This window comes from Oncorhynchus gorbuscha, linkage group LG10 (assembly GCF_021184085.1).
Source record: "Oncorhynchus gorbuscha isolate QuinsamMale2020 ecotype Even-year linkage group LG10, OgorEven_v1.0, whole genome shotgun sequence".
In the NCBI taxonomy this organism is placed as follows: domain Eukaryota; kingdom Metazoa; phylum Chordata; class Actinopteri; order Salmoniformes; family Salmonidae; genus Oncorhynchus; species Oncorhynchus gorbuscha.
In genome coordinates this window covers 34,093,538-34,224,782 of record NC_060182.1, presented here as the reverse complement: position 1 = coordinate 34,224,782, position 131,245 = coordinate 34,093,538, and the positions used below count along the sequence as shown (strand labels likewise).

Here is a 131,245-nt window from a genome sequence, read left to right as displayed (position 1 = left end):
GCCTTGCTTTCCACCTGGTTACCCCTACCCTGGTCAACAGCCCTGCGCTCCCCACAGCAACTCGCCCAAACCTCCCCCACTTCTCCTTCACCCAAATCCAGAAAGCTGATGCTCTGAAAGAGCTGCAAAATCTGGAACCCTACAAATCAGCCGGGCTAGACAATCTGGACCCTCTCTTTCTAAAATTATCTGCCGAAATTGTTGCAACCCCTATTACTAGCCTGTTCAACCTCTCTTTCATATCGCCTGGGATTCCCATAGATTGGAAAGCTGCCTCGGTCATCCCCCTCTTCAAAGGGGGAGACACTCTAGACCCAAACTGCTACAGACCTATATCTACCTTGCCTTTCTAAGGTCTTTGAAAGCCAAGTTAACAAACAGATTACTGTCGCCAAACCCACTGGCTCCAAGTCATCTACAAGTCTCTGCTAGGTAAAGCCCTGCCTTATCTCAGCTCACTGGTCACCATAGCAGCACCCACCCGTAGCACGCGCTCCAGCAGGTGCATCTCACTGGTCACCCCCAAAGCCAATTCTTCCATTGGCCGCCTCTCCTTCCAGTTCTCTGCTGCCAATGACTGGAACGAACTGCAAAAATCTCTGAAGCTGGTAACTCTTACCTCCCTCACTAGCTTTAAGCACCAGCTGTCAGAGCAGCTCACAGATCACTGCACCTGTACATAGCTCATCTGTAAATAGCCCATCCAACCTACCTCATCCCCATACTGTATTTATTTATCTAGCTCCTTTGCACCCCAGTATCTCTACTTGCACATTCATCTTCTGCACACCCGACCATTCCAGTGTTTAATTGCTATTCTGTAATTACTTCGCCACCATGGCCTGTTTATTGCATTACCTCTTATCCTACCTCATTTGCACATGCTGTATATGGATTTTTCTACTGTATTATTGATTGTATGTTTGTTTATTCCATGTGTAACTCTGTGTTGTATGTGTTGAACTGCTTTGCTTTATCTTGGCCAGGTCGCAGTTGCAAATGAGAACTTGTTCTCAGCTAGCCTACCTAGTTATATATATATATATATTTAAGTAGTTCAGGAGAAAGCTTTGTACCTGGAAGGTCCTTTTGTATATTTGCTGTATGGCGTTGTTGCTGTTGGTTTATTTCAGTGAGCAACCATTTTGTGGCCTTGTTGTCTTGAAGAAATGTTTGGGGTGTGGTCGATTGTTCTGAATGGTATGTGTTGAGTTTGACCATCAGTGAGTTTATTCAAGATATCAATTATGTAAAGCCACTGCAATAATGTCACAATAATAAAACACTACAGTGAATACTACAGTAAGGTCTGCAAAAACACTATAGTATACTACAGTCACAGCTGCAAAAACACTACAGAGAATATTACAGTAAATCCGTGACAAGAAGCTGCCATGCGGTGAATCGTAGGTGGCTCGTTTCAGATAGCTTTATAGGTGCGTTCAGTTCGCTTGAACGTTTACTACATTGCGGAACGGTTTGCACTGAACTAGATGTATCCATCCCCAAAACATTCTTGTAAGGTCTTGAACAGACTTTGAGGTATGTTTGCTCCCGTTTGGTGGGTGTGGCTTGAAGCAATGATTGATGTATTCAAAGTACAGTGGCCATGACGACAGCGTTCCCACAACCCCTCTCCGTTTTTCAACAGGTTGTTCAATTCAGCGCATTCCAGAACATTTTATGGCAACAACAAAAATCGCTAGCTATGCATTTGAGATACAAGTGCTCATTGTGCACATTTTGTTTTCAATAAATATTGGAGACTAATTGTAGTTTATCTAAGCCAGTGATTCCCAAACTTTTTATAGTCCTGTACCCCCTCTAGCACCAGGGTCAGCGCACTCAAATGTGTTTTTGCCTTCATTGTAAGCCTGCCAAACACATTATACGATGCATTTATTAAACATAAGAATGAGTGAGGTTTTGTTACAACCCGGTTCGTGGAAAGTGACAAAGAACTCTTATAGGACCAGAGCACAAATAATATAATTTTGCTCTTTATTTGACCATCTTACATATAAAACCGTATTTGTTAATTGAACATTGTGAATAACTCACCACAGGTTAATGAGAAGGGTGTGCCTGAAAGGATGCACATAACTCTGCAATGTTGGGTTGTATTGGAGAGAGTCTCCGTTTTAAATCATTTTCCACACAGTCTGTGCCTGTATTTAGTTTTCATGCTAGTGAGGGCCAAGAATCCACTCTCACATAGGTACGTGGTTGCAAAGAGCATCAGTGTCTTAACAGCAAGATTTCCCAAGGGAGGATACTCTGAGCGCAGCCCAATCCAGAAATCTGGTAGTGGCTTCTGATTACATTTTATTTTCACAGAAGCGCTTGTTGCAATTTCGATGAGGCCCTCTTGTTCAGATATCGGTAAGTGGACTGGAGGCAGGGCATGAAAGGGATAATGAATCCAGTTGTTTGTGTCATCTCTTTCGGGAAAGTACTTGGGTGCGCAATTACACAACTCACTCAGGTGCTTCGCTATATCACATTTGACATTGTCCGTAAGCTTGAGTTCATTTGCACACAAAAAAATCATACAATGATGGAAAGACCTGTGTTGTCCTTGTTAATCCAACTTCTTAATCATAGCCTCAGTTTTGTCCCGCGCATTGAATATAGTTGCTGAGAGTCCCTGTAATCCAAGATTCAGATCATTCAGGGGAGTAAAAACATCACCCAGATAGGTCAGTCTGAGAAACTCGTCATCATGCAAGCGGTCAGACAAGTGAAAATGGTCAGTAAAAGAGAACTTTAAGCTCGTCTCTCAATAAAAAAAAACATGTAAATACTTTGCCCCTTGATAACCAGATAACTTCTGTATGTTGTAAAAGCGTTACATGGTCACTGCCCATATCATTGCATAGTGCAGAAAATAGACGAGAGTTCAGGGGCCTTGCTTTAACAAAGTTAACCATTTTTACTGTTGTGTCCTAAATTATTTGACTAGGCTACCTGTATTTGACATTGTGTTGTTATTTCGCTGAACACTAGATGGTTTTATTTTATTTTTGACAGTGAAACGAAGCTACTTAGGCGAGAGAAAAAAACTCACCCAAATGTATATCCCTGTTTGATAATACAAATGGACTGTTTGAAAATGTGAATAAAAAACTGGGGTACACAAACCCCCTGGGAATACCTGATCTAACCCAGTCAGTTTTGCTCCATATGTAACGGGATTCTTCCTGGGAAGGAGAGGCGGACCAAAATGCAACGTGGTTGAAGTTCATGTTTTTTTAATAAGAAAACTAAACATGAACATAATACAAAACAATAAACGTGGAAAAACCAAAATAGCCCTATTTTTTTATTTTTATAAAAAAGTATTTATTATCTTCAATACCATTCATTCTTTACAACTTATAATTTTCATACATACTCAAATAATGGTATTTTAATTAAACATAAACCCCAAACAAAACCTCAGGGGAGCATCTTCCCTCCCCGTCACCCTACAAAATACCTTTCCCTATCTCCCCGTCCCTAATCTATCCCCTTACAAATCTAAATGACACCCAGCCCTAAACCCCCCCTTCCACCTCTCCCGAGCAGCATGCTGCCCCCACTTCCTCTCCTCCCTCTTTATCCTCCCCCTCAAATCTCCTTCCACCCTCCTCACTATCCCTTCCACCCCCCAATCTCTCCCTGTCTTCACCATGTTCTGCCTGGCTTCCCACAGCCCCCGTTTCAAGAGACTCATGAGAAGCCAGAGCAGAAACCTGTCCCTATCCGTCCCTCTCGCTCTCCCTACACCTCTCTCTAACCTGGCCCACGTCAATACAAAATCCCCCCTTACCAAACCTAACAACACCCGTGCCCTAGCCCATACTACTCCGGCAAAGGCACAGTCCCAAAAGACATGGCGCACAGTCTCCTCCCTGCCACAAGAGGATCTTGGACAGATGGGGGGATTGCACCAAACTATACCGGTACATGATGGAACGTACCGGCAAGCACTTATGGAGGCTCAACCAATTCAGGTCCTTGAGCCTGTTGTCCAGACCCCGCGCCTGCACTCCCTCCCAGACCACTTCCGAGATGCCCACTACAGGCGCCGGACTCCCTGCCTTTCAGACCTCCTCGTATTGGTGCCTGTGATCTAAACCTACTCGGGCAACTTCAACCTCAGGGTGTGCACGCAGCCACTTGGCCGCATGACCAAAGTGCCATGGCAGCTGTTCCGCCCGAGGACCCGTGTTAGACCACACCATTACGGTTCTCGCCTGATACGAGAAGAACACCCGCAGGAGGTAACCGGACGGGTGTATCACTGGATGAGCAAGCTCCGTTAACAAGAAAGAAACAAAAATTGCGTCCAGCTTGAGGGGGAAATGTGGTACCCCCCTACCTCCCTCCCAGATGGGACAGAGCATGTGTGCCCTGGCGACCCACTCGCACCTGCCACTCCACATGAACTGAAACACAAGCCTCACTAGAGGCCTCCTCAGACAAGCTGGCAATGGGTAGATGTACGCCAAATACAAAAGAGACGGCAACACATCCACCTTTAGGACCAGGACTTTGCCCATAAAAGACAAATACCTAGACTTCCACATTGCTAGCTTTCTCTGTACCACTGCGATACACATGTTCCAGTTTAGCGTCGCTGAGCCGGAGGTCTCAAAATGGACCCCGAGAATCCTCAGGGCACCCTCACAGAGAGATAACCCCCCGGGCACATCCGTTCTACCGCACCATCTTCCGAAAAACTTGCATGGTTCAGAACCGCTCCCGACGCTCGGGTGAAATCCCCAAAGATGGCAAGGGACCTTGTCAGGCACGAGTCCTTGCACAACAGCAAGGAAGTGTCGTCGGCGTACTGCGTCATCTTAACACGCAGCCCACCACTTCCAGGGATCAACAAGCCTTCCACCCCTGTGTCTGCCCTAATGACAGCCCCCAGAGGCTCCATGTACAGAACGAAAAGGAGAGCCAAGAGTGGGCACCCCTGCCTAACCCCAGACGAGAGGTCAAAAACGTCACCCAAGTGACTATTTACACTAACTCGGCACCCCGCTCCGACATATAATGTACGAATCCATCCTATGAACTTCTCCCCAAATCCTAATCGACCTAACACTCTGAAAAAAAAGGATCTATTCACGCGATCAAAGGCTTTTCGCCTGATCTAGCGCTGCTACCATTAAAGGCAGTCCTCTATCTTCAACCCAAGCAGTGGAGTCCCTGATTAACTGTAGGTTCCATCTAATAGAGCGGCCCTCTACCCTGCACGTCTGATCCTCATGGACGACGTAGGGAAGGGCTGTGCGCAACCGGTCTGCTAAAACCTTTGCAAGTAGCTTGTAATCTACACACAGCATGGTCAACGGCCGCCAGTTGCCAAGGTCTGTTACTTCCCCCTTCTTATATAAAAGTGACAGCACACCAACAGCCATAGAACCCCCCCGGGACCCCCGTCTCAAGGATGGCCTTCAAGACTTCGAGGACCACTGGTCCAAGTATACCCCAAAACTTGAGATAAAACTCAGCCGGCAGCCCATCCATCCCAGGCACCTTTCCTTTTCCCATCCTCCTAAGAGCGCTCTCAACCTCTTCTAGTGAAATCTGGGCCTCCATCACTTCTCTAATGTCCTCCGGCAACCGCCTGGACAAGTGTTCTAAAAACACATTTCCCTGCTCGACATCTATTTCCCTTTCCTTAAATAAACCTTGGAAATGATCAGTTGTCACCCTGACCATATCCTCTGGTTCTCTAACTATACTACCATTTTCTTCCCTAACGCCATGCATTACCTTCCTACTCTGTCTGGCCCTAACCGACTTAAAGAACATAGCAGAACAAGTCTCATTATGTTCTAGAAAGCCACTATGCGCACGCTCCAGGAAAGCTCGAGCCTTCCGCTCCTGCAACTCCCTGAGCTGCGCCTTTAGGGTTGCGGATCTCTCCCAGTCAAACGACCCGCCGAGGTTGCCTACCTCGTATTCGAGTTCAATTAACCTTGGGATACGATCCACCTCCCTCCTCTCCTCCCTTTTTTTCCACTTGCAATACCCTATTATAAAAGCCTAACTAATTCCCACCACTCTAACACCCCCTCGCACATGGAAAAAAGAAACCATAAAACCCGTCAACAAAAGCCTGCTCCTCCAGCACATCCCGATCTAACTTCCAGTACCCCCTACCAAAGAGGCAGACTGGCGACCCCACCTGCAGGAGCACCCCGTCGTGATCCGAAAAGAAAACAGGCAACAGCCGCCCAGACAACTTACCCAAAGACCTGGGTACAAAAATATAGTCGAGCCTCCGCTTAACCCCCCTGGAGTTGCGCCATGTAGGACCGGCCATTTTCGGAGTAGTGTGCAGACCACCATCTACCAGACCATGGCAAGCCATTAGCCCGGCAATGGCGCCTGCACTGCTATCCCCCCCCCTATTCCTAAATCTGTATTAAAATTCCCCCTATCACTAATTTCCTATTTGTGACACACAGGGGCGTCAGACAGTCCACCATCTCCCTCCTGTCTGCCACCACTTGTGGCCCATACACCACCACTAATCTAAATTTACAATCCCTTATTGTGACATCCACCCCTATAACCCTCCCCTGCATTACCACAAAAGAATCCTCCACTTTTACCTCCCTGTGCCCACACAAAATCCATACCCCCGATGAGTGCACCCCCCCAACACCCCAAACCGACTCCCCCTTGTCCCACTCCCTCTTAAACCTACTAACATCCCCTCCATCCCTCAGTTGAACCTCCTGTAAAAAACAAAAATCAAACCCCACACCCTCCAAATAACTAAAAACCGCCCTCCTCTTAACAAAATCCCTTAAATCCCTTACATTTAAACTAACAAAAGTAAAATTAGACCCCATGAAAGAATAAAATAAAAACATGTAATACACTCAAATTCTAAACTCAGACAGAAAAAAAACAGGAGACTCACCCGATGCTCCCCTGCTCCATATCTACCGGTGAGAACACCATCCGTACTCCCGACATCCCCCCCCCCCTCTTCCTCCATCTCACCAACCCAGGATGCAGGAATAGTGTTTGGCTCCGGGGTGCCCTGCACCCTGGGTCTACCCCCACAATCCTCCCCCTCCCCAGTGTTGCAGCTGGATTGGAAAAAAATTGGGGAGGCTGAGTCCCCAAACAAAAAACTCCCCACCTCCTCCTGTACCCAGTCCTGAGTCTTGTTAGGTGTGTCCCCACCCAACAGAAGTTGAGGGCCTGGCGAAACCAGCAGCAACCCAGAGGTTTCTCCCACCCCCATCACTCTCTTGGCCATCCCCTCCCTCTCACTGTCGGCCAATCGCCCCCTCCTCTTCATTCTCTTCTTTGGTGATGGCGGCAGTGGAGAGATACCACCCCGCCGCCAGCTCCTCCACCATACCCCCCATCTCTTCCACCAGGGCACTTTCCCCCCCAGTCCACTTGCTCTTCCACCGTCTCCTTCTCCAACACTCCTCCCTCGCTTTCTTCTCTCTCATGCTCCTCCACTCGGTTGCCTTCTTCCGCCGCTTTTCCTGGTTCTCCTACTCCCGTGCCTTCCGTTTCCTGCTCTCTTCCATCCGCTGCTTCTTGCTCCTCCTCCTTCCTTGCAGCCTTCCCCTCTGGACCTGTACTCTGGTCATGAGGCGTGCTTCCTTCCCCTCCTCTTCTTCCCCCATCCCCCGCTCCTGCTCCCCCCCAGCCGCAGACGCATATGACCTCTGACGAGCCGGGCATCCCCGCCACAGGTGTGCTGACGAGCCACACCCGTGGCACGCCTTAGGCTTGTCACAATCACTCGCCTCGTGTTCCTCAGATCCACAAAATCTGCATTTTCTTGTGCTGCACGAAGCTAATATGTGGCCGTAGGCCATACAGCGCCTGCAAAATGTGGGCTGACGTGCATAAAACAACGTCCCCCTGTCAGCCCCTAGGGAGAACATAGCAGGAGGATGGAGGTAGCCACCATGTCCCTTTGGGTCCTCCCTGAAGAGGGCCTGGAAGCCTCTCCTCCCATTCCAAAACCCAAGGGAGTCTTTGAGGTGCCTTGCTGAGGAGAAGTTATGCATGTATCTCCCCAGAAAGGCCCTCACCTCTTCGTCCTTAACGTAAGGGTTGTAAATGTTGACAGTTACAACCCTAAAGTTGTTCTTCGCCAGGCTTGTTATTTCATAGTGGCACATCGGCCTCTCACCTCCCACTGCTCTTGCCCTTCTCAGGATATCATCGTGTTTCTCCTCTGTATATAGTGCCACGTCGTATGCTCCCTCCAACGAGTTGCCTTGGAAACAAAACACGTCCTTCACCGTCAGCTTTAGAATCCCCATCAATATTATCCTTCCAAAAAGTTTCCCGCCCTAAAGGCTCCAACTCCTTTTCCTTCCAAGCAAACCGAATCGTGTTGGCCAGCCCAATCCCAGGGACCGACCGTGTTGATGCATTTTGCACCATCTCCGCAAGGAGAATGGCGCTCGTTCTCTTCTCTTCCAAAACAAGGAAAATAGAAAAACCAAAGTGACTGAGCCTATCTGGTGCAACAAACACAAAGACAGGAAACAACCACCCACAAAACCCAACACAAAACAGGCTACCTAAATATGGTTCCCAATCAGAGACCATGACTAACACCTGCCTCTGATTGAGAACCATATCAGGCCAAACATAGAAATAGACAAACTAGACACACAACATAGAATGCCCACTCAGATCACACTCTGACCAAACAAAACATAGAAACATACAAAGCAAACTATGGTCAGGGTGTGACACCATATTTGCGCATGCGTCGGTTTTGTTGCTAAACAACCAACCCGTCTATAGTGTATTACAGTCATGTACGCAAAAACAATACAGTGACTACTATAGTATATAAATATAGTAACACAACATTATTTAGACCATATTATAAACTGGGTGGTTTGAGCCCTGAATGCTGACTGATTGGCTGAAGGTATATCAGACCGTATACCACGGGTATGAAAAAACACCTATTTTTACTGCTCTAATTATGTTGGTAACCAGTCTATAATAACAATAAGGCACATCGGGTGTTTGTGGTATATGGCCAATATACCACGGCTAAGGGCTGTATCCAGGCACACGGCGTTGTGTCGTGCTAAGAACAGTATTGACTATACACCACACCCCCTCCAGGTTTAGCGCCTTTATTATACCATAGTATATTTTTATGTGGGTTTGCTGTAAATGTGTACCATGTTTGAACCAGGACCACAATGGAAATACATTTGAAATGTTGTTATTCTTGACAAATGTCTAAATGCATTGTACCTACGGTTGTGGTTCTATAGTGTTGTTAAATAATCAAATCAAATCAATCAAGGGATACTACAGTGTGGAGTATAGTATACTACAACATTCTATAGTAAGCACTACACGATTGAGCGGGAACCTCAGAGGGAATTCCCGGCATGAGCTCCCCAAGGACAGCATGTTCAAATCAAAACAGCATCGACAAAGCTAGCAGCTAGAAGTAAAGCTAGCTAGCAGTTCAATCAATCCAAAAATGATAAAGTAAGCACTACGTGATCGAGGGATACTACAGTGTGTGGTATAGTATTCTGAGATACTGGAACCGGCACGCTTGGCACCGACGATCAAACCCTGCTCATAGTCGCTTAGGTCAATCGTTTTACACATTCTAACATTCAACAGTAACTGAATGCCTCGATGACTGTCTGCCTGCTTTATATAGCAAGCCACGGCCACCTATCTGTAGGAGCGAACCATTTTCGTGAACAGAGTGGTGTACCCAATAAACTGTATATACAGTGCATTCAGAAAGTATTCAGACCTCTTGACTTTTTTCAATTATGTTTCGTTACAGCCTTATTCTAAAATTGATTAAATAAAACATCAACCTACACACAATATAATAACAAAGCAAAAACAGGTTTTTAGAAATGTTTGCACATTTATTCAAAATAATAAACATAAATAACTTATTTACATAAGTATTCAGACCCTTTGCTATGAGACTGTTTCCATTGATCATCCTGAGATGTTTCTACAACTTGATTGGAGTCCACCTGTGGTAAGTTTAATTGATTGGACATAATTTGGAAAGGCACACATGTTTATATAAGGTCCCACAGTTGACAGTGAATGTCAGAGCAAAAACCATGCCATGAGGTCAAAGGAATTGTCTGTAGAGCTCCAACACAGGATTGTGTCGAGGCACAGATCTGGGGAAGGGTACCAAAAAATGTCTGCAGCATTGAAGGTCCCCAAGAACACAGTGGGCTCCATCATTCCTAAATGGAAGAAGTTTGGAACCACCAAGATCAATCGGGAGAAGGGCCAGAATTCCTCGCTGGAGATGGGAGAATCTTCAAGAAGGACAACCATTTCATTTTCTCCCATTCTTCTCTGCAGATCCTCTCAAGCTCTGTCAGGATAGATGGGGAGCGTTGCTGCACAGCTATTTTCAGGTCTCCAGAGATGTTCGATCGGGATTAGGCTGGGCTCTGGCTGGGCCATTCAAGCACATTCAGAGGCGTGTCCTGAACTCACTCCTGTGTTGTCTTGGCTGTGTGCTTAGGATTGTTGTCCTGTTGGAAGGTGAACGTTCACCCCAGTCTGAGGTCCTGAGCGCTCTGAAGCAAGTTTTCATCAAGGATCTCTCTGTACTTTGTTCCGTTCATCTTTCCCTCGATCCTGACTAGTCTCTCTGTCCCTGCCGCTGAATAACATGATGCTGCCACCACCATGTTTCTCCGTAGGGATGGCGCCCGGTTTCCTCCAGATGTGACGCTTGGCATTCAGGCCAAAGAGTTAAATCTTGGTTTCATCAGACGAGCTAATCTTGTTTCTCATGGTCTGAGAGTCCTTGGGTGCTTTCTGGCGAACTCCAAGCGGGCTGTCATGTGCCTTTTACTGAGGAGTGGCTTCCATCTGGCTACCCTACCATAAAGGCCTGATTGTTAGAGTGCTGGAGAGATGGTTGTCCTTATGGAAGATTTTACCATCTCAACAAAGGAACTCTGGAGCTCTGTCACAGTGACAATCGGGTTCTTGGTCACCTCCCTGACCAAGGCCCTTCTCCCTCGATTGTTAGTTTGGCCAGGCGACCAGCTTTAGGTAGAGTCTTGGTGGTTCAAAACTTCTTCCATTTAGGATGGAACTTCTTCCATGATGGAGCCCACTGTGTTCTTGGACCTTTTCCAAATCATGTCCAATCAATTCAATTTACCACAGGTGGACTCAAATCAAGTTGTAGAAACATCTCAAGGGTGATCAATGGAAGCAGGATGCACCTGAGCTCAATTGAGTCTCATAGCAAAGGGTCTGAATTCTTATGTAAATAATGTTTTTATTTTTTTATACATTTGCAATACATTTCTCAAAACCTGTTTTCGCTTTGTCATTATGGGGTTTTGTATGTAGATTGCTAAGGATTTTAAAAAATGTAATACATTTTAGAACAAGACTACGTAGCAATATATTGAAAAAGTCAAGGGACCTGAATCATTTCTGAAGGCACTGTATATCTGATACATGGATTTCTGGACAGACAGTTTTGTCAGGCTCAGCTTGCAGCTGGTCTCATCTATATTCTCAGTTTATGAAGTGTCTGTCCTCCGGCATAAAATGTAAGAGACACATACGCACACAGCAAATGGTTTCGAGGTTTGCTTTGTGTTTCTATGAGTCTGGCGAGTCACTCAGCAAATCGAGACTTGATTACATGAGACGAGCAGCAGAGAGGGGCGACGCTGATGGGGACAGGCCAGCCATGACCACCTCCATCCTGGTCCTGTGACTGTCTTATTAATGAAAGAATAATGTTAGAATAGAAAGGCTTTTCATAATGTTTTGTTGCATGGTGATGCTATTGATTGATATCAAGCAGAAGTAGCTTCTGTTATGTATCTGTTCAGAGACTAGTTTGTTGTCCTGTGTTCAGTTATGTTTCAGTTTTGAGGCACTGACATGAGATATTAGTGTTTGTCAATTTTGTATGGTCAAGTAACAAACAATGGTATATCACTTTTTTTCAATATTGTTAATTCATTTCTGCAGATGTTAATGTCAAGCACGCATTTAAAATAGGTATTTACTGATTGCGGAATTTTATAGTTTGTCTGATGGTGGCATTTTGTGGTGCTTAAAAACAAGAAAGGCTGTGTGTGAGAGATAAACAGAGAAAGTATGCCCTCACACAGAGAGACCGAGTGGTAAACAGATAGGGAGGGGACAAAGAGAGAGAGAGTGAGAAAGAGAGAGAGAGGGTGAGAGCGGGGGAAGAAGAGGGGCAGAGACAGAAAAGAGAAAGAGGGGGAGAGAGAGAGAGAGACAGTCAGTAAAATAATGAGAGAGAGATGGGAGGAACAGATTGAGAGAGTTGTATAGTGGAGGGAGGAAGAGGGGTAGGGGAACGGTGGTACTTTGATTCGTCAGTGACACTCAGCGCCTCCCAGTCAGTGTTATGCTGATTTCTCTCTCTCTCGTTCTCTGGTTACATTAGCATCACCCTGGCCTTTTCTTCCTGGCTGCACTACAATGACCCACTGCATCTCAAAGGAAATGTGTGCAGGCAAATGTACTGTCTGTATGTATGTATGAATGAATGAGTGTGTCTGTTAATGCAGTCCGGGCTCTCCACCTGGCCTTCATGAGTTTATCTGAGGACACACATCTCCTCCCTGGAAGGTAGGTACCATGGGCAGACATGGTATGGGGCTGCATGGTGTGGGGCTTTAAATAAGGGAGGCTGTGGGAATGGCTGCATGGAGAATTCTGTCTGTTTCCTTTCAGTTCAGTGTTGGGGATTAGAGGATTACAGGGCTAGTTCATGGGGATCACTGTTGTTGACGCAGCTACATGACCTTACAGGTTTTAGCTGATGTTATTTTATTGGACTATTTTAGTGTAGGGATAGTGTACAGGCATGACATTTGATATAGGGGAACCACACATGTCGTGGAGAGAATGTAATTTGTTATGCTGCATGTCTCTGTCTTTTGCATTTCTGTATGTCTGTCTCCCGCACTTGTGTTCTCTCAAAGATGTTATATTGGTTAGTTTGTTACTGTTTAAGTGTATTTGACACATCACCTGATGTGATGTTGTTGTCAGGGAAATGGCTGAAAAAGCAGCATTCAAAAGTGTGACAGCAGTGTTGTATGTGTATATGTACTGTACATGGAGGCTATCTAACAAGGTTGAAGCACTATCTGGAGTAGATCTAAGTGACTGTTTTAGATTGAAATGTTCTGCATTGTGGGTCTCTACTGATTAGATGAAGGCAACAATGTCACCCCTTCTCCTCATGTGTCAAGCTGGACTTTTGTTCAGATCACAAATAATGCATTGCATCTTCCCGCAACAGCTTATAAAAGTCTATGATGTGATTTGGCACTCTGGCAAATCCCTGGTTTCCAAAGCTATAATAATGGAAGATAAACTCAAGGCTTTATTGACCATTTTCCAAGAACTGCATCAAATTAAGGCAGAGATGAGGTCAGGGAAGTGAACGACACGGTAGATCTTGGTATTGAGTTACCCTTGACGTCTCTAAAGCTCATTCAGTACCATGGAGTCTAACCTACATAGGGGCCTTTGGTATAAACACGCAGACAGAGAAATGGAGACATTGGAAATGCAAAGAGACTCCAGAAAGGGGTCCTAAATGAGACCGAGTCTGGTGTGTTAGACCGAGTCTGGTGTGTGAGACCGAGTCTGGTGTGTGAGACAGAGTCTGGTGTGTGAGACCGAGTCTGGTGTGTGAGACCGAGTCTGGTGTGTGAGACCGATTCTGGTGTGTGAGACCGAGTCTGGTGTGTTAGACCGAGTCTGGTGTGTGAGACCGAGTCTGGTGTGTGAGACCGAGTCTGGTGTGTTAGACCGAGTCTGGTGTGTTAGACCGAGTCTGGTGTGTGAGACCGATTCTGGTGTGTGAGACCGAGTCTGGTGTGTGAGACCGAGTCTGGTGTGTTAGACCGAGTCTGGTGTGTGAGACCGAGTCTGGTGTGTGAGACCGAGTCTGGTGTGTTAGACCGGGTCTGGTGTGTTAGACCGAGTCTGGTGTGTGAGACCGAGTCTGGTGTGTGAGACCGAGTCTGGTGTGTTAGACCGAGTCTGGTGTTTGAGACCGAGTCTGGTGTTTGAGACCGAGTCTGGTGTGTTAGACCGAGTCTGGTGTGTTAGACCAAGTTATTTATTTCACAAAATTGTTTGACTGAGGTTGTTTTTTCACACAATCATTTGCTTGTGTATTTATAGGCCTGGGGAGTAAAGCGTTTGTGTTTATTGGCAGATGGAGATGGAGTATGTATGGAAATGTTTAGATGCGCCTGGATAGAGAATGTATGAGAGGGCGAGGAGGAACAGGTCACACAGTGTGTGTGTGTGTGTGTGTGTGTGTGTGTGTGTGTGTGTGTGTGTGTGTGTGTGTGTGTGTGTGTGTGTGTGTGTGTGTGTGTGTGTGTGTGTGTGTGTGTGTGTGTGTGTGTGTGTGTGTGTGTGTGTGTGTGTGTAAAAAACATTAGGAATATTGAGTTTAACCCCCTTTTGTCAGAACAGAATCAATTCGTTGGCCCATGGACTCTACAAGGTGTCAAAGGCGTTCCACGGGGATGCTGGCTCGTGTTGACTCAAATGCTTCCCACAGTTGTGTCAATTTGGCTGGATGTCCTTTGGGTGTCCATATCTTGATACACACAACATTCGCCCTCTGAATGGCACAAACACAATCCATGTCTCAATGCTTAAAAATCCTTCTTTAACCTCTCCTCCCGTTCACTGATTGAAATGGATTTAACAAGTGACATCAATAAGGGATTACAGCTTTCACCTGGCCAGCCTGTCATGGAAAGAACAATGTGCTTCATGATTTTTTAAATGTTTACCTTTATTTAACTAGGCAAGTCAGTTAAGAACAGATTCTTATTTTCAATGACAGCCTAGGAACAGTGGGTTAACTGATCAGGGGTAGAATGACAGATTTGTACCTTGTCAGCTCCGGGATTTGAACTTGCAACCTTTCGGTTACTAGTCCAACGCTGTAACCACAAGGCTACCCTGCCGCCCCACACATAGTATATATAATACTGCTGTAATCTGAATGCTGTTGATGTTAAAATGATTTCCAGGACCAGTCAAAAGTTTGGGCACACTCATTCAAGGATTTTTCTTTATTTGTACTATTTTCTACATTGTAGAATAATAGTGAATACATCAAAACTATGAAATAACACATATGGAATCATGTAGTAAACAAAAAAGTGTTAAACAAATCAAAATCTATTTTATATTTTGAGACTCTTCAAAGTAGCCACCCTTTGCCTTGATGACGGCTTTGCACACTCGTGGCATTCTCTCAACCAGCTTCATGAGGAATGAATTTCAATTAACAGGTGTGCTTTGTTAAAAGTTCATTTGTGGAATTTCTTTCCTTTTTAATGTGTTTAAGTCAATCAGTTGTGTTGTGACAAGGTAGGGGTGGTATACAGAAGATTGCCATATTTGGTAAAAGACCAAGTTCATAATATGGCAAGACCAGCTCAAATAAGCAAAGAGAAACAACAGTCCATCATTACTTTAAGAAATGAAGGTCAGTCAATACGGAAAATTTCAAGAACTTTGAAAATGTCTTAAAGTGCAGTCGCAAAAACCATCAAGTGCTATGATGAAACTGGCTCTCATGAGGACCGCCACAGGAAAGGAAGACCCCGAGTTACCTCTGCTGCAGAGGATAAGTTCATTAGAGTTACCAGCCTCATAAATTGCAGACCAAATAAATGCTGCACAGAGTACAAGTAACAGTCACATTTCAACATTAACTGTTCAGAGGAGATTGTGTGAATCAGGCCTTGAATTGCTGCAAAGAAACCACTACTGAACGACACCAATAATAATAAGAAGAGACTTGCTTGGGCCAAGAAACACGAGCAATGGACATTAGACAGGTGAAAATCTGTCCTTTGGTCTGATGAGTCCAAATTAGATTTTTTGTTCCAACCGCCATGTCTTTGTGAGACGCAGAGTAGGTAAACGGATGATCTCTGCATGTGTAGTTCCCACTGTGAAGCATGGAGGAGGAGGTGTTATGGTGTGGGTGAGCTTTGCTGGTGACACTGTCTGTGATTTATTAAAACTTTTATTTAGAATTTACCATCTACTTCATATTGCCTATGCTGTTTGGCCATCGCTCATCCATATATTTATATGTACATATTCTTATTCATTCCTTTACACTTGTGTGTATAGTAGTTGTGTTAAACTTGTTAGATTACTTTTTAGATATTACTGCATGGTCAGAACTAGAAGCACAAGCATTTTGCTACACTCGCATTAACATCTGATAACCATGTGTATGTGACCAATAAAATTTGATTTTAATTCAAGGCCCACTTAATCAACATGGCTACCATAGCATTCTGCAGCAATACACCATCCCATCTGGTTTGCGCTTAGTGGGACTATCATTTGATTTTCAACAGGACAATGACCCAACACACCTCCAGGCGGTGTAAGGGCTATTTGACCAAGAAGGAGAGTGGTGATGCATCAGATAACCTGGCCTTCACAATTCCTGACCTCAACCCAATTGAGATGGTTTGGGATGAGTTGGACCGCACAGTGAAGGAAAAGCAGCCAACAAGTGCTCAGCATGTGTGGGAACTCCTTCAAGACTGTTGGAAAATCATTCCTCATGAAGCTGGTTAAGAGAATGCTAAGAGTGTGCAAAGCTGTCATCAAGGCAAAGGGTGGCTACTTTGAAGAATCTCAAATATATTTTGATTTGTTTAACACTTTTCTGGTTACTACAAGATTCCATATTTGTTCATTCATTGTTGAGGTCTTCACTATATTATTTTACAATGTAGAAAATTGTGAAAATAAAGAAGTGTCCACACTTTTGACTGGTACTGTATATCTCAGCTAAAATCTTAAAATGGCACTTTTGTGGATTACATATATAAAAGAGTAAAAGACTTCATGATAGTACTTTTAGATTTTTATGAATTTATGAATTTGAGCATCGCTGATGTCAGCAACAGTAGCATGTGGCAGTCTTATGTAATGTTTGCTCACAAACACGAATCAAACCATTACATACTAACTGGCTGTGAATGAGGCTAACTAACTGAATGTTGCATAACACCTGCAGTTGCCCTGACTAGGAACAAAAAAAAATATCACCTCACCTCCCAGGTGAAAAAAAGCCATCTCTTACCTCTCAGGGACTCCAATGTGGAGGATTTTTCCAAAGAAAACTGGGCACTGATTCAGGAGGTCTAATCTTTTTTCTTAATTAAGTAAAAGCGTTGGAACTTTGTAGAAGTTAAATGTATGTTACTCATATACAGATACAAATACAACAGGTTATCAGGGCTAAATAGCCTGTTTAGCGGAGCCACTGATTACCAATGGTGTCAGAGACAACACATCAGGTCAGTTGACAGTGTGAGAATTGCCCATTAGTAAATCAATGACATTTGATATTCCATGTAGTACATGTGGTAGTGGTATTATTAGTTAAATAACAGGGTGATTATGTAATATGGTTAGGGGGGGGGGATCTTGAGGCAGAACAGAGTGATGATGATGACATGAGTAGCTGGGGCAGCGAAAACATTTATTTGCATTCCTCTGGGCTGATCTCCTTCCCATGGGAGCAGAGTAGTCTTAGGAAGGCTCTCCAGCACTCACATGCCCATTAGCCTGTCTTAGCTAACTCTATTTGTCAAGACGTCAGACATTCTTTAGGAATTCTTACGGAGATGTAACAGAGGAAATGGAAGCAAGTCTAATAGGACGAAACAGTTTCTTTTTTTTAGCAGCGCAGCCAGTGAAAATTGACCAGGGGGGTATGTCACAAAAAGCAAGACAAAGCAGGACTAATATTCCTAAATACTGACTCAAATGTTCTTATAACCCATTGTCAACGGTATAGCTTTCGTAACCAATTGGAAAATCAACTGCCATACCTGAATGTTTATCAAAGTTACTAAACATAACAAAGCAGGATAATTTAAATAGCTAATATAAGGAGCCTTTACACACAGTAAGCACACAATTATACCAAACAATGGATGTCAATGATGATAAATGGAAACTAGCTTCCTCCACTGTCCCTGTCTCAATACTGGGTTTTAACCAGTGGGCCTCTGAACGCAAACACATATCATCCTTGACAAAAGTACGGACCAGTTGAGCTATAGAAAAGGATCAAATTCGTTAACTCCATTGGCAACATTTCAAGCAAGCTCTGGAGTGAGCTTACGGCACATTCTTATCTCCTCCCACCTGGTTTGCACTTTGTAGGACTATCATTTGTTTTTCAACAGGACGATGACCCAGCACACCTCCAGACTGTGTAACGGCTAATTGACCAAGAAGCAGAGTGATGGAGTGCTGCTTCAGATGACCTGGCCTCCACAATCACCCGACCTCAACCCAATTGAGATGGTTTGGGATGAGTTGGACTGCCGAGTGAAGGAAAAGCAGCCAACAAGTGCTCAGCATATGCGGGAACTCCTTCAAGACTGTTGGAAAAGCAATCCAGGTGAAGCTGGTTGAGAGAATGCCAAGAGTGTGCAAAGCTACCATCAAGGCAAAGGGTGGCTACTTTGAAGAATCTCAAATATAAAATACTATTGTAAGAGGACATTAAGAGGAGAGCAACTATTGTAGTTGTCATCAACTTCCAGTTAGAAACCAAGGAAAAGTTGTGGAATCGTACAGTAGAAACACATTTACTTTGTGTAGGGAGTACACGGATAAATTCTGTATGGCATTGAGTAATGTTTTTGTGGACCTCAAATCCAATTCTGATGTAATGCATTGGTAAGTCTCTTCGAGGTTCCTTCATGTCCCTATTTTTATTTTTGAGTAATTCCTCTAACTCATTCAATTGATAACAGCCGGGCGGACACGAGCATTTCTGCATCCATGCAACAAAAAATTCTAACTCACTGCTCATTTCATTTTAAGGAGCTTTTCAGAATTTCATTTTAAGGAGCTTTTTGTGGATGAAAGCACTTCAAAGCCCCCTGCTTTTTTTGACATGCAATTTATGACGACAAGACTATTGACCAATAAGTCCACATGGTAACGTGGAGGAAAAGCCATGCAGAATATTCAGATGTGAGATGTAGCCTAAATGTGAAAGAGACTCAGTGGTATGAGAAGAGGCAGTTTTTGAGGACTGGTAAGATAAGGCATTAGGTCTCAAAGCTCATGCAGATCATGTGTTTACAATGATCTAATTTGAAAGCGACACCGAGGCACATGCATTCTTGGCAACCAAAGGGTTGATCTCCAGGTTATATTTAGATTCATGACTACATTTACTGCATCTAAATGTTTCATATGCGGACAGAAACCAATTTCCAGCTAAGTCAAGACATAGGCTATACACAGCAAATACTTCCTCAGTCAATATGGGCCGTGTCTTCATACCTCATCTATCATCTTCCAAACCAATCATATCTACAGTACAGTCCACCTCTGAAGAATGGGCCATTAGAGAGTGGTTCTGGTATAGTGCCCCCCCCCCCATAAAAATGACAGTACATTAGCTGTGGGCAGTACATGCTGATAAATATATTGTTCAGCACAAAGCATCAAACCGTAGTTATGCTGTTAAGTCGTCAGAACGTTGTGGGAAACAGAAACCGCAGGATTATGGTGACATTTACTTGTCAGCTCTGGGTCGGTTGAGGGCGCTTTTACATGGAGAGCATGCGCGGTTCAGCTCACTCCCACGACCTCAAGGCATCTCCAGAGGCCCACTTTGAGGATGTGACACACAACATGCCACATGTGACATGTGAGTGAGGCAGTACGTGGTTTTCAACACATTTGGATAGCTGATTCTTTAACGTGGAAATGCAACAACATGCATGTGATGCACCACTTCTGTTTTTGAATTGTGATCATAACTGGCTTTGGCTTGATCCACGCTTCTGCAAGGGAAAATGTACAGAATGAAAGACATCCAGGCGAACAGTGTCATATGATTACCGTCTGAAGTTAATCTCTTTACTTAACAGTTAGCCTAGATGGAAACACAGTTTAAAGGTTGTTTTTTTTTCTTATGCATGATCTGCAAGTATAATCGTGTCACCGCTCACATGCTCATTTATACGGCAAATGCCTTAAATGTAATTCAGACTGTACATGGCCACCACCATGCTACAACAGGCACCGATCCCACCAGTTATCTCCAGAGTCAAGACCATCACACAGTACGAGTGACATTTCTAGTTAAAGTGGAGTCCTGCAGTATGTCGCAGACTAAATAAATGTAACTGAGGGAGAACACAGAATGTGTGAACATTTGACTGACATCCAGCCAACAATAAGGGGAGAAACAATAAGAGGAGAGCATCCGACAGACATGGTCAGACCACAGCGTTTAGTGTCTGGAACTTTGTCTCTCTGGAAATCAAACCACTGAAGTGTTTTGCCTTCAGATAATATTCACAACCTTGGACTTCTTCCACATTTTGTTCTGTTACAGCCTGAATTTAACATGGATTAAATCCAGATGTTTTCTTGTCACTGGCCTACACACAATACCATGTCAAAGTGGAATAATGTTTTTCTAAATCTTTGCATGTTAATTAAAAATGAACAACGGAAATGTCTTGAGTCAATAAGTATTCAACCGCTTTGTTGAGGCAAGCCTAAATAAGTTCAGGAAGTAAAAATATGCTTAACGAGTCACATAATATGTTGCATAGACTCACTGTGTGCAATAAGTGTTTAACATGGTTTGTGAATGACTACCTCATCTCTGTACCCCATACATACAATTATCTGCAAGGAAGGTCCTGTCGTTGAGCAGTGAATTTCAAAAACAGATTCAACCACAAAGACCAGGGAGGTTTTACAATGCCTCACAAAGAAGGGCACCTACTGTATTGGTAGATGGGTAAAATAAAATAAAAATGCAGACTTTGAATATCCCTTTGAGCATTGTGAAGTTATTACACTTTGGCTGGTGTATCAATACACACGGATCAACATTGTAGTTACTCCACAATACTAACCTAACTAATAGAGTGAAATAATATTACAAAACATGCATCATGTTTGTTAAAAGGCACTAAAGTAATACTGAGAAAAATGTGGCAAAGCAAATCCCTTTTTGTCCTGAATACAGTGTTATGTTGGGGCAAAAAGGGAGATACATAAAGGAATAGATACAGTATTAAAAATAACACAGTAGTGTCAATTGTAAATCATTGACTTCTGATATTTGTGCAGGCCATCTAAGTTTGGACATCTAAACTGGATCTGTGGAAGCGTCTCAAATGGCAACCTATTTCCTATATAGTACACTACTGTTGACCAGGGCCCAGTATTGCACTAAATAGGGAGTAGGGTGCCAATTGGGACACATCCTGTGTTTGTCACTATGCAGGTCACCCAATACACTAGAACTGATCAGAGCAGCTGTTCAACTGAACTCAAAGACACATTATCTTTGGCACAGTTCAGCTGGTCCCACAAAAAACAGATTAGCCACAATTGACCAACGTCGCAGTTCAGCCGGTCAACTAGTGGTAATGCAGCTTTCCAATGTTGTGACAAGCATTCACGGATGCACACACACACGCTCACGCATGAGCTGTACTCACACATGCACACACACACACACATACTCTCTCACTCTCACACACACACACACACACACACACACACACACACACACACACACACACACACACACACACACACACACACACACACACACACACACACACACACACACACACACACACACACACACACACACACACACACACACACACACACACACACACACACACACACACACACACACACACACACACACACACACACAGCTGAGGGTGTTTTGGTACTCATATACTGTTACTAGTGAGCATGCCTGTTTCTTGGAAAAACACAGCGAGTAGAACAAGGACATCCACTGTAGCGCTGTCAATGGAAAATATGGTTTGTTTGAAAGTGATGACACACATTGGTCTGTAACGAAGCTTTCCAATTTACATTCAACATGTTAAAAAAGTACCAAGGGGTTTGGTTTGCATGAAATCAAAAAAACAAAATCTGAAATATTAATGTCAGGGTCTTTTTGAAGTAGTATCATAACATAGTTCTTATTGGTGTCTGTTTGAGTAGCAAAGCTGGGCTGTCTATTTCTTTGAAAGAAGAAGAAAGGAACACCCTCAAGTCTCTTTTTTCTGTGGGCGGGACAGCTAACTTCCTGCTGTTTCACACTGTGTATGTTAAATAGGTCAACGATGTGAACTCACTGTTCCGTGTGCGGTTTACATAAAGAACCTGTTTGTGATGTTAATGGTTATGGCATGGATCATTTACACCTGGCTCAAGTACCCATCTGAAATATGACTGAGGTACATTAACCATACGAAGTTCTGTGTGTTGTCATGACATGATCAGTAAAACAACCAACCCATTTGATAACATCTGTCAAGCACCCACGTAACATTATTGCCTACATGTACCTGAATATACCAGAGAGGGCTGTTATGTAATCATGTGAAACATAATGACAAGTCACTCTATTGGAAATTGATATTCAGGTCAAGGGAAAATGCAAGGAATAATGAGTTCTGTGGAGCGCTTCCAACCAGACTCAATTACTGAGCATCACTATGTTATATAGCCTTGCTTCTACAGCACCGATGTTGTAATAAATGATGAATATTTCCTAGAGTTGTGGTGGTAGAACTACACTACCAGTCAAACGTTTGGACACACCTACTCATTCAGTGGTTTTTCTTAATTTTTTTACTATTTCCTACATTGTACAATAATAGTGACGTGTTAAACAAATCAAAATATATTTTATGTTTGAGGTTCTTCAAAGTAGCCACCCTTTGACTTGATGACAGCTTTGTACACTCTTGGCATTCTCACAACCAGCTTCATGGGGTAGTCACCTGGAATGCATTTCAATTAACAGGTGTGCCTTGTTAAAAGTTCATTTGTGGAATTTATTTCAGTTGTGTTGTTTAAAACATCAGTCAATCTGGAACATTTTAAGAACATAAAACCTTTGTGTTATTTCATAGTTTTGATGTCTTCACTACTTTCTACAATGTAGAAAATAGTAAAAATAAAGAAAAACCCTTGAAATATTAGGTGTGTCCAAGCTTTTGACTGATACTGTATGTCTTGCTGTGTAAGGTATTGCAATACTCATTGGAGCATGACTACAGGTTCGAGGACTCTCTCTGTATGACTGAATGAATGTTGACCTACATGTTTATCTTTAACTAAATTCCCTGGGCACGTCAAATGAGGTAGCAGATTTAGTTTGATGACTGTGTTGGGTTGCATATAAAACCTTACTGTAATGTGCAATGCATTGCTGTCTTCTCGTTTAGGGAAAATCTGTCTGCACATAAGATGTGACACACTTGGCTTGTCTCACACTTACACCCTCATCATCATGCCAACACATTGGTAACACTTTACATTAGGGTATAACTTATAAAGGGTTTATAAGCAGCTTATAAACTGTTAATAATTTGTTTATAGATAGGCAATCAATCCTTGTTCATTTGGTTACTAAATATGGAAAAATAAGCAAACTTCGTAGCCTACATAAGGAGGGATGCTTGAGGGCCATGAATGTATAGGGAGATTAGAGCCTCTGGAGGAAGGTGCGGGCGGCCCATTCAGAACACGAGTGGTGTTCAAGACCCTTTGTGCTTTTCTTATTTCCTGGCTTTAATTTGATTTTTTATTTAGCTTTTCTCTGTCTGCATAATACAAACTCAATTCCTCAGCAGGAAGCATTTCCATGTGGACCGCTCAGGTCTCTGAACTGGCTCTGTCCAGCTCCTCTGCATGACTCATAACATGGAACGTGTGTCTCTGATGTAATACTTTAGCTCGTCAGGCTTTATTAGCAGAGGGACTGCAGGCTTCTCCAACATCCCTCACATCAACCGTAACAGACATGTCCAATAACCTCTGTGTATCATATAACATCAGTGTGTGCATAGTGTGTGTGAGGTAGAAAAAAAATCAGATTTACCATCTGCTCAACGCTCTCTGGAGCAACTTTAAGCTCCCATTTATCTCCATCTCCCTCTCTGTCTCTCTCATGACTAATCTTCTCTCTATGGGATATTTGGGTTCAGTGAGATACTTAGACTTTTTGGGCATTCATTTTTAGGTTCCACCGTATCTGCTGTGAAAAGTTCAATCTCTCCAACTATATTTCCCTCTGTTGTGCCTTTCTACCGCTTCAAATGCATGCCTTTATCACATAATCTTGGTCTTTATCTAACAACCCACCTCCTATAGTATATGCCACCCACTCTGCAGAAACTGCAGCATATAACATAATAATACAGCCTCCTTAACACATCTATTCCAATATACGCCACACACAAACCAGCAGCTGCTGGGTGAAGAGCACACATTCAAACTCTTGGCAGAAGTACAGGCAGTGTCTTGATTCATTGCTCAACACAGCTCTCTGCATAACCACAGTCCCAAATCTTGGCCCAATTTGTGTCTCTGTAAATATATTTATTGTAAATACATTTATGGTGCATGGTTTTCAACGGTGTGATTTGACTTCTATTTGTCTCTCCGGAGCAGTTAAATCAGATTAGCCAGAAAGTAGGGCCCTTTTGAAAAAACATGTTAGGCCAATTAATTCTTTTAAAATCTATGTATTTCCAATTCATATATTTTCGATTTTTTTGTTTATCAAAAGTAGACAACTGTAGAGCTAACAACAACAACAAATTGTTTAGGGAAGCCTTTGTTGCTATGCTACTTTCTCACTTCCATGTCCTGTTTGATTCCCCTCTGATTTGTCCTTTGTCACTCATTCACTGATTATTCAACTAGATGATTCAGAGAGAACTTGTGTCTGTAATTAACGCTAGCAAGCACAACGTAATTACATAATTAATACAATTAACTGCACTAGTGTTTTCTGTAACTAACCGTTACACTCCTCTGTCCTCTCCAGATGGGAAATGCTTCAGACACAACCCTGTTTGTCTCCACAATCTCAAAGGAGCTTGACTTGCTCATGGGCACTTTCTACAGCATATTTTGTGAGTTCCTATTCCCTGTCAATGGGTCATATTTACTCATTGTTGATCCAGTCCTTACAGGATTCCAAGGGGAGCCAGTCCTTACAGGATTCCAAGGGGAGCCAGTCCTTACAGGATTCCAAGGGGAGCCAGTCCTTACAGGATTCCAAGGGGAGCCAGTCCTTACATGATTCCAAGGGGAGCCAGTCCTTACATGATTCCAAGGGGATCCAGTCCTTACAGGATTCCAAGGGGAGCCAGTCCTTACAGGATTCCAAGGGGAGCCAGTCCTTACATGATTCCAAGGGGAGCCAGTCCTTACAGGATTCCAAGGGGAGCCAGTCCTTACAGGATTCCAAGGGGAGCCAGTCCTTACATGATTCCAAGGGGAGCCAGTCCTTACATGTTTCCAAGGGTCCTTACATGATTCCAAGCCAGTCCTTACATGATTCCAAGGGGAGCCAGTCCTTACAGGATTCCAAGGGGAGCCAGTCCTTACATGATTCCAAGGGGAGCCAGTCCTTACATGATTCCAAGGGGAGCCAGTCCTTACATGATTCCAAGGGGAGCCAGTCCTTACAGGATTCCAAGGGGAGCCAGTCCTTACATGATTCCAAGGGGAGCCAGTCCTTACAGGATTCCAAGGGGAGCCAGTCCTTACAGGATTCCAAGGGGAGCCAGTCCTTACAGGATTCCAAGGGGAGCCAGTCCTTACATGATTCCAAGGGGAGCCAGTCCTTACATGATTCCAAGGGGAGCCAGTCCTTACATGATTCCAAGGGGAGCCAGTCCTTACATGATTCCAAGGGGAGCCAGTCCTTACAGGATTCCAAGGGGAGCCAGTCCTTACAGGATTCCAAGGGGAGCCAGTCCTTACATGATTCCAAGGGGAGCCAGTCCTTACATGTTTCCAAGGGGAGCCAGTCCTTACATGATTCCAAGGGGAGCCAGTCCTTACATGATTCCAAGGGGAGCCAGTCCTTCCACAGGATTCCAAGGGGAGCCAGTCCTTACATGATTCCAAGGGGAGCCAGTCCTTACATGATTCCAAGGGGAGCCAGTCCTTACAGGGGGATTCCAAGGGGAGCCAGTCCTTACATGATTCCAAGGGGAGCCAGTCCTTACATGATTCCAAGGGGAGCCAGTCCTTACATGATTCCAAGGGGAGCCAGTCCTTACATGATTCCAAGGGGAGCCAGTCCTTACATGATTCCAAGGGGAGCCAGTCCTTTCCAAGGGGAGCCAGTCCTTACATGATTCCAAGGGGAGCCAGTCCTTACAGGATTCCAAGGGGAGCCAGTCCTTACAGGATTCCAAGGGGAGCCAGTCCTTACATGATTCCAAGGGGAGCCAGTCCTTACATGATTCCAAGGGGAGCCAGTCCTTACATGATTCCAAGGGGAGCCAGTCCTTACAGGATTCCAAGGGGAGCCAGTCCTTACAGGATTCCAAGGGGAGCCAGTCCTTACATGATTCCAAGGGGAGCCAGTCCTTACATGATTCCAAGGGGAGCCAGTCCTTACATGATTCCAAGGGGAGCCAGTCCTTACAGGATTCCAAGGGGAGCCAGTCCTTACAGGATTCCAAGGGGAGCCAGTCCTTACATGATTCCAAGGGGAGCCAGTCCTTACATGATTCCAAGGGGAGCCAGTCCCAGCCACATACAGATCAAATAGAAGCGTCAAGGCATTTACCCTCATCCATTCTTAAGAGTACTGTATGATTTTATGCCTGGATATATACCCTGATTTGACATATTTCTAATTCTTCCTCTATGTTTAGGTCTTTATTTACAGTGCATTCTGAAAGTATTCAGACCCCTTCCCCCTTTCCACATTTTGTTACGTTACCCCCCCCCCCATTTTTAGAAATGTTTGCAAATGTTTTAAATATAAGAAACACAAATACATGATTTGTTTGCAGTTGAAGTTGGAAGTTTACATACACCTTAGCCAAATACATTTAAACTCAGTTTTTCACCATTCCTGATATATAATCCCAGTAAACATTCCCTGTCTTAGGTCAGTTAGTAACACCACTTTTTTAAAGAATGTGAAATGTCATAATAATAGTAGAGAGATTAATTTATTTAAGCTTTTATTTATTTCATCACATTCCCAGTGGGTCAGAAGTTTACATACACTCAATTAGTATTTGGTGCCATTTCCTTTAAATGGTTTAACTTGGGTCAAACGTTTCAGGTAGCCTTCCACAAGCTTCCCACAATGAGTTGGGTGAATTTTGGCCCATTCCTTCTGACAGAGATGGTATAACTGAGTCAGGTTTGTAGGCCTCCTTGCTCACACACGCTTTTTCAGTTCTGCCCACAAATGTTCTATAGGATTGAGGTCAGGGCTTTGTGATGGCCACTCCAATACCTTGACTTGGGTTGTCCTTAAGCCATTTTGCCACAACATTGGAAGTATGCTTGGGGTCATTGTCCATTTGGAAGACCCATTTGCGACCAAGCATTAACTTCCTGACTGATGTCTTGAGATTTTATGAGGTGCACCAGTCCCTCCTGCAGCAAAGCACCCCCACAACATGATGCTGTCACTCCCGTGCTTCACGGTTGGGATGGTGTTATTCGGCTTGCAAACCTCCCCCTTTTCCCTCCAAACATAACAATGGTTATTATGGCCAAACAGTTCTATTTTTTTATCAGACCAGAGGACATTTCATCAAAAATTACGGTCTTTGTCCCCATGAGCAGTTGCAATTCGTAGTGTGGCTTTTTTATGACGGTTTTGGAGCAGTGGCTTCTTCCTTGCTGAGCGGCCTTTCAGGTTATGTAGATATAGGACCTGTTTTACTGTGGATATAGATACTTTTGTACCCGTTTTCTCCAGGATTTTCACAAGGTCCTTTGCCGTTGCTCTGGGATTGATTTGCACTTTTTGCACCAAAGTACATTCATCTCTAGGAGACAGAACACGTCTTCTTCCTGAGTGGTATGACGGCTGCGTGGTCTCATGGTGTTTATACTTGCATACTATTGTTTGTACAGATGAACGTGTTACCTACAGGTTCGTTTTTGTTTTATTTTATACATTTGCAAAAATCTTTTTAAAAATACAGTTTTTGCTTTGTCATTATGGGGTGTGTAGATTGAGTATATTTTAAAATATATATATATATTTTAGAATAACGCTGTGATGTAAAAGAAAAATGAGGAAAATGTCAAGGGGTCTGAATACTTTCAGAATGCACTGTAGTTATCCTTCTCTTTTTTTAACTTTTCATATTTCATTCTCATTCTCTTATAGGTGTTCTGTCTCTCCTGGGGAATGGCATCTTGCTGCTTGTTGCGTATCGTAAGCGATTGTCCTTGAAGCCGGCCGAGTTCTTCATCATAAACCTGTCCATCAGCGACCTTGGGATGACCCTGTCTTTATTCCCTCTGGCCATTCCCTCAGCATTCGCTCACAAGTATTTGATATTCTTTCTCTCTTCTTGCTCATGGAACAAAAAAACCCTAGGGCATTATCGAGAAAGCATTTTTATTCTATGCTGCAATGATAATGACTAAATATCTCAGTGAAAACTTTTTCCTGTCTAACTCTCTTATCTCTCCCCACTGTGTAGGTGGCTGTTTGATGAGATCACCTGTCAGTTTTACGCTATGTGTGGGGTTCTGTTTGGTCTGTGCAGTCTGACCAACCTCACAGCTCTCTCTTGCATTTGCTGCCTCAAAGTCTGCTTCTCTAACTATGGTGAGTTAGAGGTCATTGGCATATAATTTAACCTTAATTTCTTGTTGTATGTTAATCTTTGAGATGGTGAATTAGTATGTTAAAACTGATACAATCTAATGTGCCCTTTCGAGATGAATAAAGCACTATTTTATCTTGTGTCAAAATGCTAATTTCTCCTCCTTCCTTTTCCCCTTTGTCCCATTTTCCATTCCCAGGCAATAAATTCTCTTCATCCCATGCCTGCTTCCTGGTGGTGGCAGTGTGGTGTTATGCCTCTGTGTTCGCCATCGGTCCCCTGGCACATTGGGGACACTACAGAGCAGAGCCTTATGGCACTGCCTGCTGCATTGACTGGAACGTACCCAACTACGAGCTGTCTGCCCTGTCCTACATTGTCTGCCTGTTCCTCTTCTGCTACGCTCTGCCCTGCACCGTCATCTTCCTCTCCTACACCTTCATCCTGCTGACGGTGCGCGGCTCTCACCAGGCCGTCCAGCAGCATGTGTCACCCCAGACCAAGACCACCAACGCACACGCCCTCATCGTCAAGGTCAGAGTATCCCTGTGTCAGCAGTCCAGTTCACAACAACAACAGCTCAGGGATTATGTACTTTTGTGTGTGGTTAGACTTGTATAGTTTGCAGGGTCTGTGACAAAGTTATAAAGCATTATACCTTGCGACTAAGTCAAGTGATATTGAATATTTATAGCTGTTTATATATTGTGTGTGTTTTTCAACAGTTGTCAGTAGCAGTATGCATCGGATTCCTGGGTGCATGGAGCCCTTACGCCATAGTGGCCATGTGGGCGGCATTTGGTGACGCCACCCTAGTGCCTCCTACTGCATTCGCCCTGGCAGCCATCTTTGCCAAATCGTCCACCATCTACAATCCTATGGTATACCTGCTTTGCAAACCAAACTTCCGCAAGTGTCTTTGTCGAGACACATCCACGTTCCGCAATAGGATCTGCAGGGGCAGCCCCCGGCCTGAACAGAAAGACCCATTTGGATCCACATCCCAGAGAAACATCAAGGACATGATTGTCTCAAACGGACAGCCAGAGAGCCACAGGGCATGTTTGCACTCTGCCGAGGAAGGAGCACACTGCCACACAGGGACCACTCCCCAGAGGACTGCCCGAATACTGTCAGGCTCCACCCACAGCAATGCGACTGTCAGTCAACTCTCTGCTAAACAAGAGGCTCATTTCCTCTAGTAGTGAATCAGAACTGTATCCTACCCTAAAATCATTCAGGCAGGGATGGAGATGGTCAGGTGGAAAGACATGGCCAGGATGGGAGACAGTAAAATGGCAAAAAAAGGATAGGTGGAATTCAGTTCAAGCACACAGGGCAAGATGTCAGTATCTGTGAGAGACTGGCCCATCATGCCTCATCAGCGTTTGCCTCCGCTACAAAAGAGTGCATGCATTCCCCTGTGCCATCCATCCCCCCCAAACATACATATGTTTTTAGCTGGCTGAGTTACCAGTATTGGCGCTTATTTGGGCAATATTTGTTAATGCCTCCATTCCAGATAGCCATTATTGGCATTACAGCAAGCTGCAGCCAGCCTCAGCATCCCTATAGGGAGAGCCGCAGTCCATTCTGTTCTGACCAAGGTCACTGCCAAAGGACCACAGCTTCAAGGTTGGATATTTTGCACAAAAAAAACATATTTCTTGAAATGTTTATGTACGTCGGCAGCTGTTATACTCCGTCTCGCTCACCATAACAAACAAGTTGGTCAATGCAAACAACAACTAACATTAAGTTGTACAAGATGCCTAAGGACAAAATTGTTAATTGAAATATTTAAATATATTTATAAAAGAGAACATTTATTGTTATAAGTGCAGTGGATTTATCCAAGGACAATTACATGGCAAGGAGACAGAACCAAAGGAAAGAGGAGCCCAATGATCCCACACATTATGCAATGTTCACATCTCTGTCGTGGGGGCTATGATATGAAAATCTTATAGCTAATCACTAAACTTGTCTGGTGATACCGTGCCAGTGTAGAGAGAGGCCTTGGCAAAATTTCTCCTGACATTATTTCCAATACATTGTTGATAGTACTGGGCTGTGAAGTAAGCCTAGATTTCCTTTCAGACCATTGTGTTGTTGTGCTGTAGGCTTTGATGTGTATTTGTAATAAGAGAGCCTATTTAGGCTATATTTTCATCATGATGTCCTTATTAAAACTGTGAAACAAATATGAGGAAATTGCTTTAATTAGCTAATTTTAGAAACAATATGGAAAACTACCAGTCTGGTGCATGGTTATATTGTTTGAAATGTACCCCCGAGGGTACCACAGGAGGGCATCCTTATGTTTCTAGTGTCCAGGTGAGCCTGATTAGGATTACTGGGTTCACCTAGTTTAGGACTATTTAGGTTCCTCTATTGAACTGTGCCGGTTGCTCAGGCCTCTTGTCTTGTTTTGTGTTGTACTCATGTGCACTTGCTTCGTTGTTTTTTCTGTGAATACTTCAGTAAACATTCTGGATTTACCCTCGCCTCTGCCTGCTGTGTTTCTCTGTGCCTGGGTCCGAGTTCGTACAAGTTATTGTCACATACCTGTTCTGATGGGCAGGGAGGTTCAGGCCTGCATGCTGTGGGTCAGGTAAGGTAAAGTCATTGTTTGTGGCATGACAGATGTCATGTGCCTTAGTTGACTGAGCTTAGATTAACCATCTCTGTTTTTCAATAACATTTTCATGGCTGCAAACTTTTGAAGAAGGCTTGGCGTGAGATTTGTAGTGTGAATTTCATTGCCCTAGATGGAAAATGTTACTGTTATAAAGCTAATACCCTGCAATTGTACATATTTTGACATGGCTTAGACGTATGACCAGGATGGAAAAGTAAATACAAAAAATAAACCACAGGTCAGGTGTATTCAGGATTCTTTATACATGAAATGTTTGCCTAACCTGAAGTGCTAGGTGTTTGAAAATGTTCTTGTTATAACACATTTCTCAAATCCCCAAACCTTCAAGAAAAAAATCTAATGAATATGAATAATCAGGTGGTTTATTCCTACTAGTTGAATATCCTTGCCATCGTCTTACTCTACATAGACACAATATGATGTGTTTGAGCTCCCCTACCATATCTGCCGAGCATGTGCACAATACTAAAATGTCAAATTATATGTGAATCCTGGAGGATTTCATTTCCAATGCTTATTTGTATGACTTAATCAAAACGTTCCATGAATGGCTGAAAAATACATAGCCTCATATAATTCATTTTCAATGTCCATTTCAGATTTCTAATGTGATTACACTGGCACAATTGGAAAGAAGTGGAATAATAAAATGTGTGGGGAATAACAGTAGTGTTCTTGCTGACAAGCACAGTAATTACCCTATATTTTAGCCCATTAAGCATGAGTTGTTCCATTGATCCGACTAAATAAGTTATACATTCTCCTGAAGACAAGAGTATATAAATCTGCCCTTAAACCCCAGCCAAATGCTTATTTAATTGTTGTCGTCCCCCCTCTGGAATAAAACGTACATGTTAGGGTTCACAATCTGTTTGACAAAATGATTTTCATAGTTACAAATCAGGACACCCTACCAAACTTCGCTGCTAAAACATACTGTAGGTTTGTCTGCTGCCTTTTCGTCGTCACCGCCTAAACGGCAATCACCAAAATGAGGGGACTAATGCAAGTGCTGATTAAATCTACTTTAAATCGATTAATTCCACTACTTTGACCCTATCTTCTCCTGCACCAGGCCAACATCCTGGGAGAATGGGACACCACTGTCACGTTCTGACCATCGTGTGTTTTCCTTGTTTTAGTGTTGGTCAGGACATGAGCTGGGTGGGCATTCTATGTTGTGTGTCTGGTTTGTCTATTTCTATGTTTGGCCTGATATGGTTCTCAATCAGAGGCGGGTGTTAGTCATTGTCTCTAATTGGGAACCATATTTAGGTAGCCTGTTTTGTGTTGGGTTTTGTGGGTGATTGTTCCTGTCTCTGTGTTTGTTGCACCAGATAGGGCTGTATCAGTTTTTTCACATTTCTTGTTTTGTAGATTGTTCATTGTTCATCTTTATTAAAGATGTTTACAAGTAACCACGCTGCGTTTTGGTCCGCCTCTCTTTCTCCAGAAGAAAACCGTTACAACCACCACTCAACACCCTGTAACTCTTGGCACCTGTTTGAACTTGTTATCAGTATAAAATACACCTGTCCACAATCTCAAACAGTCACACCCCAAACTCCACTATGGCCAAGACCAAAGAGCTGTCAAAGGACACCAGAAACAAAATTGTAGACCTGCACAAGGCTGGGAAGACGGAATCTGCAATAGGTAAGCAGCTTGGGTTGAAGAAATCAACTGTGGGAGCAATTATTAGGAAATGGAAGACAGACAAGACCACTGATAATCTCCCTCGATCTGGGGCTCCACGCAAGATCTCACCCCATGGGGTCAAAATGATCTCAAGAATGGTGAGCAAAAATCCCAGAACCACACGGGGGGACCTAGTGAATGACCTGCAGAGAGCTGGGACCAAAGTAACAAAGCCTACCATCAGTAACACACTATGCCGCCAGGGACTCAAATCCTGCAATCCAGGACGACTGATCCGTGTAAAGGAAAGAATGAATGGGGCCATGTATCGTGAGATTATGAGTGAAAACCTCCTTCCATCAGCAAGGGCATTGAAGATGAAATGTGGCTGGGTCTTTCAGCATGACAATGATCCCAAACACACCGCCCGGGCAACGGAGTGGCGGCTTCGTAAGAAGCATTTCAAGGTCCTGGAGTGGCCTAGCCAGTCTCCAGATCTCAACCCCATAGAAAATCTTTGGAGGGAGTTGAAAGTCCGTGTTGCCCAGCAACAGCCCCAAAACATCACTGCTCTAGAGGAGATCTGCATGGAGGAATGGGCCAAAATACCAGCAACAGTGTGTGAAAACCTTGTGAAGACTTACAGAAAATGTTTGACCTCTGTCATTGCCAACAAAGGGTACATAACAAAGTATTGAGATAAACTTTTGTTATTGACCAAATTACTTATTTTCCACCATAATTTGCAAATAAATTGTGATTTTCTGGATTTTTTTTCTCATTTTGTCTGTCATAGTTGAAGTGTACCTGTGATGAAAATTACAGGCCTCTCATCTTTTTAAGTGGGAGAACTTGCACAATTGGTGGCTGACTAAACACTTTTTTTGCCCCACTGTATGTGTGATGTGCGTGTGCAGGGGTCGCAAGTTTTGTTCCACCCCTTTTCGGGGGTCACGGGTCAAACATTTTGTAAAACACTGGAATACATGATAGTGGCTACAAATGGAGTTGGGTTGGATATAGTGATAGTAGACTAAAGTATTTCTTACAACCTATTTCAACAGAATTGTGTTGGTCATTGTTAGTAAGTGCAGCATTTATTCCAGTTCAAAATAGTTTTGCCTAATCCTCAAAGCCAACACACCCTCCTTCCAGTTCTCTGCTGCCAATGACTGTAACGAATTGCAAAAATCACTGAAGTTAGAGGCTTTCACTAACTTCCAAGTATCAGTTGTCAGAGCAGCTTACCGATCGCTGCAGCTGTACACAGCCCATCTATCTGTAAATAGCCCATCCAACCAACTAACTACCTCATCCCCATATTTATTTATTTTTGCTCTTTTGCACACCAGTATTTCTACTTGCACATCCTCATCTGCACATCTATCCCTCCAGTGTTAATTGCTAAATTGTAATTAATTTGCCACAATGGCCTATTTATTGCCTTACCTCCTTACTTCATTTGCACACACTGTATACAGATTTTCTATTGTGCTATTGACTGTATGTTTGTTTATCCCATGTGTAACTCTGTTGTTTTTGTCGCACTGCTTTGCTTTATCTTGGCCAGGTCGCAGTTGTAAATGAGACCTGATTCTCAACTGGCCTACCTGGTTAAATAGTGGTAAAATACATTCAATAATCAGGATGGCATCCAAGCTACAGCTGAGGGCGTGAGCAGACTCGTTTGAAGTATAATTATTTTTACCTTCCAAAAATGGTCCCACGGGAGCTCGGCTGTCTGTGTAACCAAATAATAAAGACTTTCACAAAATAAGTTAAATACTGCATTAACAGAAAAGTGAGCATTCATAAACAGAGACAACTTAAAGTTGAGGGCGACCCAAAATGAGCTGAATAATGAACTGAAGGAGGCACAGAAACAACATAGGGTATTGTGAGGAGCAGAACTCCCTAACAATGGACTCTTAAGAAACTATGGGACTCTATTAGAGTGATATCAAACATGAGCTCTGCTAAGAAATCAGTGTATGCACCTAATGAACTTGACAAAGCAAACAAACTTAATGAGTTTTATAATCTATTTGATGTCAGATTTTTCTACAAAGTGTTGTCACCAGTGTTTTTAAGAGCATGTGCGCTCACATCCATTGTGATGAAGTCCTTAGAGAAAATCATGGTTGGAAACCGAAACACCAACAATTCCTAGATCCCTATCAGTTTGCATACAAGGAGAAGAGGAACACGGATGGCGCCATTAGCACAATAATGTATCTTATCCTAAAACACCTTGAATGCCCAGTAGCATACATGCCCAGTATACATGCCCAGTTCATTGACTTCAGCTTCACCTTTGTGACAATCTAAGTGCATTTCCGATGGGAGAAGCTGAAACAGATGAAGGTGAACCCCTTCACATTAAGGTGGTAGGACTCTTTCCTTACCAACAGGGTGCAAGTCAGAATTAACTCTACACTCTCTGATGCCCTGACCATCAGCACGGAGGCGCCCCAGGACTGTGTAAGTTTCCCTATCCTCTTCACGCTGTATACAAACGACTGCATAAGCAGGCACCCCAACAACTACGTTGTTAAGTTCTCGGACAACACCGCTGTCCTCTGACTCTTAAACAAGCGCTATGACATCAAGGATTCGTCAGAATTATGTGATGAACATCACCTATAACTGAATGTGAAAAAAACTGAGGAGATGATCCTTGACCCTAAGTCCATTGGGTACCACAGCCCCATAGTGGTACACGGAGAGAACATTGAGCAAGTGAACTCATACAAGTACCTGGGGGTCCACATTGACAGTGGGCTGTGCTGGCACACCCATGTGGAGCACGAGCGTCTGCTCACGCATCCTACAGTGCTTGCACTTCCTGTGTTGGCTCAGGGTCTATGGAGTCAACCAGAAGATCATGCTCCTCTTTCATAGATCCACCATTGAGGAAATCTTACATTTCCTTGCCTTCTTCACCACGCTATCTGTGTGGGTGAACCATTTCAGTTTGTCCGTGATGTGTACGTCGAGGAACTTAAAACTTTTCACCTTCTCCACTACTGTCCCGTCGATGTGGATAGGGAGCTGCTCCCTCTGCCCTTTACTGAAGTCCACGATCATCTCCATTGTTTTGTTGACATTGACTGTGAGGTTATTTTCCTGACACCACACTCCGAGAGCCCTCACCTCCTGCCTGTAGACCGTCTTGTCGTTGTTGGTATTCAAGCCTACCATTGTAGTGTCGTCTGCAAACTTGATAATTGAGTTGGAGGAGTGCATGGCCATGCAGTCATGGGTGAACAGGGAGTGCAGGAGAAGGGCTGAGAACGCACCCTTGTGGGGCCCCAGTGTTGAGGATCAGAGGGTTGGAGATGTTGTTTCCTACCCTCACCACCTAGGGGCGGCCCATCAGGAAGTCCAGGACCCAGTTGCACAGGGCGGGGTCGAGACCCAGGGTCTTGAGCTTAATGACGAGTTTGGCGCTGTAGTTGATGAACAGCATTCTCACATAGGTATTCCTCTTGTCCAGATGGGTTAGGGCAGTGTGCAGTGTGATGCGATTGCGTCGTCTGTGGACATATTGGGGTGGTAAGCAAATTGGAGTGGGTCTAGGGTGTCAGGTAGGGTGGAGGTGATATGGTCCTTGACTAGTCTCTCAAAGCACTTCATGATGACGGAAGTGAGTGCTATGGGGCGATAGTCATTTAGCTCAGTTACCTTAGCTTTCTTGGGAACAGGAACAAAGGTGGCCCTCTTGAAGCATGTGGGAACAGCAGACTGGGATAAGGATTGATTGAATGTGTAAACACACCAGCCAGCTGGTCTGCGCATGCTCTGAGGACGCGGCTAGGGATGCCGTCTGGGCCGACAGCCTTGCGAGGGTTTTACTCACGTTGGCTGCAGTGAAGGAGAGGCCGCAGGTTTTGGTAGCAGGCCGTGTCGGTGGTACTGTATTGTCCTCAAAGCGAGCAAAGAAGTTGTTTATCAAATCAAATCAAATTTTATTTGTCACATACACATGGTTAGCAGATGTTAATGCGAGTGTAGCGAAATGCTTGTGCTTCTAGTTCCGACAATGCAGTGATAACCAACAAGTAATCTAACTAACAATTCCAAAACGACTGTCTTATACACAGTGTAAGGGGATAAAGAATATGTACATAAGGATATATGAATGAGTGATGGTACAGAGCAGCATACAGTAGATGGTATTGAGTACAGTATATACATATGAGATGAGTGTGTAGACAAAGTAAACAAAGTGGCATAGTTAAAGTGGCTAGTGATACATGTATTACATAAGGATGCAGTCGATGATGTAGAGTACAGTATATACGTATGCATATGAGATGAATAATGTAGGGTAAGTAACATTATATAAGGTAGCATTGTTTAAAGTGGCTAGTGATATATTTACATCATTTCCCATCAATTCCCATTATTAAAGTGGCTGGAGTTGGGTCAGTGTCAATGACAGTGTGTTGGCAGCAGCCACTCAATGTTAGTGGTGGCTGTTTAACAGTCTGATGGCCTTGAGATAGAAGCTGTTTTTCAGTCTCTCGGTCCCAGCTTTGATGCACCTGTACTGACCTCGCCTTCTGGATGATAGCGGGGTGAACAGGCAGTGGCTCGGGTGGTTGATGATCTTTATGGCCTTCCTGTAACATCGGGTGGTGTAGGTGTCCTGGAGGGCAGGTAGTTTGCCCCCGGTGATGCGTTGTGCAGACCTCACTACCCTCTGGAGAGCCTTACGGTTGAGGGCGGAGCAGTTGCCGTACCAGGCGGTGATACAGCCCGCCAGGATGCTCTCGATTGTGCATCTGTAGAAGTTTGTGAGTGCTTTTGGTGACAAGCCAAATTTGTTCAGCCTCCTGAGGTTGAAGAGGCACTGCTGCGCCTTCTTCACGACGCTGTCAGTGTGAGTGGACCAATTCAGTTTGTCTGTGATGTGTATGCCGAGGAACTTAAAACTTGCTACCCTCTCCACTACTGTTCCATCGATGTGGATAGGGGGGTGTTCCCTCTGTTGTTTCCTGAAGTCCACAATCATCTCCTTAGTTTTGTTGACGTTGAGTGTGAGGTTATTTTCCTGACACCACACTCCGAGGGCCCTCACCTCCTCCCTGTAGGCCGTCTCGTCGTTGTTGGTAATCAAGCCTACCACTGTTGTGTCGTCCGCAAACTTGATGATTGAGTTGGAGGCGTGCGTGGCCACGCAGTCGTGGGTGAACAGGGAGTACAGGAGAGGGCTCAGAATGCACCCTTGTGGGGCCCCCGTGTTGAGGATCAGCGGGGAGGAGATGTTGTTGCCTACCCTCACCACCTGGGGGCGGCCCGTCAGGAAGTCCAGTACCCAGTTGCACAGGGCGGGGTCGAGACCCAGGGTCTCGAGCTTGATGACGAGCTTGGAGGGTACTATGGTGTTGAATGCCGAGCTGTAGTCGATGAACAGCATTCTCACATAGGTATTCCTCTTGTCCAGGTGGGTTAGGGCAGTGTGCAGTGTGATTGAGATTGCATCGTCTATGGACCTATTTGGGCGGTAAGCAAATTGGAGTGGGTCTAGGGTGTCAGGTAGGGTGGAGGTGATATGGTCCTTGACTAGTCTCTCAAAGCACTTCATGATGACGGAAGTGAGTTCTACGGTGCGGTAGTCGTTCAGCTCAGTTACCTTAGCTTTCTTGGGAACAGGAACAATGGTGGCCCTCTTGAAGCATGTGGGAACAGCAGACTGGTATAGGGATTGATTGAATATGTCAGTAAACACACCGGCCAGCTGGTCTGCGCATGCTCTGAGGGCGCGGCTGGGGATGCCGTCTGGGCCTGCAGCCTTGCGAGGTTTAACACGTTTAAATGTCTTACTCACCTCGGCTGCAGTGAAGGAGAGACCGCATGTTTTCGTTGCAGGCTGTGTCAGTGGCACTGTATTGTCCTCAAAGCGGGCAAAAAAGTTATTTAGTCTGCCTGGGAGCAAGACATCCTGGTCCGTGACTGGGCTGGGTTTCTTCTTGTAGTCCGTGATTGACTGTAGACCCTGCCACATGCCTCTTGTGTCTGAGCCGTTGAATTGAGATTCTACTTTGTCTCTCTACTGACGCTTAGCTTGTTTAATAGCCTTGGGGAGGGAATAGCTGCACTGTTTGTATTCGGTCATGTTGCCAGACACCTTGCCCTGATTAAAAGCAGTGGTTCGCGCTTTCAGTTTCACGCGAATGCTGCCATCAATCCACGGTTTCTGGTTAGGGAATGTTTTTATCGTTTCTATGGGAACGACATCTTCAACGCACGTTCTAATGAACCCGCACACCGAATCAGCGTATTCGTCAATATTTTTATCTGACGCAATACGAAACATGTCCCAGTCCACGTGATGGAAGCAGTCTTGGAGTGTGGAGTCAGCTTGGTCGGACCAGCGTTGGACAGACCTCAGCGTGGGAGCCTCTTGTTTAAGTTTCTGCCTGTAGGCAGGGATCAACAAAATGGAGTCGTGGTCAGCTTTTCCGAAAGGGGGGCGGGGCAGGGCCTTATATGCGTCGCGGAAGTTAGAGTAACAATGATCCAAGGTTTTACCACCCCTGGTTGCGCAATCGATATGCTGATAAAATTTAGGGAGTCTTGTTTTCAGATTAGCTTTGTTAAAATCCCCAGCTACAATGAATGCAGCCTCCGGGGATAAATGGTTTCCAGTTTGCAAAGAGTTAAATAAAGTTTGTTCAGAGCCATCGATGTGTCTGCTTGAGGGGGATATATACGGCTGTGATTATAATCGAAGAGAATTCTCTTGGAAGATAATGCGGTCTACATTTGATTGTGAGGAATTCTAAATCAGGTGAACAGAAGGATTTAAGTTCCTGTATGTTTCTTTCATCACACCATGTCTCGTTAGTCATGAGGCATACGCCCCCGCCACTCTTCTTACCAGAAAGATGTTTGTTTCTGTCGGCGCGATGCGTGGAGAAACCCGCTGGCTGCACCGCCCCGTTTAGCGTCTTCCCAGTAAGCCATGTTTCCGTGAAGCAGAGAACGTTGCAGTTTCTGATGTCCCTCTGGAATGCTACCCTTGCTCTGATTTCATCAACCTTGTTGTCAAGAGACTGGACATTGGCAAGAAGAATGCTGGGGAGTGGTGCGCGATGTGCCCTTGTCCGGAGTCTGACCAGAAGACCGCTACGTTTCCCTCTTTTCGGAGTCGTTTTTTTGGGTCGCTGTATGCGATCCATTCCGTTGTCCTGTTTGTAAGGCAGAACACAGGATCCGCGTCGCGGAAAACATATTCTTGGTCGTACTGATGGTGAGTTGACGCTGATCTTATATTCAGTAGTTCTTCTCGACTGTATGTAATGAAACCTAAGATGACCTGGGGTACTAATGTAAGAAATAACACGAAAAAAAAACAAAAAACTGCATAGTTTCCTAGGAACGCGAAGTTTGTCTGGGAGCGAGACATCGTGGTCCGAGACTGGGCTGGTTGTTTGACTGTAGACCCTGCCACATAGCTCTCGTGTCTGAGCTTTTGAATTGTGACTCTACTTTGTCTCTATACTGATGTTCAGCTTGTTTGATTGCCTTGCGGAGGGAATAGCTACACTGTTTGTATTCGGTCATGTTTCCGGTCGCCTTGCCATGATTAAGAGCCGTGGTTCACGCTTTCAGTTTTGCGCATATGCAGCCATCAATCCACGGTTTCTGGTTGGGGAAGGTTTTAATAGTCGCTGTGGGTACAACATCCCCGATGCACTTGCTAATAAACTCACTCATCGAATCAGCGTATTCATCAATGTTGTTGACCGACGCTATGCGGAACATATCCCAGTCCACGTGATCGAAGCAATCTTGAAGCGTGGAATCCGATTGGTTGGGCCAGCATTGAACAGACCTGAGCCCGGGCATTTCCTGTTTTAGTTTCTGTCTATAGGCTGGGAGCAACAAAATGGAGTTGTGGTCAGATTTTCCGAAAGGAAGGCCGGGGAGGGCTTTGTATGGGTTTTGCCAGCCCGGGTCCGCATTCGATATACAGATCAAATTTAGGGAGCCTTGTTTTCAGATTAGCCTTGTTATAATCCCCAGCTACAATAAATGCATCCTCAAGATATGTGGTTTCTAGTTTACATAGAGTCCAACGAAGTTCTTTCAGGGCCGTCGATGTGTCTGCTTGGGGGGGATATACACGACTGTGATTATAATCGAAGAGAATTCTCTTGGTAGATAATGCGGTCTGCATTTGAATGTAAGGAATTCTAGGTCAGGTGAACAAAAGGACTTGAGCTCCTGTATGTTGTTATGATCACACCACGTCTCGTTAATCAAAAGGAATACACCCCCGCCCTTCTTCTTACCAGAGAGATGTTTGTTTCTGTCAGCGCGATGCATGAAGAAACCAGGTAGCTGTACCAACTCTGCCTGAGCCTGCCGTCCTGTACCTTTTATTTATTTTATTTAACCAGGCAAGTCAGTTAAGAACACATTCTTATTTTCAATGATGGCCTGGAAACAGTGGGTTAACTGCCTGTTCAGGGGCAGAACGACAGATTTTTACCTTGTCAGCTCGGGGGTTTGAACTCGCAACCTTCCGGTTACTAGTCTAACGCTCTAACCACTAGGCTACGCTGCCACCCCACCTTTGCTCCCCCCCTGTATTACTGAACTCTGCCTGACCCTGAGCCTGCCTGCCGCCTGTACCTTTGCTCCCCCCCTGTATTACTGAACTCTGCCTGACCCTGAGCCTGCCTGCCTGCCGTCCTGTACCTTTGCTCCTACTCTGGATTACTGAACTCTGCCTGAGCCTGCCTGCCGCCCTGTACCTTTGCTCCCCCCCTGTATTACTGAACTCTGCCTGACCCTGAGCCTGCCTGCCGTCCTGTACCTTTGCTCCTACTCTGGATTACTGAACTCTGCCTGACCCTGACCCTGAGCCTGCCTGCCGCCCTGTACCTTTGCTCCCCCCCTGTATTACTGAACTCTGCCTGACCCTGAGCCTGCCTGCCGTCCTGTACCTTTGCCCCCCCTGTATTACTGAACTCTGCCTGACCCTGAGCCTGCCTGCCGCCCTGTACCTTTGCTCCCCCTGTATTACTGAACTATGCCTGACCCTGAGCCTGCCTGCCGCCCTGTACCTTTGCTCCCCCCTGTATTACTGAACTATGCCTGACCCTGAGCCTGCCTGCTGTCCTGTACCTTTGCTCCCCCCCTGTATTACTGAACTATGCCTGACCCTGAGCCTGCCTGCCACCCTGTACCTTTGCTCCTACTCTGGATTATCGACCCCTGCCTGCCTTGACCTGTCGTTTGCCTGCCCCTGTTGTTACAATAAACACTGTTACTTCACACAGTCTACACTTGGGTCTTACCTTGAGCCGTGATACTGATAGGCTAATAATAATAATAATGAGTGGTTCACAGTGATGCAAGTACATAACAAACAGATGTAACTAACACAGAGTGATGCTCAACATTTGATTGGGTACTTTTACATGATTTTGTATTTTTTCATGCCTACATGCTGCACAAGCTTTATCGTTGTTAAAATGCTCACATTAGTACAGGAAAGAGTCATGAACATGGTGGAAATTAAAACCAGGTGAAACAGACTTAATCCAAGAGGGGCACACATAACAGAACAGACAGTCACACTAGTTTCTGTAAAATGCCTTGTTACTTATTATATTCAAAGCTGAAGATTAATCTGACTATTATACATTAGTTTATACTGGAACTGCAGCAGTGCACCATACAAGGCTTTTATCCCTCTCACTCCCTGCCCTCATCACTGTTCACTCCCTCCCTCTCACAACTGCTCCTTCTTTCCCCCCTTTATCACCCCCCTCTCTACTCTCTCCCAATCTATCTCTCTCCCTCTTTCTTTGATGAAACCCTCTGGTCATTATAGTGGGTAGTTTGGTTTAGGGCCTCTTCAAAGACTTGCTTCACCAGCTGTTATAGAGCTTCGCCACTGCTCCAGGCACCCAGTTAGCACACAACACACATTTATTTTGGTGTGTTTATTTCCAATCCTGCTGTCCCGCCTCAGCAGATACTGGGGGGCATTTCTGCTCTGGTGTGTGTGTGTGCTTTTGGGAGTTAGTGTGTGTGTGCGAATTAGTAATTCAATTTCCCCTGGGATTTATGTAATTGTAAGTTATATAATCAGTATGACAGTAAGGGCTGTCCTGCTCACATTACGGGTAGCCTAGACTCCTTCAGGTAGTACTATGGTTTAGGGGATTATTTGAGTACCTCAGTGGGTGATTCTATTTTGTTTGCTTTTGGGATACTGTATTTCAGAGCGGAAATAGAGAGGGAAGAGGGAGAGGGAAACTTATTTCAATTTTGGCAAACTAAGAAACAATACAGAGTTTCTATGGCCCTGAGGAGAATACGAAACACTGAGTTATTATAAAAGAGAATGGAAACAGACTAAAACAGTCTTGGTTTTAGTTCAGGCAAGAGAGTAACACTTCCCCCAGCTGGTTATAACAGGGAGTGAAGAAATTAAATAAACATCACATGCCAAAACAAAACTAGTTCAATTAAATCAATTTAGCTATTATAAATGATTTAATAAACAGAATCAACCTTTGGATTTGATGATCAAATAGTTTCTATTTGTTTTAGAGTTGAGCCACTGTCAACTTTTTAGTTGGCGCTGGCACACTAACACAACATTTTGACATTATAAAACATGATCTGTTCAAGTTCATAAGATTTCCTGTACTTCAGGGTAATACATTTTTGGATGAGCTAATACTTACAATTATATGGAGGGGGATCAGTGCCAGTTCAAAAATGCAATGCTTGAATGCTAAATAGGAATGTGAAAATGATAAATACATTTTTATTTTAATATCCAGTGCTTGACTTGGGTCGGAGCTGTCCAGAACGGAATACCGGCACTTCTAATTTTGGGGGAATGTACCAGCTCCTTTATAAAAAATAAAGTAGCCTATCGCTTGCCCAGATTCACTCACGGAGGCAAAAAAAGGTTGATCAAAGCAGAATGAAGGCGGAATATTCCTTGAATAGCAATGGTGAGTGGGCATTCATTTCCTGATTCCGCTTTGTTCAATCTGATTTGCAGCTCGTCTGTGAATCTGTGAGTGACAGTATTGTATAATTTTTACATTTATTTATTTTTCACCTTTATTTAAGCAGGTAGGCTAGTTGAAAACATGTTCTCAGTTGCAACTGCAACCTGGCCAAGATAAAGCAAAGCAGTTCGACATACAACAAAGTTACACATGGAATATACAAACATACAATTAATAATAATAATAATACAGTAGAAAAATCTATATACAGCATGTGCAAATGAGGTAGGATAAGAGAGGTAAGGCAATAAATAGGCCATGGTGGCGAAGTAGTTACAATATAGCAATTAAAGCTTGGAATGGTAGAATGTGCAGAAGATGAATGTGCAAGTAGAGATACTGGGGTGCAAACGAACAAGATAAATAAAAACAGTATGGGGATGAGGTAGATTGGATGGGCTATTTACAGATGAGCTATGTATAGGCGCAGTGATCTGTGAGCTGCTCTGACATCTGATGAGGGAGACAGCTAGTGAGGGAGGTAAGAGTCTCGGCTTTAGTGATTTTTGCAGTTCGTTCCAGTCATTGACAGCAGAGAACTGGAAGGAGAGGCGGCCAAAATAACAATTTGCTTTGGGGGTGACCAGTGAGATACACCTGCTGGAACGCGTGCTACGAATGGGTGCTGCTATGGTGACCAGTGAGCTGAGATAAGGCGGGGCATTACCTAGCAGAGACTTGTAGATGACCTGGAGAAATGGCATGATGCGCTGTTCCAAGTTGTCAAATGAGGGTTTGTAAGGTCATGAAAAGTAATGGAAATTAGTTTCATAATTGTTGTTCATGTAATTCATGAAAGAACACTTTTAAATATGATCAATCAATTAAAAAACTAAATTTCAGCCGAATCTGAATGACTCTTCAGTGCATGTCTGTGGTGCTGCGTGCCAGTGTGAGTGGGCCGTTGCCCGAGGAGAGAGAGCACAACATTTCAGCAGCCGGTATAAAATAATGACAGACAGAGTAACTAGATCATCAATTCAAAATATAACTAGCGAGATAACTGCTACAAGTTAACTACAGCCAAATAAGCGTTCATTTTGTTGTTGCCATTCCACCGGCACTGTAGAGATTAAATAAATCTGCATCATAGGAAAGATGCAATTCCTACCTTATCCATTTCATCCCTGATTTATTGAATGAGGGAATAATTTTAGAAAGACAATTATTTGGTTGTAATGTTAAAGACAAGCCTGCACAACCAGGAGCTCTCCAGATGGAAGGTTTACCACATGTTGACAAGATGTGACTAACAGTGCAGTTATATGTGGGGGGCTAAGTGCCTTGATTAAGGGCACAGTGGCAGGAGGTGGCAGGTCTACATGGGATCAGACACAGCAGATTTCCAGTGTCAATAATGCGTTCTTTTTCATGTAGGAAAGATGCAACAACAATAGTCATGAAAATGTTGGTTAAAAGTAATGGAGAAGTCATGGAAAATGCGTATAAACCGTTAACAGTGAATTAGAGGTCTCTAAAGCATAATGAGATTTGTGAATTTTGGTGAACAGAGCCAAAAGTACCGACTTTGAAAAAGAAAGCACCTGCACTTCTTTAAACCCAAGTCAAGCACCGTTCATATCAGTGTGCATGATTCATGCCACAATTAAGTTGCAAAATGACAATTAAAATCGAAAATGGTTCATTTAAAATGGTAAACAGAAATTGTAAATAAACATGGTAAATGTAAAAAGCCAAATGGTAAACAGGAAAATGTAATGTGCAAAGAGAATTTGAAAGTGTCTGTTGTCATTTTACCACTAACCAATTAAGCATTTTCTCTTTTTAAGTTTAATTTTCATAGTGCATGCAAATAGCTTCTTTGAGGTGTGAGCCAGGAGAGCAACACCACACCCCCATGTGGTGGTACATTTTAGCCATGTCAGGCTCTCTGTACATTGATTTGACTAGCGTAACCAACACACAGGGTGCTAACCCAGGTCTCCTACGCACCAGACAAACATAGCCCTGCAAAGCTGAAGCTTAGGCATTGACTCAGGGAGCCAATGCTACTCTTCAGGTATCAAGCAAGGTTAGGCCTACTCATCATATATGTGTGGTAACTGAACCACCTCAGTTACAATTCACCATCCTTTGACCTCCTCCTCCTCACAGATACCCATCTGAGCCATGGCACAAATATGACTGACAGGGTTCAAATAAGGGTTGTCTTGCACATCAGAAGAGCACATTATCAAATCAAATCAAATTTTATTTGTCACATACACATGGTTAGCAGATGTTAATGCGAGTGTAGCGAAATGCTTGTGAGTGTAATAACCAACAAGTAATCTAACTAACAAAAACTGCTTGTGCTTCTAGTTCCGACCAATGCAGTAATAACCAACAAGTAATCTAACTAACAATTCCAAAACTACTATCTTATTTTACACACAAGATATCAGTGATGTAGGGGATAAAGAATATGTACATAAAGATATATGAATTAGTGATGGTACAGAGCGGCATAGGCAAGATGCAGTAGATGGTATCGAGTACAGTATATACATATGAGATGAGTATGTAAACAAAGTGGCATAGTTAAAGTGGCTTGTGATACATGTATTACATAAAGATGCAGTAGATGATATAGAGTACAGTATATACGTATACATATGAGATGAATAATGTAGGGTATGTAAACATTATATTAGGTAGCATTGTTTAATGTGGCTAGTGATATATTTGACATCATTTCCCATCAATTCCCATTATTAAAGTGGCTGGAGTTGAATCAGTGTGTTGGCAGCAGCCACTCAATGTTAGTGGTGGCTGTTTAACAGTCTGATGGCCGTGAGATAGAAGCTGTTTTTCAGTCTCTCGGTCCCAGCTTTGATGGACCTGTACTGACCTCGCCTTCTGGATGATAGCGGGGTGAACAGGCAGTGGCTCGGGTGGTTGTTGTCCTTGATGATCTTTATGGCCTTCCTGTAACATCGGGTGGTGTAGGTGTCCTGGAGGGCAGGTAGTTTGCCCCCGGTGATGCGTTGTGCAGACCTCACTACCCTCTGGAGAGCCTTACGTTTGTGGGCGGAGCAGTTGCCGTACCAGGCGGTGATACAGCCCGCCAGGATGCTCTCGATTGTGCATCTGTAGAAGTTTGTGAGTGCTTTTGGTGACAAGCCGAATTTCTTCAGCCTCCTGAGGTTGAGGAGGCGCTGCTGCGCCTTCTTCACAATGCTGTCTGTGTGGGTGGACCAATTCAGTTTGTCTGTGATGTGTATGCCGAGGAACTTAAAACTTGCTACCCTCTCCACTACTGTTCCATCGATGTGGATAGGGGGGTGTTCCCTCTGCTGTTTCCTGAAGTCCACAATCATCTCCTTAGTTTTGTTGACGTTGAGTGTGAGGTTATTTTCCTGACACCACACTCCGGGGGCCCTCACCTCCTCCCTGTAGGCCGTCTCGTCGTTGTTGGTAATCAAGCCTACCACTGTTGTGTCGTCCGCAAACTTGATGATTGAGTTGGAGGCGTGCGTGGCCACGCAGTTGTGGGTGAACAGGGAGTACAGGAGAGGGCTCAGAACGCACCCTTGTGGGGCCCCAGTGTTGAGGATCAGCGGGGTGGAGATGTTGACAAGCTTGGAGGGTACTATGGTGTTAAATGTCGAGCTGTAGTCGACTAAACCAAAGCCTATAGCCAATGCAACTCTTCAGGTATCAGGCAAGGTTACTCATCATATGAACAATAAACCAGGAGGAATGCATATATTATGAGTAACTTTGCCTAGTGTTGAGTATCTTTGCCTGAGACCCAACAATTTGCATTGGCTCTCCAAGCTAAACTGCCCAGGTTTTGGCTTAGTAGGCTAAGATGTTCTTCTGGTGTAGAGTACACCAGGTTTGAACCCTGTCAGTTACACTAGTCTAAAATCAATGCACAGAGAGTGGGTTAGGGTTGGCAAGGATGTATCACTGCATGGTGGTGTTGCTCTCCTGGTTCTAGCCTCTATGAACAATTTGCATGCACTTTGAAAATGTAAATTAAAAGAGAACGCTCAATTGGGTAGTTGGGAAATGAAAATGAAAACAGCACATTCCCATATTACATTTACTATTTTCTGTTGAACCATTTGCCATTTTCTGTTTATCATTTTTATTTCGAATGTCAGATGCCATATTTGGTTTTGATTTGAATAACAATTTCATTGTGGCATGAATCATGCGCACTGATATGAAAATATAAACGCATGTATCATTTTCACATTCCTATTTAACGGTTAAGTATTGCATTTTCGAACTGGCACTGGTCACCCTCCATACAATCAGGCATAAAAACACACAGGTACTGTGTTTGATAAAGAGGTTGAAACCTCACCGAACCATGCTGTAGCTATATTGATAGCTATCACTTTGCTTGAGGCGGGATGCTCCACTCGCGTGCCAAGCTGGTGCCAAATGAGCGGGCTAATATCGTTATCTCGCGCCATCGCTACCTAGCTTTTCAGCGTGTTTACCACCGTCAAACAGGCTTACTTTGGACTTAAACGTGTGAGTATCAAGGTATTGTATCTTATCTGAAAACGGGGCTAACGTTGTTCAGAAATTGAACTTTTTTTATTCAGCTACAGTAACTAGCTGGTTAATTAATTTGCTAGCTGACCATATAGCAACGTCAAAAGGTTAGCTGTAGCTCGTTGTCAACGACGCTTTCGAGAAAGTGGCGCGTTTTCATAGTTGAATGCTTGTTGAAACAAATACTTTGCAAGTGAATTGTGCCATATCAGATTAACCAACTTGTTGTTCTTATCAAACAACCCCCGCAGTTATCAACAGGTCGAGGACTAAGTTAAATTAGGTGATAGACCACCAAGGCTTTCACCATGATGTTCTATACTCAGCTCTTCACATCCAAGCGCGGGCCTCTGGCCAAAATTTGGTTAGCAGCTCATTGGGAGCGGAAAATCACCAAAACTCATGTGTTTGAATGCAATTTGGAGAGCACCATCAAAGACATAATCTCCCCACAGGTAAGCTAAACTTAGTTCTGTCTGCAAAAGTGTACAAACAATGGGATGAAATGTGTTTGTTTTAAGGTTTGTTAGGCCGATGTTAGCTCACCATCATGTACTCTTGTTGTCTCCTTCAATGCTTTTTTTTTGTCTCAATGTCTGTGAAAAAATATCTGATACCGGTAGCCACACAATGAGCACATCACTGATGAAATGACTGATATAACTTAGATCTGTCTCTGCTTGTCTCTGCTTGTGTGCAATCATTTTCAGATAAAGATCGGCTTACGGACTTCTGGCCACCTACTTCTGGGAATAGTGAGGATATACTTCAGAAAAGCCAAATATCTCCTTGCTGATTGCAATGACGCTGTTGTCAAAATCAAAGTGGCCTTCAGACCAGGTTAGCCAGGTATCCGTTTTGTGTGGTCAATGTCAACATTTTAATGACAGTAACTCCATGTTATTCTGATCATTGGAAGAATATATCAGCTGAAGTCTTGTATCAAATGATACATTTATTTCTGTTGTGTCACCATCAGGACAGACTGACATGCCTGCTGAGGCACTGGAGGCCACACTTAAAGCAATCACGTTAATGGAGGATTTCACTGACTTTGATTCCCAGCTACCAGATGCGAAGTACTTTTGTTTTTATTTCTCTCTCTCCTCATTTCACCCTCTCACATACAAAGCAAAAAGATATTCACCCAATACTCAATTTAGGCTAGTTTCAGTAGATCATGGGGGTGTGGATGCGTCACATCACAATATTTGTATCAAAAAGTAATTTGTTATGTTCTCTCCTCTCTCTGACCCTAGTGCCATAGGTGTTGTGGACCATTTTTCACTGAATCAGTGCCGAACAGAGGACATCACCCTCAAAGAGGATTTTGGAAATAGCTTTCTCATATTTGAGGACTTTGGTAAGTGTTAGGGTTGCTACTCCACAGTACCTGCCTGTTTCTCCCTCAAAGTTAGTTTACCCTCACTTTCAAAACTCTAGTTTTATCTTGCCTTCTCGCCATAGCCCACGTTTATCTCCTTCACTCACATTGCTGTCAATAACTTTCTCTGACTTACTCTGTATCAAAACATTTTAGGTGATGAGACCCAGTCTCACCAAGGGGGCATGTTAGATGTGAGTTTCCTAAGCCTGGCCCAGCAAGGAGATGCTTTTGGCGATGAGGACACAGGCTTGGACAACCTGGGTGACGTCCTTACAGGGTTAGGTAGATTACTTTCTAAATGTTTTCCGTTACTCCCCAACCCTGCATCCTGACCTGGACTCTTAGGAGCAGTTTCACTTTAAGATAACATATCGGTTCCACATCTGAACACATCGACAATGTTCAAATGCAAACCTAGACAACGTCTCAAATTCCTTTTCAAATCCTGTGTAGACTGTCTAGCCAGTTCCAGTGAGCATGCTGTTTTGACAGATTTTTTCGAAGCCGAACAACAAAATATGTTGCCAGAGACTGCTATGATGGATGTTAACCAAGAAGGTAATTTTGTGTTTATTTTGCTTCTGTCTTTTAGGAAACTTCTAACCCTGTCTATATATTCAGTATAACTGTAGATATTGGTATGAAGGTGTCTCCATCTGTATGAGACCACATTTCTACCACAGATAGAACAACAAGACAGATATTTCACCACATGTATAAGTGTGAAGCATCCACTTGGTGTTTCCACTCACCATCAAATATGGTAGTGAGAGGAAGCCCAGTGGCCGGCAGTGGGAGAAGATGGAACGAGATGGATTTTGGCCGACATTCTGCTAATTATCTCATCGATGAAACATTTGATCTCAATACAGTTTTCTGTTCCCAAAACTACAATCTTTTATGAACAGAGTGGACTAAGTTTTGTAGACTTTACCCTTTGCCAAAGTAAAAAATAAATAAAGTGTTGTTTAGGAGTGCAAAGACTAATTGAATTATTGCACACACGCACTTCAGAGTAGGCGTTCCCCAACGTAAATATGCAAATGCAGGCTAGAACGCGCCATTAGGATCTCGCTAGCTTATGCTTGGCTCTGTCCACCTCCTTGCCTGTTCTGCCCGCTAAGGCTCCTTTGTTCCCACTTGAAACGACAGGCTGTGATCTTTCTTGGTTTAATTATAAAAATATTTGGTTCTACTTTGTGCAAGTGTTGAAGTGCTCTGGCAGCAAGTGGCAGTGCATACTGGAAAATTATCCTTTCATTATTCAGGTGCCATTTTCAATTTGGTGTTAACTTTGCAGCAAGTAAATTTGATTTTTCCGGTGCTGGAACTTTTCCCAAAATGGGGTGCTTCATCGTTATTACATTATACAGTATAATATTAATCCATTGTATGCTGTCCATGTCTACTTTACGGTATGCCCTTCATTCCAAAACCTTGCAGGTCGTCCAGAAAGCTCTACTACATCTGCACCCATGGAGGAGGATCACCCTGTCCTGAATGAGACAACTCTGTTGGGCAATGAGAAGGAGGGCTTCGCTCTGGAGCCTGTCACTGTTACGCGTAACTATTTAGCTGCCTGACACGCAACATCTTTACACCCCAACATGGCCATTCTCATAAATGCATTTACTGTCCTTCAAACACACAGTTATCTAACTGGGCACAACCTCTATCACACATCAAAGCCATAAGTAATATAATATCCTGTTACTTATTACCTGCGGTGGAAACTTGTGTGAGAAGCATAGATAAGCCATTGGAGTTAAACCTTCTGTTTGCCTTCCGCTTCCTTAGCAACCTTAGAGAGGAGGAAGGGGAAGAGGAGAAGGAGACTGGTGGTGGACCAGGCCAAGGAGCTGTCCAACCAGGCCATCAGGGAGCAACTCTCTGACTACTCAGATCTCACTGCCCCACTGGACATCGCCCCACCTACCCGCCATCTCATGCAATGGAAAGAGAGTGGTGGGGTGGACAGGCTCTTCAGTCACCTCTGTGCCCCTGTCATTCATCCACACCTGCAACAGGTAAGCAGGGTCTGAAATTAACATCTGTCCCATCAGTCAAATGTAGGTTGACATATTTACCTGTAATGTTTATCTCATCTGTTCCATAAAAAAATACAGGTTCAGCTTAAGAATGTTGTTCCACCTAATTCATACCTATAATAGATACATATTGTATTCCACACTTTAAGTGAGGAAATTTAATTCACATCTGTAACCAGTGATGTATAGCAGCGGTGCATTTTGGTTCAACAACTGCCCCCATTCTGTCTCTGCAGCTCTATTCCAGGGATGTGTTCCGTGTGAAAACAGATGGAGTTGTCAATGAAGATGACCATGAAGAGATGAGAGAGGAGAGACATGAGGGTAGGAGGTCATATTTACAGAGAGCAACACCATGTTATATAAATTATTTATCATCTGAGAACATTAGACTAGCCATTAAATGAAATTGAGGGAATTAAAGTGCCCCCGGACCCCATTACCTTGGAACTGTTATGTTTCCTATTTGGGTTTATACATTTTATGTGTCTCTGTACAGTGGAAACAGATGTAAGCGCCTTGCTCAGTGTCCTGCATGAGACCATGGATCCTGAGAGAATTGGACACAATGTGGAGCTCACTCCTCTGCACCACTATGGGAATGACAACCCACCTGAATACTTCTGGGACGCAGTTCATGTAAAGAGCTCAACATGAACACAAAATATTCATATAACCTTTATTCAACAAGGTTATCCTATTGTCTATCTTTGTCTGACAACATTCCTTGATTCCTCTTTCTCATTTCCCCCTCTTTTTCTTGTCTCTCAGGATGGGAGCAGGTTGGAGGTCTCTCAACCTGAGCTCCCGTCTGAGGATTCCATGTATGTTCATCCTTCTGGAATGGAAAGGGAAACTCCATCGACTGTACCACGGAACACACAGGTGCTTTCACATGCTTTGAATACGCCCACAGACACGCATATACACTACCAGTCAAATGTTTTAGAACACCTACTCATTCAAAGATTTCTTTTATTTGTATTATTTTCTACATTGTATGGAATCATGAATCCTGTTGTAACCAAAAAAGTGGAAACAAATCAAAATATTTGAGATTTTTCAAATAGCCACCCTTTGTCTTGATGACAGCTTTGTACAAGCTTCATGAGGTAGAATGTATTTCCATTAGCAAGTGTGCCTTCTTAAAAGTTAATTTGACATGAAGGTCAGTCAATACGGAACATTTCGAGAACTATAAAAGTTTATTTAAGTGCAGTTGCAAAAACCATCAAGTGCTATGATGAAACTGGCTCTCACAGGAAAGGAAGATCCAGAGTTAACTCTGCTGCAGCGGATAACTTCACCAGCCTCAGAAATTGCAGCCCAAATAAATGCTTCAGAGTTCAAGTAACAGACATCTCAACATCAACTGTTCAGAGACTGCGTGAATCAGGCCTTCATGGTCTAATTGCTGCAAAGAAACCACTACTAAAGGACACCAATAAGAAGAGACCTGCTTGGGCCAAGAAACACGAGCAATGGACATTAGACCGGTGGAAATCTGTCCTTTGGTCTGATGAATCCAAATTTGAAATGTTTGATTCTAACCGCAGTGTCTTTGTGAGTAGGTGAACGGATGATCTCCGCATGTGTGGTTCCCACCGTGAAGCGTGGAGGAGGAGTTGTGTAGGTGTGGGGGTACTTTGCTGGCCTCCACAATCACCTGACCTCAACCCAATTGAGATGGTTTGGGATGAGTTGGACTGCAGAATTAAGGGAAAGCAGCCAACAAGTGCTCGGTATATGTGGGAACTCCTTCAAGACTGAAGCATACTGTGAGAGCAACCCAATACTTTTTTGGAATGTTCTGCAATGGCCAAGTCAATCGCCTGACCTGAATCCAGTTGAGCATGCATTTCACTTGCTGAAGGCAAAACTGAAGGTGAAAGGCCCCAAGAACAAGCAGGAACTGAAGACAGCTGCAGTAAAGACCTGGCAGAGCATCACCAGGGAGGAAACCCAGCATCTGGTGATGTCTATGGGTTCTAGACTTCAGGCAGTCATTGACTGCAAAAGATTTGCAACCAAGTATTAAAATTCACAATTTAATTTATGATTATGTTTAATTGTTTTGAGACCCGAAAATGATGTATTAAAATGGTTGTAATTCCTACACGGTTCATACAATAATTTTGACAAAACCCTTAAATTATAGATGAGAGTACACTTTAAGCACGTCTTGATTGTTTCCTTTGAAATCCATTGTGGTAGCATACAGAGCCCAAATTATGCAGATTGTGTCACTGTCAAAATACTTTTGGACCTGACTGTATATACACACACACTTGCGCGCACTTACACAAACACGGTCATCATGAGTGCGGTGTGACGTACGGTACACTCTGTAATGTGTTGCTATCTCAAACTACAGTCTATGGTGGACAGCCAGGATGACTTGGAAGAGAAGAGGATGACCAGCCGAGCACAGAAACTACTAAATGCTCTCAAAGTAAGAACTTGATACCCCTATGCAGCAGGGCATCCATTCTTACACTTAGTCAGCTTGTTAGCTCGATTATGATCTAACCCAGAAATCCTCAGTCACTGAGGACAGGGATATTAAAGAGGATTGGGCAGGATTAGGGGACAATCAGTGGAAATGAAATTGCTGTGATTGTGTGTTGTGTTATAACAAACGGATGGGATTTTCCCTTATCTGACATTTATCCTTCATATAAAACAGAAACTGACCTATCCCTGAGACAAAAATGTTCATGTTCTATGTTGTCCTGACATCCCTGAACAGATTCAGAGCAGCAACGCCATGTTCAGCCTGAATACTCTGTGTGAGAGGAACAGTCGCTCCCAGGCCGCAGCCACCTTCTTCTGCCTTCTGGTGCTGAAGAAACAACAGGCCCTCGACCTGCACCAAAGCGAGCCTTACGCTGACATTATGGCCACTCCTGGACCCAGGTTCTATGAGACGTAGAGTAGGACTCGTAGTGGAGGAAGGAGGAGGAGGTTTTGATATGAAGACACCTTGTTCATAGACTCACTGCTCTGTCAACAACTGCACAAGCTCTGTAGTGGTCTTGACACCCTCATCAAATGTGGACCTTAGGAGGGTAGCTGATTGAGAACTGAATACACCAATAAATATAATTTTGATAAAAGTGACCAAACTGGGTTGTGACATAAAGCACTTACAAGCACTACTGAGATAGTTATGGTACCTCAATGTATCTCCCAGGGTCCAAACCCAAGTTAGTTACTCATTCCCTTTATGAGAAAACAAGGCTTGCTACAAGACATTATTGGGACAGAGTTATCGTCTGATTTGGGACACAGTAAAAGTTTATGAATGTTCTGTTATTTTGTTCAGGTGCTTTACTTGTTTGAGTAATATGGTTTGTTATTTATTATGCTGACAGACTAAGATTTTTTAGATTGACCAATTTCAGTAATAAGGGTGGTTTTGGTAGTGTTTTTAACTTTAGATATTTTTTAAACTTGTAACTGTGTTTTTATTCTTAAAGCTATGTAAATATACCCAGTAAATCTTATTTAATGATAAGAGCCTTAATTAATGTGTAAAGTCTCAATTAAAAGAAGTACAAATTCACCATAGGATGAACTAATACTTGTATGTGTAATGCTGATACAATGGCAAGGATTTTAATGAGTCTGTTGAATTTTACATGCCTACATCACTGTTGCCCTGATCATGTCCTTGTCCCTTATGCCCTTGCCACTTGTAAATAGACTGCCTAACAAGCTTTTATCTCAGACCATCCCCAGCAATGGTAGGTGTTAGATAATTGCCGAATGATGCGGCATGATCCACTGTCTCTTTAAGAGAATCCGTTGCAGTGTAGTCCTACGCAATTGCCTCTGTTCACTTCATGGCCGGCTCGGCATGGATTCTCATCAGCAGCACAGCATCCATGTACAGATCAATGCCACTAGTGACCGTTCACACGCATTCCACCAGAAGTCCTGCGGGGACCAATTCTACTCCAGGATGTAGGACTATTTATCGGCCTGGCAAATATGGTACCATAAATGTTGGGAATCGTGTCATCTTTACTGTACTGTTATGTCAGAGATCACAGTCGGGTAATCGCTGCATGAGAGGAGGCTTGTATTATATCCCCTATCAGTTGCCTATGTAGGGCACAGCCTGGACGTAATTAGTTTGTCAGCTATTCCTGCCTCATCCTGAAGATTCAAAACATTGGATGGGATGTTTAGGTTCACCGGAATATGATGTTGGCTGGTAGGATGTTGTTTTTAGATTTATACTGGCATATAATCTATAGTAGACTAGTATTTGTTTTCTATCATTTCCATGTATGTTGCACGGAGCTGAAACTGATATTTCGCATGTCTTTCAGCTCCTTGTCAATTCGTCAACATTGCGCGCGGCTTTATTATCGAAAAAAATATTGTGAAGGGAATATTCAGTTTGTTCAAGGACGAAACCACAGCGCTCTTTGCCCTTTGGCATTTTACAGATGATGTAAAGTACTATGCTCAACTTTATTCGGTAATTTCACGAAAACTAGGTAGCCTACTACGGACATAGGCCTATTACTGCATGTTAATCAAATGATCGTATACGGCGTACATGCAACCTGTTAATTCACCATCCTACAGTTATGCCGCCTGATGCTCACTATTACGTAAGAAGTACATTGCGTGTCCCCACCACCTGTTGCACAGGGGCCCCTCAATCATTATCCAAGGGTACTGTAGGGTAGGCCCTGCCTCTGCCACTTTCCCGTGTTGCTCAAATGCACTCTGTCCTCAACTGTCCCATTGACACAGTGACTACAGACACCGATATAACATAACATATCACAGGTATGCTGCTTTTGTATATTCGCTGCTTTGTGCTCAGCAGGATTTTTTGCTTTGATCATACTTTTTTTGCTCCCTTATTGTTTGAGATTGTTTTTAATATTTGATAGCACAGCAAAGCTATGCTGCTCAGCTCAGTCACAGCCACATAAGTGCTGATGAGGCAATCCTGTTTTGCACAGCACCTTTTAAAATATGTCCCTGTCCCAGTTGGGCTGTCATAGTTTTGTAATTTCCTTTGCTGTTTGGGTCTCTTCATGGGATTTTGATACATGTTTAGTCCCATCTGTCTGTGGTTACCGGGGATGGCGTGTGCAGCAGTGAGATGGCGATGAACTCACAGAATCCCCTGTGCCTTTCCTGGTCTGTCTTGTGAAAGGCTTCTTTATCTGTTGAAGAGCTCCTGATAGTCGGACTGGTTTACTCATCAATGGTCTCCTAACAGGCAGGGCCACAACAAACCGTCAACATACTTAATTGTTTTATGTTCAATGTGTTTTTTTAATGCACCATATGAGTCCATCCCACTGGACACACCACATAATTTCAATGTGTAAATGTGGGTACTATTTGGTTGAGACGTTGATCAATGAGATTTCAACCTTTATTCACCCACTCAAAAGTTTGTTGATATGCGGATGTGTTATCACTATGCTTTCAACCATCTAAAAGGCACAACTAAATTCCAATGGAAAAACAATGTCAGATGTTTTGCTTTATTTTGTCATCTAAATGTATTATCTGCGCTTTCAACCATTTTAAAAGCACAACAAAGTTCAAATGGGAATACAATGTCAGATATTTTGAATTTATACAACAATTTGTTCAAGATTCTATGCAGATTATTACATCAATTGTGAAGATCTCCACAGACCTGTGACCTTTGCATGCTATCTTGAACATGTACGCTTTCTATGATTACATACGAAGTCATTTATAGTTACATTAGGCTAACCTAAACATGTGGCCAAGAATGTGCTACTCATTTTAAGGTTGAATAAATACTGTTACATTCGTTTGTAAAATGGCCTTAACTTTAGGCTTTTTACTGTATTGTAACGACCCTGGGTTTATAACCGCGGATATCGACTGTGCTCACGAGCTTGCTTTTGCGGCACACTTGATAGTGCGCCGGACCTCGGGTTAGAGGGTAGAGGGTTCGAGACCTGCTCCCTGCCTGTTTCATTACAGTATTTAAAAAATATTATTGAATTGTTTTTGGTTGACGCAGAATAGTTTCATCTGAGCCACTGGCTTAATCATATTCTTTAACTTTTATTTTGGGTTTAGTTGTAGACGTGAATCCAACATATCATATTTTTTTTTACTTGTCGACAAGTTAATAGGCTATTTATTGTATTGAAAAAGTGATATTGAGTTGTGTTTGGTTGTCAACAGATTCCAGTTTGTCTACAAATGAAAACGTTAATGTTGGATTCACATCTCCATCTCAACCAATAATCAAACTTAAATAACAGGACTAAATCAAATCAAACTTTATTTAAAGTACATTTGTGGATTCATTTGATTTAGTGCTGTTCTTTAACTTATATTTTTGGTTGAGCTGGAGATGTGAATCCAACATATCAATTTGTAGACAAACTGGAATTAAAGCCAGACTAAGTGTCACAGATGGAACTATCCACACAGAAGATACATCTCCTTAAAATGCTCATTTGGTTGTGTTGACAACAAATTAATAATGTATATGTTGCATTCACGTCTTCATCTCAACCAAAAATCTAAGTGATTTAACCACTATGTGCCTTGTGGGGTGACATAGGACTATGTCCTTGCCCTGAGATTAAAAGTGGTATCTGGTAGGCAGAGGAAATGTCCACAAAATGTATTGCTTTTCCACAGTAGTTTTTAACAGATTACCTCCTGACTACATCCATTCTGTTTTCTCTATGTTTATACATAATGTATTATGCAGTCCATCTTTGAGCCATCTTCCTAGTTTTCCTCTTGGAGCCAGCAGCAGGTGGTCCACACCCATGTCACTCCCTCAAAGCCGGAAGCCCTCTGCAGGACAGCGCAGGTAATGCTGCCCCCTTCTCTCTCTATATGGTATTTTTGCTACTGTGTGAAAGTGATGATGTATGAAAATGATGGCACCAAGAAGTACACACATACTAGAGTAATTTAGTGCCACATGTATAGTGGGTGAGTTGTTGGAAACAATGCATTGATTTAGTTTGTTTTCTTGATGTTAGTGACTGAAGATAAGTCCAATCAATATGTAACATTAACATTGCCTCTCTGTTACAGGCGGCCAGTGGCCACTAGCAGTGGGCGCCATTCCTATAGCGATGCCTCCAATGCCAACACTTACCCCGGCAGGGCTAGTGAGGGTAGTCCTACAGCCCGGACATATCCTGGCACACCTAAGTAAAACAGAGCATCTGTACATCAAATGCAAGACATATGCAAACATAATTTTGTTTTAAGAATAGTTTTTTTTAGGTCGAGGCCAAAATATCATGCAATAAAGATGATTCAGAAGAAAACAGCGAATGTTTTTAGAATAAGGTGCAGCATCGGCCCTGCAATAAAAGGACAACTAAAAAATGTAATGTAGTCTTGAGATTCATAATTTATTATGAAAATCGAAAGGTGCCGAGCTTGCATAAAAATCCCACTGACATCTACTCATAAGATATAAAGCAGGCTGCTCACCTCAGTGAAAACTAATTCCTCTTCCTCAGCCTCTCTTATGATGACAGTTCTTTACAGTTCATTATCTGACCATCTGATGCATGACTGATAATCACTATAAACTCTCCTTCACACCCCTATGCAAACCCAGGCATCAGGTGAAGCATGCAACCTGCAGTGATAACCATGGGATTTGGCCCCCCACACCAGAGCAGTACCTCACCCCGCTGCAGCAGAAGGAGGTGTGTATCAGACACCTGCGAGCCAGGCTGAGCGAGAATGTCCAGAGGCTGCAGCACAGGTGAGTCTGAAGGGATGCGTCGTGACAAAGAAGCAGAATAGTGGCTAACTTGTTTAAAAATACCATATTGTAGATATCATAGAAGTGTCTCTTCCACAACCTAGCTGCTTGTATTCAACCACATTATGATTACAAAAATAGCAACATCAATAACGGTCTAGCATTTCACTACAGAAACTGGCCTGGGATAGTATTTCTAAGACTTCTCTATTGCCTCTATCACCTTGTGTGTGTGTGTGTGTGTGTGTGTGTGTGTGTGTGTGTGTGTGTGTGTGTGTGTGTGTGTGTGTGTGTGTGTGTGTGTGTGTGTGTGTGTGTGTGTGTGTGTGTGTGTGTGTGTGTGTGTGTGTGTGTGTGTGTGTGTGTGTGTGTGTGTGTGTGTTTGTGTTACTTCACAGTCCCCACTGTTCCATAAGGTGTTTTTTTAATCAGTTGTTTAAAACTAATTTTACTGCTTGCATCAGTTACTTGATGTGGAATAGAGTTCCATGTAGTCATGGCTCTATGTAGTACTGTCTGTTCTGGACTTGGGGACTGTGAAGAGACATCTTGTGGCATGTCTTGTGGGGTATGCATGGGTGTCTGAGCTGTGCGCCAGTAGTTCAAACGGACAGCTTGGTGGATTGAACATTTCAATACCTCTCATAAATACAAGTAGTGATGATGTCAATCTCTCCTCTACTTTGAGCCAGGAGAGATTAACATGTATATTATTAATAGTGTCTCTCTGTGTACATTCAAGGGCCAGCTGTGCTGTACTGTTCTGAGCCAATTGCAATTTTCTTAAGTCCCTTTTTGTGGCACCTGACCACACGACTGAACAGTAGTCCAGGTGCGACAACTAGGGCCTGTAGGACCTGCCTTGTTGAAAGTGCTGTTAACAAGGCAGAGCGGCGCTTTATTATGGGCAGACTTCTCCCCATCTTACCTACTGTTGTATCAATATGTTTTGACCATGACCTTGTACAATCCAGGGTTACTCCAAGCAGTTTAGTCACCTCAACTTTTCAATTTCCACATTATTTATTACAAGATTTAGTTGGGGTTTAGAGTTTAGTGAATGATTTGTCCCAAATACAATGCTTTCAGTTTTAGGACTAACTTATTCCTTGCCAGCCACTCTGAAACTAAGTACAACTCTTTGTCAAGTGTTGCAGTCATTTCAGTCGCTGTAGTAGCTGACATGTATAGTGTTGAGTCATCCACATGCATAGACACACTTTACTCAAAGCCAGTGGCATGTCATTAGAAAAGATTGAAAAAAGTAAGGGGCATAGACGGCTGCCCTGGAGAATTCTTGATTCTACCTGGATTATGTTGGAGAGGCTTCCATTAAAGAACACCTTCTGTGTTCTGTTAGACAGGTAACTCTTTATCCACAATATAGCAGGGGGGTAAAGCCATAACACATCCTTTTTTTCCAGCAGCAGACTATGATCGATAATATCAAAAGCCGCTCTGAAGTCTAACAAAACAGCCCCCACAATCTTTTTATCATCAATTTCTCTCAACCAATCATCAGTCATTTGTGTAAGTGCTGTGCTTGTTGAATGTCCTTCCCTATAAGCATGCCGAAAGTTTGTTGTCAATTTGTTTACTGTAAAATATCATTGTATCTGGTCAAATACTATTTTTGGGGGTTGAAACTGCCACGTCTGTTTGGGATATTACAACAATAAACAACTGCAAACAACAAACAGTTTTTTTCCCCTCCCCCACCTGACATCATTGTATGTGCGATAGAACAGCAGAACATGTACTGCCATTTTTTTTACCACACTGCTCGACGCACCTCACCTCAGTTTTGTCCACAAAACATTTTGCTACACTCGCACTAACATCTGCTAACCATGTGTATGTGACAAATAAAATTTGATTTGATTTGAAAACAATAACTAAAGTGCTGGGGTGGACAGTGGTGCTCTTTCCCCTAATGCAGATTCCATCTTTAAGGAGTAGCACATATTGATTCTCTGCCCTAGGTAGCCCTCATACTCTCAACCTCTCTTTTTCTCTCTATTTCCCTCTCACTCAGGGACAGTGAGATAGCTGAGATGAAGACCCAGCTGTGTCGGATGCAGGAGGACTGGATAGTGGAAGAGTGTCACCGTGTCGAGGCCCAGCTGGCTCTGAAGCAGGCGCGCAGGGAGATCCAGCACCTGCACGAGGTCGTGGAGACAGTACGATCAAACCTCGGCACCCCAGAAAAAGCCCCCTATGACAAAAAGCCATACCTCTCACCGCAGAGACCCCGGCCTACAAAGTCCCGCTCCTGTGGGTGCTCCCCAGCCAGCACCCTGAGCCGCAGCACCGCCTACACCCGGCTGAGCAGTGAGGCCCTCTATGTGGACCGTAATGGAAACGCCCCAGGGCCTGACCTGCGTGCAGCGGCACAGGTAGAAAGGGGGCGGACCCACCTGCTTCTGGAGGCGGCCCTTCTGTCAGAGCAGCAAACCCCGTCTGGCCCCGCCCTGGTCCACAGCCCCTCCTCTACCATGCCACGCTCCTCCACCTACGAGAGGCTGTGCAGTGGAGGGGCTGTGCTGCCCGTCTCCCACTCCTGCCAATCCCTGAGTAACAGCTGCAGGTGCAGTGGACACACCTACCTCCCTCATCACCACCTCTTCCTTCACCTCCCCCAGGAGGAGCCCTCGGCTGCAGTGGCGGCGGCTGCTGCTATCCCCGTGAGGGAGGCAAAACCAGAGGTCCGATCCCAGGCCTGCAGCCCCATGACCTGGGTCTCAGAGGAAGGAGGGGGAGAGGAGCTGAGCATCATCTCTCTGGCAACAACCAACATCACCCCAGCCTACTCAGAGCAACAGCTGTTCCCTCCCTCCTTGTCTTCCTCCCCTCCTCCCCAGCTCTCCTACAACCTAGATCCACTGTCTCTAGATGGCCATGTGGAGATGCCAATGATGCCAACAGTGGCCCAAACCTGCCAGCCCAAGCCTGGGCCAATGTTGTCACCAGAGAGGCAAGGGTGTAGGTGTGACAGGGGTGGAGGATGAAGAGAAGGGTGAAGCTGTTGAGGCTGTTGAAGTTGACGGTGAAAACGTTGTGGGGGGGGAAGAGGGGGTGGACGGTGCTCCACAGCGGAACTTCTGGAGCCGATACTTCCTGGTGGACCTGTTGGCAGTGGCCATGCCGGTGGTGCCAACGGTGGCCTGGCTGTGTCATAGGACCCCGCGGGAGGTCATGCCTGTGTACCACATCGGTTCTCTGCTACGGGGTTGCTGCGCTGTGGCCCTTCACTCTCTGCGACGCGGGGGACGTGACCCCACAAGCATGAATGGGGCGTCCAATATCTGACAACTTTACTCCTTAGCCCCCTGACTTCCCTCACAGCAACCATGCAACCCCAACCTCTAACGAGTCACAGCCAGAACAGCAATCAGACTTTGATTTTGACTTGAACTTATATTGCTTTTAATTCTCCACCCACCACGTCTGATTTGAGGACGACCTTGAGATTTACATGATTTGTTTATTAGATTTGTAATAATGCCTAACTATCTAGGAAATCAAATGCAATAGTGATTTGATGGGGAATGCGTGAGCCTGCGTGAACTTTTGCCACTGGTCTACAGTGGCTCCCATGACTGCACAACTCATTGCATGTAAACCTGAGAAATGTTCAACCCTTTGCTATTAACTCACCCTAAACAGAACCTTCAAATACGCACCTGCTACATTTGAACCTCGAACACTTTGATGTACTGTATTCTCCGTGAATCTTCTCGTTGTCTTTGAAATTGGGGTGAACATCGTTCACCTTGTTAAACATCAGCAACATTTTATTTTAGAGCTAAGTCAATGAGGGACCTGAGTGGGAGTTCAAGTTGAATGTTTTTGAAAAAATAATTTTCTCAAGAAAATAGAGAAAAGTAGATATGTTTGCACAACGAATGGGAGATTGGGAATCTATTACTTTTCAGGGATCAAACGTTTATCTTCTGGTTTCATTAATTGTATTAATAGTCCAAGGATAAGAGTAAAATTCTGAACAAGTCTAGCACTGTCACTATCCATGTCTAAATGCTGAAAGCAAGTACAATGCCAGCTATGTATGTATTTGTTGGAAATACATGTTGAATTTCAACATTTACAATATTAGGAAATGATCAAAGAAAGATATTTCTTTCAAACATTGCACATTTTTCCACTTTTAGGACTATACTACTTTACGTTTCATCAAACATTAAACATGCAAGTCTACTTTTGAGCCACATTTTGCCGCTAATGCTACAGTGATAGATTCTCAATTATTCAAATTCAGAAGTCAAAAGCAATAAGAAAAAGCTATGATGAAGTCTTTACAAGGATTGGTAAAATTGCACAAAAAAGCTGTAGAATACAAAGTGTAAATAGACCTGGATGTATTTCTTCTTCCCTTTGAAAATAAACTGAAAGTTGCCTTTGTCAGTTTTCATCTATTGAGGTCTGTTTTGGGAGAATTAGACACATGGGAATCAATATGAAATAAAAACATTTGAAGTCTCTTTTTGACATTGTTAGAACATATCCAAAGCTCTTAATGAGGAATATAATACATTTTTATTAACCAATGGGGTGAGAGTTGACTCATTGGGGAGGGGGGGCAATTTTACATATCCATAGTTTGCTGATGTTCCTGACAATGTGTGCTGTGGTACTGGGTATGAAAAACATTTATCACAGATCAAGTTTTGCTATTAGAACAAAGGTTTTCAATTTTGCATTCCCTAGGTGATTACTAATGGATTTCAAACATGTCCTTAGCACTTCTCAGAGCATCACTAGAATTGGTCTACAGTGGAGAACCATTTCTCAGATACTGCACAACAGAATAAAAACAGTGACTCAAGTAACATTTAATGTAGACATTTTTTCTATCCTATATATCCTATTTTAAAAAACACATCATGGTGTTAAAGGATATTTTTTATTCAAACACACCATAGGAAATTGACCCATTTTGTTGCTTGAGAGGAAACTATACTTGTCAGCATACTCTGCGAGTTCTGTACTATAATAATGACCTTTAATTACGCATTTATATATATATATGGTCTTGCCAACAGAGTGTGCCATGCTATTCAGAGTTTCATACAGAAAGTTGATGCAACTGAAGAAAATCTACATCAAAACATCACTAATATTAATTTAAGTCAACTTCTGTAATCCAAATGACATTACCTGATCCATTTAGGTAGTCTTTTAAAAAATATTTTTAAATCACTTATGTCCACATTTGCAAAAAAGTTTCTAAAGCAAGGCCACTCACAGAGCCACAAGAAATAGATCAAATTTAATGTGTGTAATGATACTTTATCCCAAATGTTGCCAGTACCTACCCCTGATGGCAGGCATGACTTACAAATTTGAAGTTAAAAAAAGAAAAAAAACAATACCATAAACATACATAACAGAATAAAATGACATGATATCTGAAAGGTATGGCCTATGACTTGTTAGGGTGTCCTACGACAAGCTAGATCAAGGATAAGGTATTAAGCAAGCGACAAAAACACATTTGAATCTAAATGGAAAGGAGAGTGAAGTGCTGAAGCTATTAGACAGTCTTTTACAGGAGTCAAGTGCATTAATCTTCCTTTAGCCTTTTCCTCCATGTTCCCGAGATAGGAGTCAACCTGCAGAGGGGGACAGGGATAGTTCTGTGGTTAACAGGAGAGATGCGACAGAGGGGATTATGGGAGATGAGCACCAAAGCTTGTTACACACATTCTAATGAGCTCTTAAGCTCTTACCACTGTAATCTACTCTGTAGTTAAACACCAACAGTGGAGCGCAATTATTGTAGACGATTTTGTGTAGAATTCTCTCACCCTGAAAATCTGAGTGGAATTAAACACGTAACAAGTGCACACAGGCTTCACTCCAGGCCCATCAGCTCCACATCAAAGATCAGTGTAGAGTTGGGTGGGATGATGCCAGGGTGCCCTTTGCTGCCATAGGCAAAGTCCGGCGTGCAGGTCAGGGTCGCCCTCTGGCCCACGCTCATCTGAAACAAAATATGTCCTATTTTGAAGATGACATTCAATAACATAACCCTCCCATTGTGTCCTTACTAACCCCTTTTTGTGTCCTCCAAACGAATTAAACACATGGTTTAATCATTCCATTTACATTTTAGTCATTTAGCAGACACTCTTATCCAGAGTGGTTCACGACTTACAGTAGTGAGGGCATACATTTTTCGTACTGGTCCCCCGTGGTAATTGAACCCTGCATTACAAACGCCATGCTCTACCAACTGGGCCACACACCCAGGAGAACCTTACCTGGCCAACCCCCTCCTCCCAGCCACGGATCACCTCCTGCTTGCCAATCTTGAACTTGAAAGGCTTGCCTCTGTCCCGGGATGAGTCGAACTTGGTTCCATCAGTCAGTGAGCCTGCGTGCAATAGAGTATTGAAAGAAAGTCATAGATCGGTGTAGCGAACGTTACTTGCATTTTTGTCCCCTCACAAATACTGTAGCTAGTTACCGTTTGATAGCACCCATATCAAAATCCCCTGGATAAATAAATATCCACAGTAAACTGATAAAGCTATTGCATGGAAAGTTGGTTAACACCAGTCTTAATAATTAATTATCACTGGTTTTCAGCAGAAAACTGTCAAGCTATAAGCTAGTGTTAGCTAGCTAGTTTAGTTAGGGTGTGTAGGTAGCCATTATAGCTAACTAACTAGCTACTCGTCGTAGAAAAACGACTTACTTTTAATTAGATAAGAAAATGGTGTGGCAATTGTTACGTAGTTTATCAGACTATATCAGCTTTGCATATTAGATTGTCCAACAAATACCACAACACTTATGTTGCCGACGCAAGTAGAAAACTGACAATAGCTAGCTAAGCTAACCAGCTAGCTTGCTCGCTGACTTACCGACATAATGCACAACGCATGTCTGCCCTTTTTTGGGAAATGTCTGGCCTAAAAGATTGAAGAAAGGGTGAGAATTAGCCAGGCCTTATGTAAACAAATTTAGCTATATCCACTTAACCAATTTAATTATATTTGCTGTTTGTTCCATACCATCACCCGGGGTTATGGTCTCGATTTCTACTCCCATTTTCGCTCTCCGACGCACAAAACTGTAAGCGGAACTGGAAGTCCAAGGGTGTCATCATTAGTCCAAACAGTTTCAAAACGTTCGGTTTTGCAACTAAAACGGGAGTTTCTATTGGATATATTCAGGTAGATCCCGCCCCCTTTTGTTCTGTTTAAGAAACGTTTTGCAACATAATCAATGTAATGAATGTGCCCCAACGCATTAAAGAGGGCAACCGCAATTAATGGGCCAATGCCAGTTATGATGAGAATGACTGCCTAATTGTTCATATCCTCCTGAGACAATTCCTTTTTGTCCTTCGCTAGTGGGCATCAGCTTTTGGTCCGTATCTCATACAAGCTACTGTATTAAGTGCTGTTCTCCTGAGTGGACAGCCTGGGCTTTTCAATTCTATCATGTGTGAGGTGTGACCTTGACAACTTCATCTTCCTGGTTGTTAAAATAAAATGGCTGCCAACAATTAGCACATTTTAAAAGTGTGTATGTATTAATTATTTGTGAGCTTGGTGTTCAAATTGTTTCTAGTAAGTATATATATCAGGAATAGCTACGCGAGTTGTCAGGACTGTAATAATGTTTTCACATTAACCAGTTCGTCAATCTAAGTAACATTATTTTAAAAATCCCCATCAAAATCAGTCAATTTAAACTAGAGATATAAGTTTTTAACTGATAACTACAGTATTATGACCACACTATGGAAAGGCGATACTCTCAAGCGCACAAGTGTCATGGGATATCTGAAGGTAACCCATACAAACAAATGGAAGTATGGAGGGCATTCAAGGATCTCTTTATTTGTACTATTTGCTACATTGTAGAATAATAGTGAAGCCATCAAAACTATGAAATAAAACATATGTAATCATGTAGTAACCAAAATCAAAATCTATTTTACAGCCCCTGGTTCAAATCCAGTCTATCACATCCGGCCGTGATTGGGCGTCCCACAATTGGCCCAGCGTCGTTCAGGTTTTGCCGGCATTGTAAATAAGAATTTGTTCTTAACTGACTTGCCTAGATAAGTAAAGGCTAAATAAAATTAAAATAAATAAAAAGGTGGTTGGCGTCTTGACTGACGACTGAGTGTTGAGCCTATTTCCTCTATCAGTTGAATGTATGGCTTCAACCCTGAATAGAGGGAAAACAAGAACAGTTAGTGGCCTAGGGCTACACATATTTAATGTTATGCAAATACAAAACATCAAGAGGAAGTGTGCAGCAGGATGTTTGAGAAGAAGCATAAACGCAGGTATGTGTAAGTGAAGGTGTGAGGCAGTATGTTGGATTTAGAGAGGAAGCTATTGTCAGAGGAAGAGCGCTAAAGCAGCCTCTTAGGAGAGCCAAGAGTGTGCATGACTCACTCTCTGCCTTGCTCTCTTTGGAGCTGGAGGCGTCGTTCCTCGTTGACGGGGTACAAGTGGAAGAAGACCAGCCCTACCAGCAGCAGGGTGATGGGCACAGGGGCAAACAGTACAATCAGAGCAGTCATCATGTCCTCACTTTGTCTACAGGCAACTGCACAGTACACTCTTTAACCTAAAATGGTTCTTCGGCTATCCCCCATAAGAGAACCCGTTGAAGAACCCTTTCTGGTTCCAGGTAGAACCCCTTTGGGTTCCAGGAAGAACCCTTTCCCCAAAAGGGTTCTACTGGAAACCAAAAAGGGTCGTACCTCAAACCAAAATGTTTTTTTATGGGGACAGTTGAATACGTAGAATGTATGCACACATGACTGTAAGTCACTTTGGATAAAAGCGTCTGCTAAATGGCATATATTATTATTATTATTAAGTACCTTTTTGGGACCCTTTTTATAGTGTACCCCACAAAGCTGCATTACAAACAAGCATATAAACAAATTATACACGCATGCATGAACACAACATAAAATGAGATATGGTGATAGAAACATGAAATCAGATTTTACATAATAAGGAGGAGAGGAGGAGTAGGTGGATGTATGACTCAATGTTAGTCATGGTTGAGATTCCAACAGACAGGCCTCCCCTAGCTTACTGCAGAAGGCGTAGCAGGTCCTTGCAGCAGGTTTTTTTCACAGCGAAGTCATCTACCACGTCCGGGAGCATGGACCTACATGAATAATAAGAGACTGGTTCGCAAATCAGACCAAACGCAGATTATGCAACAAGCACTGTCTGGTGAATCGATTGAAGTGTAAACTGGCCAAGTGTCAAATCAGCATATTAGAATATTCAACACTTGACAGGCTGTCATGGGGGTTTATGAATGAATCATCAAGTCAGCATTTTGTGTGTGTTGAGTGTCATTCAGAGTGACAGAGGCAGAGACAGAACTGGAGCAGAGTACAGTAGAGAGCAGAGACAACGCTAAGCCAGAGTCGTGGCCTTCTAACTGCAGACTCGCCAAGGCAGCAGGAACACGGTTGCCAAGCTGAATCCTAGCATCACACACGGCCACGAAGACTGGCAGTAAATACGAAGAAAAAAAAATTACTGTAAGCATAAACTTGTCATAAAGGGAGAAACAATGTTGTGCTTACAAACCAATGGAGATTGTAATCTATTTCCAAGCCCGTACCAGAGATGGCTGTAACAGTGAAACAGCTGTAGTTGCTGCAATCTGTTAGGACAAACAACCATCCCAGATATTAAACACTAACAAGATAATGTCTCGTGGCTATAGTTTTTGCCCTTTAATAAGGAATAAGTAGTTAGCTTCCAGAGACAAATACCAGCTACACAAATATAGAAAATCATAAAGAGTATGATATGCCAGATTGGATAAGAATTGTGTTCTGTCATCTGTGTGTTGAGCCAATCAGACCGTCCTTTTGTGGCCAAGAGTGTGTGGGGTGTGTGATACAACTATGTGTGACGTTGACAGAACTGTGTGTAGCAACAAGCAATGTCTTACCAGCAGAGACAGAAGGTGCTGGAACTGGGACCCAAGCCCAGCTGCATGGGTACAGAACAGTGCAAAGTTCCCCAAAGATATCTAAGGGACAAATGTGCATTAGTTGACTCAAGATTGTCATTTTTTGTTGATCTATTTGGATGCAGTCCAGGCAAGGATTTATCTAGAAGGCAAGTGCAGCAAAGAGAAACCAAGGCCCAGTCGTTGGCAAGGAACATGGCACACTAGCATCTTTAGAGTGGAGAGATAGGACACACACTATCCACACTAGAGGGGAGCTGGAGGCAAAAATCAGAGAGAGGTGTTTGGTATTGTAGAAAACTTATACTTACTCACCATGACATGTCATAAGTTACTTTAGTTCCAAGCCTATCCATTATTTAGTCACCTCCCAGCTCTAGACTCTTTAACATGTTCTACTGAACCTTGACCTCCCATGTGCTTTGCTCTAGCAGTTCTAAACTGACCACACTAACCCTAACTCCATTGTTCTGACAGTTGACTCACTCCGCAGCTCTTTCACCCCCAGGAAGAGGACAAGGCAGCAGAGGAAGAACAGCCCACCATTGACTAGCACTGAGGTCAGGAAAAACTTCCAACAGGGGAAAAATACACAAAACCTCACAGATAAACAAGGCTACACAAACACAAGTCCTTCACATGTATGCATAAAATGCACAGGCCTATGGGTAAACAAACAAGAAACTCACGTCCTTGAAATGCATGCTCCCACATGCACACACACGAATGGCCTTTGTTGTGCTAAGGACAGTTAATTAGTGTAATATGATATCCCTGGCATTATAGGTAAGTTCACTTCCACAGACAAAGAAACGCTGCTAAACCAACATAGTAGGAGAGCGGTATGTACTTCAGTGCTGGGTTAGGCTAGGGTTTGAGACTGGGAAACATTTACTTGCAGTGTGTCTCAGAGGGGAAGTAGTACCATGGTCTGTAGTAACGGTTTGTGGTGAAGGTGTGTTGTGAGGCAGCCCCTGGCTCTGGTCCAACTGCTGACATGCCCCAGCCTTCTCTGTGTAGAATACAGCCACAACCTGACCCTGAATCACAGAGGCCACCAGCTCCACACTCATTCCTATCAGAGAAAGAAGGAGAAACATACAGACCAAGGGACAGGTGAGACTGAAAATGTATGATTTTATCAATTGTTACTGCTTGCAATTCGTCAATACAATATGAAAAACGAGACAGTGGATATCAAGCTCTTACTGTAGGCTGTGGCAGAGTGTCTCATGCTCAGCGAAAGCACATGAATACACTACCAGGAAAGAGACAGAAACCATGGTGAAAAACAGGGGTTTGTGATACTGTAACTAGAGTCATTCAAGAATTGCAACTTGTAACCATGGTTACACGGACACAGGAAGAGTATGGAAGGCAGTAACCATACCGATGCCCTAAGGAAAGTAAATGGTACTTCTTGTTTCATACAGTCAGGTAATTCTCAAGAAGCAGCGGCAATAACCCTGCAGAGATCAGGCGACAGCTCAGTGATTTGTTTGGGATACCTACAGTAGTCATGAGGATACAGACATGGAGCAAGGCAAACAGTGGTTGAGGATGTAGAGGATAAAGACTGGGAGATAGGGTTGGCGGGTCATACTGTGTGTGAAGGAAGAGTAGATCACAGGCTGGGATGTCATGAGGGTCTCAAACAGGCAGCTTGATGTGAGGTACCAGGGAACACTCAAGACTTGCGACATGAACTACAGCGGGACATAGGAGAAGAAACCAAAAGGCATGGAGACAACCACCCTGAAAAACACAAAGATACAGAAAGGGATGCTCTGAGAAGGACAGCTAGAATGGATAGCACTGTCAAAAGTCAATATAAAAATGGACGGCATTACTGAGATCCACTAACCATGGCAGGAGTTTGTCAATGGGTGTCAAACCGCTGAGGCTCACTAGCCTGAAGGTAGGGATGGGTCAGTTCCTCTTCCTCAGAAAAACATGGAAGGCCTCAATCTGCAAAAGAGCCAGGGACAGAAAGGACTCCAGGCCAGAAAGGACTCCAGGCCAGAGAGATTACAGACAGACACGAGACAGTGGGGTTGACTGACTGACATGCAGGCAATGAGTAACATTACTGACCTGTAGAACATCCAGCAGGAACATCTGTAAAGCCACACTAAAGTGTTATAAAGCAAAAAGATGTTTGGGGAAATGGTAGTCCATTGCAAGAGGATGGAGAACCAAATAAATGCTTCTGAAAAATCAAATCATTGTTTCAACACTGTCATTAATCAGGAGTTGCTCAAGTTCAAATGGAGTAAAAACACACTAAGCCAAATGTTCAACAGAAACTTCATATCGAATTGGACTCCTATGACCTGGTGAAACTCTCCTGTACTTTCACCCAGTCAGTCCCACCTCTCCTGTAATTTCACCCAGTCAGTCCCACCTCTCCTGTAATTTCACCCAGTCAGTCTCACCTCTCCAGTAATTTCACCCAGTCAGTCCCACCTCTCCTGTAATTTCACCCAGTCAGTCCCACCTCCTCCACCCAGTGTCCCAATTTCACCCAGTCAGTCCCAACTCTCCTGTAATTTCACCCAGTCAGTCCCACCTCTCCTGTAATTTCACCCAGTCAGTCCCACCTCTCCTGTAATTTCACCCAGTCAGTCTCACCTCTCCTGTAATTTCACCCAGTCAGTCCCACCTCTCCTGTAATTTCACCCAGTCAGTCCCACCTCTCCTGTAATTTCACCCAGTCAGTCCCACATACCTTTTCCCGCTCCAGCTGCACCCCTCGAAAACAGAGAACATGAATGATGAACTCACACACCTCAAATCAGCTTACTTTAACATTGTTAAATGGTATTTATTTAGAAACAGATCATCTGAACATACAGTAACAAAGCAAACCAAAAAGAAAGACTTGTAAAGCCCCACTATGAGACTAAAACAAATATGTTGATGTATTTCTCATTTAAAAAAAACAGAACACAATTCTGATAACTTACTTGTAATCTGACCGGCTATCTTTTTTTGTCAATAAAGGTGAAACAGGTGGTAGTACAAAGTACCAAATATCTTGCACAAATGATGTCCAACACTATCATACTGCTTTAACAGACATTTATTTCACTATTAGTACACATCAGTCCCTTCCTTTCATTTTCATTGTCATTGGTTGGTTCATACGGCAGTCACACTTCTCCAGTTTTTTTCTCTGTACAGGAATTATGTTTAAAGTGTACCTCCATATTTTTCTCCCCTGCCTCTATTTACATCAGTCTCATGGGCCTACATGTTGGTGCTCCTGGCAGTATCCTTGGATTGGCGGATACCATAAAGCCACTTGATCACTCTGGCGTTCCTCTCAATGACAGAGACACCATAGGGAGCCGGCTCTGCCGGCCCACCGTTCTCTTCTTCCTCCTCATGCCCTGCACACTCTGACCCAGGAGCACTGGCACTGCGGAACTGTGCAAGGGACACAATGTCCGAGCCCGGCCCCTTCAGCACCTGCATCTCCGAAGGGTCCAAACCACACAGGTTGAAGAAGCGCTCCAGGTCAGTACTGGCCCGGGAGTAACGGTCACTCATGTCTGATTTGGAGCGGGTCAGAGAGGGCCGTTTCCTGGAGCTACCGGAGGACGGGCGAGTGACCGACGGGGAGGGCGGAAGTACAGGGTAGTTGGCTGGGAACTGAACGGGAGTAGACGGGGAGTTGGGGCTTGGGGTGTGGTCTTGTGGTGGAGGGGCTGGGACTGGTTTAAGAGATGCAGGGCCTGGTGCATAGGTAGTTCGGGGGTGGAAGAGATGAAGAGGTGACATAGCGTTGTGGATCTGAGTGTGTGGATGCAGAGCCATGGGCTGCAATGGGAGATGCATCTGCTGCCGTGCTCTGAAGGGCTTCCTCACTGGCATGGTATGGTGGTGTTGGGGTATTACGTCCACTCTACGTATGGTCACTGCAGCAGAACATCCAGAAGGACTTAGTGGGCCAGAGGCATTTATCCTTAATTTGACTGGGGTGGACCATTCAGGGCAGGGGGTCGGGATCCCCTCAGCAGCCCCAGCAGAGAACGGAGAGGGAGAGATGGTAGTGGTGGTGGGGCAGTCAGGGGCCTGACTACTCTCCACTGGGTCCATGGTGGGAGAGGTAGGGGGAGTTTCAGCCTCACCCATCCCGTTGATCAGGTTACTCAGGTGCTCCAGGTCCAATGGAGCACTCCCTTGCTGGGTGTAGTTAGAGCGAGAAGGTTGGGTCTTACGGGTTGGCCGTAGTCCGGTAGCCGGGGACATCAGAGGTTTGCGCATGACAGGCGGAGGCATTTTTATTGGCTGCTGCTTGGAGGGGGCCACCTGACTCTTGACGTATTTAGCCTTGTCTGCCGCCAGCCTCTCCACGGCGCTCTGCCTGGGCTCAGCTGCTGCCGCTGTTCTTGGTTGGAGGAGGAGGCGGTTTGGCATGAGGATGCGGTTGGGGTTGGGCGTCCCAGCAACCCTCACCGGCTGTGTCAGGACAGGCTGGGGGGTCTCCACAGGCATGCTGGAGTTGGGAGTGGGAGGTAACATGGGTGGGTTGTCCTTGACTCCCGTCTTTCTCCTGCAGTTTTTGGCCACCTAAAGTCAAACTTCTTTGGATGCCATCAGTCCAGAATCCTACTGTCCCCTGAAAGCTGACAGGATTTTGCTCTTGCCGATATGATTCCTTCTTCGTCCAGTTCCCAAGGGATCTCACTTGATCCCTGGTGCCTTAAAGTCTGGATGTTCTGTAGAAAAAGGAGAAACACCATCACACAGCAACTTACACACCATCAGATATATGTGTCAAAGGAAAGAGACAACACAAACAAGCAAGCAATCAATATAAATTCACAGTTACCTCAAAGACCGGGAGAGATACAGAGATACTGCCCCAATGTAACTGATACAGCAACTCACACTAAGCACTATAAAGTGCTGTGGTTGATTCAGGGATATTGTAAGTCAACATTATAATGGCTCCTCCCACTGCACCCACAAAACCCCAGGTTGCAGCCAATCACAACACAGAATGTTATACATCTGAATAGAAAAGGGACGGGTCGGATGCAGGCCATTGGCTGCGGGTCCAAACATTTATCAATTACACCTGGCACCCATCGATCTCAAGAACATAACACAATAAACTTCCATACTTCATTTCCATTCATTGTAAGGCCAGTGAAAAGCCTGAGCTTGAGAGAGGACTGAAGAAAAGTGTGGGGGTGGGGGGCTCACCAGCTGTCAACAAACTATTGTTTGGAAGAATATCCATACACACACACCCCAACAGCTGTTAGAGGGGAACAATGCCACTCCATCTTTAAATAAAGCTCCCAGTTGCTAGGGGGTAGTGCTGGGCTTGGGCTTCCTCTAGACTGCAGACCCCAGGGTTGTCTGGTTTGTATTTCTGAAACCATAACACTTGACCCACCCATCTGGGAGTTGTAGTCAGTCATCATCAATTCGTTATCTGAATATTTGTTTTCCTTAGAAGAACACACATTATATAGGTTCTCTCTACACCAGTAAATTTGCTGAAGATCAGTGACCACAGCAACATAAACATTACCTTGAGAGCTGGATACAAGGGGGTTGGGTCAGGGAAATGATTCCATGTATCTGACTGGGGAACAAGAAGTTAAGAGTGTAGGCCTGTTATTAACATCTAAAGACGTTCCTATTGTGTGGTGTCATGCACCATTGGTAGATAAAGTGCAAAGATATCAATTACAAACCAGTATTCATTGCTTTATGAAAGAGGAAGAGTGAGTTTAAAATACACCACTCTAATAGTCTGTGTGACAGACACATTCTCAACATGTTTCTCATTCCACCAGGAGCAACAACTGTCTCACTGCACTCTCACCTGCATGTCCTTATCTCTCTATCTCAACGTTGCTTCTCCTCTCACACTCACACTCCTACTGTACACAAAGTACAATGCATGTCAATGAGGGCAGAGCACGTTCTACTTTATTAGGCCAAGTAGTACAGTAATACCGAACACAAAGTTCTGTACAGTGGTATGTAAAATAAACATACAGATCCTTCTCGTTCAACCCAGGCTCAAGTCTCAGCTTGTTCCATTTAGGAAGAACAAACACCTAACACCATGGGATGACCCAGGAGGTTAATGAGAAAAGACTTGTATAAACTCACAAGCCAGGTATGTACATGAAACTGAAAGGACCTCTCACACAAACACAGTCAAGGCCTTATTTAGGGTCTTGTCCTAGTGTTCTTTGATCCTGTTTGTTTGAAGGCGTTGGTTCCTAGGACACACGCACACTTAGGCTTTTACAATCCAATGAAAACTCACCTTTAGAGTGGAAGTAGAATCTTACAGGTCCCCAATGGAACTCTAGGCCTCTCTACAGCTCATCACGCCACAAAGGATAACAACTGTAGAATTATACTGTAGCGTGTGAATGTGTTCCAGAATGGAAGGGAGCAACAGACCAGCCAAACCTGTCAGACGACTCATGTGCTGCTCCTCCTCCTTGTTCTACTCCCTCCCCCACCTGACTACTCTGACCAATCATTCCTGCATAAGGAAGTAGACCGGGTTCTTCTGTCACATGACAGTTTCTTTTCCTCTAATGATTTATGCTTCAAAGCATGCTGGTGTTTGTAATAATTAACCTGTCAATAACAGACCCATCTCTGATCAGAAGGTCAGTGTGTGGACCATAGACTGTAAAAAGAGGACAGTTGTTAGAGTTAATTGTCAAAATGAAACATAATATTGAAATGAATGAAACATACAGTGTACAAAACAGGCTTTTTCCATGACAGATTAACCAGGTCAAAACTATGATCCCTTATCGATGTCATCTGTTAATGAAGGGGAGGAGACAGGTTAAAGAAGGATTTCTAAGCCTCGAGACAATTGAGACATGGATTGTGTGTGTGTGCCATTCAGAGAGTGAATGGGCAAGACAAAATATTTAAGTGCCTTTGAACAGGGTATGGTAGTAGGTGCCAGGCTCACCGGTTTGAGTGTCAACAACTGCAACGCTGCTGGGTTTTTTCACACTCAACACTTTCCTGTGTGTCTCAAGAATGGTCTACCACCCAACTTGACAACTGTGGGAGGCATTGGAATCAACGTTGAGGCTGTTCTGAGGGCAAAAGAGGGAGCAACTCAATATTCCGAAGGTGTTCCTAATGTTTTGTCCACTCAGTGTATATTCTGATATGAAATGAGAAAGTCGTTTTCAATGAATTTATTTCTCCTAGTACAAAACTTTCAGAAACTGTAGTTTCCTTACAATCTCTGAAAAGTTCATGTTTGTTTAAAAAGTGTTTACATTTCAACAAAAAAATTGAAAACAGGAACCAGCACCCAAGAGTATAAAAATAATAGACTTGAAGTAAATGTGTTTTTGATCTAAAAATCAATGAATGTACACCATCTCTTTTTTTGAATATCATAAGCTCACATAGGGAGGCTTTACGTCGAAGTGAGAATCTTGTATATAGTCTTATTCTATTGTGTTAATATTTCCTTTTTTGCAAATTTTCCTTACTTTTAAATCTGCATTGTTGGGAAAGGGCTCGTTAGCATTTCACAGCGAAGTCTACACCGGTTGTATTCAGCGCATGTGACAAATACATTTTGATATGATAGGTTGTCAAAACATACACACACACCAACATTCACAGTCCAGGTTTGCACATATAGTCTTTTCAATCTCACTGTGTGGGACCAACACTCTGTTTTGGTTCTCAAAGAATATTTAGCCAACTATTTGGTTTAACAAACATTTCCAATCATTATTCTCATAAAATGTGTAACATTGCATATAACACTCAGAGGAGAAAAAAATGGTATGCTACAAAAACATGAAAAGTCAGCTTCTTAGTTGATATCGGCCTTGGTGAAATAATGTGACTGAACACTGCCAGCACATTACTTTCTGAAGAACATGTTTGGAAGCAGAGAGTGAGTGAGCGAGACAAATGCCCATGAAGACCCTCAAAGAAATGGAGAATCTGAGAAGGAATCCCCAAATCTTTCATGTACATTAATTAGATGGTCCTATACAAAAATAGAGATAAGAATAACTTCCCGCAATAAATGCTTACATGTTTATACTGCAATGAGCATTCTCTTTCCACAAATTCACTTGAATATAAATGTAAAGTGAATTTCTTCACGTTTCTGAGTAAATCCTACAACATGCGCTGTGGGAACACAGTGAAATGTTCTTACAGAACTCCCTAGATGGATGCCAGATTCACTCTACTGTGGAAAAAAGTGCCAATATACAAACACAAAACATAACATTTATATTTCATATCTGATTCCTCTAATACATCTTACAGTCAGTCACTCTCTCCATTTCCTCTTGCCTTCTTATAGTAGTGGTTTAATCTTTGAATGAGTCTGCTGGATAGGAGTGTTGTATTCAAAGTATCCCCACATGTTACAGATTAATATGTATCATTCATTGTGAAACTGGACATCGGCTTGATCGTTGAAAAACAGAACTTTCACTGTGAGGGTCAAACTTAGGAGATGGCACAGTTCTTGTCTTTGTCCTTTGCACCAAGGCCATTGGCCCTTCTCTTCCTGCTCAGGCTGTCTCTCAACCCCCTGTCCTTCTCTCCTTCAGTCTTTCCATCCCTCTCTCCTTCCATCCAGACTGGGGCCTGTGGGTTAGCTGGGGGGGCAGGGGGATAGGCTGCCCCAGGAAGTAACCATCTTCCTCTGAGTCTGAGGAGGAGGAGCAGGTGGAGCAGGAGTCCTCATGTTTGTTGTACTGGGTTGGCTGGAGGTTGAGTAATGGGGGCTCTGTGATAACAGGGGAAGCGAGGGACACACTCTCTCGTCTCCTCTCTAGAGCATCCAGACAGGGCCTGTCCGGCTGAGAGTGACAGAAACGTGTCTCTGTGCCTAGGTGGAGAGTGGAGTCGGAAGCCACATGGCCACGGTTCCACCCCCGCCGTAAACTACGATGTTGGTATGAACCATCTGTGAGGAGACGCAAAAAAATGAAAGACGGTTGGCATTTGTGATGAAAAAAAAAGAGAACGAAAAGGAAAAGAAAGTTCAGTCTCTTACCCAGTAGGTCCATTTGAGGTGGAATGCCCCTCTGCATATGTAACCTGCTCCCAAAACCTCCATCCTCTTCCTCTGCCTGTTCTTCATCCCCCTCTCTTCTCTCCTCCTCCTCTTCTTCCTCCTCCTCATCCACAGAGTAGCTGCAGCTGATTGGCTCTCGGAAACTGACCCTGGTTGTCCCACTTCGACTTGATTGGGGGCTAGGGTCAGGGGGGCTTGGCTCTAGTTGGTGCAGACTTGGCCTGATTATCAAATCACAAGACTTGGGTTGAGGGGGCGGGAGGGGCAGAGGGTCAGCAGGACTGGGATGGTTTAGTGATGCAGGTAAGGATGAGTTCCTCGGGGGAGGAAACACTGGGAAGAGGGAGAGAAAACAAATTAAATACCTCCATTTATACATTTAAAAAAGCAAGGGATACAATTTATGTTCAATCAACTCACAATAAGGTGAGTAAGACTTGGTTCCAGATTTATAGAATACTACTCAACTCTTGCTTGTGGCAAATTGTATCTAACAGAGCACCACAGTTAACTTTTTCATTCCGAACAGTCCCAATTTAACTTATGATGCATCTTATTGCCTTGTATAATACCTTGCATAACTTGACTACTTCTCTCCACACAGTTCCCATGGTCCTTTGCAGTAGACGTTCCTCTACTGAAACTGGTAAGGGGGTGTCCCGCATAGCCATTGGGCTCTCCTAAAAACTCCAGACTACTGCCTGGATGCTTGCCACAATCTCCTGGGCGCAAACTGCTGAGTGATTGGTCGACAGGACAAGATGGTCCCCAGTTATTGGCTAAGTGACAATGGGGGAGGGGAGAGTAGGACCGTCTGAGGTTAGGATGACCGTTGAGTGGTGGGGGGACTCCATTCGGAATGTTAGTAGAGATGTGAACACCTGTGAGACAGATGAAATTAAGATAAAACCCACCTTGTTTAAATAGAAAAGGCTATGTAATCTCTGACACTTTCTAAAATCTATTGTTTTGAGCACGTGATCAAAGTTACTTTGGAGAAAAGAGCCTGCTAAATAAGTAAAATAATCTATGTGCACGAGTATTACAAAGATGTTACATGCTGGGGAAATAAAAAGGCTCAGGAATGACCTACATAACATGTAAATACCATCTGCATCTATGTATGTACAGTAAACCCCTACGTCTATTTTCCAGTGCAGCATGAATGCAGACTTCTCCTGGGACAACAGGGATGTTGGCTCCCTCTGGTGGTTGCTGTGGGGAGCAGCGCTGCGGCTGCTGGATCTTCTCATCTGTCTCACAGCGTCTGTGCTGAGGAGGCCGGTTCTGGAGGGCTGAGTCACACGAGTCTGAGTTATCTGGGTCCTCTCCCAGAGAGCAGGGCCTGGAGCAAAAGATGAGGCCCCCACGTGGGAGGAAGGGCCGCCCCAGCAAGGGGAGCCGACAGCGGGCACAGCAGAAACACGACTTGGCAGCATGCCAATGCTGGCCCTCATAGGTCATTTGCCCCTGGTCTATACCTGGAAGACAAAGCGAGTCTAAGAAAATTGTCTGTGTGTATGAATTTTTCCCTGTGTGAGTGGTTGTATACTTCTCTCTGTGTGAGTGGTTGTATACTTCTCTCTGTGTGAGTGGTTGTATACTTCTGTGTGAGTGGTTGTATACTTCTGTGTGAGTGGTTGTATACTTCTGTGTGAGTGGTTGTATATGTTTCCCTTTGTGCAAACATGGACCTGTGTTGTTCCAGTACCTATGTGTTCCCCACAGGTGTCACAGTACTCTGCATAGAGTGACTCATAGCAGGAGCAGCAGTACGGCCGGCACTCTCTCATGATGTACCGCTGTCCTCCCAACGCTGCTTCACACTCAAAACAACAGAAGTGCTTCCTATGCCAGTGTCGGCCCTCTGCCTCTGTACACTCATCAGCTAGAATTATCTGCAGTTCAGAGAGAGAGGGAAAGATAGGAGGGGAAGAGAGGGGGAGAGAGAGGGGGAGAGAAAGGGAGTGGGTGGAAAAAAGGGTAAGAGGCTCAGCCAATCACATCACTAATGAACATTTCTGGTTCATGTGGAATGACAGTTCTGTTTCTCTGAAAGACTGTCTTTACAGTGTGACAGGGTACATCCTCTAAGGACTTGTGAAGGTCAGTCATGACAGACCTATTAGTCTACTTCAACTAATCTCTTAAGTCAGAAATACCAAGGGTCTAAACAAGACTGTGTGGGTGTGTGCGCGCACGTGGAAGAGCGATTTAAAAGGTGTTTGTGGAACAACAACATATGGCTGTCTCATTGAGGGACTAGATGCTCCTCTAGGGTCTACAGGCATGTAAATCAAATAAAGAAACACTCTCCCAGCCCCGAAGTACAAGTCTGCCAAAGATACAAATCTCCTCATAAGAGTCAGTGTTAGAACTGGCAAGAGTGGCGATTTGAAAAATGTAGATTTGTAGACAGGGCAGAGAGTGTATAAGCAGAGAGTGGATACATAGTTTGGAGAGCTTTGTGGACAGCAGAGGGCAGTATATGAGCAGACAGCGTACATAGTATGGAGAGATTTCTTGACAGGACAGGGCAGACAGAGTGCATGACCAGACAGTGGACTGGATACACAGTGAGCATATCATTTCTTGAAGGTGGCAGAGTCATGACAGGGCAGAGTCAATCACCTCATCACAGGCTTGGCAGCGCGGTTTGATCCTCTCAGCGTGGTGCCTGCCACAGTAGATCTGTCCATCCTGGTAGAAGTATATGAGGTCCACCAGCAGCTCAGTACAAGAGGCACACTGGAAACATTGAGGGTGCCAACAGCTCCCGTGACCCGCCCGGCTGGCAAACACCGCTATGTCCCCACCACAGATCTGTCTGCCACACTGAAACACAGAGAATGACAGAGACAAAACAATAGGTAAACCAAATGTAAATGAGCATGTGAGAACACAAGTGTATACGTAACAGACCTCGGTTCAAATACATCCCAGCTCGCACATTTGGTTCCTTGGAAGTTGTGGGTACGAACATTTTTGGTTTCCCATTTGTTCTGGGAACGAAGCCATACGCTTCCTGACGGGTAAAACTGAACTTTAAAAATAAATAAAAATGCTCCGAGAACAGAAGTAAACATTTAGCCTGTTCTGGGAAACGTTTATCTTTAGGTTCCACTGAGGTTCTGAGAATGTTTTACTCTGGTTCCTTGACAGTTTTCCTGGGAGGTTTTATTAATTTTCAGAGAACTAAAATGACAGGTTATTTGTAGGTTTTAAAAAACAAAAATGTCACTGAATGTTTAAGACTTTTAATAACGTTGCCATCTTATTTTGGGTTAACGTTTTTGAACTCCAAGAACAGATAGGATACATGGAAATTAATTTCCTTGGGCATTAATCATGGAAACACATTCATTTTTTTTTATTGTGACACTGCATCAGTTAGATTCAAATGTATAATCCTCTGTTCTCTATCTATGTCATTAGTTCACTGCGCCACCAGGATGGAGCCTGACATGTTTTTAGTCTATTAAAAAAAAAAACATTTCAAAGGAAACAGGCACTCATTAAGATCAGGTGTGGCCAAATAGTGGGCGAGACCAACATACCTGAATACACTTGATAAGAGAGGATAGAGTGTTTTGTTGATGCTGAGCGTAACGTAAACGTACATGTTTTTAAATAACATTATTGGAACGTTCTCTGAACATGAAACATTTTTGTTTTTTATGGAAACTTTTCTTAACGTTCTTGGAACAATTTGAGAACATTACTTTAAATATAACCATAAGGAAACATTATGCAGAAGTACTGAAATTCCCACAGAAGAATGTTGTTTCTTGAAGTTCTCTGAACTATTTGAGACCATTCCCAATGTAAAACCATTTGGAGAACGTTCCTAGAACATTACCAAAATGGAAATTAAAATGTAAACATGTTTCAACTTTTAGGGAGCGTTCTGTTAAAGTAATGCTAGCACGCATGGTTTATTTACATCATTGCCCTACTACGTAAAAGAGGACATCCAAGATGGAAAATTAATAACTTCAGTGGGGTAAGGAAATGTTCCGTCTAAAATTAACTAACTAACTCGTTAATTTATAACAAAACATACATTTGATTAGCTAGACGATTTTGAGTTGATAGCAAGCAAGCTAAAGTTGTAGCGGCTGACTTTCTTTGCGCTGAACAGTGCAAGCTAACAGTTGCTACTTGCTAGCCACATGATCGTAACGTTTAACAGGTTGCAGTTGTCTAATTATGTCACTTGTTTTAGTATAGAAGGTTTATTATAACATTTTGAAAATGTGTGTGATTTATGTGCCATATTCATGATGTTATTGGCAAACGATGTCTGAAGTTCAACGGCTTATGCTAGCTAGCTACTGTTGTGTGTCTTTGTTTATTATGGAAGGGCTGGCTGCAAACGGAAGGGCTGGGGCGGTCCTACGTAAAACAGTACATCATGATTCATTCAAGTTTACATAAAAGTTTTAATAACTCCAACCTAAGTGTTTCAAACACGCCACAAATTTCTTGTTAACAAACTATAGTTTTGGCAAGTCGGTTAGGACATCTACTTTGTGCATGACAAGTCATTTTTTCAACAATTGTTTACAGACAGATTATTTCACTTAATCACAATTCCAGTGGGTCAGAAGTTTACATACACTAAGCCGACTGTGCCTTTAAACAGCTTGGAAAATTCCAGAAAATTATGTCATGGCTTTAGAAGCTTCTGATAGGCTAATTGACATCATTTGAGTCAATTGGAGGTGTACTTGTAGATTTATTTCAAGGCCTACCTTCAAACTCAGTGCCTCTTTGCCTGACATCATGGGAAAATCAAAATAAATCAGCCAAGACCTCAGAAAAACAATTGTAGACCTCCACAAGTCTGGTTCATCATTGGGAGCAATTTCCAAATGCCTGAAGGTACCACGTTAATCTGTACAAACAATAGTACGCAAGTATAAACACCATGGGACCACGCAGCCGTCATTCCGCTCAGGAAGGAGACGCGTTCTGTCTCCTAGAGATTAACGTATTTTGGTGTGAAAAGTGCAAATCAATCCCAGAACAACAGCAAAGGACCGTGTGAAGATGCTGGTGGAAACAGGTACAAAAGTATCTACATCCACAGTAAAACGAGTCCTATATCGACATAACCTGAAATTCCGCTCAGCAAGGAAGAAGCCACTGCTCTAAAACAGCCATAAAAAGGACAGACTACGGTTTGCAACTGCACATGGGGACAAAGATTGTACTTTTTGGAGAAATATCCTCTGGTCTGATGAAACAAAAATATTACTGTTAGGCCATAATGACCATTCATTATGTTTGGAGGAAAAAGGGGGAGGCTTGCAAGCCGAAGAATACCATCCCAACCGTGAAGCACGGGGGTGGCAGCATCATGTTGTAGGGGTGTTTTTCTGCAGGAGGGACTGGTGCACTTCACAAAATAGATAGCATCATGAGGTAGGAAAATTATGTGGATATATTGAAGCAACATCTCAAAACATCAGTCAGGAAGTTAAAGCTTGGCACAAATTGGTCTTCCAAATGGACAATGACCCCAAGCATACTTCCAAAGTTGTGGCAAAATGGCTCAAGGACAACTAAGTCAAGGGATTGGAGTGGCCATCACAAAGCCCTGACTTCCATCCCATAGAAAATGTGTGGGCAGAACTGAAAAAGCGTGTGCGAGCCACTGGGAATGTGATTAAAGAAATAAAAGCTGAAATAAAATCACCCTACTATTATTCTGACATTCACATTCTTAAAATAAAGTTGTGATCCTAACTGACCTAAAAAAGGGAATATTTACTAGGATTAAATGTCAGGAATTGTGAAAAACTGAGTTTAAATGTATTTGGCTAAGGTGTATGTAAACTTCCCACTTCAACTGTATGTGCCTGGCTTGGTGTGTATTTCAGTATTTCAGTTTCTGGTATTTAAAATGCTTTTTTTCTGTGTATTTGAGCCTTTTCAAAAGAGCTCAAAATAAGTATCTTTATTTGAATGGTTATTTGTAAAAACGAAATAGTCTAACAAATTGTATTTGAGAGCATTTTAAAATACTTATTTCAAATACTATTTTTAAATACCTGGGAGTGTAATTGAGCATTTTAAAATACTTTCCAAATGTATTTCCAAATACATACAAATATTACATTTAACTACTTGTATTTTAAAATAAAATGTGAATACTTACTTAAAATGTGAAAATAATTTAGATATTTGAACCCAGGTCTGATACATACACCAAAAATTGGAGAATTCCCTAATTCCTCCTGTCCCCCCCCCCCCAGCAGTATCTACCTGTTGGCAGATGGCTCCGGTCATGGTGACAGGGAACAGTCTGACCATGCCTCTGCCCAGGTTCTCTCTTTTCCTCTGCTGACTGAACATACGCAGCTCCTTCTTCTCCTCCTCATCCAGATGGTTACAGTATTGAGGCTGGAAACACAAAACACATACAGAAGTTATAATGCTGTCTCAAGCAGAACAAACTAGTGAGGAACAAAACAAAAATGCCAGTACCAGTCAAAAGTTTGGACACCTACTCATTCAAGTTCTTTTTTATATTTGACTATTTTCTACACTGTAGAATCAGTGAAGACATCAAAACTATGAAACAACACATGGAATCATGTAGTAACCCCCCCCCAAAAAATTAAACAAATCAAAATATATTTTATATTTGAGATTCTTCAAAGTAGCCACCCTCTGCAAAGTAGCCACAGCTTTGCACATTCTTGGTATTCTCACAACCAGCTTCAGGAGGAATGCTTTTCCAACAGTCTTGAAGGAGTTCACACATATGCTGAGCACTTGGTGGCTGCTTTTCCTTCGCTCTGCGCTACAACTCATCCCAAACCATCTTAAATTGGGTTGAGGTCAGGTGATTGTGGAGGCCATGTCATCTGATGCAGCACTCCATCACTCTCCTTCTTGGTGGATTAGCCTTTACACAGCCTGGAGGTGTGTTGGGTCATTGTCCTGTTGAAAAACAAACGATAGTCCCACTAAGTGCAAATTAATGGGATGGCATATCACTGCAGAATGCTTTGGTAGCCATGCTGGTTAAGTGTGCCTTGAATTCTAAATAAATTACTGAGAGTGTCACCAGCAAAGCACCCCTACACCGTCACACCTCCTCCTCCATGCTTCACTGTGGGAACCACATATGCAAAGATAATCCGTTCACCTACTCTGCGTCTCACAAAGACACGGCGGTTGGAACAAAAAATCTCAAATTTAGACTCATCAGACCAAAGGGCAGATTTCCACCGGTGTAATGTCCATTGCTCGTGTTTCTTGGCCCAAGAAAGTCTCCCCTTCTTATTTTTTATTGAACCTTTATTTAACTTGGCAAGTCAGTTAAGAACAAATTCTTATTTACAATGACGGCCTACCAACAGGCAAAAGGCCTCCTGCGGTTAACGGGGACCTGGGATTAAAAATAAATACAATATAAACATAGGACAAAAACATGTGTCACAACAAGAGAGACAACACTACATAAAGAGAGACCTATAAGACAACAACATAGCAAGGCAGCAACGCATGACAACACAGCATGGTAGCAACATAACAACATGGTAGCAGCACAAAACATGGTACAAACATTATTGGGCACAGACAACAGCACAAAGGGCAATAAGGTAGAGACAACAATAGATCACAAAGCAGCCACAACTCTCAGTAAGAGTGTCCATGATTGAGTCTTTGAATGAAGAGATTGAGATACAACTGTCCAGTTTGAGTGTTTGCTGCAGCTCGTTCCAGTCGCTAGCTGAAGCGAACTGAAAAGATGAGTGACCCAGGGATGTGTGTTCTTTGGGGACCTTTAACAGAATGTGACTGGCAGAACGGGTGTTGTATGTGGAGGATGAGGGCTGCGGTAGATATCGCAGATAGGAGAGAGTGAGGCCTAATAGGATTTTATAAATAAGCATCAACCAGTGGGTCCAAATGGGCGGTAATTTAGAATGCATAAGATACTGCAGCTTCTTCCTTTGTTACTCAGTCTTCCCGCTCCTTCACTCAAACCCAGACCCTTTACTTTTGTGTAACAAGCTGTCATATCGGTTCCGCCCGCTAGGGACGTTTTCCTTTATGACGTAATTTGTAATCAAGTTATGATTAATTATGTGTGATTGGTTAAGTATTTAGTAAATAAATAATTAAACCCAATTTTGTATTGCTGATTCAACATGTTAGCCAGGGTTTGTGAAGATAACCAAGAATTTACAACTTTCAGATGAGACTGAATTATGGTGACGATTAATATTGACTGCTATTGATGTAAAATATTACTAGGTCTTCAAGACTTTATTCGGAGGGTAACAGCTCTATAAATATTATTTTGTGGTGCCCCGACTCTCTAGTTAATTACATTTACATGATTAGCTCAACCAGGTGATATTAATTACGGAGAAATGATTTTATAGAATAGCATGTGATATCATGTCATGTCATATATCGCTTTGGATAAAAGCGTCTGCTAAATGGCATATATATCACTTAATCCGGCATAGCCAAGGACACGACAGTGGCTACTTTGAAGAAATGTTTAACACTTTGTTGGTTACTACATGATTCCATGTGCTATTTCATAGTTTTGATGTCTTCACTACTATTCTACGATGTAGAAAAGTCAAAAATAATCAAATATCTATTTTTTAAAAACTGAAATGAGTAGGTGTGTCCAAACTTGTTACTGTTACATTACAGACCAGAGGCCAGGGAAACAAATCTCCCACAGACGTGCAGTATAGTAAAGAATAGTTATAATGCTGAGTCAGACAAGCATCATAGAAAACAATCATATTATAGCCCAGGGGCAGTAGGACAACCAAAATCCCACGCAGAGTTACAGTATTAGCGACTGTTACCTCACTGTCGTGAGCTGGTAGCTGGTGGAGGAGCTGTTTTATGCGGTACCGCTCTCCTGAGCTGTTAGCATAGGGCACTCTGTCCTCCGGGATACAGCTGAAATACTGATACACCTGCATTAAAAACAAGCATGTTCAGACACACACTTCTTTGGCTGCGAGGCCATTTTTTTATACCCTGTGTGTATGCAAATAAGAATGAGTTTTGAAGTTTAAACATACAGCTAACTGTCAAAATAAAAGGAAACACGTGAGTAAATGAGCGATGCCAAGTATATTGAAAGCTGGTTCTGACCTGTTCGGGCTTGAGTCCAGGCGGGACCCAGGCATACTCCTCGGAGGCACAGCCTGAGTCGTCGTCGGAGATGGAGTGTCTCTGGAAGTCTGAGACCAGCTTCACCATCATCCTCTCCAGCTGGCCCGGCACCGCCCGCACTGCATGCTCCTCACGCACACACTTACAGTGCACACAGATCTTCCTGTGGATGGAAAGAGAGGACAACAGGTCCAATACATGCAACACCCACCAAACGAAGATTTTTTTTAACACATCCTATTATCTAATCATAAAAACATGCCATTGTTTGCCAACCATTCCAATAGACTCATACACATGCCCACACATCCATACTGTCTGTGGTGAAGTATTCCATGGCATGAACATACTTTGCGTTGGATACATGATGTAATTAGCAAGCCCACAAACATTCTTGAGCGTGACTCAATATGACTCCCCGCATCACAGTCACGCATTACTAAGACAACAAGCAGGTGTTCATCCAAGGAGAGGCACATCAAACTCAGACACACAGACCCAGTCAAATACTCACTGCGCAGAAGCTAAAACGAGCATGTAGTCTAACTGCAAACTGACATGCACACCCGCATTCAGTGTAACAGTGACACCGTCGGACACAAACATAACTGGATGAGGTAGCTGACCATTCTCCGATTACCTGATGAAAGAGACTGACCCCTGCACATTAAGGGGTCATATTTAACACCTTGTCATCTATGGTAAACATACTGGTAAGTCTCATCTCTTCTTGAATCAGACCCTGCATATCAAAAGGAAAGTCATGACTTTCATGAAGCATCATGATGATGCATTTTACAATATCTTGGAAACCGGACTGCTGACATGCAAAAACTTTTGGGACTGTATCAGAGGACTAACACAAATATCGGATTTGAGTGGATTTCTCCTTTAAGATTCCCACCCTTGCTCTATCACGCCACTGAGCTAGCAGGAAATGAGGTCACTGATGTAAGTCTGGGCCTGGCCGTCCTACAGTGGTTAATACAGATGTAGGATCTTAATTTGAGTCAGTCTGCTACAGCAGAAAATGATCCTGCAGCAACAGGAAATGTTTTTTTTGTAAGGTAAACTAAAGTCTGAAATTTCTAAGTGAAATATTACACATTTCAGAAGCCTTTTTAAACCTCAAAAACACCACAAGTTTTAAATGACCAGAAAGTTTATCCTGCAACAGGTTGATTAAATTAAGATCCTACATCTATAGCAGGAGGACACCCACTCTGGGATGTCATATCTTTCCTCAGAATCAATCTGTAATTGGGCCTGTCTGTATGTGGGATTGATCATGGGAGAAAGGTTTTGTACAGTACGTGCTAATGTATGTGCAAGCATTACATGTGTGTGGATGCATCAGTGTGTTGGCTGCTGCATATACAGTATCTCTGGCTCTTGTGTGATTGCATAACAGGCCCTCAGCTGGTATTTGCGGCTCAAGGCCTGTTCCTCAGGCACAGATGGAGGACAAAGCCGCTTTGCTTAGACACAAACACACACATACCCCCCCCCCCCCTTAACCCAAACACCAGCTCTAAACACACCCACTCTCTCTCCGACCAGAGTCCAAACCTTTCATGTGGATAAACATCATTCACCAGTCAGTCCTCCATCCTTCCTACTATTACCTCCCCATTAAAATATTAAACTGTTGGGCTTTCCTGTCCAATCTTTATTCTGCTGCTATTCCGTCTGCTGATACTATGATATCTATGCCTTTGCTGTACATTTACTTTGGTTCCTTAACGGATTGCTTTCATCACTGGCTGCCGTAGCTCCTTATAAGGTCAGGTTGTAGTGCAGCAGGTCCTGTATAAATCATGGTAAACATAGCAGGTCACCTCAGGGTAAGCCATTCTGGCAAGACTCACTAGCCACAATCTGGCCCCAGCCGTTTGCCCCCAGAGCCTGTGTACACTGTACATGCGTGCATGTAAGAGGCACAGTGAGACACCATATGTGTATGTATATGTGTGTGTGTGTAGTACAGATGACTTCCAGCATGCAGGAAAACCACTACAGATGTACCAGGAAATGTTATCCAGCCACCCACTCAAAACGACAGGCAGGTTTATCAGTAAAATAATCAGCAAAGAGTTGTTCAGAGTATAGTAGCCAAGTCCAACATTAAACCTAATTACATCAGCCAGAGCTAGAGAGCAGTTTCTAAACCAATTTATTTTAAACGATGTGGACTGTGTGCAAATGGGCTTGAGTGTTATTAACCTAGTTGTATCGTCTTGGCAGCCTGGAAAGACGTATAGCTGGCCATTAAGAGTATATTTAGCTACGCTCAGATGGAATGCCAGGGCGGCACACACAGCCTCCACAGCCACACCCAGCTACTGCCACCAAGAGGGCCTCAGAAATTACCAGCATCGTTACCGTGGTTACAGAGCGTGAGCAGATGCTGATTTGATCTGTTTAGCTTGTAATCCGTGTCACGCCTCTGCGTCAGCGCTCTGTGGCTGTAACAGTTGTTGTTGAGGCATCTTACTTTGTGTTGATGTGTAAACAGTGAGCCTGGTAGTGGATAATCCCATACATGATTGACTGATGGGCAGTAGGATACAAGTAAAGCAGTGTAGGCTGCTTTTCTATTGTGCTTCTGAGGCCCATCACAAACTAGTACTATACATTTAGATAAACAATACAGTATATACACTTCTTATATCCTCTATAAAAACAGTGTGTGAGGAATCCATGTCAGGGATGTGCATCTCTCAAGACGATTCGATACACATGGGCTCCGATACTTGATTAAAAAATAATAATAATAAATAAAATAAATAAAAAATAAATATATATATATATTGTCGACAGCTAGTCTTACTGGAGTCATGCACGTAATGAAAAATACATCGCAGACAAAATACTTTACAATTGACATGAATGTATAAACATCAACATGTCGTGTGCATCTATCAGTTACACACAGATGTCAGCACATACAGTACACACAAGTAGGTCACATGGGGAGAGGCCGTTGTGCCGAGACATGTTGCTTTATTTGTTTTCTGAAACCAGGTTTGCTGTTCACTTGCTCTATATGAGAAGGGAGTTCCATGCAATCATGGCTCTGTAGAATACTGCACGTTTCCTTGAATTTGTTCTGGACCTGGGGACTATGAAAAGACCCCTGGTGCCATGTCTGGTGTGGTAAGTGTGTGCGTTAGTGCTGTGTGTAAATTGACTATGCAAACCATTTGGGTTTTCCAGCACATTAATGTTTCTTATAAAAACAAAAAGTGATGTAATCAGTCTTTCCTCAACTCTTAGCCAAGTGTGACTGGCATGCATAGTATTAATATTAGCCCTCTGATTACAATTAAGAGCAAGACTTGCCGCTCTGTTCTGGGCTAGCTGCAGCTTAACTAAGTCTTTCTGTGCAGCGCCATATAACTGGACAATAATCAAGATGAGATTAAACTAGAGCCTTGATACAATACAGGGGGAAAAAACATTCAAAGTCTGCTGCTGATGGATCTCATGAGCTGGGCCTGGATTATGTATGTGTGCCATTCAGAAGGTGAATGGGAAAGTCAAAAGATCTAACCACAATGGCCCACCACCCAAATGACATCCAGCCAACTTGACAACTATGGGAGTCAACATGGGCCAGCATCTCTGTGGAACGCTTTCAACACCTTGTGGAGTCCATGCCCCGGTGAATAGGGGCTGTTCTGAGGTGTTCCTAATGTTTTGTACACTGATTGTTTAAAGCAAAACTGCCAAAACTATTGCTGATGGTGGACCTGAACAATAAAAATAAAATCTATTGTAAGCACTGTTCAGCAGGTAGCCTATAGCCAGATGAGAGTTGTGTCTCCGATAGCTCACTTTTAGTCTGGTAAAACACAATATTCAACAGGGCATAGATAAGTGTTGCTTCCGACCCTCTCATCGCCCCAATCTGGTCTTGAACCAGGGACCCTCTGAACACAGACAACATTCACCCTTGAAACATCGTTACGTATCGCTCCACAAAAGCCGTGGCCCTTGCAGAGCAAAGGGAACAACTACTTCAAGGTCTCAGAGCGAGTGACATCACCGATTGAAACGCTACTAGTGCACTGCTAACTAGCTAGCCATTTCACAGGTTGTTAGTTAACTAATAAATTACTTGTTACCATTGCACATGTCGCAAATATATATATATATATATATATTTTTAGACTTGTCAAAAAAACCTGGGTCAATGGAAACATGCCTACAGAATGTCATCACAGTTACATGCTTAGTTCGACACCGTTACAAAATATGTTATTTTCAGAAGGTAGAAAGAAAGTAATATGAGCAACAACAAAACACATTTCATTTGTTTCTGACTGATGCATGCTACATTTGGATTGGTTTGGGGTCTGCGGACCGATGCATAAACATTTGAATCAGGGACCGATGCATAAACATTTGAATCAGGGACTGATGCGTATCGGTGAATTATTACATCCCTTCAAAACACTATCCATTAGCTTGTGGTACTCTTATCTAGTCTTATTCATTATGTTCAGTGGATAACTTCTGTGTGGATAACGCAGTGTGAACTAGGCCACCATGGAGCCTCAGTAACTCATATTAGTATGCACAGCAGGGCCAAATAATCCTGACATATAGTAATCATGAATAACATTTTCCCTGCTGGCCCTCTTGTGGGAGAGCAGACAGACCTCTCTGTCTGCTCATTTTCACTTTTAGAATACCACAATCCTAATTACAATCATTAACCCTCCTGTTTATAAATCTGCTAGCAGTGTTAACAGACTCAATCTAAATTCTAAACCCTCTACCTCTGGAGAATAGGGGCCCATGTGTTCCCACTATCCACTTCCCACTGTGAGCTAACACATTAACACAAGAATTTCACTTGTATGTTCTATGAGCAAGTAGCCTTCCAATTAGTGGCTACATTCAACAAAACAAATGAGTAAAGGAAGAAATAAAGCCGCTTGAGTCAATAAAGTGACAAAGAAATCCAAGCCCCTACCTCCACCCATTTGTGAATGAATCATTCTTAGTTCTGACAAGTCAAATCAAGACGAGCATAATTGATAAATAATCACCTCTGGTGGGTTATCAAGTACTTCTGTTTTGACCAATTAAAAAGGATGACATTCAGAGCAGCTCTTGGATTGGCTACAGGCCTCAAAGAAGTACAACATCATAACAGCTCATCTAACCTCACTTTCAATCACTCCACGATGACCTGTCAGTCAAATGATCCCACCAAAAAGGCCATTTGCCCTTAGATCTGTGTTAATTTGCCTCGCCTGTCAATCTCTCTTTTATCCCTCAGTACATCTTTGGTATTGTCCCTTTTCTGGTCACTCACCAACCAATACTAGCATCACTCTCAGTCCAAACATCTGTAAAGGGTGCCATCAATCCAAACATAAAGAACCGTTAAAATATTTAGCTACAAAATCTTCCATAAAATCACAACTTCATTGTTCACTCTGAACTAAGTCAAATTGTCAGACGTTTTAGATATGTACATCTTTAATCTAGCCACCCAGTCCCATCAGTTTGGCCACTCAATCGTCAAATGGATTAAATGGGTAGTGTAATGTACCAAACAGTGTGTACAGTACAGTGATAAATAATCCTATTGGCATGAATGCGTGTGTGCTTTTGGTGTGATTAGTTGTGATTGAAACTGAGTAGCTACAGTATAGCTTCTCTCTCTTACTGTGTCATGATGTTACTCTGAGTCCAGATTAGACAGATCCATCAAGAAACAGATGGACACTGTCCCAGAACGCTCGCTCTGTGGCCACCAATTAGTGCCAGAGTAATCGCCATGCCACCCGCCTGCCTGCCGGCCCTCCCCAATTAGTTGGTTTTGAGCACTCTGTATGTCAGTGACACCGACTGGGACCTGTGGGGTCACAAGTAACTTAATTCCTCCTCTGGTGGATACAGACATCTGCCTCTGAGGCCTCAGCCCTGTCTGGGAGAGAGAGTGCTGAAGATGGATCACTGCCCTGACAGTGGGGTTAAACAGCGGCGCTCTTTGGTCACTTGCCTGTTTGTCCTCCATGGGGGTAATGGGGTCAGGTGTTACTGTGAATGGGTTATTAAAAGGAGAGGTTATTTGTCTTGGGCTCTGGAGTCTTTAAGATGTTAAGCAGTGACCCCAATACATCTCAATCATGTATTTATTCTGCCCTCTTAACTGTGGTTCTGACACCTCTGACTTAAAATGATTAAACACCTCTGATTCTTCTGATACCAGACTGGAACATTAAACAAAACAAAAATCCATGTCACCAACCAAGTAAACTGTCCATTTGGCCCAATGTCTTTCATACGTTCAATAATTTCACCATAAGGAAACTGACTATAACAGACAGTTGAACAACTTTGAGTAACAGATTAACATACAGTATATATATTTTTTAACATTTTATTTAACCAGGTAGGCTAGTTGAGAACAAGTTCTCATTTGCAACAGCGACCTGGCCAAGATAAAGCACAGCAATTCGACACATACAACACAGAGTTACACATGGAGTAAACATGTGCTCTGACAGCTGGTTCTTAAAGCTAGTGAGGGAGATATGAGTCTCCAGCTTCAGTAATTTTTGCAGTTCGTTCCAGTCATTGGCAGCAGAGAACTGGAAGGAAAGGCGACCAAACGAGGAATTGGCTTTGGGGGTGACCAGTGAGATATACCTGCTGGAGTGCATGCTACGAGTGGGGGCTGCTAGGATGACCAGTGAGCTAAGGCAGGGCTTTACCTAGCAGAGACTTGTAGATAACCTGTAGCCAGGGGGTTTGGCGACGAGTATGAAGCGAGGGCCAACCAACGAGAGCGTACAGGTCGCAGTGGTGGGTAGTGTATGGGGTGTTGGTGATAAAACGGATGGCACTGTAATAGACTGCATCCAATTTGTTGAGTAGAGTGTTTTACGAGGGTATGTTTGGAAGCATGAGTGAAGGATGCTTTGTTGCGATATAGGAAGCCGATTCTAGATTTCATTTTGGATTGGAGATGCTTAATGTGAGTCTGGAAGGAGAGTTTACAGTCTAACCAGACACGTAGGTATTTGTAGTTGTCCACGTATACTAAGTCAGAGCTGTCCAGAGTAGTGATGCTGGATGGGCGGGCAGGTGTGGGCAGTGATCGATTGAATAGCAAGCATTTAGTTTTACTTGCATTTAAGAGCAGTCGGAGGCCACAGAAGGAGAGTTGTATGGCATTGAAGCTTGTCTGGATGTTAGTTAACACAGTTTCCAAAGAGGGGCCAGAAGTATACAGAATGGTGTCGTCTGCATAGAGGTGGATCAGAGAATCACCAGCAGCAAGATCGACATCATTGATGTATACAGAGAAGAGTCGGACCGAGAATTGAACCCTGTGGCACCCACATAGAGACTGCAAGAGGTCTGGACAACAGGCCCTCCGATTTGACACACTGAACTCTATCAGAGAAGTAGTTGGTAAACCAGGCGAGGCAATCATTTGAGAAACCAAGGCTGTTGAGCCTGCCAATAAGAATGTGGTGATTGACAGAGTCGAAAGCCTTGGCCAGGTCGATGAATACGGCTGCACAGTAATGTCTCTTATCGATGGCGGTTATGATATCATTTAGGACCTTGAGCGTGGCTGAGGTGCAACCATGACCAGCTCTGAATCCAGATTACATAGCAGAGAAAGTACGGTGAGATTCGAAATTGTCGGTAATCTGTTTGTTAACTTGGCTTTCGAAGACCTTAGAAAGACAGGGTAGGATAGATATAGGTCTGTAGCAGTTTGGATCTAGAGTGTCACCCCCTTTGAAGAGGGGGATGATCGTGGCAGCTTCCCAATCTTTGGGACTCTCAGACGATACGAAAGAGAGGTTGAACAGGCTAGTAATAGGGGTTGCAACAATTTCGGCAGATAATTTTAGAAAGAGAGGGTCCAGATTGTCTAGCCCGGCTGATTTGTAGGGTTCCAGATTTTGCCGCTCTTTCAGAACATCAGCTATCTGGATTTGGGTGAAGGAGAAATGGTGGGGGCTTGGGCGGGTTGCTGTGGATGCAGTTGACCGGGGTAGGGGTAGCCGGGTGGAAAGCATGGCCAGCCGTAGAGAAATGCTTATTGAAATTATTGAAATTCTCAATTATTGTGGATTTATCGGTGCTAAACAGTGTTTCCTAGCCTCAGAGCAGTAGGCAGCTGGGAGGAGGTGCTCTTACTCTCCATGAACTTTACAGTGTTCCTGAACATTGAGTTTGTATTACAGGATGCACATTTCTGTTTGAAAAAGCTAGCCTTAACTTTCCTAACTGCTTGTGTATATTTGTTCCTAATTTCCCTGAAAAGTTGCATATGACGTGAGCTATTCGATGCTAATGCAGAACGCCACAGGATGTGCTGGTCAAGGGCAGACAGGTCTGGAGTGAACCAAGGACTATATCTATTCCTAGTTCTACATCTTTTGAATGGGGCATGCTTATTTAAGATGGTGAGGAAGGCACTTTTAAAGAATAACCAGGCATCCTCTACTGACGGGATGAGGTCAATGTCATTCCAGGATACCCCGGCCAGGTCGATTAGAAAGGCCTGCTCGCAGAAGTGTTTTAGGGAGCGTTTGACAGTGATGGGGGGTGGTCGTTTGATCGCAGACCCATTACGGATGCAGACAATGAGGCAGTGATCGCTGAGATCTTGATTGAAAACAGCAGAGGTGTATTTGGAGGGCGAGTTAGTTAAACACGGGGGTGCCCGTGTTTACAGATTTGCGGTTGTACCTGGTAGGTTCATAGATAATTTGGGTGAGATTGAGGGCATCAAGCTTGGATTGTAGGATGGCCGGGGTGTTAAGCATGTCCCAGTTTAGGTCACCTAGCAGCACGAGCTCAGAAGATAGATGGGGGGGCAATAAAATCACATATGGTGTCGAGGGCAAAGGATGGTCTATAGCAAACGGCAACAGTGAGAGGCTTGTTTCTGGAAAGGTGAATTTTTAGAAGTAGAAGCACGAATTGTTTGGGTACACCCCTGGTTAACACATTAATGGTATGATGACAGTGGCATATCAAGTTCCTCTGTGTTTTTAGCATGACAGTATAAAAAGTACAGTAGAGTCACCATGTGCTTTAGATTAAGGTTGGTTGGTCTTCAAACGCCTGTTGACTTGACCTTCCTTCGATCTGACGCATTATTCGTTCAATCTGACAGCTGGGGTTTCTCTCTGTCAAATCTACCATGAAATGTGAGTGTAGTCCCCATTCACTAAAACAACTAAGGGAGCACTTAAGAAAATAGTCAGAATTGCAATCTGTGTTAACCTCGAGCGATTTTGCACTCATCACTGCATTCTCTATCAGAAAGTGGGCTGGCCCTCATTAGTGTTGTGTATGTCCAAACATTGCATTCTGTTTGTTTATAAAGCTCTTAAGCAAAAATTCCCCCATTACCTAACATCGGTCCTAACCTATATGAAGTACGAGATACCATTCCCGCTCACAGGGTTGGCTAACTTTTGAAATTCCTTCTGTCACTACCGATTTAGGCAAAACAGCTTTTAATTTCTTCGCACCATACTTTTGGAACAATCTTCAGAATATCCTACAGTTGGATGATTTGGTGCCTTTCGGCAGTTCAGATTGATGGTGGAGGATCTCTTCACAGAGGAATGTGTTTGTTTTTAGAATAGTGTTTTTGTATTTTTTTGTGTTTCCTATGCTCCCGCCTTGATTGAAGTATTTGTGTTTCTAACTTTTAAAGTGTAATTGCTGCTGGTCTTGTCATGCAGGGATCCCCTGCAAAATATACATTGGTCTCAATGAGACTCCCCGCTAAAATAAAAAGGTTAAAAAAATAATAATATTTGTCTTCAAAAGATTTACTGGTCCTAAATCAAAACCCAAACTGCCCTTCGTCATAAAGTACTTATTAACGGAGCAAGGACAGTGAAAAGCCAGACTGATGGGCAGAGGGAGGGAAAGTGAGCGAGGGATGAGGGGGGGGGTTACGGCTCTATCACAGCGGTGGTGGCAGAGGCAGTGGCTGAAAGAAAGGGACGTGGAGAAGGAGAAAGGGAGAGATTCAGGGAGGGGGGGGGGGGGGGGGTAGTGCTTCATCACAGCGGTGGTGGCAGTAGCAGGGGCTGAAAGGGCTAATCTTATTAGGGTGACGGACAGGATTAGGACTAACCAAGAGACCCAGCTGGCTGACACAGTGAGGAGGGGAGGGAGTTCATACTGGGGGACTGTACAACAGAGGAAAGAGGAGTGGAAAACTAGTTGCTGCTCAGAAAGACATTGGGGACACTGACTAGACTGCTATATGACCATAGCTGGTTGAAAAACATTCCAACTGACAAATACTCATTTCAGGGGTACAGTGAGCTGTATAGATTATGTTAAAATGTGTTTAACGCACCGGTAGACAAAGACTCACCTCTAAACCTGGTGGAATTCCCCTTGTGTCCACTAGAGTTTGTTCCAGTTCAACGCTCAGTTCAATTTCACACTCTCTGGTAATAAGACCAAGTCAAGACAATTTAGTTTAGCAAAGCTTCTCTTATGATCTCTGCCATTTCCATTCCAAGACTTCAAATTTGTCATCTTGCATTTATTTAAAACGCCTCTTATTCATTTATTAATTGAGATACAGTAAGTAGAATGTCTACAGTGTCATGTAAAATAGGGCTACATCCATCCACAGCATATTATGGCTCTACCTAGTGGGGCAGTGGTCTAAGGCACTGCACCTCCGTGCTAGAGGAGTCACTACAGACCCTGGTTCGATTCCACGCTGTATCACAACTGGCCCGCGATTGGGTGGACCCATAGGGCCGCGCACAATTGGCCCAGCACCTTCCGGGTTAGGGTTTGGCCATCATTGTAAATAAGAATTTATTCTTAACGGACCTTCCTAGTTAAATAAAGGTTAAATCATTAACCCTTTAAAAAGTTTTACAAAAAACACAACACACATGCAGATAGCATGTCTAATGGTAATCCCTTGCCCTCAGAGGTTGTGCGTGCTGTGTGTGGATAACGTCCACACACACAAAGTGCAGCTGCTCTCACATTTGCTTAACATGCTTTTGTGTCTATAGCCTAGATTCTCTATGACCTTTCCATATACACTGCTGGGTGCTTTATCTGCTCTGGTTGTGGTAAATGTGTTGTGTGTGGATAATGTTTGTTTGAGTCAATATCTAGGCCCTGCTCTCAACATGAACACAGTTGTGCTAATCTCTCCAAGGGCCCAGTCCACTGATATACAAACACACAGACCCAACTGTTGTCAGAAATCACCTCTAATTATGCAAATGATACTAAGTTAGCCATGTGACTCTTCCTCAATAATGAAGTGACAACCAAATAGCGACAGGCGACACACAAGAAGGCACTGCCTGCACTAGACTGATCAGATCTATAACACATAGGAGTTATGGATGCGAAATGAAAGTAAAGAAACCCATGCCGTGAAATATAACCACATGAAATATCTCGAGAACAGTGTCTATGATCCTGTGAGGAGGCGAGGAGGGGGTGTTTAGAGTATGTGACGGGAGTGTGAGAGGCCTACCTCCAGCCATGCATGCGAAAGCCTGGACACTGGTCTCCACATCTCATACATGGTTGTCCCTGGTCTGGGTTCTCCTCCTCCTGAAACCACAACACCAAGTACGATAACACCATTCATGCATCACAAACAATGACGATAAAATGATGAACAAACACAGCGTTTATTGATTTCACTTGACAGTGAGTGAATGGGAGGAGAAACGGTCACACAAGTAAAGTTGTCATTTCGCTTTCAATCAAAAGGCAGTATGGATGGACTTAGAGAGAAGTCTATCCCTACTCTCATTTGCTGCATAGTATTTGAGAGGAGTGATCTTTCTCAATAGATTATTCTCCAGGAAGCAAAGTAAATTCACTGAGATCCAAGGAAATGCACAGAAAAATCCTTTACACCCTCAATTTGTACAACTGCAGTTTGATTGCATAATATATGATGATTGCGTGTTCGGACAAGACCTTACGACCACATAGCACTCATTCTCTCACTAAGCAACATCATACAATGTATAGTACTGCCCAAGCATTGTGATTGACAGAGAAGTAGGATTGCATTGGTTCAAATACACATCAGTGTACTTTATGAGAGAGTGGTCGCTCATATTCCATGTGTGTGATGTCATCTGTGAGTATATGCATGTAAATAATGTGTAAAATGGTCTATGTTAATAGGGTAGGGTTGTGCATGTTTATGTGTACACACATTATGTTCAGGGAACTGAACCGACAAATAAGGACATTTGTCGAGGAACAGAATCAGAACGAAAGTGATCTACACTGTCCTGGAACAGAACAGTTATTTTAAAAAGTATGGGAACCGGTTAATAACATTATTTTACATTCAGGGCATTTTTTCCCAGTCCCACAAAAACACAACAAATCACCTACGCAAAGTCCTCAGTCTGTCACTCAGAAACTTATTCCAGTGTCTGCCTGTCAGCTGAAAATCTTTGCGTGTGTGTGTAGGCAACCTGCCCCTCCCCCTCCGCAGCATAGTCTAGTAGCCTGACTTTACAAGTGTGAGTCAGAAATTAGGGAGAGATTGTTAATGAGAGAAGAATGGATTAACCTTTTCAGTGCTAGTTAAGGATACTATAGTTTTCACATTTGGATTAACTACAAAACAGCGAAGACGTTTTATTTTAATTCTGGTGCCGCTCTGCACACACACAAGCTTGTTAGCTAGCTAGCTGGTCCAACGTTAAGCCAACTCTCTGAAGTTCCAAGACATTAAAAGTTCCTTTATGGAAGCTGCTCCTACATAGGTATGGTATAATTCTGTGGGCCTAATTTATATAATGCATGTCATTGTCACGGCATATTTCCTCCTCTTCCTCTGAAGAGGTGAAACAAGGATCGGACCAACACAAATAAAGTGAACTGGCAACGAAACATTCCCGTGTGGCACAGACACAGGAAACAATCACCCACAAAATACCCAAAGAACATGGCTGCCCAAATATGGTTCCCAATCAGAGACAACGATAAACACCTGCCTCTAATTGAGAACCAATCTAGGCAACCATAGACTTACAAACACCTAGGCTAGAAAACACCCCATAACATACAAAACCCCTAGACCAGACAAAAACACAAATCCCCCATGTCACACCCTGACATAACCAAAATAATAAAGAAAACAAAGAGTCGCTCTGGATAAGAGCGTCTGCTAAATGACTTAAATGTAAATGTAAATAACTAAGGCCAGGGCATGACAGTCATAACAACAAGATGCCCAGTGTGTCAAGCCAAGCCTCATCCTCTACCCTCTCTCACCACCCACAACATTTAAATTGCATTTCACGCCCTACACTAGTCTGTCCAAAGCATGTAAAAAAAAACTAAAAATTAAAAATAAAATAAAAACTTGCCAGCATCATAGCAAGCTGCTCTATCCATACCCTTTCTTGAATTAATTTAATGACGAGCTACATGTCGATATCACAGGCTTAAAAAGGAACAATCAAAACCGTCATTTTTTGGGGGTTCTAAACAGTTCAGAACTTTATTTCTCTGTCTGGAACAGTAGAACGGAACAAAAGAAAAAAAAATGGTTCTGTTCAGAACTTAATGATTGGAAAAGAATTTGTTTCCAGCCCCTGATTCATATGCATGTGAAAGGTCTGTGTGTATGCTTGCACAGACGGCTTGTCCATTACCCAGCTTTGTGTGTGTGGAGCGGGTGGGTGAGCGGATTACATGCCGAGTGCTCGCTGCTATGTGGCAAGCGGTTAGAGGAACAGGCTAAGCTCTTGTCAAGTCCAGAAGAAACAGCCCAGTAACTGGGTCCACCCCCCCCCCCCCCCACCCATACTACAGCTCCTGTTGGGAGTGGGACTCTAGCCACACACGATCACAAGTCATTTGGCAAATTCAGAAGTTCTCAAAGCACATTCAACAAACCATAAACAGATGACCTACATATAAAAGCTAAATATTGACTTGAGCATTAGTATTGGTGTGTGTGTGTGTCTCTATTCAGTTAAGTAGTCTTTGAGAGAGTGTGTGACAACTGCTCTACTGTGGAGTCTCTTTTTAAAGATGAGAGGAAGGAAACAGATGAGAGGAAGGAAACAGATGAGAGGAAGTGTGTCACCTTTTGCTTTCCCTCTCCATGAAGTCACCGTTTCCACTTTGCTCTGACGCTGTCATCCTACCTCCCTTCTCCCACTTTCTAAACCGACCCTCCTCTCAATAATTGGCTCTTTTCTTACATTCGATGTTGATATACAGTATCGGATAAAAAGTTGCTTCACACCATGAAAATGTCAGTCCTCTTATTGTATTATGCAAAGCATAATTAACCAGCCCTTCCAAACAATAGGAAGGGAAGGATGGGATGGTTAGCGAAACAATATTTCTCAGATAAGTGAGAGTGAGAGAGAGTCACTGCCACGAGACAAAAACACAGGATGTTGCCCAAAAAAAAAAAGAAACTCCCTTTGAACAAACTTACAAACTGTACAGACACACAGGCTACTTATCCTTCTCTCACAGACATACACATGTCAATAAAGCAAATCCATTTGGGAAAGCACCTGTGCAGCTTTGTCTTGATCTGTTGTGAAACCACATCTCAGGACATGGGGTGAATGCAACGTTAATATTCATGTCAAGCCAGTTAAACCATTTGAGAGAAGCATTTTATGGCTTGTGACCTGGAGGTTATTGTGACCTGGAGGTTATTGTGACCTGGAGGTTATTGTGACCTGGAGGTTATTGTGACCTGGAGGTTATTGTGACCTGGAGGTTATTGTGACCTGGAGGTTATTGTGACCTGGAGGTTATTATGACCTGGAGGTTATTATGACCTGGAGGTTATTATGACCTGGAGGTTATTATGACCTGGAGGTTATTATGACGGGGCTGCAGTCAGAGTCAACAGAGATGCAGTAAACCAATATTTTGGGTGTCGTTGAACAGAAGAAAAAAAACACCTCTGCATTTTGCTCTATTCATCCCTGTATAAATGTGGCTGTTCGTTAACGGAGTCCAGAGTCCAGTTGATATGTTTGCAGGTCGTCGAGAAAGAGTCTAGAGTTTTAACTGCTCAACCCGATACACTTCAACATCAAATCTACCAATGGCGCCATCACACACCCCTGAGCACAAAACGCCCAATCTATGAACAGCATCAACAGGTTAGGAAAGAACACGCTATGGAAAATAACATTGAATGGTTCACATAGTTTTATTGCAACTGTTGTGGGATTGAATAGCTACACAGAGACGGCGTACGTGCTTAAGACACAGACATGCATGTACTGTAAGACATCTACGTTAAACCACTAGGATGTATAAACCAGCCAAACGGTATGCAGTACTGAGGAAGTCAGTCTTCTTCAGACGTTCCCCTCCAAGTGAAAATCCATTAAGAATACAAAACACACATGTATATTGTGTACGTCATACCGTGTCCTGAACACACATGCTTACGCAATCTTTCAGAGTCAGAGAGCAGAGTCTTTTGTCTCTGGGGAATGCGGTCCCCTGGTAACACGTGTGCTAAAAACAAACATTTTGCGAAGCCACATTGCCCTCTGTCATGCCTACTGATCCCCGACTTGTGTAACTCACCGCCAGAGCACGGGACTCCCTGGAAAAGCCCAGCAAAGTGTGCAATAAATACAGAGAGAAAGATGGGAGGAGTAGCACAATCATGTTGTATTGACAAATGGAGGATTAGAGTCCTGGGGGAGAGAAGTTAGAGGGCCTGCAAATCATGCCGTGCATTTGGGATTGTGGGCAGAATAAATAACTGAGGAACTACAAAAAAAGCTTGCGGAGAAGCATGAGTATTTGCAATAAAGATGCAGAAAATATTACCTAACATTTGTTAGGCCAGTAAAGTAGTGTTCGGTTCAGTGTTCGGTTCAGTGTGGTTAAATCAGCATACTCAGCAGTGAAATCAAACATATTGTAGATAATAGCACACTGCTCTCTGACTTTACAATCAATTTAAAACATTTATGAGAGTTGATCAATGCTAGAAGGCAGATGATGATTGCTATGTAGGGATTACATTCATGTACTGCATATGAATGCCTTCATAACAGTGGACACATGTGAAACACAAGGTCATATTTCATCCCCGTCGTAAAGCTGATCCATTCCGCTCATGGAGAACAGGCTGCCATTAAAACGGTCCCATCTGTAAACTGATCCAGAAAGAAATGCATCAATACACACCAAGATGGTTCTAATTAACACTATCGTGTTCCCAGAGAGAGAGAGAGGGGATGTGAGCTCCATATCATTACCATGACAAATAAAGTTTGTAATGGAAAACTTCAGATCCATCATACAACTTGTTCCTTTAGGATGATTTTTCCTTGAATGAAGACAAGAGCTGCGAGTCGAAATTCATCATGTGCAAGAGAACATGGGAAGGGGATGACGTCAAGAAGACTCTCTCAGACAGTGTAACAAAAGTCAAGGTAATGTGGGTTTCATGCGTTTCCTTCACATCTCTCGGCAAGAGTAAATACACATCAAGTTTCTGTCCCTGCCGTGGGTTAGCCTACGTTGCTTTCTGAAGTAGGGGATGTGATGGGTGGGGACTGCAGAGGTAGGAAGTCAGTTTATAAACTATATGTGGGAAGTAAATAAAACATTTGAATTGACAATAGGTTTGTTTGTAGTATCACACAAGAAAAAAAACATATTCTCTCCATTAAAAGAAAAGCAGGTACAGATGTGCCATTTTAAATTTGAACAGTTTCTCACAGCAGGAAAATAAATTCTGCAGCAACAGGAAATGTGGATTATTATGAATGGACATTATTGTAGGCGTTGATACATTTTTCATTAGAGAAAATCAAGTCTGACATTTTAAAGTGGAAATTACAAACTTTAAAAGCCTTTTTAAAACCTAGAATACGCTCAAGTTTGCATTCCATGCTGCACAGGAAAATTATCTGCAACAACAGGGATCAAATTAAGACTGCACATCTGTATAGGAGAGCGTACTCATGAACGCTCGCAAACACACATACATCCACCCTACTTTAGTTACTCCTTTTGATCTTGATAATACGCTTTATCCAACAAGGCCGCAGAAAGTTCGCTGTTAGACCCTTTACCTAAAAGCTGACCAGTGCAGTCATAGCATTACCATTGTATGGCTAAGTAACACTTTGTTTCTCTTATACCCATGTTATAACAATCTGTTTACATAGGAACGCTGTTACAATGCATAGAATAACAGATGCTGGAATGGAGACAGCAGGATGTGTTCAGTGTTTGAGGAGTTAAACGTTAACTCAAGGGAGTGGGTCAGGGGTCACAGGCCTGTGCAGCCTAACTCACCGAGACATGGTAGTTACACTATACACTGGGCTGGAAAGCGTCACTAACCATCACACCACACACACACACACACACACACACAGGCCTATCTTGCTCTTCTCTCTGGAATGTCAGGAACACATCCCTGTTCCCTACAATACACTATCATACTGTATTAGGCTTGAGTTGTATACCGGGATATTTGGAAATAGCCATGGGATGGTTTTTTCAATACTGTCGAAACTATTTCTTTGAAGTTTGTTTAATACATTTGAATATCTGCAGTCAACTTGTGCAATACGTTAGGAGATAAAGAAGATCCCATTCTTCATTTCACCCGTCTCATTATTTTTTATTATGAAGCCTACGTGTAGTCCCCAGACACATGGTGTTTGTTTACAAGCACAAGACACCGGAGCTTTGTGAGTCACTGACTATTGTGCAGCACGCACCAGGTGATCTAGTTACAGTATGGAATTCACAATTAAATGTCTGCGAGCTTGATATCTTATAACCATACTGAACAAAAATATAAATGCAACATGAAACAATTTAATTGATTTAATTGATTTTACTGAGTTATAATTCATATGAGAAAATCAGTCAATTGAAAATAATAAATGAGGCCCTAATCTATGGATTTCACATGACTGGGAATACAGATATGCATCTGTTAGTCATAGATAGCTTAAACAAAAATGAGCCTCAGGATCTCGTCACTGTATTTTTGTGCATTCAAATTGCCATTGATAAAAAGCAATTGTGTTTGTTGTCGGTACCATACCATTACCCCACCATGGGGCACTCTGTTCACAACATTGACATAAACAAATCGTTCGCCCACACAACTGCGATTGTGATGCTGGTTGTACGTACTGCTAAATTCTCGGAAACAACTTTGAATTGCATGCTTCCTCAAAACTTGAGACATCTGTGGCATTGTGTTGTGTGACAAAACTGCACGTTAGAGTGGCCATTCATTGTCCCCAGCACAAGGTTCACCTGTGTAATGATCATGCTGTTTAGTCAGCTTCTTGATATACCATAGGTGGATGGATTATCTTGGCAAAGACAAATGCGCACTAACAGGGACATTAACGAATTTGTGCAAAAAATGTGCATATGGAACATTTCTGTGATCTTTTATTTCAGCTCATGAAACATGGGGCCAACACTTTACACGTTTAATTTATATTTTTGTCCAGTGTACTAAGTGAACTTTCTAAAATGTGCTAAATGCTCTGCAGTTGTGCATTTGGTAGGCTAATTTAGTAGCTGGTTAGCTTCTTGCAAAATCAAGATTCTCTTGGTAACAGCAGAGAATCCCCTCCTGGATCAATAGCCATGCAGTCTAATGTTTGTTTTGTGTGTGGAGGAAGCTGAGTAGCATTTTTGAGTTACTTGTATAACTTTATGAGCTGGGATGTCTTATGGTTTGGCGGTATCCAAATTTTCATATCATATCATCATCCTTCTCTCATCCTCAGATTTACAGTATAATGGTCTTCGTACACAAGGAGGCGCTAAAAAAGCCGATTGGGTGTCTATTACCAGAATGCAAATAAATTCACTAACTAATAGATCATTTCAATAGAGGCTGCTAGCTAACGAGTGCACAAATTGCAAAGACAGGAAATCCATCTCACTAAGTTATAGACGTATAGGTAGTTTTCTTTTGGTGAGCTTGGACATTTACAAGCAAATGTGAACGAGAGACATTGTGCAAATGAACAAAGTTTTGACGCATGCTTGTCTGAAGGAAGAACAGTACTGGCTCTGGAGCAGTAGGTGTACATGCTGTGTCTGTGTGGAGTCGCTAGGGCAACAGGCCTGCCTGCTGAGAAAAGGGGGGAGGAGCAGGTGGGCAGAGAAGGAGAGGAAAAAGAAATAAAATCTATGCAAGGACATCAAAAAGGCGCTTTGACTTCTCAAACACAGCAGAAAGTAAACACTATATGATGCCCCGTCTCCTTATTAAATGTAGCCACTTACTTAGCTGACTAGCAAGTTAAACCAAATACACAGCTGGACTCACCAGCTCCCGCTTTCTCCCGTTGTGTTATTGTACATGTACTTGTTAGCATTCACTACGGGATTGTACATGTACTTGTTAGCATTGCTAACCTTCATATTACAGAGGCTCAGTGAGTATTTCATTATGTTGTCAATAGGGATTTTTACAAGAGAACTACAGGGATAAAATGTTCTGGTAATAATGCTTGTATTGCTTCCTGAAAGTTGATCCTCTCTTTGACTATGAGAGGCTGACACCAAGCAAACTCACTTGGCTTACTGTGTTGTGTCTTGACTTCAAGTCACCCTTTCAAGTAACTCATGCCAAAACCGAAGAGGCATAATGTTGCAGCTATTGCATGCCTCAACTACCTGCATGTTTAGCTTGCGATAGGAGGATTGCGTCAGGCTATTAAAATGATGCTGACTAAAAGCTTTATTTACATTTTTTAAGCTCCTGCATAGGAAAGAAGACACATACTCCCCTGCATGCGCCTTATGGCAACATTAACTGCCTTTAGAAATAAATGTATATATATATATATATATGTCTGATATAATGTCCAAATAACACTTCCACAGAAGTTCTTATGGAACAGATACTGTAGTTACAGAGTAGTCATGAATGCAGACCATAGTGTGGATCAGTTGTTGTGTGTGAGTTTCACAAGCCAACCTTCCAATATAATTACAGTGGGATTCACTTTTAAAGGACATTGGAAATGCTCCAAGTCTGATAGGAGCCAGATGTTGAGTATATCAACAGCTACACTAGTCCTCCTTGACTGCATGGTTCAACTAAAACATGTCCTCCCTGTCACCATCAACACGTGTAAACGCAAATGCTTTGGCATGTAAATGTTCTTAAATAAATAAAGACGACATTGTCTTTGTGCAATAAGTGTCCGTACACACGCACACACACACACCAGAGCTCCCTAAGTGTGTGGCCTGGGGTCGTGGGGGGGGGCTATACTTCGAAGTTGTCTAACCCTAACCTGTGCAGGTAAATGCCATCGAAGAGGTGACCTTACGCCCCTCCCGCGCAACCACGATTAAACTCGAGTCATAAAACAAAGAACGGAATTTCTGTAAACTAAATCAAGGGAAGCAAAGCAAGTTGTCACATGATAACATGCAAAAACGCATAGCGCATAGACAGGTCTATAATCAAGCCAATAACAAACAGTAAAATAAATACATAGCCTAATCAATGTTGGCTGAACAAAATAGCCTAACGTTGTATATTTACTTGCAGCCTACTCGATAACCTTTATGAACGCTCGATAACCTTTATTCATCGTCAATAAAGGTATTCTAAACGATGCAAGTACTTTCCAGATAACAAGATACCCTGGACTCTTTAAAAAACACAAAACAATGTCACAACATACTGTAGTTCTGCCGGATCTACTTACCGAGCGATTCGACCGTCGCTTTTTAGATCCGCGCGTGAACATGTCGATGGTTCAAGAACAAGCGGCTTGGTTGTTTCCAAATAGTCAGAGGTTTTTTAAAAAATAGGTTGATGGATACATGAGGCATCTGAATTCACAGGACAAAGTAAAAATATGTTCCAATAAATCGTGTCCTACATACAGTACGAACTTGTACAAACCTCTTCTTGGAGTTTTACGCACAGTCGACTTGCTGGAGTTGTCTGAAAATCACTGACGCACACGTAAGCACCCTACACATAGATGACTGCACCGGGTTTCAATGTATATTGACCGCACTCATGGAGTGGAAGCCCACTGGGCTGCACGATAGTTTACGCTACACCCTTCCTTCTGCCACTCTTGTCCCGGGCCCAGACAGTGCGCTCCTCAAATTGAGGTTCATCATTGCCCATTTGTTACCATGTTCTTCTTCGTGTGCTTTCCTGGCAGACTAGAGGATGTGTTGCCTATTGCTGCCTTTTACAGGTCGGAGTGCGGATTGCACATACTGGTCACCGCAATTAAAAGCCGAATGGGAAAAACTGAAATTTCATCACCATCTAACCCTGCACATATACATTATCCCCAGAAACCCACCACTCCAACCCAATACTTTGGCCCTAAATAATCCAACACCAGGCAGCCGGCCTGGGAGGATGGAACCCCTTCTCTCTCTACTGATTAAAATCGTTCATCACCAAATATATCTCTGCTGCTGCAGCTACCACATACATTTTCTGTGATTTCCACTCCATCAGTGCAGTTGATCACTCACTGGGGTGCTCAGAGTCAACTCACTCACCCTTAGGCTTTCCTCTGCTCTCGCATTGCCTCAGCATAGGAAACTGTTGGCCCCACTTAAACTCTGGCAACCTCAACCTGTCTCTCTCTCACAGGACACTTCGGATCCCCAGCTGCATCGGCACCCCCACAGTTGGCACACAGTGCTTTCTCTATCCCAACTGTACACTCCCTCTGACTATGCCCTCCTGCACATTTCTCACATCATGGGATCTCCCTTCTACACACTGCTGTAATATGTCCGAATCCTTGGAACCTAAAGCACTGGAGAATAGGCCCTCACAGAATAGCAAATACAAGGTGACCTGACCTTATCAGGTAATTTCCCAAAAGGCTAAGTTCATTTTCGAACAATAGGGATCCTATTGGATCTATAATGGTTCCAATGATGAACTTAGCCTTAAAATGCTTTTGGGAAACTGGGCCCTGTTCTGTTTGGAACAAGCACAACATCAGTGATTCATTTCCAGTCTTTCTTGGATTGTGACTCCCTACTTTCCAATGGATTGTGACTCCCTACTGGGGTTTTTTAATGATGGGAGCACTAAACGAATAATGGACAATCAATTTAAATGAGTGGCATTATGGACACCATGTCAACATTCAAAATCGGCCCAGAATACCAAAACTCTTCCCAATGTCGGCCTTATGTAATCCTCAAAAAGGTCTGTGGTTTTGAATCCCATTTGGTCTATCACCTGCATTCAGGTACACTGGTGTCACAGACTCCAAAACAATTCCTACATGTTCACAGCTTGAGGAAGCCTTTTGAATGACAATTTGGAGTTGTGACTGCAATTCTATTTTTGTGAAAATCTATCTGGCTGCTCAGACTAGACTGTAGATGGGGGATGGGCATTTACAAAACACAGAACTCAGCCCGGGTCTCAACTTCATGTTGGGAGTTAGAATAGTAGAATACATAAGGTGCAATATCAAAATGTGGTTGTGCATCAGCAATTTCACTCTTGTCATGTCAGTCAATTTGCCCATGCCAGCAAAACATTTTTAGATGGGTACATTTGTAAACTTCTCAAATTACCGACCAGTCAGATATCATATTCAAAAATGAAAACATTTTTAGAATTGCAGGAAATTAGCTGTACATCTGCTAATTTTATTGAGGGGGTTCAGATCAACCAAAGACTCATAGTGAAAGGGTGTTTTGTTGACCTAGTTCCCTGAAAATGAAACAAAATATGTTATCTAGGTCAAGTGAAATTCTAAACAAACATTAGTAATTATTCGTAGTATTTTGCAGCATTCGATTTTATTGCATTTAGTCCTGTGTGAGAACAAATACAAAAGTACAGAATGAGCCCTGGTCAAGTTCCCATTAGAGTGCAGCTGCTTCCATCTAGTGGTAGTTTAAGAGAGAGCACTCAGATCCTTGAACTTGTGAGTGTCACAAACCAGTATACAGTCATTAGAAAGTACGATGTATATAACAACAATGAGATTATACAATGTGCAGACAGTTATTAGAGAGGTTCCTAATTGTATAATAACTTGCTTTTATTGCACAAAGCATTGTGTATATTCCTCAATATTTGAAATACACAAAAGTATGGATAAATACATTAAACACCTGTTCGATATAAAACATTAAGGCCAAATTCTTCCTTGAGAAAAGTACTTTATATTTGAGATAACATTCACAAAAGATATTACAATAACATAGGCATCCTGAAATGCAACCACACAAGTGATCAAATGCCCTTCTTTGCTAATTAATTTCATTAATTGCTCATTCTAAATCAGTTGTTTTTCTACGAGTCTATAATAAAAATATTAATGTTTACTACTATAACTGCATACAAACTGTCTAAATACTTTAACAAGGGGGCACTAACTGAGGTAACATTTCTCTTGTACAACATTCAATCTCATTAAAATATCTTATCTATCATTGGTTAAAAAAAAACACAAAGAAAAACTGGTAAGCAACACACTTGACCTGAATTAGATTCAAAACCAGGATAATGAAAACATGTTGTCCCATTATTTTCCTATGACAAGAGTACTTATGAGAAGTTATTTGGTGGCAAATGAACATCAAACTTTACTATGAGTGCAGGGTTAATTGTGGCCAGTAGGCCTTACAGTGCTAGGTAGGTAGAAAAAGAGGCAAAACAACAACCAATGCAACTGAGGCACTACAAATGTTTCCAGCACAGGAGGCTGCTGAGGGGAGGACGGCTCATAATAATCGCTGTAACAGAGTGAATGGAATGGTAACGAACACATGGAAACCATGTGTTTGAGTTTAATACCAATCCATTTATTCGGTGCCAGCCAGTACTAAGAGCCCGTCCTCCCCAATTAAGGTGAATTGACAATGGGCTAGATTCTATAGCAGATACGTACTAGCAGACACCCGCATAGCGGTGTTTTGGTGTGTCGGAGATGGAACTGCGTTAGAGCTGTCAAATCCACAAGCGGCTCCTTGTGTTAGTTTATCTCGGACCATGCTATTGGATGCAACGAAACCGACAAATCCCATGCAGCCACTTTACAAGTTCAAACACTGCATGATGTTTCCATTGTCTATGTCTCGATTTGACTGATAGGCTACAAATCCCCACCATCCAAATGAACATGAAAACATGCATTAACCTACACTTTCTATCGCCGTTTTGAACTTCTAACTCGGTAGGATTAATAAGGAAGGAAGTGGTTTGTGACACACAAGAGCAGCCTCTCACCTATTTGTCAGCTCATACTGCAGTGACACCTCCAACATATGTCAAAACATCCGCTATGCCGGTTAACACTCGATCGGATTAAATCAAGGTCTAAACGCAAGCAAAATTTGGCTTAATTCAACCAGCACATTTTTAATATATTACAGTCACAACTGGGGAAATTATGACGACAAAGAGAGAGAGAATGGCATTTGTACCAAAAATATTGATGTTACATTATGATGTTATATTAATCTGAGCACCTCTATAAATGTAATGCTACAATCTAATTTCTAATACAAACCAATACTTTAGCAGTGGATGTAACTCAACACAGACATCTTTTTTTTACACAATAGTTCATTAGATCAGAAAATAAACGATGTCCTAGTGTGAACTTTCCAGAGCTTTCCACCTCCTTATGCTGCATAATATTGACATCTTTCCCTTTTTCATCAGACTAAAGATTGAACAATGGGACGGTAGAATTGTACACCGAGACTGGAACAGCGGTTGTCAAGGGAATCCCTCCTGGAATTTACATGGTTCTTTTGAACATAATGATCTCAGTGCAGTATAACATTATCCTCTCTGTGTCAGCCATAGATAGTACAGTAGATGTTTTTCTCCTCTGACCCTAACATTGGTTAATTTCTGCTATTAATCTCTTCATTTGAGCATCAAACTTCATTCCAATCTGCTGCACTTCTTTCTCTCTTCATTGTCATCTCGTCCTGCACAAATGCCATTTTCTTTCAATGACTAAGATGGGGTTTATCTTCGAGGGCTTAAACATCTGTAAACAAAGCAGGGAACAAAACAAGGAAAATGTCCAATTCCAAACTGTAGTTCCCAGCCTTACCCAAAATACCCACCAGTGGGCGCTGCTGTATCCTGCCTGTTGCTCTTGATGACAAGGATGATGGTGTAGACATCATAGGCAAACAGGATCCCAGCCAGCAGGCCAAACACCTAAGGGAATGTAATAATGTTTCATCTAAACATAATCTAACCACCAAGTTCTACTTTCAGTGATGAATTGGGCTGAAGGATTTGAGAGCTGAAGAAGTAAGTCATTTGAGATGCTTTCATTTGAATCTGTTAAAAAATCTCAGGCTGGTTAGACATTTGACTCACCCATCCGGCAATAAGGGCATCGTCCCCCGTTCCACGAATCACACAGATTAGAGAGGTGATGGCGTACAGGGCTGCACCAATAGCAGCACGGAAAAGATCCTGGTAGGAGACCAACATTAGTGGCACTTGGAAAGTCCTTGTGTTACTGTTAGTTTTGATTTGAATGCATCTTTAATTTGTGTCTGTGTGCTTCTCGTTCTCCCTGTGTCTCTCTGTGTTTGTGTGCGTGTGTGTGTGTAAACATACACTGTACTCACACTCCAGACCCAGTTGACCACCTGAATGGACTTGTCCATTTCCATCATGAAGACGACAAAGAAGATGATGGCGAACACCATCTCACAGATGGCCACCGCAGAATATCCTCCATGAAATGACGCAGCATAGCAGATTAGGATGATTAAACTGATGAGCTGAAAGAAAAAGGACCGAAAATTAATATTGGGGAGAGAGAGAGAGAGAGAGAGAGGAAGAAGACGGAAAAAGCAGCCTGCGTGGAAATATTTGACACAATAAACCCACTCACAGTCTGTGGGGTTAAAGACCCTGTGGTGACGCAAACAGCAAAAACTGTCCCAAATCACACGAAACAACAACATAGAAAAAAGGTTTCAAAAGGGTTCTACGGCTGTCCACCAAAGGAGAACCCTTTTTCTTTCCAAGTAGAACCCTTTTGGGTTCCATGTAGAACCCTCTGTGGAAAGGATTCTACATGGAACCCAAAAAGGGTTCTACATGGAACCAAAATAGGTTCTTCAAAGGGTTCTGCAATGGGGACAGAACCCTTTATGATTCTTGTGTAGGCATTTATGCCAATCAATTTAGTAGTTTATATCACACTGACTAAGACCCCAGGTTTGGGGTTGATATTTTTTACCCTCAAAAAAGATCTTTGAAACTGTCATTCTTAAATGGTGAAACTGCCACATCCATGTGACACCTCACTGTTACACCACAGGAAAAACAACTCTGAAAGACCCAGTTAGGAGCAGTTCTTCTTACGCTAAACTATGAGGAAATGACAAACATTTCATCAATGATTACAGCCATGAACAAACTAGAAGCAGTAGCAGAGTGGCAATCCATATCACGGAGAAATTAAAACACAAAGAAATGCCAGGCGGAAAAATCTACTGGAACTAGCTTCTGTGAACATTATGAGATGCAAAAGACCCGTGTCTACTTCATTTATAATAATAGGTACCGATATAAATACAGAACTACTGCAATGACTTTGTTACTCAGCTTGCATGGAAGCAATTTCTCCCTGGGTGTGTTTCACTTTGACTTCCGGCAGTAGCTATCACAAAGACATGTTCAAGACCAATCATGTCAGATTCGAAGGATGGAGTGGAGTTAGTCTCAAATGTCAACTCAAAGCTACTTTGTAGAGGTGGAAAAACACGTTTAGCATGTGTGATCTGAAGCATGCAGAGTATGGTTGTCAATTATCCACCACCGAGTATACGATCATGGATGAACGCATGTTTCGGAGTATGACACCGATAGCCAATTTAAATTCATAAGCAATGTACCATAGCATCAGAGAGAGGCCAATTCTTTACTGTACATGGGGTTACTATGAAAACACTGGGCCAGGAAATGATATGAAAGGAGTATTTCCTAACTGACTACGCCTGGCAGGAGTTGTCCTCCTGTTTATCTCTCATCACATGATTATCCTCTCTAAGCTCTATGTAAACTATAGCATGTAAACTATTTGAAACACCCACTATCTCTCGTCCCGTGACCTTCATACTTTCTCCGAGGCTGTTGTGATCTTCCACAGGGGATCATCCACCTGACCTGCGACATGTGAAATAATCCTGGAATGTTAAACCAGGCCATGTAGCGTTGCAAGCTAAGCAATTCCTGCATTCCCTGTCCCTGGCTGCAGGAACCTCACGTATCATCTGAAATTTCCATTACCTCTGCAAAGCACTGACTCTTAACGTGCGGCAAAACACTGACTACTCTACAACTCTAAAACTAGAACTCGCTAGAATTTAATGTCATTCTGTTATTTTCCATTCAATGAGAAAACTCAGCCTGTGAGTTACCACCTCCTTTAGAACACCTGTTAAACACATTACTGTTTATCTTTAGAAATGGAGAGATTAGTCAGTGCTGATTTCTTAGGACAATGACAACCCGTAGACCATCAGAATTCATGCAACACCTCCACCAAAGTAGTGGGATGGATCTCTCCACTAAACTTACATGGGTAACAAAACTGCCAGAGGACACCCACAAACCTACAATCACCTCAAGGATGTAGAGCACATAAAAAGGGGTCTACTGTGTGCAGGATGTTTGAAACTATAAAAACACCACAGAGAAGCCTTAAGACCTGATTCTTAATGATGCTGGTGAAGTGTGCCTTGAATTTTAAATAAATCAGTGACAGTGTCACCAGCAAAGCACCCCCACACCACAACACCTTCTCCTCCATGCTTCACAGTGGGAACTACACATGCAGAGATCATCCATTCACCTACTCTGCGTCTCACAAAGACATGGCGGTTGGAACCAAAAATCTCAAATTTGGACTCATCAGACCAAAGGACAGATTTCCACCAATCTATTGCCCATTACTCATGTTTCTTGGTCCAAGCAAGTCTCTTCCTATTATTGGTATCCTTAAGTAGTGGTTCCTTTCCAGCAATTTGACCATGGCCTAATTCACACAGTCTCTTCTGAACAATTGATGTTGAGATGTGTTCTGTTACTTGAACTCTGTGAAGCATTTACTTGGTCTGATATTTCGGAGGCTGGTTAACGCTAATGAAGGTAACCTCTGCAGCAGAGGTAACTCTGGGTCTTCCTTTCCTGTGGCAGTCCTCACGAGAGCCAGTTTCGTCATAGCGCTTGATGGTTTTTGCTACTGCACTTCAAGAACTTTCAAAGTTCTTAAAATGTTCCATACTGACTGACTTTCACATCTTAAAGTAATGATGGACTGTCATTTCTCTTTGCTTATTTGAGCTGTTCTTGCCATAAAATTGACTTGGTATTTTACCAAATAGGGCTATCTTCTGTATACCAACTAGGGTTGGAAAGGGTCGGAAACTTTCCGGTAAATTTCTGGAAATTTTCCATGGGAAGTTAAGCACGGGAAATTGGGGGATTTTGCTTAAATTCATCAAAAAAGTTAGCTTATAACAGTGAAACTTTTTTTTGTGGGATACACATAAGGCAATTCTAGGTCTTGTAGCATATTTTGGTTCAACTATCCCCATGTCTGGAGACATTTCACTGCAGCTAATGTAGAAGGAAAAGCCTTGTACATTTGCAAATACTGTGCCAAATCATATGTGAAGAATGCAAGAATCATCTGGCCAAGTGCATAAAGTTCCCTCAGCGTTCACAATAAGCAACCTCTGACAAAAGTCCCTCTACTTCTATTCGAGGTGAAAATGATGAATCAGACACCTTATCGATAGAAACAGCTCATGGTCCTCCTGGAATCAGAAGTTTTTTGACTCAATGGAGGAACGTAGTCAGAAATACTGATGAATATCTTTCTCGAGCTATGTATGCAACTGGTTCACCTCTGATGCAAACATGCAATGTGTATTGGAAGAGATTACTGAAAGTTCTTCGCCCAGCATACACCCCTCCAACCAGACATGCTTTATCTACTCAGTTGCTGGATGCAGAGTTCAACAGAGTTCAAGTGAAGGTCAAGCAAATCAGAGAGAGCAGACTATTGCAATCAACTCTGATGGGTGGTTGAATGTTCGTTGGCAAGGAACAATTAACTACATCCTCTCCACCCCTCAACCAGTACTCTACAACAGCACAGACACAAGGGACAACAGACACACCAGTCTCTACATTGCAGATGAACTGAAGGCAGTCATCAATGACCTTGGACGACAGAAGGTATTTGCACTGGTGCAGAGATCAACAAGGCCTATGGTGTAAACACTACCGTGTCTCGCCACCTTGGCCTGGATGAGGGCAAGGTTCTTGGCAGTCAGAAGTACACTTCCAAACAAGGACTTTGGAACGTAGATACAATATGGCAGTCGTGCCAACATATCTCATCAGCCACCTGGTGGAAGGGACTTTGTGGATCTAAGGCTCTTTCCTCTGTTGCCTCATTCCTCCTCCAAATCCCACCAACATCAGCCGCTTCAGAGCACAACTGGTCCTTGTTTGGGAACACACACACCAAAGCACACAACAGGCTGACCAATACAAGGGTTGAAAAATTTGTGGCCATCTGGGCAAATTTTAAGCTTTTTGAGCCTGACCACGAGCCATCCTCAACAAGGTTGGAAAGTGACAGTGAAGATGAGTCCCGAGAGTCTGATGTTCAAGAGGTGGACATTGAGGAGGTCCAAATAGAAAACATGGAAGCCTGAGAGGAATACAACCAAAGCTTTAGTTTCTAGACTATGATTTTACAGATGTATGTTGAAACCGTTTTTTGGAAATGCGATGGATCATTGGGGATCATTCAATATTCCCTTTCTTTTGTTGTTCAGTGAAATCATCCCATGTGAAGAGTCAACTCATTTAATTAAAGTTAAATTCGTAGCTAAATAGTTTTAAATTATATTGGAAGGATTTAATCATTTGCAATTGTGTATTGTCTACTTATGATAAGGTAAAAGGTTTATGTTTGTCTTCATATATGGTAAATATATCCAATGCAAAAAACATCTATATTTAAATAGTATTAATATTAATTTGCATATATTTCCATTAATTCCCATATATTCCAGGTAATTTCCATATATTCCCGTTAATTCCCATATATTCCCACGGAAAGTTTCCACTAGAGGTTGACCGATTAATCGGAATGGCCAATTACAAGTTTTCATAACAATCGGTAATCTGCATTTTTGGACACCGATTGCGGCCGATTACATTGCACTCCACGAGGAGACTGTGTGGCAGGCTGACTACCTGTTACGCGAGTGCAGCAAGAGGCCAAGGTAAGTTGCTAGCTAGCATTAAACTTAGCTTATAAAAAACAATCAATCTTAACATAATCACTAGTTAAACAAGTAATATCATCAACCATGTGTAGTTATCTAGCTTGTCCTGTGTTGCATATCATTCTCATCAAATCACAGCCTACTTCGCCAGATGGGTGATGATTTAACAAGCGCAATCGCGAAAATCGCACCGTCGTTGCATCAATGGACCTAACCATAATCAATGCCTTTCTTTAAAATCAATACACAAGTACATATTTTTAAACCTGCATATTTAGTTAATATTGCCTGCTAAAATGAATTTCTTATAACTAGGGAAATTGTGTCACTTCTCTTGCGTCCCTTTGCGAGCAGTCAGGGTATATGCAGCAGTTTGGGCCACCTGGCTCATTGCGAACTGTGTGAAGACCATTTTTTCCTAACAAAGACCGTAATTAATTTACCAGAATTGTACATAATTATGACATAACATTGAAGGTTGTGCAATGTAACAGCAATATTTAGACTTAGGGATGCCACCCATTAAATAAAATACGGAACAGTTCTGTATATCACTGAAATAATAAACGTTTTGTTTTCGAAATGATTGTTTCCGGATTTGACCATATTAATGACCTACGGCGTGGCGTGTATTTCTGTGTGTTATGTTATAATTAAGTCTATGATTTTATATTTGATAGAGCAGTCTGACTGTGCGGTGGTAGGCAGCAGCAGGCTCGTAAGCATGAATTCAAACAGCACTTTCTTGCAATTACCAGCAGCTCTTCGCTGTGCTTCAAGCATTGAGCTGTTTATCACTTCAAGCCTATCAACTCCTGAGATTAGGCTGGTGTAACCGATGTGAAATGGCTAGCTAGATAGCGGGGTGCGCACTAATAGCATTTCAAATCGGTGACATCATTTGCTCTGAGACCTTGAAGTAGTTCCTACAACCTAAAACTTCTTACCTGGGAATATTGAAGACTCATGTTAAAAGGAACCACCAGCTTTCATATGTTCTCATGTTCTGAGCAAGAAACTTAAACATTAGCTTTTTTTTTACATGGCACATGTTGCACTTTTACTTTCTTCTCCAACACTTTGTTTTTGCATTATTTAAACCAAATTTAACATGTTTCATTATTTATTTGAGGCTAACTTGATTTTATTGATGTATTATATTAAGTTTGAATGAACACTTTTATTCTGTATTGTTGTATTTGTCATTATTACAAATAAATAAATACAAATTGTCCGATTACGTCGGTATCTGCTTTTTTGGTCCTCCAATAATCGGTATCGGTGTTGAAAAAAATCATAATCGGTCGACCTCTAGTTTCCACCTCTGAATATTCCCCAAAATATGCAACCCTAATACGAACCCTACATTGTCACAACACAACTGATTGGCTCAAACACATTAAGAAGGAAAGAAATTCCACAAATGTACATTTAAAAAGGCACACCTGTTAATTGACACGCATTCAAGGTGACTATCTCATAAAGCTGGTTGAGAAAATGCCAAGAGTGTGCAAAGCTGTCATAAATGCAAAGGGTGGCTACATTGAAGAATCTCAAATATAAAATATACTTTGATTTATTAAAAGTGACTGTTGGAAGCTCTTTGGCTAACCCTTGGCCTGACCCCCAACCCCAAGAGCACATGGTTCTCATTCCAGGTCCAGTTCCTCGAAGTCCACACAACGGTCTCAAAGATTTAAAATGGACCAATTTGTTATCATACTATGAACAAATCAATGGTATAGCATCATGGAAATACTCATAGATCTGTCTGTATATGTTGCAGAAATAGTGTAGTAAAGTAACAACACAAAGTAGTATGTCATTATATTGGTCTATTCTAGGGAATGATATATTTCTACAACAGACTTTCCATTCATAGTTTGGCTACTACTATTGCAGTAAATTCAGGAAAATTTACAGCGCTAGTCTACTCTTTGTGTGAGTGACTGCCTATAACAGTGACAGGGAACAAACTTACTATTTCTGCAGCGAGAATTGTTCCTTTTCGAGTCGTCACGTAACACTTCAACTTTTCCAAGCAGCCCGCAGCGACAACGGTCTCAGTATCAGCCATAACTAACTTTAATGTAGAGTTTACCAACTAATTTTAAGGGCTGTATTTCCCTTTGCAAGGTTGCAAAAATCAATGAAGACACAACTTTGCAGCTAAGTTACATTTAGTAGAAAAAGTGGACTGATGTTGTCTCCTAACTGCAAGTTAACATTTTGTTTTTCTTCTCTCCAAGTTGGGACTACTTCGAATGAGTGAGTACTTTCAACTATATGGACATAGCGAAACTAAAAAAACGAAATAGGAAAGTGCACTTTTAAATTGACTCGCTTGGAGGAAGTAAAGAACGACAAACGGACTAGTATTCTGCCAGCAGCACAAACGATGACGTCACTATCGTATGGTAAGGAGGAAACCTTCAAAATAGTACCCCAATGAAATACACTGTAATAGACTATACATGGGACACATATTGTCTTATAGAGAGAACATGTCTACCTGTCTCAACTAAAGTGGATGGGGAATACTCTGTAGGATCTCTACCAACCAAATACAGTGCATTAGGAAAGTATTCAGGCCCCTTGACTTTTTTCCACATTTTGTTACATTACAGCCTTATTCTAAAATTGATTAAATCGCCCCTCCCCCTCATCAATCTACACACAATACCCCATAACGACAAAGCAAAAACATAAAAAATTATAAAAAATGTCAAATGTAAATATTACATTTACATAAGTATTCAGACCCTTTGCTGTGAGACTCGAAATTGAGCTCAGGTGCATCCTGTTTTCATTGATCATCCTTTAGATGTTACTACAACTTGTTTGGAGTCCACCTGTGGTAAATTCAATTGATTGGACATGATTTGGAAAGGCACACACCTGTCTATATAAGGTCCCATAGTTGACAGTGCATGTCAAAGAAAAAACCAAGCCATGAGGTTGAAGGAATTGTCAGAAGAGCGCCAAGACAGGATTGTGTCGACTGCTACACCTGGCTATCAGCGAATACCTTGTCAGGCAGCGAAACTGTTCATTCAGCCTCATTTACTGCCTTTAAAAAAAACATAGCTGATATGGCTGACTTGCTTAAACAAATGTGGTTTCTACTGACGATTGAGATGTACAAACTATGGCAGTAATTTCGATTAAGAGACCAATGAGTAAGCTAGGACGGACGTAGTCAATATAACTATTTGTTCAGCTCTTTTGAAATGTACAGCGACAGAATTCAGAACATGGGTCGTCGTTCTTACAGTGTTGTCCCTGTACACCAAGTCAGAACAGTAGGATAAATAAAGGGGGGATTTAAGTAGACAATGAAAGCTCTTACAATATTTGATGATAACATTTATCTAAAACAGGTTATAGGCTACATGTGCACCACCAAGTCAGAACAGTGGGCAAAATTAAGAGTGGAAAATAGACCAAATTATTAGGGTGAGGCACATGGACTACCAACAACTTACTACGCAAAATACACTAAGTATTACTTTCTTAGCTACGGTATACATATCTCCCTGGTATATTACATCATTGATGCAGCAGCATACAATACATTTTTGGACTCGGGCAAATTTTGTCATCAAACTTTGTCATCAAAGTCTGGCATTCTCTGGATTTATGGTGCTTTCAAGACAACTGAGAACGCGAAAAAAAAACAAAGTCGAATCATGATCACGTCAGTGATCTTCAGGTCGTAGCTCTTGAAAGAGGCCCGAGTTCCGGATTTACAATACCGAGTTGGAAGACCATTCAAAATGTACTTTCTCAGTCGGAGCTAGTTCTTTCCCCAAGTTCCCAGTTGTCTTGAACTCACAGATTTCACAGTTCTGAGTCAACAGTTGTTTTGTGCGCAGCACAAATCATGCTTCTTTGACAGCATGGCCATTATTAAGTGCTTATAATTTTAAACTTGGAAAAGAGAACCTTAATCCCAGACTTGGAACCCCACAGCCTCTCCACTGAATAGCAGGCTACTGATTGCTTTGCAATGCATGCAGTTAGCTACTCATTCTTTCCAAACCACCTATTGTTGAATTTGCGATTTCCAACTTGTTGTGTAATGTTTATGTCCAATGGCCGATGATCACTGATACATTTTATCTATAATTTCTCTTCATATTTCTCTTCACATGACAAGGATTAAAAAGGATTTGCCAGTAAATTGTCAACTTGATTCATGATGATGACTGCTAGCAAAAATTTTGAAATTATGATGTTGACATGATCAGTCCAATCACAGCTTCTGTAGATATAACGTGATTTGACGTCATTTTATCTGTAGCCAATTACCTTGAGCCTTCTTGGATGGGCACTTCAAATGTAACTCTATGTAACTCTAAGGGGCTTGACTTTTTGAGCTCTACCCTTAGACTTGGCAGTGACGTAGTGTCCCAATGAGTGACAGAACACTAAGCCAATCACAACGCAACTAGAGAACAGTACCAACACCTACGCTCCTTATTTTTCGCTGGCTGCCCCACCACCACAGAAAGCACCGAGCTAGGCTGAAACACCTGCATTTTGGAGCTGCCTTTCTCAAGAAATCAAAAAATAGACCATGTTTGTATGCGACTTTATTAGCTAAATCATTATTATTATTTTTACACTGTTTGTAAACTGATATGTGACATGTATTAATGCCAAAATAACATGCAATCCAAAAAATATATATACGCTTCCATTCAAAAGTTTGGGGTCACTTAGAAATGTTCTTGTTTTTGAAAGAAAAGAAAAGACACCCTTTTGCAATTATGTTAGCACAGCTGAAATGTTGTCCTGATTAAAGAAGCAATAAAACTGGCCTTCTTTAGACTAGTTGAGTATCTGGAGCATCAGCATTTGTGGGTTTGATTACAGGCTCAAAATGTCCAGTCAGTCAGTGAAATTTGGTGGAGGATCAGTGATGATCTGGGGGTGCTTCAGCAAGGCTGGAATCAGGCAGATTTGTCTTTATGAAGGACGCATGAATCAAGGCACGTACAAGGTTGTCCTGGAAGAAAACTTGTTTCCATCTGCTCTGACAATGTTCCCCAACTCTGAGGATTGCTTTTTTTCCAGCTGGACAATGCTCCATGCCACACAGCCAGGTCAATCAAGATGTGGATGGAGGACCACCAGATCAAGACCCTGTCATGGCCAGCCCAATCTCCAGACCTGAACACCATTGAAAACCTCTGGAATTTGATCAAGAGGAAGATGTATCGTCACAAGCCATCAAACAAAGCCGAGCTGCTTGAATGTTTGCGCCAGGAGTGGCATAAAGTCACCCAACATCAATGTGAAAGGCTGGTGGAGAGCATGCCAGGACGCATGAAAGCTGTGATTGAAAATCATGGTTATTCCACCAAATATTGATATCTGAACTCTTCCTAAGTTAAAACATTAGTATTGTGTTTTTTTAAATGAATATGAACTTATTTTCTTTGCATTATTCGAGGTCTGACAACAGTACATATTTTTTGTTATTTTTACCAGTTGTCATTTTCTGCAAATATATTCTCTAAATGACAATATTTATATTTGGAATTTGGGAGGAATGTTGTCAGTAGTTTATAGAATAAAACAACAAATGTCATTTTACCCAAACACATACCTATAAATAGTAAAACAAGAGAAAATTATAATTTGGCAGTGGTCTCTTAATTTTTTTCCAGAGCTGTATATATAGATTTTTTTAGCTCACAATGTGGGGCCCTGCCCCACCTGCCCTGGGCGACGGGTTCCCACTGGTCGAGTCACAGATCTGGGAAAGGGTATCAAAACATTGTGTTGTACATATCCAGCAGCACTTCGTTCTCCAGCCCCTCCATAGACCCCAATGTAATAGACTGTTCGTGAGATACATGTTAGCTTGTAGAGAGAAAACGTTTCTACCGGTCTCGGGCTAAAGTGGGGTGGAAAATACTCATTAGGGTCTCTACTAACGAAAAATGATTTGTTTTGGAGGTGGACTGTGTAGTACATACCCAGCAGCATTTCTTTCTCCACCCATTATAGTCTATTACAGTGTATTGCATTGGGGTATATGGAGGGGGTGGAGAATGAAGTGCTGCTGGGTATGGACTACACAGTCCCCGTCCAAATCTAACCATATTTAGTTAGTAGAGACAATACTGAATATTTTCCACCCTATTTTAGCTGAGACAGGTAGACAAGTTGTCTCTCTACAAGCCAATAAGTATCCCATATAACGTGTACTGCATTGCAGTGAATGGAGTGGGTGGAGTAAGGAGTCCCCAACACTGTATTAAACCTGCTGCCCAGCACAAGAGACCCATCCATTCCATTTTTGCAGACTCAATTGAGTAATTCAAATAACACAAATAATTATGTTGTCGCATGAGGGTGGTTTTGCCTAAACTGTTGTTCTGATTCACTGTTACTGTGTGGATTGACTTTACATTTACATACATTACTTTACATACGTAGTGCAAAAGCTATCCTTGTGACAATCTTGAATAGGGTTATGTGTCATTCAATATGGTTTCAAGTCTAGTGGGGAGAACCAGAAAGCCATAGACCGATTCTAAACCGGAAAGCCGAAGACCGATCTACCCTATGCGGTTTTGTGTGACAAGCCTCTGCTTTGGCAACAGCTTTGAATATGTCCTTGACAACTAGAACTGCCTACTGATAGGCTACTGGTAGGCCTGAAAGTTGCAGGCAAAAAGTCACTTCCCGTACATGCCCAACAGTACTGTTGGCGCATACTTGTCCCGCACATACTAGAAGCTACTTTATAGCGCACACCTTTCTTACCCAGGGGGGGATGTGAGCAGTTGTTTTCAGAGCAAACAAGACTGGGAACAGCTGCCGCTATGCTTAGGAATGTATGACACATGATGTTTTATAAAATGTGTTATTTCACTTAGGCCTGCTTTGCTCTATGCAGAATAGAATAGTATAGAATTGGAATAGGAATATAATAAAACTGTGTTGTTTATTGATTGTTCATTAAACCCAAGTATTGGACGATTTTAGATTTTTTTTAACCATGTAAAAATAGCTTTGAATATTTAATCAACACTGATTATGAAAAAACATTCATTGAGTTTCAACTGTAGAATTCTGGAAAACAGATATCATTCCATCATGTGGCAAAGCAGTAGAACTGCATGCGTTTAGAAGGTGGTGACGTGTGCCATGCGATGTTGGTTAGCCGAGTAGTAGGACTGCTTACCTTATATGCTCAGTGAACCTCATAGTACAACATAAACAATACATATGATCCACAAGATTAGAGACATAAGACAAGACATTTAACCTTCAACAGAATAATTTCAAGTTTATTTCATTTTTTATAATATAAGAATACAAAATATATATTTTTCTCTGAATTGTCATAGTCATTATCATAAATACTAATAAGAATACATCATACACTGTCACAGCCGTCAAAGGAAGTAGACCAAAGCACAGCGTGGTGAGCGTACATATTCCTTTTATTTAGGATGACGCCGACAAAAACAATAAACGATATAAAAAACAACCGTGAAGCTTAAGGCTAAAGTGCCTCAAACAAAGACAACTTCCCACAAAGAAAGGAGGGAAAATGGCTACCTAAGTATGGTTCCCAATCAGAGACAACGATAGACAGCTGTCCCTGATTGAGAACCATACCCGGCCAAAACATAGAAATACAAAATCATAGAATGCCCACCCCACATCACACCCTGACCTAATGCTCAGGAAGGAGACACGTTCTGTCTTTGAATGTACTTTGGTGTGAAACGTGCAAATCAATCCCAGAACAACAGCAAAGGACCTTGTGAAGATGCTGGAGGAAACAGGTACAAAAGTTTCCACAGTAAAATGAGTCCTATATCAACATAACCTAAAAGGCCACTCAGCAAGGTAGAAGCTACTGCTGCGGTTTGCAACTGCACATGGGGACAAAGATCATCATTTTTGAAGAAATATCCTCTGGTCTGATGAAACAAAAATAGAACTGTTTGGCCATAATGACCATTGTTATGTTTGGAGGAAAAAGGGGGAGGCTTGCAAGCCTGAAGAACACCATCCCAACCGTGAAGCATGAGGGTGGCAGCATCATGTTGTGGGGGTGCTTTGCTGCAGGAGGGACTGGTGCACTTCACAAAATAGATGGCATCATGAGGTAGGAAAATTATGTGGATATACTGAAGCAACGTCTCAAGACATCAGTCGGGAAGTTAAAGCTTGGTCGCAAATGGGTCTTCCAAATGGACAATGACCCCAAGCATACTTCCAAAGTTGTGGCAAAATGGCTTAAGGACAACAAAGTCAAGGGATTGGAGTGGCCATCACAAAGCCCTGACCTCAATCCAATAGAACATTTCTGGGAAGAACTGAAAAAGCGTGTGCAAGCAAGGAGGCCAACAAACCTGACTTAGTTACACCAGCTCTGTCAGGAGGAATGGGCCAAAATTCACCCAACTTATTGTGGGAAGCTTGTGGAAGGCTACCCGAAACGTTTGACCCAAGTTAAACAATTTAAAGGCAATGCTATGAAATACTAATTGAGTGTATGTAAACGTCTGACCCACTGGAAATGTGATGAAAGAAATATAAGCTGAAATAAATCATTCTCTCTACTGTTATTCCGACATTTCACATTCTTAAAATAAAGTGGTGATCCTAACTGACCTAAAACATGGACTTTTTACTAGGACTAAATGTCAGGAATTGTGATAAACTGAGTATAAATGTATTTGGCTAAGGTGTATGTAAACTTCCTATTTCAACTGTATGTATTTCATTGAGCATATTTATAAGAACTACAGAGAGAGAGAAAACGAGAGAGCGAGGGAAAGAGAGAGGGAACACAGAGGAAGAGATAGAAAGTCAGGTGTCTCTATACTGCTCGATAAAAAAATAATTAAAGGAATGAATACAAAACTGCATAATGGAATAATATGAATGAAAAACAATATCAGTTTCCATTGTGATGATAACTATAGAAGCAAAATCTATCGCTCAATACGCACCTGTCCTGTTATCATTTGGCAATACAGTTTTTCTTCTATCCAAACAGAGGATTGGCAGTACAGCGGGTAGGCCAACCTTATTATTGTAGCACATTTACTTTCTGTGTGATTTGTGTGAAATATATCGGAGCTGCTCTGTGCTGTCACCTTATGATGAGCCAAACATACATCATATGCTCTAACACAGTGGAAAGAACAAGTATTTGATACACATAATTTGCATTTTATTGCATCTTCCATCCCTTCCTCCTCTTGTCAACTCACAGATGCACAAACAGAGGAGTGTGGAATTGTGGATGGTGGCACTCCCAAATCACACGAGAGAGAGAGAGAGAGAGAAGAGAAAAGAGAGAGAAAAGAGAGAGAGAAGAGAGAGAAGAGAGATCAATTACAACTAATGTATACATAAATCCACATAGTCTGTATTCCCTTTGGAAGAGTAACATTAATACAGTATTTCTCAGTCGATTACCTCGGTATTCTCAGTGTTGCCTGTAGGGGGGACCAGCTCACATCTGATTGGTATCCCCCCTGCTGATAGTATCCGCCTCCCTCGGTGTATCCGCCCTGGCCATAGTCAGGCTGGTAGCCTCCCTGGGTGCCGGCATACGCGTCCCCCTGTTGTGCATAGCCCTCTTGCCCATAGCCTTCCTGGCCAAAGGACTCTGGAGCAGGCGCCTTCTCCTGGGAAGATGCATACGTGCCTCCGAAGGCTGCCATCCAGCCGGTCTCTTTGAACACGAACCACAGGTTTCCTCCCCACAGGATCAGGTTCAGGAAGCCAAACGCCTGGGGGATGAATTGAAAAAAGAAGAAGAAGAAGTCAATATGTAGTAGTACAGGTTTTTTCTGTCATATCCTCAGCAGTCAGCACTTTTACTAAATAAACCAATCCTGAAAAACTTACCACAGATGTGTTGAGACCAGAGACGAAAGGGTCGTGGACGTCACGGCAGCGGTTCTCTGGTTCGTCGCATGCCCCAATCAGTAAGAGTGTGGCAAAAGCCTGCACGGAGCCTTCACCATGTGCTGCCACTAAGAGCGCATCAGCAGTAAGGAAGGAGGAAATAAAGACAGCTCGTTGAGCTCTTTGGGGAGGAGCTCTTGGGTGACGCGACAGTTTGATTGTGTGGGCTGTGCTGCATAAGTTGTTTGTTTTCAGCGTGTGTAGATTATAATGTATTTCACTCAATCATCAGTGTAATCGCTCTAGGTCGTGGTTGTTTTCGTTTGGGACTGCGCCGGTTATGGATCGCATGGATTAGTAGCAACATTGTTGTGAAGCTTTGACATACAAACCAACAAACCATCGGATATTCAAGGAAAACTGCAACGGTTCAAAACACAAATGGAAACTAACCATCATCAAGTCATAATCTTTCTTGATGAGGAACAAAACAGAGAGCTGATGAGTCAGCCTCTGTTGTGAAGGGAGTGTGTTCTTATCTGAAGGAAGTTATGGAGGACATGAAGAACTCTCTCACAGGGGAATTACGATTTTCGATTGAACATACTCAAAGACACCGTTAATGAGATGGAAGAGCTGCACCAGGAGGTAATGCAGGGCTTTCCCTTCTGGACAAATCTTCTGCACCTCCCTCAGGATTTACCTCTGCCACTGGCTTGGCCAGTAAGGGAATAGGAACAGATAGCACTACAAAAACCCCTCTGAAGATACTGTTAAACAGAACTCCCGTTGCCACTGTCATGCCTCCTCTAGAGAGCTCCCTCCCTATCAAACTACTTTTCCCCACTTTTGGCAGCCCAGAAGATGATGATCCACTGTTTTTCTTATCGACGTGTAATGATTTTCTTTCTATCCGGCCCCTTACTGACTTGGAGGTTCTTGCCACCCTCCGCAGTGTTCTCCATGGTACAGCAAGAGACTGGTGGGAGATAGCCCATGAACATGTGTCAACCTGGGAGGAGTTTCAAAAAATATTCCTCTCAGAGGACTATGGGGATGAACTGGCAGAATGTGTCCGTAACAGAGTCCAGGGTGAAGCAGAGCCAATACGGGACTTTGCCTTCTCCTATCACGTTCTATGTAGGAGATGGAAGGCTGACATTACTGAGCAGGAGATGGTCAAACTCCTTCTTAAGAATATGGTTCCCCGCCTTGCTAGTCAACTTCGAGAACGTGTGCAGAACGTGGATGGTCTGGGGACTCAGTTTGAGAAGGACTGGAAGCACCACCTCCAAACTAAAAACCCTGTTCCCTCATCCCAGTATACCCATAACTATCCTGGGGCTAAACCATCTCAGATATTTGTACCCAAGATCCAGGTCAAAAGTCAAGTGATATGTTGGAGGTGTAAAGTCCAACATCCTCCAAATTCTTGCCCGCTCTATGTCCAGCGTCAGGATTCAGGAAAAGGTCAGAAAGGACAGACGACCGAAAGTCTAGACAGGCATGGTGGCTTGCATACAATTGGGTCAGCCTTAATGCCCACCATGAAGCCTTTAGACAGCACAACTACCTTGTCTGGGTCGGTGGCTGCCTTCACAAACCTTTAGCCCAGGCAGAAGAAGCAACCAGCCAGAAGAAGGTGAACACAGACGTCACAACAAAGTCCTGAGGAGCATCAAGTTATAAATCATTAGCAACATACATCATCATCAATTTCAAATCCTCGACAGAAACGTAATCAATCTCATCATCGTTAACATCATTATCATTACTAGAATATTAATAATAGTAGCAGAGGTAGTGGAATATGGTTTGGAAGATGCCTACTAGATACAAGAAGATCGAAAGACAAACTCACAATCTGGGCTCCCTTGCAGCCTTCACGGTATTTCTCCAGAATGAAAACATACTGTGGTGGAATATTCTAATCAAGTGAGAGAGACTTTTTCATTTCTTCATACAATCATCTTTATTCAATGTTGATTAATTATTTCAATACTTAAGACCACTCAGCCCAACAGTCTTGACTGTTGGGCCGAGCAGCCTACCCTTTACAGACCATGTGGTTTCTTATATAGCGTATACCAAGAATGCTCAGTCATGGCTGGTTCAACCCCTCCTATATAGATTGGGGGGCACCATAAGCCACTTTGGGTTGTTCCCGTGGTCATCTGCCTCTGGTGTTATTTTTAACCTCGTTTTAGGTTCCCAGATTCCAGGATAATTAGGAATACTGAGGTCTTTATTCTGTTCCTCAAGGCTCTCTCTCTCTCGGTGACACCCATCATATCTTATCCATGGAATGCCAGGTGTAGGTTTTTAGGCTCCTCTCAGTTCGTAGGTTCTTAGGCTCCTCTCAGTTCACACAGACATTTGATGAGAACAGAAATGTCTTACTATTAGTTAAGTATATAAATGTTAACTATTAATATCAAACAAATCTGGCAAGGACAAGGGACATACAAAGACAGAGAAGATGGGAATCAGAGAGAGAGAGAGACAGCGAGAGAGGAAGAGAGATGTTTAATTGGGTTAATATAGATTCATTTTCCATCCATGACGCTTGCAGCCCAGTGGTACTGTAAAAATGACAGACAAACCATATTTGTGTGGGTTCAGGGGGCTACGTGTGACTGATTAGGCTTTCTGACCTGAATGGATACTCAAACTCCACCTCAATGCTCAGGTCACTCTCTGACCGGTTTTTACACTCCACACTCATCTTGAACATGCCAGAGTAGCTGCCGCATGTCGAGAAAGCAAAGATAGCAAAGATCTGAAAGATACAGAGGGGGGAAGAGAAGATGAGAAGAGTTAGAGACAGGACATCGAAGTTAAAGGAAAGTGAAAGAGAAGGGGCTGAACAATTTAGTAGTGAGATCAAAGGAATGGGGGAAAAATAGGGTTGTAAGGATGAGACATGTGGGGAGAAGCAAAATACATCTAATAAATGAGACATGTGGGGAGAAGCAAAATACATCTAATATGTATAGTGTG

General features: G+C 42.8%; 7 protein-coding genes, 1 long non-coding RNA gene and 1 pseudogene across 18 annotated transcripts; 3 read left to right on the top strand and 6 right to left on the bottom strand.

Annotated features, from left to right (window-relative positions):
- The first annotated feature begins 12,382 nt into the window (after positions 1–12,382).
- Positions 12,383–31,479, top strand: LOC124045107 (opsin-5-like). Its single transcript, XM_046364343.1, has 6 exons — positions 12,383–12,645; positions 24,953–25,040; positions 28,286–28,448; positions 28,605–28,732; positions 28,930–29,264; positions 29,456–31,479. The coding sequence occupies exons 2-6, from the start codon at positions 24,953–24,955 to the stop codon at positions 29,930–29,932; spliced, it is 1,191 nt and encodes a 396-aa protein (XP_046220299.1). The 5' UTR covers positions 12,383–12,645; the 3' UTR covers positions 29,933–31,479.
- Positions 31,480–48,306: 16,827 nt separating this feature from the next.
- rad21l1 (RAD21 cohesin complex component like 1) lies at positions 48,307–55,584 on the top strand. 2 transcript variants are annotated; one of them, XM_046364342.1, is made up of 14 exons: positions 48,307–48,572; positions 48,848–49,051; positions 49,307–49,436; positions 49,576–49,675; positions 49,856–49,959; positions 50,137–50,265; positions 50,476–50,541; positions 51,427–51,546; positions 51,781–52,010; positions 52,268–52,355; positions 52,531–52,670; positions 52,803–52,916; positions 54,406–54,483; positions 54,781–55,584. In XM_046364342.1, the coding sequence occupies exons 2-14, from the start codon at positions 48,905–48,907 to the stop codon at positions 54,961–54,963; spliced, it is 1,629 nt and encodes a 542-aa protein (XP_046220298.1). In that variant the 5' UTR covers positions 48,307–48,572; positions 48,848–48,904; the 3' UTR covers positions 54,964–55,584. The 2 variants fall into 2 exon arrangements, with proteins under 2 accessions (XP_046220298.1, XP_046220296.1); XM_046364340.1 differs by having other exon boundaries at positions 50,437–50,541.
- Positions 55,585–55,857: 273 nt separating this feature from the next.
- Positions 55,858–65,160, top strand: LOC124045938 (syntaphilin-like). Of its 3 annotated transcripts, none has more exons than XM_046365769.1 (5): positions 55,858–56,027; positions 58,771–58,875; positions 59,106–59,225; positions 59,644–59,793; positions 61,829–65,160. In XM_046365769.1, the coding sequence occupies exons 2-5, from the start codon at positions 58,832–58,834 to the stop codon at positions 62,799–62,801; spliced, it is 1,287 nt and encodes a 428-aa protein (XP_046221725.1). In that variant the 5' UTR covers positions 55,858–56,027; positions 58,771–58,831; the 3' UTR covers positions 62,802–65,160. The 3 variants fall into 3 exon arrangements, with proteins under 3 accessions (XP_046221725.1, XP_046221724.1, XP_046221722.1); XM_046365768.1 differs by having other exon boundaries at positions 55,858–56,250; XM_046365766.1 differs by lacking the exon at positions 55,858–56,027 and having other exon boundaries at positions 56,265–58,875.
- fkbp1aa (FKBP prolyl isomerase 1Aa) lies at positions 65,062–66,942 on the bottom strand. Its single transcript, XM_046365770.1, has 5 exons — positions 66,831–66,942; positions 66,681–66,728; positions 66,075–66,187; positions 65,619–65,794; positions 65,062–65,423 (listed from the first exon to the last, which is right to left on the bottom strand). The coding sequence occupies exons 1-4, from the start codon at positions 66,865–66,867 to the stop codon at positions 65,666–65,668; spliced, it is 327 nt and encodes a 108-aa protein (XP_046221726.1). The 5' UTR covers positions 66,868–66,942; the 3' UTR covers positions 65,062–65,423; positions 65,619–65,665.
- An 865-nt stretch (positions 66,943–67,807) lies between these two features.
- Positions 67,808–72,263, bottom strand: LOC124045105. Of its 3 annotated transcripts, none has more exons than XR_006840787.1 (4): positions 71,651–72,263; positions 69,766–71,541; positions 68,232–69,471; positions 67,808–67,998 (listed from the first exon to the last, which is right to left on the bottom strand). It is a non-coding gene; the product is annotated as an uncharacterized LOC124045105 (long non-coding RNA). The 3 variants fall into 3 exon arrangements; XR_006840786.1 differs by having other exon boundaries at positions 68,232–69,846; positions 70,476–71,541; XR_006840785.1 differs by having other exon boundaries at positions 68,232–71,541.
- A 317-nt stretch (positions 72,264–72,580) lies between these two features.
- On the bottom strand, positions 72,581–76,300 carry fam110a (family with sequence similarity 110 member A). 2 transcript variants are annotated; one of them, XM_046364337.1, is made up of 3 exons: positions 76,085–76,300; positions 75,335–75,388; positions 72,581–74,510 (listed from the first exon to the last, which is right to left on the bottom strand). In XM_046364337.1, exon 3 carries the CDS (start codon positions 74,311–74,313, stop codon positions 73,036–73,038), a length of 1,278 nt encoding a protein of 425 aa, XP_046220293.1. In that variant the 5' UTR covers positions 74,314–74,510; positions 75,335–75,388; positions 76,085–76,300; the 3' UTR covers positions 72,581–73,035. The 2 variants fall into 2 exon arrangements, with proteins under 2 accessions (XP_046220293.1, XP_046220295.1); XM_046364339.1 differs by lacking the exon at positions 75,335–75,388.
- Positions 76,301–76,981: 681 nt separating this feature from the next.
- On the bottom strand, positions 76,982–109,216 carry LOC124045936 (protein prickle-like). Of its 4 annotated transcripts, none has more exons than XM_046365762.1 (12): positions 108,960–109,216; positions 108,760–108,886; positions 99,546–99,625; positions 87,998–88,181; positions 87,703–87,816; positions 85,124–85,261; positions 81,485–81,688; positions 80,565–80,751; positions 79,996–80,334; positions 79,426–79,734; positions 78,833–79,186; positions 76,982–78,742 (listed from the first exon to the last, which is right to left on the bottom strand). In XM_046365762.1, the coding sequence occupies exons 2-12, from the start codon at positions 108,799–108,801 to the stop codon at positions 78,357–78,359; spliced, it is 2,337 nt and encodes a 778-aa protein (XP_046221718.1). In that variant the 5' UTR covers positions 108,802–108,886; positions 108,960–109,216; the 3' UTR covers positions 76,982–78,356. The 4 variants fall into 4 exon arrangements, with proteins under 4 accessions (XP_046221718.1, XP_046221719.1, XP_046221721.1 ...); XM_046365763.1 differs by having other exon boundaries at positions 108,760–108,824; XM_046365765.1 differs by lacking the exon at positions 108,760–108,886 and adding an exon at positions 98,406–98,481.
- A 1,862-nt stretch (positions 109,217–111,078) lies between these two features.
- Positions 111,079–120,770, bottom strand: LOC124045103 (proteolipid protein 2-like). 2 transcript variants are annotated; one of them, XM_046364336.1, is made up of 5 exons: positions 120,333–120,768; positions 113,660–113,815; positions 113,403–113,501; positions 113,141–113,237; positions 111,079–113,061 (listed from the first exon to the last, which is right to left on the bottom strand). In XM_046364336.1, exons 1-5 carry the CDS (start codon positions 120,426–120,428, stop codon positions 113,054–113,056), a joined length of 456 nt encoding a protein of 151 aa, XP_046220292.1. In that variant the 5' UTR covers positions 120,429–120,768; the 3' UTR covers positions 111,079–113,053. The 2 variants fall into 2 exon arrangements, with proteins under 2 accessions (XP_046220292.1, XP_046220291.1); XM_046364335.1 differs by having other exon boundaries at positions 111,079–113,237; positions 120,333–120,770.
- A 6,951-nt stretch (positions 120,771–127,721) lies between these two features.
- The window catches only part of LOC124046877, a 5,898-nt pseudogene continuing 2,374 nt past the window's right edge, over positions 127,722–131,245 (bottom strand).

Coding starts and splice junctions, on each gene's coding strand:
- fam110a (XM_046364337.1), bottom strand. CDS start 74,313: ATGTTACCTCCCACTCCCAACTCCAGCATGCCTGTGGAGACCCCCCAG.
- LOC124045103 (XM_046364335.1), bottom strand. CDS start 120,428: ATGGCTGATACTGAGACCGTTGTCGCTGCGGGCTGCTTGGAAAAGTTG. Junction 113,816..120,332: donor CAATTCTCGCTGCAGAAATA/GTAAGTTTGTTC, acceptor TTTTTCTTTCAG/CTCATCAGTTTAATCATCCT. Junction 113,238..113,402: donor ATGCCCTTATTGCCGGATGG/GTGAGTCAAATG, acceptor ACATTCCCTTAG/GTGTTTGGCCTGCTGGCTGG.
- LOC124045938 (XM_046365766.1), top strand. CDS start 58,679: ATGTATTGCTTTTCCACAGTAGTTTTTAACAGATTACCTCCTGACTAC. Junction 58,876..59,105: donor CCCTCTGCAGGACAGCGCAG/GTAATGCTGCCC, acceptor TCTCTGTTACAG/GCGGCCAGTGGCCACTAGCA. Junction 59,794..61,828: donor GTCCAGAGGCTGCAGCACAG/GTGAGTCTGAAG, acceptor CCTCTCACTCAG/GGACAGTGAGATAGCTGAGA.
- rad21l1 (XM_046364340.1), top strand. CDS start 48,905: ATGATGTTCTATACTCAGCTCTTCACATCCAAGCGCGGGCCTCTGGCC. Junction 49,960..50,136: donor TCTCATATTTGAGGACTTTG/GTAAGTGTTAGG, acceptor AAAACATTTTAG/GTGATGAGACCCAGTCTCAC. Junction 54,484..54,780: donor AACTACTAAATGCTCTCAAA/GTAAGAACTTGA, acceptor ATCCCTGAACAG/ATTCAGAGCAGCAACGCCAT.
- LOC124045107 (XM_046364343.1), top strand. CDS start 24,953: ATGGGAAATGCTTCAGACACAACCCTGTTTGTCTCCACAATCTCAAAG. Junction 25,041..28,285: donor CACTTTCTACAGCATATTTT/GTGAGTTCCTAT, acceptor ATTCTCTTATAG/GTGTTCTGTCTCTCCTGGGG. Junction 29,265..29,455: donor CACACGCCCTCATCGTCAAG/GTCAGAGTATCC, acceptor GTTTTTCAACAG/TTGTCAGTAGCAGTATGCAT.
- fkbp1aa (XM_046365770.1), bottom strand. CDS start 66,867: ATGGGAGTAGAAATCGAGACCATAACCCCGGGTGATG. Junction 66,729..66,830: donor GACCATAACCCCGGGTGATG/GTATGGAACAAA, acceptor TCAATCTTTTAG/GCCAGACATTTCCCAAAAAA. Junction 65,795..66,074: donor GGGAGGAGGGGGTTGGCCAG/GTAAGGTTCTCC, acceptor ATTTTGTTTCAG/ATGAGCGTGGGCCAGAGGGC.
- LOC124045936 (XM_046365762.1), bottom strand. CDS start 108,801: ATGTTCACGCGCGGATCTAAAAAGCGACGGTCGAATCGCTCG. Junction 87,817..87,997: donor CTGGACTCAAGCCCGAACAG/GTCAGAACCAGC, acceptor TTTTTAATGCAG/GTGTATCAGTATTTCAGCTG. Junction 78,743..78,832: donor ACCTCAAATGGACCTACTGG/GTAAGAGACTGA, acceptor GTCTCCTCACAG/ATGGTTCATACCAACATCGT.